At 39.3% G+C, this 142,985-nt stretch overlaps 10 protein-coding genes, 1 long non-coding RNA gene and 2 pseudogenes across 16 annotated transcripts; 9 read left to right on the forward strand and 4 right to left on the reverse strand.

Annotated features, from left to right (window-relative positions):
* Positions 1-5,017: 5,017 nt before the first annotated feature.
* LOC121783082 (nuclear cap-binding protein subunit 2-like) lies at positions 5,018-8,023 on the forward strand. Its single transcript, XM_042181135.1, has 8 exons — positions 5,018-5,145; positions 5,397-5,620; positions 5,928-6,066; positions 6,134-6,167; positions 6,427-6,537; positions 6,968-7,018; positions 7,097-7,203; positions 7,701-8,023. Exons 1-8 carry the CDS (start codon positions 5,128-5,130, stop codon positions 7,773-7,775), a joined length of 759 nt encoding a protein of 252 aa, XP_042037069.1. The 5' UTR covers positions 5,018-5,127; the 3' UTR covers positions 7,776-8,023.
* A 671-nt stretch (positions 8,024-8,694) lies between these two features.
* Positions 8,695-9,368, reverse strand: LOC121781412 (annotated as a pseudogene).
* Positions 9,369-10,746: 1,378 nt separating this feature from the next.
* Positions 10,747-17,275, forward strand: LOC121781978 (DNA mismatch repair protein MLH1-like). The gene is made up of 16 exons (XM_042179675.1): positions 10,747-11,042; positions 11,677-11,849; positions 12,429-12,501; positions 12,781-12,915; positions 12,991-13,198; positions 13,531-13,679; positions 13,780-13,878; positions 14,150-14,216; positions 14,317-14,452; positions 14,807-14,901; positions 14,979-15,087; positions 15,458-15,623; positions 15,897-16,058; positions 16,315-16,483; positions 16,728-16,885; positions 17,011-17,275. The coding sequence occupies exons 1-16, from the start codon at positions 10,776-10,778 to the stop codon at positions 17,053-17,055; spliced, it is 2,211 nt and encodes a 736-aa protein (XP_042035609.1). The 5' UTR covers positions 10,747-10,775; the 3' UTR covers positions 17,056-17,275.
* A 2,414-nt stretch (positions 17,276-19,689) lies between these two features.
* Positions 19,690-24,666, forward strand: LOC121782610 (putative methylesterase 12, chloroplastic). The gene is made up of 5 exons (XM_042180526.1): positions 19,690-20,205; positions 20,989-21,228; positions 21,309-21,452; positions 21,653-21,787; positions 24,265-24,666. The coding sequence occupies exons 1-5, from the start codon at positions 19,939-19,941 to the stop codon at positions 24,535-24,537; spliced, it is 1,059 nt and encodes a 352-aa protein (XP_042036460.1). The 5' UTR covers positions 19,690-19,938; the 3' UTR covers positions 24,538-24,666.
* LOC121782609 (esterase AGAP003155-like) lies at positions 24,545-26,963 on the reverse strand. Its single transcript, XM_042180525.1, has 6 exons — positions 26,559-26,963; positions 25,925-26,023; positions 25,759-25,800; positions 25,552-25,681; positions 24,935-25,036; positions 24,545-24,847 (listed from the first exon to the last, which is right to left on the reverse strand). The coding sequence occupies exons 1-6, from the start codon at positions 26,790-26,792 to the stop codon at positions 24,732-24,734; spliced, it is 723 nt and encodes a 240-aa protein (XP_042036459.1). The 5' UTR covers positions 26,793-26,963; the 3' UTR covers positions 24,545-24,731.
* Positions 26,964-31,763: 4,800 nt separating this feature from the next.
* On the forward strand, positions 31,764-35,701 carry LOC121781413 (annotated as a pseudogene).
* Positions 35,702-37,172: 1,471 nt separating this feature from the next.
* LOC121781414 (immune-associated nucleotide-binding protein 8-like) lies at positions 37,173-43,724 on the forward strand. The gene is made up of 4 exons (XM_042179159.1): positions 37,173-37,373; positions 42,980-43,040; positions 43,124-43,338; positions 43,410-43,724. Exons 1-4 carry the CDS (start codon positions 37,173-37,175, stop codon positions 43,503-43,505), a joined length of 573 nt encoding a protein of 190 aa, XP_042035093.1. The 3' UTR covers positions 43,506-43,724.
* A 2,885-nt stretch (positions 43,725-46,609) lies between these two features.
* On the forward strand, positions 46,610-59,057 carry LOC121781418 (immune-associated nucleotide-binding protein 9-like). Its single transcript, XM_042179160.1, has 5 exons — positions 46,610-46,811; positions 46,893-47,167; positions 47,251-47,367; positions 58,659-58,742; positions 58,842-59,057. Exons 1-5 carry the CDS (start codon positions 46,610-46,612, stop codon positions 59,055-59,057), a joined length of 894 nt encoding a protein of 297 aa, XP_042035094.1.
* A 1,045-nt stretch (positions 59,058-60,102) lies between these two features.
* Positions 60,103-66,541, reverse strand: LOC121782229 (agamous-like MADS-box protein AGL11). 4 transcript variants are annotated; one of them, XM_042179976.1, is made up of 9 exons: positions 66,389-66,541; positions 65,536-65,729; positions 61,840-61,924; positions 61,696-61,757; positions 61,395-61,494; positions 60,861-60,902; positions 60,705-60,746; positions 60,458-60,618; positions 60,103-60,364 (listed from the first exon to the last, which is right to left on the reverse strand). In XM_042179976.1, exons 2-9 carry the CDS (start codon positions 65,715-65,717, stop codon positions 60,358-60,360), a joined length of 681 nt encoding a protein of 226 aa, XP_042035910.1. In that variant the 5' UTR covers positions 65,718-65,729; positions 66,389-66,541; the 3' UTR covers positions 60,103-60,357. The 4 variants fall into 4 exon arrangements, with proteins under 4 accessions (XP_042035910.1, XP_042035908.1, XP_042035907.1 ...); XM_042179974.1 differs by having other exon boundaries at positions 65,536-65,733; positions 66,389-66,540; XM_042179973.1 differs by lacking the exon at positions 66,389-66,541 and having other exon boundaries at positions 65,536-66,373.
* A 2,318-nt stretch (positions 66,542-68,859) lies between these two features.
* LOC121780704 lies at positions 68,860-71,142 on the reverse strand. Its single transcript, XM_042178332.1, has 2 exons — positions 70,748-71,142; positions 68,860-69,299 (listed from the first exon to the last, which is right to left on the reverse strand). Exons 1-2 carry the CDS (start codon positions 70,824-70,826, stop codon positions 69,055-69,057), a joined length of 324 nt encoding a protein of 107 aa, XP_042034266.1. The 5' UTR covers positions 70,827-71,142; the 3' UTR covers positions 68,860-69,054.
* A 3,765-nt stretch (positions 71,143-74,907) lies between these two features.
* LOC121780730 (elongation factor 1-gamma-like) lies at positions 74,908-78,040 on the forward strand. Of its 2 annotated transcripts, none has more exons than XM_042178360.1 (8): positions 74,908-75,004; positions 75,307-75,358; positions 76,051-76,197; positions 76,298-76,358; positions 76,435-76,484; positions 76,599-76,700; positions 76,814-77,309; positions 77,437-78,040. In XM_042178360.1, the coding sequence occupies exons 2-8, from the start codon at positions 75,350-75,352 to the stop codon at positions 77,814-77,816; spliced, it is 1,245 nt and encodes a 414-aa protein (XP_042034294.1). In that variant the 5' UTR covers positions 74,908-75,004; positions 75,307-75,349; the 3' UTR covers positions 77,817-78,040. The 2 variants fall into 2 exon arrangements, with proteins under 2 accessions (XP_042034294.1, XP_042034295.1); XM_042178361.1 differs by lacking the exon at positions 74,908-75,004 and adding an exon at positions 75,133-75,170.
* A 33,911-nt stretch (positions 78,041-111,951) lies between these two features.
* Positions 111,952-114,592, forward strand: LOC121782590 (putative 12-oxophytodienoate reductase 11). The gene is made up of 5 exons (XM_042180492.1): positions 111,952-112,235; positions 112,804-112,944; positions 113,030-113,160; positions 113,554-113,730; positions 113,819-114,592. Exons 1-5 carry the CDS (start codon positions 112,075-112,077, stop codon positions 114,409-114,411), a joined length of 1,203 nt encoding a protein of 400 aa, XP_042036426.1. The 5' UTR covers positions 111,952-112,074; the 3' UTR covers positions 114,412-114,592.
* Positions 114,593-116,698: 2,106 nt separating this feature from the next.
* On the forward strand, positions 116,699-117,647 carry LOC121782137. Of its 2 annotated transcripts, none has more exons than XR_006046255.1 (3): positions 116,699-116,868; positions 117,248-117,407; positions 117,456-117,647. It is a non-coding gene; the product is annotated as an uncharacterized LOC121782137 (long non-coding RNA). The 2 variants fall into 2 exon arrangements; XR_006046254.1 differs by having other exon boundaries at positions 117,472-117,647.
* The last annotated feature ends 25,338 nt before the right edge of the window (positions 117,648-142,985 follow it).

Below are 142,985 nucleotides of genomic sequence, written 5' to 3' on the forward strand. Positions count from 1 at the left end.
GAAGATAGGTTTGTGGTGACTCCTTCATTAAGGAAGTGTCGGTGTAGGAAATGGGATTTGACTGGCATCCCTTGTATCCATGCATGCACTGCTATACACTTCCTCAAGCAGACTGTAGATGATTATGTCCACGAATACTACTCCTTGAGCAAGTACACATCTGCCTATGGATATGGATTGCCAGCATTAAATGGGGAGAAGCTCTGGCCTCAAGCTGAGGGGTACCCGGTTGTACCTCCACCTGTGAAGAAGATGCCGGGTAGGCCCAAGAAGGTGCGAAGGAGGGACCCATTCGAGAAGGATCCTGGCAGACCTAATAGAATGAGGAAAATTTGTGTGATGACATGCCAGAAGTGTTTACAAGAAGGCCACAACTCCAGGACTTGCAAAAACGAGCCAGTTGAGGTTCTGCCAAAGCCAAAGGTAATACACTATAATTGTAATCAATGTATGCTCACAATTTTTATTCTGTTCCAATTTTTACTAACATTGCAAATTACACACCATATAGGCCAAAATGGGAAGGCCTCGGAAGACACCGTCCAATGCAGAAGGTGGTACCATCGCAATAAGAGGGAGGGCTTTAAGCAGGGGAGGTCGCGGAGGCCGTGGAGGACGCCGTGGAGTTGTGGATGGCTCAATCCCCACGCAACAAAGCAACACCAACAATGGTTGACCGATGGTTTTAGTAGTTGAATTTGGAAGAAAGTAATGTATGTCGCCTGAAACAGTAGTTGTATTTGGATGAATACTATGGGCTTTTTGGACACCAAACTATTATGTGTACACCGTGTGTGTTATTTTGAGGCAGGATAATATTATGTTTTTACCATGTGTTCCATCCATTACAAGTTCCTAATGCCTATAGCATCACATTTGTCATTGATTACAGAAAATAACATATTAGTTGTTGTAGTAGTAGTAGTAGTAGAACAGTTTGAGCAACATACTCACTGCGCAAAATAACTCAATGCATTCATAGGGAAAAACCACTACAATATTCCTGGTTCCGTAGTGTATTACACTTGAGTTCAACTTGCATATACTATTACATTGGAGTTCTATTAGTTAAGCTACGACAATAGCCAAATGGCGATACATAAAATGCAAATGACAACCTTTAGGTTCCGGTTTTGACGATGCAAATCTGCGACAACGCCTTGGAGTGCTTCAACTTTAGCGGTTTTGGAACGGAGGCTCTCGTCAAGTGCATCTTGCTTAGCAACTCTATCTCTCAATGCTTTTTGCACATTGTCCCTATCAATCTTCAATTTTTTGAAGAAGTACTCTTGATTCGGTGACAATGATGGATCAATCCAACAAAAGAATTTGCAGTCGTCCTCCTTCCAAACTCGGCAACGATAGAAGCGTCATCCGGGATTGGCATCCGTATTGGATGTCACCACATCAGCTTCAAGGCCGTGATCACAGACCACTGCCTCAAACCTCGGCCACGTTCTGCTCGAGTGCTGGGAAGAAGTAGACATCCTGCATTTGAACATTTGAACAATCAAACCTCATTTGAACATTTGAACAATCAAACCAGTCCAGACTCCCTCAAGCAGAATGTGGATGAAACATCATGCAGAACCCTAAAACCAATACAACTCTAAATTAGACAATCAACATTCGAGAATTCAACAGTCATGAACTCTAAATACCCTTTGCCAATTGCACAATCGAAATCGCTCAAACTGACCACAATTCGGGCACCACAAAATCGCAGACTCAAAATTGAGTCCAAAATAGGTAATACAAGCAAACCCTAAAATTGAAACCTAAATCGACCCCTAAACCCAACGAAATCAATCGCATGTTCAACGAAAAGAACGAACCCTAATATTGCCCCATAAATCGAACCCTAAGATGAAGCTATGGTCTTACCTTGTTACGGGATTTCACGGACAATCGGGATTGCAGCAGTTTCGTAGGATGAATCGCGATTTGATTCTGAGAATCAATAATGGTTGGGAGTGGATGAATCGCGAGAGGAAGGATGAGTGTTGGATTTGGGGGTGAATTATAGTTTCATATGGATAAACGTCGTTTTATCCATAAGAAACGACGTCGTTTTGAGTTTTTCCGATGCCTGACACGTCGGAATTCAGGCATGCCACATAGGATTTTAAATTGCCGAAAAACACAGGGTCGGGTCGGGTTGGGAAATACCAGACAAAATGCAAAGTTCGTGACTTTATACGCCAACTTTAAAGCTCGTAGGAAAAACCGGAATTCGAGCAAAGTTCATGACTTTTAAGGCAGTTATCCCTTAATACTACTACTATCACTTTTTTTAGACTTCAGTTTTGCTTTATTTGCACAAGAAAGACAAAAGATTGAAAACTTTGGTAGCTCATTTTTATCTGAAAAGAAAATTCTATTTTTTTCGATTTCAGTTGGATAATTTTCTAAGCAGGACTTAACGGCTCGACCGGTTTATCATATTGTAAACTAAAAAGAAGATTGAGCATAAAGGAAATGGAGTAGATATTATCATAGCATAAAAAAAGGGTTTTTGGCTTTTAAAACTAAAAAATTTCCCCGAATTCCGGTTTTTCCTATGAACTATGAGATTGATTTTTAAAACCAAAACTTTCAGGTCGTTAGGTTTATCCCCCGGCGGGTCAACGGCCAAACCCGGGTGCCTACGTGTCAATTTTAATCTTATTTGTCATTAAAAGTGATTACTTAGATCTTATTTGGCAGAATACTACATACAATCACAATTGTTATTTTTTGCAAATGACAACTTTTATTTAAACAAAACACAACTTTTATTCACACACCCAACACACAAATTCCTCAAAAACCGACAAACATAAAGTTAGGGATTTTTCTTCTTCTTCACTTTCCTCTCATATATTTGGGGATTTTCGTCCGCTAAAGGTCCGATTATTCGATTCGCGAGGAAGGCGTGTGCGCAGGGAGTGGTGATTTCCTTGTTAATCGTGGATTCTCGAAGTAGGTGGAAGTTGGTCAGGTTTTTTTACTCGTGTGGTCCCAATTGTCGGCATGTCGCACATGTGCGGTCTTTTTCGACACTGTCCCCACTTTCCTTTAAACAATTGAAATTATTCTGTGTTTATCGGATGTCTCAGTCCCCACTTGGTTAGCATGTGACCAGAATTTATTGTGTATGGTTTTATATAGTGTTTCTTTTTAAAACAAGACCAAAAAAATTATTTCTTTAGGGTTTTTTGTCTGGTTTTTGTGCGTTAGGGTTTTATCTAGGGTTTTTTGTGCATTTGGGTTGTCTAGGGTTTTGGGTTGTGCGTTGTGCAAATATTGTTCTGATTTTGTGCAGTTGGAAATGAATATATATTGTTTAGCATTGACTTTGGTGATTTTGCCTCTTTGCAGGGATGATTTTAGTATACAATTCCATCATGGTGGAAATCTGGTGCAAGATGGATCGTTGGAGGTATATATTGGTGGGGTTGAAACACAAAAATCCCACTTTGATTTTTTCGATTTGATTGATGAGATTAAGCAGTTGAGTTATGCTAAGTGGAGTAGGGTTGCATTTAAGGTGCCAAAGGGTATGAAAATGATAGACATAAAGGATGACAAGGATGTCATGGTCATGCTGTCATATCTTCAATTAAGAATATGTGTACTGCATGTGTATGTTGTTGGTGGAGAGCTTGGTGAACCACAAGTTGAAGAAGCTGAGGGCAGTGTTGGAGGAAAAGAAGCTGATGGATTTTTCTCGAAGAAATAGATGAGGCTGATGGAGACTATGATGGAGGTGATGAGGATGATTCAGAGGGACAAGATGAGTCTGAGGGAGAGGATGATGGGCATGACATGGAGAATGGAAAGGAAGGGGGGCCTGGCTTGGGGAAGGGAGAGGAAGAGGAAGAGGAAGAGGGAGAGGGGGATAAAGAGTATGATGAATGGGATGAGTTTGATGATGGGAGCTACATTCCATCTACTGACAGAGAAGAAGACACAGATTACTCCAGCTTGATGGATTTATCTCAGATGATGATGAATATATCCAATCAAGAGACAAATTTAAGAAATCAAATTTGTGGGTCATAACTGATGATCTCTTTAATGGTATTGTTCCAAGTGCTGGAGGCAACAAAACTACATATGGATGTGGTGATTCAGGTTATGTAGATTCTGATGGGGATATTGTCTCTGATTCTACTGATGAGGAGGATGATCATTCAAGGATTAGAGAAAGATATCGGAGGCGTGTGTATGATCCTAGGTGTGACCACAAGACATTGAAAGTTACACCTGGGATGAGATTTCTGGATGAATTCCAAGTTAGGGATGCCTTGACCAATAATGTTGAAAATGGTTGGGAAACACGCTTTAAACGAGCTAGTAAGACCTAAGTGGAAGCTAAATGTAAGAAACCGTGCAAGTGGATGTGCTATGGGAGTTTCAATAGCATTGTTGGTGCATTTCTACTGTCAAGAGTGGAGTATGAACATACTTGCTCTAGGAACATGAGAAATAAGATAGTTTCAGCAAATTGGATTGCAAGGAGGTATTTGAACATGTTTAGGCTTAAGCCTGACACAACTGTGAAGGAGCTCAGGGCAGACTTGGTGTAGAGGTTTGCACATAATGCATCAAAGTGGAAGTTGTACAATGCTAAGAGGAAGATTATTGAGTTGCTGACAGGATCGGTTGAAGAGCATTATGCAAAGCTTATGAGTTATGTTCTTGAGTTGCTGACAAGATCGGTTGAAGAGCATTATGCAAAGCTTATGAGTTATGTTCTTGAGTTGATGAGGATAGACAAAGAAGGAAGATTTGAGATTGATGTTGGCATTCGGTCTGTGTTCAAGGGTATTTACATAGGGTTCAGTGGGATAATATTTGGGGACAGAAGGAGTATTATATTTGACTCGAAAAAGACTAGTCATATTTTTAAATACATTTTTAGAAGTAATTAATGTCCAAATTGCTAAATAAAATAATACAGCAATTATCTTTTTGAAATTTCCCGATAAATTGATGGCCCGATGTAAATAACATATGGCCCGAATACTAAAAGCCCGGCCCATTTATTCTATATCAATTTCAATTTGCATTTTCTTTCATTAGGGCTTCGTCTCCTCCCAATTTTTCTTGTGAAAAATCAAAATTTTCTGGTGGGAGTCTCCGATGGCCTCACTCTTCAAGGTAAATTCTAGTATGAGTTTTCATTCTAATTTGTTTGAATTCGGATTAGAAGTAATCGATTGAAATGCGAATTGTTGACTTCACTTTGGATTCCGCATTCGTATTCTGTTTTCAGCTAACCTAGGTAAATGGGAGAGTAATTTGAGCTGACTGCTATAAGAAAATACTGAATTTATGCATTTGAGCTTGTTGTTTGATGAAATGAGATAGTCGTATTTTGTTTGAAGTGTGGCGAAAATTTTCTTGCTTAGGATCCGACCAAATTGTCGGCGTATAGGGACAGAAGGTTTTCCGGGACGCAGGAAGAGTACGAGGAGGCGCTACTGACCTCGACCACCGTTTACGTGGGAAATATGTCGTTTTACACAACGGAGGAGCAGGTCTACGAGCTGTTCTCTCGGGCGGGGGAGATAAAGAAAATGATCATGGGTTTGGATAAGAACAGCAAGACTCCTTGCGGATTCTGCTTCGTAATGTAAGCTTTGCAGATTGGTTTGAGACGAGCATTGGTTTGTTCACTTGTTGTTAGTTAGAGGCTAACGGATAATAGTGGCTTTCAAGTGATTTATTTAGCTAAAGTTTCTAGCATTGCTTGATTGCTCGACACCATGGGATGAATCTTGTATTGTCCTCGAGCATTTCATGTTATCTGAAATCATGATCTCGTCTTTGTTGGTAGCTGAGTGCTTTATGTTTCTAATGCTCATAATCTTGAAATTAGCAACAAAAATAAAAATATTTCTCTATCACTCATGTACTCAATGGAGTTTAATACATATCAGGTACTACTCCAGAGAAGATGCTGAAGATACTGTGAAATATATCAGCGGGACTATTCTGGATGACCGTCCTATTCGTGTCGACTTTGATTGGGGGTTTCAAGAAGGCAGACAATGGGGACGTGGGCGGAGTGGTGGGCAGGTGAGGCATCTATAGTTCTGTTTCTCCTTGCTAATCTAGTAATGATCAAATTTATGTTCTGTATCAGGTGCGGGATGAATATCGTACAGACTATGACCCAGATATCCTTTTCAGGCCATTTTTTAATTACACAATTGAATTTGTTCAAGTTTACTGTTTTTCTGTTCTTTGCCTGTCCTTGTGATATGGACTTTCGTATATTTGCGTATGTATCTCAAAAATGCACTAAACCTTACTGAATACCATCACTAGAAAACTACAATTGGCCAAATTCTTCTTTGTTCAATAAAGGATGTCCTTATGAAAAGCTATTAGTTTCTAAGTAAGCTACCTGAATATCAAATTCCTTAACTGTCATACGTAGAGGTGGTTATGGAAAAATAGTCCAGAAAGAGTTGGAAGCCCAGAGACAGCTAGTCGATTATGGTGCTGGATCGCTAGATTCATTTGCACCTGTCATGCAACCAAACTGTAAGTCACTAAACACCTTTAGCCTTCCTTGCATTTTGTGAATGTCGCTCTTGAAGACTAGAGCTAGTTACTTGAATTTCTGTTTCTATGAGTGACCTTTGAGCTCTTCTAATATTATTGAGGCCACATGTCTATATGCCAATTGCCAAAGGTTGATAATCTTGCTGAATACATTATAAAACAATCTTACATACTGTTTAGGGATATCTAAATGTGTTTTTTTGTAGTTTTGCTTTTTTCTTTTCTTTGGTTTGTAAGCCTTTTGTTTTTATCACCGATGAGGGGCTATTAATTTGTTGCTGTTAGTTGAATAAATTAATAGATAAATGATCTTTACTTATATAGGTAAGTGGAGTATTAAGTTATTAACACATGTTGGCTGAGGTATTTACACTACTTCATTTTTGTTATTGACTTTCTACTCATGTAGATGGTAGGCAAGGTGGAAACTACGGTCAAGGGGGCTCCTACCGCAGCAGAGGTATAATTCTCATTTAGGTTAGCCTTGTGATTCTTCTCATGGAACTCACTAATCCAATTACTTTCATTGGAAAAACAGATTACCCACGCAAGCGACACAGAGAAGATGACCGCCGTGGGTCAGATTTTCAAAGGAGAAAGTCAGACTTCGTATATCGGAGAAATCCAGATAATGATTCCAGAGCTGTAAGTTACTGATGGTTATACAAGAATCATATGTGAAGCCAATTTTAGTTGTTTACTTGCCTTTCAAATCAACCCTTTCTGAGTTCTGATTTCCTCCGCCCACCCTTTCTGCTCTATACATAAGCATCTGTATGTGAAGCCACTTTTAGTTGTTTGAGGTCCTCGATTTCTGTATGATGTCTTTAGGATCACACCCGTAGAGGACCGACATATATCTAAGTGTAGGCATTGATTTCTTATGTCCTTATTGCCCAAGCCGCAGGGGTAAGGAGAGGTGTTAGCCCTTACTGAACATTTTTTCAAATTACTGGAATTTTGTTCGATGTCCCACCAAACTAAATTGTAGGAATTTGCTTTCTTGAAGTGAAAATTTAGAACTTGCAACGCACCGAGGATTTTGTTTTGCTTCCGCCATTCTGTTGATTGATGACCGGAAGCGACTTGCCCATATTTCTTCATGATTATTCACATTCCACCATTCCTTTTCCCGTTTACAGGAAAAAAATCCGCGATTTCGGGAGAGCGGCGATTCGGACGAGGAGGATGATGATGATCGGAAGCGGTCGTTGTAGGCAACGTCATCAGCCAGTTGGTTACTTTAGATTTAGAAATATATGCTCAACTCTCTATGCATTGCTGCAAAATGTGATTCTCTTACTATTTGTGCGAAGCATTACTGCTTAATTGGTATGTATTTTTCTTGTAAAACTATTATTCAAAGCTAAGCTGCTGTAGATTTTAAGCGGAAACTTTTTGTTTGTGTTGTAGGCTTGTAGTTATGCATAATTATTATTCGTACTAGTATTATTTTTTCTGCACATTCGTTTTTGTGGGATTAATTTGGTAAGGTGAAGTGTCGATTCCATGATTGAAAAATGCATCAAAATTTACCGTCATTTTATTTGTAATATATCTTTTGAATGAAAATGACAAAGTATCAAAATGATCATTTTCTTAACGTACTCTTATTTTCTTTTTCTTTTTCTTTTTCTTTTTCTTTTTTATGAAGTAACAATTATGTTAATCTCATTTGATGGTTTTTATTGTTACGTGACACATATCTCGACTCAAACTTTCTTAAATAATATTTTATTTTCAAAGTCCACAAAAGGTGCAATCTTTCTTTCTATTTGAGATATTTTTTTCACTAATCAAGTAGTAGTACTTTCGATCATTTTATATACAATTCCATAAACTTATTTATTAACCGAGGATTTTATTTTGGTAAAAGCCAAAACTGCTCCTGAACATATAACCATTTTACGATTTTAGTCTTAAACTTTATCTTTTGAATTTTTTGGTCCTGTACATTTCAAATCGGATCACAATTGGTCATGGACTAACTGTTCCGTTAAAAACTAACGGTCAACGAGTTTAATTCTAATTTTGACCAAATAATTTCTGGTTTTTTACTCCCTAATTAATTCCCTAATTATTTTAGTAATTTGTATGTGTATTTAGACAAGCTTATTGTGAAATCCGAATGTGTATTTAGACAAGCTTCTTGTGAAATCCGAATGCCAGAGACGGAATCGCTTCTCTCATCGTCGTCAAAATCTTGGAAGCAGAAGGCCTAATTCCCGGCGTCTCAGAAATGCACTTCGCCGCCAGCGCTGCCATCGTTCCAACTTCTCCCATATCCTCATCCCCTCCTCGCAGCCTCGGATCCACCATCTCCACCGCGTTCCTCGTTGCCTTCACCGCCATCCTCTCTCCGGTGGCGGGGCAGAACGCCTCAATTCCAGTAATCAGCTCCAAAACCACAACTCCGAAGCTGTAAATATCGTTCTTCCGCGGTGGAGAATCCGACACTGGCCGATCCGAAATCACAGAGCTTGCAATTGAGGTCGTCGTCGAGGAGGATGTTGGAGGGCTTGATGTCGGCGAGGACGACGTGAGGGGAGCAGGCGTCGTGGAGGTACGCGATTGCGGAGGCGAGCTGGAAGGCCACGACGGCGCGTTGGGTCCACGTGAGGGGAGTGGTTTGGAATCGTGGAACTTGTGGTGTAAGGTGCCGTGGGTACGAATTCCATGATTAGGGCGGGTTGATGGTCGTCGTCTGCGTAGGCGAGGAGTTTGACGATGTTTGGGTGGCGGAGGTGGAGGAGGATTCAGAGCTCCTGCTTGAAGGCCTCGTGGAGGCGGTGGCTGGAGCAGTTGACTTTTATCAAATTAAATATATAAATGAATATTTACTAAAATATATTTCTAATTTTAAATGAATATTTACTAAAATAATTAGGGAATTAATTAGGGAGTAAAAAATCAGAAATTAATGATCTAATTTGGTCAAAATCAGGATTAAACCCGTTTACAGTTAGTTTTTAACATAACAGTTAGTCCATGACCAATTGTGATCCGATTTGAAATGTACCGGACCAAAAAATCCAAAAAATAAAATTTAGAACCAAAATACCAAACCAGTTTTGGCCTTTATTCTTTTATTTTATTTCAATCATTGATGAAAAAGAGAAATTTCGGAATATGAGTTTAAATTCGCAGACCTTTCGAGATAAGGGATTCAATTCGCTTACCTTTCGAAATATGGGTCCGAGACATGCGAATTTTTCGGAATAAGGGTTTTACACATTTTTATATTTCTTCTCTTCATTTTTCTTATTATTTTCCTTCCAATAATTATAGATTACTAAATTATCCTTTAACACATCCCTCAAAAATTTCATTTTACCCCCTCCAAACGATCCGCCTCCGCCTCCACCCTCCACTTCATAATTCCCAACAGCAGCTTCTGCTCTGCATCTCAAATGCGTCGTCTCTCTCTTCCTCCTTAAATTAAAACCCTAACTCATCTTCTACACTTCAATCCACCAATGGCTAAACCCTATAAACAAGGGCTAGTGTCTCTTCCAAATTCAATTGCTCTGCTCTTTCTCGACAAGTAAAACCGCCTAATCACAAATTTTTATCTCCGCCACTTCCGATGCCTGTGATCACCTGCGGCGGCGCTCCGCTACCACTCTTTACGGTTGTGGAGTATCTCGGCCCTTCCAAGTCGAACGACCTCCTCCGCAAGTTCTCCGACAACTCCGCCTTGGAAATTTTCAACTACGCCCAGAGCTCCATCTGGTCCCCTCTGCTGCCCCCACACTGCGGCGCCGGTGTTTCAAGAAAGCTCACTTTTGAAGAAGAAGAACAAGTGGGCTTGCTTAAAAACACCAAGAAAATTGCTGGAAAAATCAAGAGGAAATTCACCGACTCTGTGCTTCATAAAGTGGAGGGTGGAGGCGGAGGCGGAGGCGGAGGCGGATCGTTTGGAGAGGGTAAAATGAAATTTTTTAGAGATTGGTTAAAGGATAATTTAATAAATCTATAATTATTTTCAGGGAAATAATAAGAAAAATGAAGAGAATAAATATAAAAAGGTGTAAAACCCTTATTCCGAAAAATTCGCATGTCTCGGACCCATATTTCGAAAGGTAAGCGAATTGAATCCCTTATCTCGAAAGGTCAGCGAAGTTGAACCCATATTCTGAAATTTCTCGATGAAAAAAGCACCCAATTTGGCGCCAAATCCCTATTTCATAACCAAAATCTCATCTTCCATTTCAAAAATGGAGTTGGAAGCTCAAGCCTCCGATCGAATGGATATGGAAGAATGCACACCCACTCCACTTCAAAGGGACCCGCCGGTAATCCGACGCTTGGACGAGGAGGTGGTCAACAGAATCGCCGCCGGTGAGGTCATCCAACGGCCGCTCTCCGCCGTTAAGGAGCTCGTCGAGAACAGCATCGACGCCGGCTCAGCTTCCATCACCGTGGTAGTGAAGGATGGTGGCCTCAAACTCGTCCAAGTCTCCGACGACGGTCATGGAATTCGAGTAGATCCTTCCTCACTTATTCCCCCTTTCCTGCGCTGTCTTAATTGTGTGCTCAGTGCGTGTAGTTTGCGTCTCTCTATGTAGTGTGTGCTGTGTTAGTTTACAGTTGTTCTTGTTGTGGATGTTGGAGTTTTAGATGTTGTGATGAAATTGGGGAAATGAGAATTTTTTTTTCTTATGTATATTGCTCTTTTCAAGTTTGATTTTGTACGACTACGTAATTAGGTTAGTACGTTGTGATATGCTAATTAAATAGCATGAATTGGAAAAATAACACCTCGGCTAAAGAATGAAATTCCAAAAAATATGTGGAGCTAGTCCAAGCTTGAAGCAGGCTGAAACCCGATTGTGCTCCCCAAGTTCGATCTGTGCGTAATTGTAGATGAGAGAAGAGACTTGTCTTGTGGTGGTTGAGTATCATGCTGACATGATGTTATGATATATATTATCGATATTTGAATCTTTCTATCAGCAGAAATTTGAACTCATCACTTGCCTGTTCTGTTGATGAAAGGCTTCGTGCATTTTATATGCTGGGACAATGTATATTACTATATGCTGCTACAACTTGTAGTGCTATATTAAGATTTCATTTGTTGTGTTTAATTTTCTGATTGTTTCTATTTGCATGTAGTATGAAGATCTTCCAATTTTATGTGAAAGGCATACAACCTCTAAACTGAGTAAATATGAGGACTTACAATCTATCAAATCCATGGGATTTAGAGGCGAGGCGTTAGCAAGTATGACGTATGTTGGTCATGTGACAGTTACCACCATAACTAAAGATCAATTACATGGATACAGGTATTGATGGCTGACCTTCTTCTACTTCTTTACGCAATTTGGCACTATGTTTAATTTAGGGAAGCCTAAAGTAGTTCGCATGCTTCTTATAAAGTTATAATGTAGTTTTCATTGGAAATGCACTCTTGTATTTAGCACTTAGGTGAGGATTCCTTCATGCAACTTCTTCTATCAAATCTTCAATTTTTTTTAAAGTTATATTACCAACGGGAACTGTAACATTTGCTTTTTATAAAGAAGAACAATGTCTCTTTTTTTATTATCTATACTCATCTAAGCTTTTCTTCGCATCTTACTGATGTCCTAACTTTCATCGTACTCTTATTTCTGTTGTGGCTTTACCTAATATTTTTAGGTTTGGATGTTTATATCAGATCTCAACTCCTGTTATATCCAACGCTCTTTAGGAAGTTTCCCCAAACAAGTGCTCACTTCTTGGTTTCTCTTTTTTCGTAGTAGTTCTTTTAACTTTTGGATGTTTTTCTTTTTTCTTCCGTATACTTTTCAAGATTTATGCTTGCATAGCATAAACTTAATTCTTATTTATTAATTTATTATTTGTGCACCCTCATTTTATAGGGCAACTTATAAAGATGGTGTGATGGGGTGTGAACCAAAAGCATGTGCAGCTGTTAAAGGCACTCAAATTATGGTATGCCTCTTACTTTGATCACATGCTTTTTCCTAACTTGAGTGCTAAAAAAAATTGGATTCCAGGGCTGAAGATATTAAAACAAAAAATAGATAAGTCAAGTCAAGAGAGAAAATAATCCAATCAAAATTGAATGAACATGGTACTTGACTTAACATAGTTTACTTGTATGTATCTGAGTGGCCTCTTACAAAGTGGACATCCTTTTGTATTTGCTAAAATTTAATATTCCTTATGATGACCATGATTGCTTTTTCATGATATGCTTCTCTTTTGCAGATAGAGAATTTGTTTTATAACATGGCTGCAAGGAAGAAAACACTTCAGAATTCCGCTGATGACTACCCAAAGATAGTCGATTTAATTTGCCGGTTTGCCATCCATCACATGAACATAAACTTCTCTTGCAGAAAGGTTTGTCCACTGACTAGATTCACTTCCACTCTATCTGTTTCTGTACAAAACTTCTGAGATGTATGTTTCTCATAGCATGGAGCTGCTAGAGCAGATGTTCAATCAGTTTCTAAATCCTCAAGGCTTGACGCAATCAGATCTGTCTATGGGGTATCAGTTGCACAAAACCTTTTGAAGATAGAAGTCTCTGATGATCCATCGAGTTCAAGTTTCAAGATGGATGGATTTATTTCTAATTCTAACTACATCGCAAAGAAGATAGCTATGGTGCTATTCATCAATGGTTGTTTTTTTTTACTTCCTAATACATAGGGATATAGTTAGTACTGTACTGTTACCCTACATTTTTCCTCATTTTAAAATCAGAGTTGTTGCTTAGTTAATGAATATAACTTGATGTTTGTGTGGTGCGTCTGTATGTAGCAAATGGCTCCTTTGTATGTAGCTTCCTCAATCTCTCATGTCTGCCAGTATTGTTGAAACTTACTTTTGCTCCTTGCTTTCTGGTTTTGAAGCACTTAATTATGTCAGTCGAAAATTCTTACATTGGAGTTCGCAAATTTGAGCAACAGTTTTGGTTTCTCCATCTTCCTCATGCTACATTCCCTATTTCAGATAGACTCGTGGAGTGTGGTGCTCTAAAGAGAGCAATCGAGATTGTTTATGCTGCTACATTGCCAAAGGCATCCAAACCTTTCATCTACATGTCAATCAAGTTGCCACCTGAACACGTTGATGTAAATGTGCACCCAACTAAGAGAGAGGTACACACAACACTTTATTGAATGAGGTCTAGAAGCTAACTAAAACTCCTTGGTGCACCTTATATTATACTGATTTTGTATTCTTCTGTTGTATGCGCAGGTAACCCTCCTGAACCAAGAAATTATAATTGAGAAGATACAATATGCTATTGAGTCAAAATTGAGGAATTCCAATGAGTCGAGGACATTTCGAGAACAGGTACTCTAAACAAATGTTCCACACAAGCTTGATTTCATGTTTCTCCTTGTAGATTTGTCTATACCTTCAGCTTTTGTTCATTGTTATTTTGGCGTAGTAAATTTTCTGAGCATTCTGAAACTTAATTCGCACTCAACTAACTTTCAGGTGAAACTTTTTTGTATGTTCTGTTTCACGTCTTCTAAGTATGAGCATACTGTTTATATTTTGCTGCTTGATGACACAAACCGTTGTCTGGCTTTCCTTTAAAATCCTCCTTTTTCTGAGGCAGAAAGTGGATACCTTAGATAATTCAGTTTCTACGAGCAAGGCTGCCTCAACTCCTCCCTCGTCTTTTGGTAAGCGAAAGCTCTCCTCTCAGCCCTTTTGCAAATCCAGAATATGTTGTTGTCAACCTTTTCCTTTTAAATCTTTAGTCTTCATTTGTAAACTTTCTAGGAACAAAGCCACAAAAAGTTCCCGTGCACAAAATGGTAAGGACAGATTCCCAGGATCCTGCAGGAAGGTTGGATGCATACCTGCAGAGCTCACAGTCTAGTCAAATGCAACGAAATTCTTGCTTGGCCTCCATGAGGTAGAAGACGACTACTCCTGAAGTACATACATCTATAACAGGTTTTCGATCATGAAGAAACAATATCTAATGGTTGTAGGGTAAACAGCAGATGATACGTACAAGTGCTGGACTAATGATTCTTAGAATAGATCATGAAATTATATTGCCTATGACCTATTGGGTTTGTGACAGTTATTTCTCTGCAACGATTGATGTGGGACGAAATTTGTCATGCATCTTCTGCAATTAGCAGTGTGATTATTATAGTCATCACTTTTACATTCTGATTTAAAGGAAATCATCGCATGAAGTTCAAGCCTGTAGCCTTTGGTTTCTCTCAGACTCCCATCCTTACTCATTTCTCAACTGCAGGTCTTCAATCAAAGAAAGGAGGAACTCCAGGGAGACTGCAGACCTTACTAGCATTCAGGAACTTATCAGAGAGATTGACTCTAGCTGCCACACTGGTTAACTCACGCCTTTATTGATTGAGAACCATTTTGATGAATTTGTCAATGATGTGTGCTGACTTGTGATCTTATAGAGTTGCTGGACCTTGTTGGACACTGCACGTACCTTGGGATGGCAGACGATGTTTTTGCTCTGCTGCAGCACAACACTCATCTGTACCTAGCTAATGTGGTCAACTTGAGGTAGAAGTTTTTCTGTTGCAGGCTTGGGAGTGTATGACGAGGGTAGAGAAGTAGTGGATTTTGTATCTTATGAAACATTGCATGTGGCTCAAACTATTATGAGAATATTCTTTATTGGTTTGTGACTTCTACAAGGGATTATGTAGCTATTGAGTGACCTTCAGATATTTTTTGGAATTTTTTTAGTAATCTCTTCTAGCAGATGAGATCTATGTAAACTAGGACTGTCTTCTTCTTTCTGATCCATGAATATGGCTTTACATCATGCAGTTTTTCATTGTCAGTCCTGCTTCATATTACTGTATTTATCAATTTTTCTTGGTCGGCTGAGTTATCTGATAAGTTTTTCTTCTTCTTGATGCTTTGGCAGCAAAGAGCTCATGTACCAGCAAGTTTTACGTCGATTTGCACACTTTAGCGCAATTCAACTGAGTGTTCCCGCTCCTCTGCGGGAATTAGTAATGCTGGCTCTAAAGGAGGACGAGTTGGAACCTGAAGGCATTGAACATGAAAACCTGAAAGAAAAGATAGCAGAAGTAACTTTCTTCATGCTGACGGTCCTTTCTATAATGTATAGGGATTGTTAGCATGACTTTGATTTGTCCTAGGCTTAAATACACTCATTCTGTTGTTAATCTTGGGGAAGCTTCCGGGGATTCGTATTGTGATTAACTGGTGCAATGGCTATGCATGAAATGACAGCTTTTAGCAATTCATGCAACATGCTTAAGATATGTCTGTGGATTCATTGCATATATGTTCCACTTGTCATTCTTCTCCTTCTAACTCCTATTGTATTTTATTGCTAGATGAATACAAAGGTGATCAAGCAGAAATCTGAGATGTTGGAGGAATACTTTGGCATTCATATTGACCCGGATGGTAATTTGTCCCGGCTGCCCATTGTACTTGACCAATACACACCTGACATGGATTGTGTTCCAGAGCTTATTCTTTGTTTGGGCAATGATGTAAGCTCCACATTTTTAGAAAAATATCTTCTCCTGATATAGTTGATTTTTTATTGCCGTCAAGACAAACTATTGCTGGTTTAGGTTTTCCATTATGCTGTCCCTTTGAGAACACTTATCTACTTGAGGCGCTTTAATGCTATTCTCGCCTCATTTTGACAATTTTAGTCTATGGTGTTACATAGAGGCCTAGTTTTCAGGAACTCCATAGTATTATCGTACAATACACCATTTATTAGTATTTCTTGTTTAACAGGTTAATTGGGATGATGAAAAGGACTGTTTTCAAACAATCGCTGCAGCTATTGCGAACTTCTATGCCTTCCATCCCCCTTTGTTGCCAAATCCATCAGGTGAGAGCTTACAATTTTATAAAAGATCTCCTCCCGGAGATCCTGAAGAAGGAAGTACGTCACACAGTCCTGGTAAGTCTGTAGAGCCATGAACTCCATGCAACAATATTTTGGTTATTGCATATTGAATTTCAAATCATATGACTTTAGTCTGCTGGGCTTTGTATTCTAAAAGGAGAAGGCTAATTACAGATCTATATTATGATCTCTAGTTGAGCACATTACGTAGTTTATTCGTGAATATGCTACATATTTTCCTCTTTCAGTTGCATGTTTCTGATTTTCGAAGTATAAAACATGTGCCTTTGGTAACCAGATGACATACCGGAAGAACAAATTGAGCAAGATCTATTTTTGGAGGCTGAAAGAGCATGGTCACAGCGTGAATGGTCGATTCAGCATGTTTTGTTCCCCTCCATGAGGCTTTTCCTCAAGCCTCCTACATCAATGGCTACAGATGGAACTTTTGTCAAGGTACTCAACCTTGTGAATCCGTTTCCGCCTTGAACTTTCTGTGCAATCTTGTTTTTCCCATATTGTACTTTCAATCACTATATCCCAAGTTCCAGTTTTTAAAGAAAAATTTGTTGATGTTCCAGGTGGCTTCATTGGAGAAACTTTACAAAATTTTTGAAAGATGCTAACCAGAGCAGTAGTCCTTGTAAATATATCGTAAGGTTGCAAGTTTCACCATCTTTTTCTGTTTTCGGATTCTGCATCTTTAGCCTGCCGTCTCTTCAGATTTAGGTGCAATGCATATTTCAATACTTGCTACTCTTTTGTGTAAATATATGTACTTGGGAGATAAATTGTTTTGTAGAATTTTTTATGAAAAAGATATTTTTTTATTTCATTTCTCATGAATCTGTATTTTCAGCTTCATGTTTCGGTTTCGTATTTTATTTTATGATAATTTTTTCATCGAGTTGCAAAACTGACATGGATCTAAAACTATGCAAGATTTTCGCCTCTCGGAAAGATGAGCTAGACTGGTGGAAGTTTGTCCTGGCCATATAGACAATGGTCCAACTCATCTTTCCGAGATTGGAAATTTTATTTCGTGCTATATTTGCGACTTTTTCGGATGTATGATTTTTTTTTCATATTCAAGCCATTTTGTAATCCGTTGCTAAAGTAGGGACATAAAATTCCATGGCATATAAGTAAACACGATCAATACAGAATCTGTAGTGGTTATGAAACAGTACTAATTGTTGCTGAATAATATGTAACAGAGAATATGGACTTCATTATGATTATGAATCCATCTAACATGCAGCTGTCATCTTGAGTTCTAAATAATTTTGGAATAATCCAGTTCACTTTCACTTATTAAATATACTAAGTAGTAGTATATGCTTACTACAATTTTTGTGCAATTAAAAAATGATATCTTAAGCTTGTATCCAAAGATTTTTGTTGGCCTAAATAAAACTTTAGATGTATTGTTTGTTTACAAATAGACTGCACTAAAATATTCAAAGTATAATTTGGCATGGATAAAAGTATTTTATTATTAGTGTTATTTTCTAAAAAAGTTTGTGTTTTATCCATTTCTAAGTAAAAAGCCTGTACTATCTAGACTTAAGTAATTTAAGGGTTGTTTTCTTATAAATAATCTTTCAACATTTCTTATTTTACTTCCGAACTTTAAATTTTGAATTTAAATACAAATTAATAGTCATGCCTAAATTTAAAATAAAGGGTAGGGCATTAAATGGTTTTTACAAAATCTATCATTGGAAGAAAAATTAGTAAATCTCAAAATTTGGAAAAAATTCTAGAATATCTCAAAGGTCGTGTATCGACAGATAAATTACCTTCTTCCATTCAAACAGTATCACTATAATATATGTTGCTTTTGCGTTTTTCCATGGCGGCACTTCTAACAATTACCTCAACTTTAATTTAAAGAAAATTTATTTTTTGGGAGATAAATTAGAAAATGTTTGAAAGTTCGTTTTAAGCAAATAACCATTGATTTAAACATGTACACGAAACATTATGAGGACAAATGAGGTATATATGAAGTAAAATAAATACACCCTCCAATCATGAAAAATAATCTCATATTTGGATGACGCGAGTTTTAATGTACAATTATTAAATAAAGTATGAGAGATGAAATAAGAATAAATGAAAGGGAAAAAAATTAATGTAAAAGTTTATACAAATATAAACGAGACTCATTTTGATAGATTGATAAAATTAGAAAAATGACACAATTTTTCAGCGTGTATAAACAATAAATGGGATCATTTTCATTTCATTCTCTCTAAGCACAAATTGATAGTGATCTATATTATGCTCTATTAATTATTTTTCTTACCAATTAATCAAACACAAATTTTGTTAGGATCAAATTGATAGTGATCTATATTATGCTCTATTAATTATTTTTCTTACCAATTAATCAAACACAAATTTTGATAATCCTAACAAAAGTACACCTGTATAACGAGATTAATTATTGGGCCACGAAATAATAACTCTTGTTTGACTAAGTTGGCAATCATTATTTTCACCTGTTATACAATCATACAAGTGTACTATTTCGGTATCATAGTAGATTTGAAGATTTTTGTTACCTAAATGTTTCGAGTATGTTCAAATCTACGATGATAAAATCGCGATTGGTGTCATGAATATGTCATTCATAACTAACACAACACGTTCAGTGCGTGAAATGCATTTTTATTAAATAAAACTATTGTTGTTATCACGAGTTGGATTTTTTTAAATTTTACTATCTCTCGAATGTTGATTTGTAGATTTTATTAAAGTAATCAATTAGAGGGACCAAGCTGTCCTCTTCCGAAATTAATTTTGATAGCTTTGGATATGAATGTGGCTAAAATATTGAATTATGTTCTTATCACTTTGTTACTATAATTTAAACACATGGAGTATTTCTTTGACATGAAACAGACAAATCAAATATAGGAGGAGTGCCTTTCATTTGTAATATGTTACTCCCTTAATCTATTTTCTAAATTTCATTTATGATACTATTACTCACTTAATCTATTAATAGTACTCTCTATCCCATTAAAGTTAAGTAGTACAGTAGTCATTTTTTTGAATATGGAGATTGAAAAATGAAATATTTAATGAGTTGAGTGAATAATAAATAATAAAACAGAAGAGAATAACTTGTTTATAGTAGTAGTATAAGCTAAAATAAAGTATGAGAAAGTATGAATTTAAAGAAAAATTATGTATTTTGGAGTTCGCCAATGAAAAAATTAATCCAAAAATACCCAGAGAAGACAATAGATGAGTTGAGACAAAATACAAAAAATTGAGAAAAATATTTGTAGTAAATTGTTATTTTGGTTGCTTACATTTTCAGTTGAGTTGGTTTTGTTTTGTCCTTGTCTCTCTTCCCTACACAATTTCATCCTTTCTCTCGCCGCAATAAATTAATCCCAACCCACCACCACCGGCGCCGCCACCTAATGCAATCCTCCCCCAACAGTTCTTGTTAAATAAAAATTCAATCTTTTTTCTATTTTTGCAGCTGAGAAATGGGGAATAAATTCATCTGCATGAGCAAGAAAGACACCAAGAACGGTGGGATTGGATCAAGAAGCAAAAGGGGCAATCTTTCAAAGAGGAGGAGTTCCATCGATGAAGAATTGCTCCACAAGCAAGCTCTAGCTTTGGCGATTCACCAGCATCAGCTCTCTCAAAGATTTGACAATGGCTCCATGTCCCGCCGCCTCGGATCCACCTCCTCCCGCCGCCGCGCCACCACTTTGTCCGACCCTTTTGCTACCACTGATGCTAAGCCGGTAAATTTTGCTTATTTAAAAAAATATACTATAAAAATACCAAATTCTGCACTTTTGCTTGATTTTGTTGATCTGAATTGGGGAAAAAGGTTTGATTTTGTGCTTGTGTGTGTGTGTGTGTTGAGTAGTTTAATTGTTGATTTGAGTGGTATGAAATGCTTTTTTTGTGGATTACTTTTTGATGGAAAAGTGTGATGATTTTCTTGAAAAGTGTTGTTGGACTTTTTTGTTTAGGAAAGTAAATCTTCTTTTTTCTTCTAATTTAGCTAGTATTTTTAATTGATTCTTGATGCAGATAATAAATTGTGTTAGGAAATTGGGTGTTTCACTGTCTATGAGCAATTGCAATAATCTGAGTGTCAAAACTAAAAACACTGAATCGAAATTTGGGGAAAACATTGACTCAAAGATTAGAATGTTGATGGAACTTCTTTTAAGAAAGTTAGTAGTAAATCTTTTCTTTAGATGATGATGCAAATGATAGTTGGTTTTATGAACAATTGCTATATTTGAGTTAATTGATGTTTCTTGATATAGTAGATGCTATAACGCCCAGCGAACTAAGCCCCGTTTCCACGGATTAGGTTGCTAGCTTTACGCTCACTCTTGTGTGTGTGCGCGCGCGTGGATGCGTATAATTGATAGTTTCTCTTTCCAAGAAAGGAGGGTTTAAATTATCGTACGAAAACAAAGCCTCAATCACTTCATTTCTTTAACAAATTACGTGATTGTCATGTGGAGTAGTAGTTTTGTTCGTTTTATAAACTTATGTTGTTTTAATAGTTGCCGGAATGTTTGGAGAATATCAAGACGAAGAAGTTTGTTTTGGTGCACGGTGAAGGATTCGGAGCTTGGTGTTGGTATAAAAGCATTGCTCTGCTTGAGGAATCTGGACTGCTTCCAGTCGCCTTGGATCTAGCTGGATGTGGAATCGACACAACGGATGCCAAGAATGTTACGACACTAGCAGAGTACTCCAAGCCTTTGATCGATTTTTTGCAGAATTTGCCCGAGGACGAAAAGGTATAAACAGCTTCAGAATGCAGTCTCTCTAGGCAATGTTTCTCGAGCCAGATATTTTCTGACACGACGCATCTTTGTAGGTGATATTAGTTGGCCACAGTAGCGGAGGTGCTTGCATCTCCTACGCGTTAGAGCACCTTCCCGACAAAATCTCAAAAGCCATTTACCTCTGTGGCACAATGATAGCGGACGGGCATAGACCTTTCGATGTGTTTGCTGAAGAGGTACTTTTTGAGTAGTAAAATATCACGTCCTATCCCAAAGTATGCGCGTTTTTTCAGAAATGTCTCGCACTTTCGAAAGTGTTAGACGTTTATGAACAAACGCGCATATTTTTAGTAGAAAATGATACTACTATTTACTTTTTTACAAAGTGATTATTATGTGAAGCTTTGTGCCTTAACCATGTTTTGTTCTCGCGAAGCTCGGTTCCGAGGAACTCTTTTCACCGGATTCAAAATTTGTTATATACGGAAATGGTAAAGACAACCCCCCGACCGGATTCATGTTCGAGAAGCAGCATCTACAAGGGCTGTATTTCAACCATTCTCCTACAAAGGTAACCTAAACATACTTTTCGTTATGTATTCATGACCTTCTTTCTCGTGCCTTTTATAAGCTAGCATTTCGTTTTGCAAAACAAGTGCTCTTGTTTAGATGCACGCTGCGCCGTGTTAACAAGTCAGGCTTTCAATAATGTCTCAGTGTTTAATAAACCACAAATCGATGCTCAACCTTTCAACATTTTCACAATAACGTCCCTAGGCGATGATGTTCCCGGCACTTCATTTCTCACATCGTGCTATGTGAGATCTCTAGTGCCGGAGATAGCACCTTCAAGATATTTATCATGGAAATATCAAAAGGTTGGGCTACAACTACTCCGACATCACGTGGTCCCCCTACGGCCCGTACTGGCGCCAGGCCCGAAAAATGTGCCTCATGGAGCTCTTCTCCGCGCGAAGGCTCGAGTCGTACGAGTACATTCGGGCCGAGGAGATGAGCTCGCTTCTTAAGGAAATTTTCGGGCTTTCGGGGCGGGCTTTTTTGCTCAAGGATTGCCTTTCGACGGTGAGCTTGAACGTGATAAGCAGGATGGTTTTGGGGCGGCGGTACTTGGACGGCAGCGAGAACGCCGTGGTTTCGCCGGAGGAGTTTAAGAAGATGTTGGATGAGTTGTTCTTGTTGAATGGGGTGTTGAATATTGGGGATTTGATTCCGTATATCAATTTCTTGGATTTGCAAGGGTATGTGAAGAGGATGAAGGTCGTGAGTAAGAAGTTTGATCGGTTCTTGGAGCACGTGCTCGACGAGCACGAGGCGAGGAGGCGGGAGACGGCGGGGTACACGAGCCGTGACATGGTGGACGTGCTCCTCGAGCTCGCGGAGGATCCGACTTTGGAGGTGAAGCTCGAGAGGCACGGGGTGAAAGCGTTTACTCAGGTACGTGCTGTCGTTTGTGTATTCATGGATTTTGAGTTTGCATATCGTTAATGAAGAACGAGTCACATTAGAACCAGTGGCGGACACGGTAGGGAGCAGTTTATTTTTTAATGTTTTCTTCTTCTAAATTTCTTAAAATTTTCAAAATTTATCTATAGCCCTTCCTAAAATTTTGCCGTAGGAGAGTATATTGTCCAGTGTTGATGAGTGGAAGGGGCTGAAAAATCTAAAAATTGGAGAGTTGTATAAAAAAATGGTTGCAACTTCAAGACAACTAGTTGTAATGTAAATTATTATTATAATAAAATATCGCACCCTCTCCAAAATGGGGATGATCTCTGAATATAATAATACTATAAAATGTGACTTGTCTGGACTGTAAACTTGTAGAAGATTAATTATACTCCTAGTACTTCTTAGTTTGTGGTATAAATAAATGCTTAAAAATCCATCCCTTCTTCAATAAGCCTAGATTAAAACAATCCAGATTCATTATTTTTTATCACAACAATTTTTGGCGGTTGGCTTTAGTAATTTTAAAATTTCTCTTATATTTTTCTTGTGAATTCTATTATACAAAAAAATGATTTTTAATAATTCTTTATAGTTATTTAATTATAAAAACTTGACAATAAAAAGTAGAGTTTGTAGTTTGGTCCGGTAGGTTCAAAACAACTACTCCCTCCGTCCCCTAATAGGAGTCGCTCTTTGACCGGGCACGAGTTTTAAGAAATGTAGAGAAAAGTTGGTTTAAAAAGTTAGTGGAATGTGGAACCCACATTTTTATATTGGTTTTATAATAAAATGTGAGTGGAGTGAGTTAGTGGAATGTGAGACCTACTACCATTTATGGTAAAAATGAAGAGTGACTCTTAATGGGGGACGGCCCAAAATGGAAATTAGCGACTCTTATTCGGGGACGGAGGGAGTATTATTTATCCTATTTTAATTTTTATTATACAAAATACTTTTTTCATTCATGAAATAATATCAGATTTTATCATTTTGATACGTCTGCAATTTAAAATCGGATTCATTTTTTTGGATAAGTGAACCTGACACTCTACTAAATCATTATATTTATATTTCATTATATAAAACCAATATGTAAAAGTGAGACATTTATTCCGTTGACTTTTTCCCCTCACAGCGGGTTTTTAAATTTGGACGGATAAAGTAACAATAGAGCCCCTGCCAAAATAAATTTCTGCGTCCGCCACTGATAGAACTATAATGTTGATAGTACTTAGTAATGATTAAAGAAATACTCCCACCGTCCCCAATTAGGAGTCACTCTTTGACCGGGCACGGGTTTTAAGGAAGTATTTGAATGTGTGGTGTAATAAATGGAGTTAGGTAGTGGAATGTGAGACCTCTTTGACTTTTAGGCCATGTTTGGTTGTCAGGATTCTGTCTGGGAAAGTAATCTGATTCCTTAAATTTTAAATTCCTGTGTTTGTTTCCGAAAAATAATGTTTCGCTTTGAACGGGACGGAGGGAATAAATTATTAAACATTGAGTCATTATTTAATAAGGTCGGGACATAAACTGAAAATTTCGTGTTTTAATTGACATTTCGTCTTCTTGCTTTAGGATGTTGCTTTGGCAATGGTTTCCATCAGGCCTATCCCTCTTGGTCCAATGATGGAGAAGCTGTCTCTATCAGCCGAGAAATACGGGACAGGCAGGCGATTCTACATTCAAACGTTGGACGATAATGCCCTTTCGCCCGACGTCCAAGAAAAGCTGGTAAGAGAAAACCCTCCAGAAGGAGTTTTCAAGATCAAAGGCAGTGATCACTGCCCTTTCTTCTCAAAGCCTCAAGCTTTACATAAGATCTTGCTTGAAATAGCTCAAATTGCTTAGAAATATATTTTCTAAAAATGATTTGATGTATAGTTATAGTGTAATATACAAGAAAATGTTTAAATACATATAGAAATTGAATTCAGCTTTAGTGATTTCTGCTTAGAATTGTTTATTTTAAATTTGAAATTTGTGTGTTATTGCCTTAAAAGGGATAGTAATTGTACATAACTAGTTTAAATAGGCTATGGTTCTCATATCAAACACTCTTCAACATCATCATTTTGTAAACTAATTTCTTGTTTTTGTTCAATAACTTCCTTCTGCATCCTCTCAAGAAAAGTTAGCATGCTCTTCAAACCTTCCTCATCTGGATAACAAACAAACGTCAGTTTGTCCCGCAATTCAATTGGTAAGACGATTCTTCAAGTAAATATATTGTGGTTTAGGTTGTTACCGAATCTCGGTATGGTATGGCCATTGGGATGACGGATCACCACAGGATCAACGAACGAGTCGAGTAGCTCGGTCCCATACTCCTTCAAGAAGTCTTGGTCCCCTGTTTCATGGCACCAAATAATTATATCTCCATCACAAACGAACCAAGCTTTTTCAACGCATTAAAGTCATATTTCCGGTCTACAAGTATGAAACTGGCACTAATGCATACGATGATACGAAGATATAGGGTTTAGGGTATAGCGGCTGCTGGTCAACATGACGAATTTTCCATAGTCAATGAGCTCAAACAACTTTTGAGATATGACAATGAAGCACATCTTAGTTCATAAAACATTTCCCCCTAACAAAAAATAGAAGACCTTTATTAATTTTTTTTGTTTGGAAAAGTTTTGAGATACTGATGTAAATAGCTTTAATAATAGTTTGACTAATTTACTCCTATAGAGAGATGCAAACTGACCAATACTATATAGAATCTGTATTGGCAGGTGTAGAAAAATATGGCTTCTAATTAAAAGCTAGTTCATCAATGATCTGGTGACTAACATAAACTTATGATATAATAAAACAAAGAAGTGTATAGTGTGCACGGACAATATCAAAATTTATTACCTATGAAGTGAACAGACCGACATTGAATTGGTGCAGAATAAGTTTTTTCTATTATAGATGGATTTCTAAACTTCGCGCCTGATATTATTACCACGAGTTTAATCTTAGGCACCCTCGTGAGAGCCACGCCCTGCAACCACAAAAAATTGTTTAGAATGTTTCTACTAACAAACCTCATTAAGCAACTAGATGGGACAGAAATCTTACGTTCGCTTGCATTCCGGCCAATGCAACCGATAGAATCGCACCCTGATTTGTATAAGTGTGGAAAAAGTTATTATAATTATAAAAACAAATTCTTATTCAAAACTTCAAAATCACAAAAAAATAAATAGTAGGAGTAGAGAACACACACGTACGTACATATACATACCTGTGAAAAACCAAGAAGTCCATCAAATGGGCCATGCTTGATCATGTAATCTTCTATGTAGGCAAGGCACTCATCAAAGTTCACATATTCCGTAAATTCCTATAAATTTAACCAATCAAAAGGTAAAAATATTTAATATGTAAGGATAAATAGATAATTGACACTAAAATCATAAATATTTTGGCAGATTTATCCCATAACTTTCAAATTTTGAATGATAATCAACGAGTGTGCATGGACGAAATTGCTTTGAACACAATATAGCCGCAAAATACTTTGTCTCGTGTTAAAATTTTTAATATCTTGTCCAACATCGGTTTGGTGATGATCCTAGCTCATCTATAAAAGTATGGATAACCCTACCTCTTATAAGGTCTTTTAAGGGGTGAGTGACTCATTTCTAATATGGTATCAGAGTCGAGGATGGATTTTATCTCATTACCTCTTCTCTTGCCTATCAATAAAAGTATGGACAACCTCGGAAAATCAAATACAGTAAATTAAAAGTTGTTGAATTTTCATTGAAATTTAAGAAAATACTTGGATATAGCTGAAAATATATAGGAGTACTAGTAATAATAACAATTGTATTTTTTTTATAAAAAATGAAGAAGAAATAGTAAGTGAGAAGGACCTTATTGAATTGGAACCACTCATAATAAGGAGGATAAAAAATTCCTTCAACTTGGGATTTTCCTTGGCAAGGAAAAGGGGCGTCGGCGAATACAAGTTCCAATTTATCGAGCACAGATTCCGGCCATTTTGCGGTGAGTTGTTTCCTGATGATTTCGCCGCTGGTGCGGAATCCATGGAGGCACATCAATCTCAATTTCCTCGCACTTTTTATCTCTGCACCTCCTCCTCCCATCTCTCAATCAAATTTCTACTTTCTCTCTCTCTCTCAAATTGTTGCGAGTATCGAAGAGTGATTCATCGTGCTCAAAAACATGAGATTGCCGTCATATATATATATATATATATATAGGATTGTGATCAATACCGAACCACTCTTAAACCTTAAACGCCGAACAACATCATTATATGATAATATGGAGTTCATTATGAACTAATAACAAATATATAATGAACTTCAGATTTTTAAATTATGCATGATGATGTCATTGTTTTTAAATCTCAGAATTTCCTATAATATATCGTGTTGAATGATTGAATGTGAAAGGAATTGAATTCGAATAGGGGAATAAATGGAGGCTGCAGACGCCATGGATGGCGTTGGCGTGGACGCCGAAGCTTCTATGAGGGTCTATTGTCCACACTTGAAAAACACACACGCACAACTATTGTTATAGAATCGTTGATTTTATATTCATTAGGAAACCATTAAGAAAAAGTAAATAATTATCCACTTTCTATTTTTTTCTATTAAAAATATAATGTTTTTGTTTAAGCATTTCTTAAAATGAAAATAATATTATTTCTTGTCTCAACTTATCTTATAAAATAATATTTACTAGTATGGATGTGATTAATTGCTAACCATTAAATTAGGAGATCCGTTGGTAGATATAATGCAAGTGAATTATATTTTAAATTTAAATAATTATTAAATAAAATTAAAAGGTATTAATGTCGATTCTCTTTTATAAAAATTATCTTAAAACTTTAAATTTACATAACTCTCTCGATTTAAATTATTTTTTCGCAAAAAATATATCAAATTAAAAGTAATTTTATAAGGATTCTAACGAGATTTCAATTGTATATGTTCCGACGACGTTCAGATGATAAAATTTGATTATTTTTATTTCAGTTTTCGTATATGTTGATAAGCATATTTTTTATCAACAAGTATATCAAAAAATTTCAATATGATACAGGTAAAATCTCAATATAATTTATGTAAAATCTCAATAAAACTGTGTTGATATTTCCGTGTACTTTTGTTGAAGTATTCATGTCATTGTGTTAATATTTGCAATACACTATGTTGATATAAAAAAACATAAAAATTATGATATGATAACAGAATGACGATCTTACCCTTTTCTTGCTATTTTGTCTACTCTTTATTGAAATTCGTAAGATTTAATCTTATTCATTCATTTTAAAATCTAAAGATGGAGATTTGGTCTTGATTTTGAATTATGATGCTATAAGAGGACCCTTTACTATCATATGTAAAAATTTTGCTGCAAAAAACACATTTCATATTTAGTGAAAGACTACAATTTAGATTTCATGATTTCAAATTTTGTAAAACTATTTATAACCTATGCATCTATAATATATTTAATAATAATATCTCACCTATAATATTGCATACTATCGCTCCATCGACCATCAGTGTAAATTCACTATAAAAACAAGCGGGTCATTAATTCGTGAAGTCCAACCAGTTTGCACTCATACGCCTAACTAAAGTTGGGCTCAATATAGCCTATTACACTTTCTTTTGGGCTACACGATATAATTGACTTCATAAATTTAAATTTGATATTTTAAAATTTATTTGCGGCAGTTAATAAAATTAGTAGATATTTTTGATCAAATTTACACGGCCTCAACACTCTTTTGCCGTTTCTAGAATTAACACTACTATTAATCTTTACCCTTATGCCATCCACAATGGGGCAGATGATAGCGCACCCAATGCATATGCATCGAGCGCGCTATCATCCGCCACTGTAGCACCGCCGTCCGCCGGACGAAGCGTCGTCCGCGGACGAAGCGCGGACGATAGGGCATCGTCCGTGTCATCGTCCGCCCACTGTGGGCGACACGGACGATGGCGCGGACGATGCAACACGTTTTAGTTTTTTTTTTTAAATTCGAAAATTTTGTTATATATATACCCCAGCTTCACTTTTCATTTGTAACTTTTCGATTAACTTTTAAACTCTCAAATTACACTATAAAATGGATTCTGGTGGATACTCAAGTCCTAGTAGCCCGATGTTTGGAGATGGCGCACGGTGGCCGGGTACACAACCTGGCGAATATCGGTCTTTCGACGCCAACACGCACAACGCCCTTATGACGTGTACGGATCCGGCCCAAGCCGAGCGCCTCCAGAGGTTGAGCGATGAGTTGAGCCGGAAGTTGGGGCTTTTGTAGGATAGTCATTTTTTTTTATTTCTAACTCGTGTAACTTTTTTTTAATCAATGATTTTTTTGCTGTTCTTTTAGTTAATCGTTGTGTTTTAAATAAGTTTGCATTTATATATTTGAAAACATTTAAATTAAATAACAAAACAATATTAAAATGCTTAGGGCGCGCCAATGCAGATGGAAGGGCATGAGGATAAAATGCTGATGTGACGGTGCAAAGGGCGGATTTTAGGGCGCGCCTTAGGGCGACACATTGTGGATGATCTTATGGCTCCTCTCATCTCAAGTTATATGATTGTTTTCTTTTGAACATGAAAATAAAGTAAAATAGTCTTTAATTATTGAATAAATAAAAGAGAAATAGAATATGTATATGTTACAATAATTAATTTTTTATCAAACAAAAATGTATTAGTAGTACTTATCATTTAACTTTAAATTTCCTAAGAATATAAACACTTATTTTAGATACAATAGTATTTTCTTTATTTTAGCTATCTAGTCAAATTACTCTTTCTCTGGGCAAATGAGGCATGCATGCTCAAAACACTGTGAATCAATCTCATTTTCTACCACATACATATATTTTCTTAATATTATAAATCTCGTGCATGCATACTATACACTATAGAATAAAGCTATGGAGTCATAGTGTATTGATCATTGTAAACTTTAACAAAATGAGTAACAATAAACTAATAATCGTATTTATTACTCAAATATGAAAATTAATTTTTTTTGAATTAAATGCTAGTAAGTATTAAATAAACTACTACTCCATATTAAATAAATCAAATTTCATTTAAAATGAAGTTAGAGCATCCACAATGGCGGCGAGCGGACCGGCTAGCCGATTCCCGGCGCTGGCCGGTTCGCTCGCTGAACCATTGTAGGCGGTGAGCGGCAATTCGGCGAGAAAATCGGCGAGCGCACGCCGATTTTCGGGCGCTACCCGCCATTGCAGGCTCCCGATCGGCGAGCGATCGGCCAGCCTATTTTTTTTAATTTAATTTTTTGAAATAATATATATACGCGATTTGCACGTCATTTTCATTCGCACCACTCGTTTTAACGAGTTTTCTCTCTATCTTAATTTCTGTACAAGATCAACAACGCGAAATGAGTAACGCGGGTGGTAGTAGTGGTGGTAGTGGTGAGGATGCTGAGGAGTGCGAACGGCAAATGAACGAAGAGTTGGAGGCCTATACGTCCAGTGAGATAAACCGGCTGATACAAAGGGCCTTGCAGCCGGCGGTACCTCGACCCGTTGCCCACCGCCGAGCAGTGATTGAACGGGATCACGTAGCTGCACATCAGCGGCTATATGAAGACTACTTCGCACAAGAGCCGCGGTTTAACGCCAACCTTTTCAGGCGGCGTTTTAGGATGATCAGGACCCTGTTTATGCGTATTGTTGACGCTTTGGAGCATCGATATCTGTGTTTCCGCTTTAGGCACGATGCGGCTGACAGACCCGGCCACACACTATTCAAAAGTGCACTGCAACAATCAGGCAGTTGGCCTACGGAGACACGACAGACATGTGGGACGAGTACCTCCACATCGGTGAGACCACTGCCCTTGAATGTATGAAGTATTTCTGTCAGGGTGTGGTTGAAATATTCCATGATCATTACCTTCGAAGCCCTACCCCCGAAGACTGCCAGGAGCTGATGCAGATGCACGTGGAGAAGCATGGGTTCTCGGGTATGTTAGGCAGCATAGATTGTATGCATTGGGAGTGAAAATTGTCCCGCTGTCTGGAAGGGGTTCTACACGACCGGCTACAAGGGAAAGAATCCCACGATTATCCTCGAAGCCGTAGCTAATTACCGGCTGTGGATTTGGCATGCGTATTTTGGGGTAGCCGGGTCGAACAACGGCCTCAACGTCCTCAACTCGTCGCCCCTTTTCAACGAGGTGTGCCAGGGCATCGGTCCGGCCATCTGTTTTGTCGCCAACGGCAACCGACATGATATGGGCTACTACTTGGCAGATGGGATATACCCTAGGTGGCCCGTCTTTGTGAAGGCGATCAGATGCGCATCAGATGTGAGGAAGGCCTATTTTGCGGAACGGTAGGAGTCGGCGCGCAAGGACGTGGAACGCGCATTTGGTGTGCTATAGTCTCGATGGGCAGCAATTAGGGGTCCAACGCGTTTGTGGCATGTCGACTGCATTTCTGATATAATGTACGCCTGTATTATCATGTACAACATGATTGTCGAAGATGAAGGTGTACAACTGACTAGTTGGACCAACGACGATAATGAAGTTTGTCCAAGCCACGGCGTGGCCGCCTCCAACGTACAAAGCGGGTACCTCACGATGAAGCCGACCGCCTCCAAGCACATGCCGACATGCGCCAAGTGGATGCTCATATTCGACTCCAAAAGGTTTTAATTTAAGAGTTGTAGGCGCGGATGACTGCACGACATTAGTTTTTTTTAATTATGTAATTTTTTTTAATCTACATTTTTTAATTATGTATTTTTTTTTAATTAATGTACTTTTTTTAAAATTAAATATTATTATTGAATTTTTCCGTATTTGTGTTGTAAATTTAATTCCGTATTTTGTGTGAGTGTTAATTATTTGTTTTTTATAATTTTGTTTATTGTGGCTAGCCTATGGCTAGCCTATTGCTTATCCTGATGATGTGGCAGGTGGAATTTGTGGCTAGGCTATGGCTGACCTATTGCTATTGGAGATGCTCTTAAGAATTAATAGGAATACCGACTATGTCTCTTCATATCTTCACCATCTCAAATCGAAGAAACAGATAGAGACAAATCCACTCATTTCAAATGTTTGAAACTGTTCAATTAGCCTCGGAATGTGTGATTCGTGTATATCATCCGCAAAAATACAATCAATAGAAGCTCAAATTATTCAAACCAAACCGTCTCTACACTTTTGAGCTCACAGAAAAGCTCAAATTTCATCTGCTTCCGAATTTCTTCACCCTTATTTTCTCAATGGGTGGTTATCGTCCTCCCTTCGGTGACTACGTCGAAGTCCCTTCTCTTTCTAGAACCGTCGTTTTAGTCGGGAAAATGGGAAATGGCAAAAGCGCCACGGCCAACCGTCTCATTGGCCGCCAGGTGTTCGACTCAATGCCTAGCTCAGGCGCAGTCACTTCCAGCTGTAAGCTGGAGACCACCGACTTAGGCGACAGTCGAATTCTCAACGTTGTCGATACCTCAGGTTTGGGCATCCATTAATTTCATTTTTCACCTCAAAGATCAAATTTTTACTGCTCGAATTCGTCAGGCTTGTTCGATTCTTCTGTTGAACCTAAAGTCATGGCAAATGAGATTGCTCAGTGCATCAAATTAGCCAAGGACGGAATCCACGCTGTTCCTATTGTTGAGAAACCGTTTTTCTGAAGAAGAGGCGTTGGCATTTGAGACCCTATGCAAAATCTTTGGTGGAAAGATTTCTGATACATGATTATTGTATTCACAAATGGTGATATCCTGCGAAGCACAAATCTCACTCTTGATGCTTTCTTGGCTCGTAATTGCCCTAAGCAGTTAATGGTGATTATTAATGATTTCGGCTGTTTTGTGTTCTTTTTTTTGTGATGTACTATGTTTGTTGATGCTAAATTTTGTTGTTTCTTGATGCAGAAAACTATAGCAATGTGTGGGAATAGGGTTGCTTTATTTGATAATGTGAGTGGAGATGAAGATAAGATTTTTGCCCACAGGGAGGAGCTTCTCTCACTTGTGGAGGATGTAGTTGAAGAGAACGGTGGGAAGCCGTATTCGAATGAACTATTCGATGAATTGACTGTGAGTTAATTTGCTAATCCTTATACTTCTGATTTCCATATCAAACCATATTCATACATTTATGAAAATTGTGAGAACTTTGCCCTAAACTTAGTATCCAACTACGGTACGGTATACCGCACCGAGAATGTCATAACGCATACCGTACCGCAAATTGCGGTAATTTCCGATACCATTACCATACCGTCTATGCGGTATACCATACCGTATTGCGGTATACCGTGCTTTTACGTTATACCAAAATAAGGTATGGTGTACCGAGTACGGTATACCAAAATAAGGTACGGCATACCGTTATACTTGTGTTTCATACAAAAAAGATTCTATTATAGACAAATATTTAAAATAAAATTTCACCTATTTAAATAATGTCCAAAAGATCAAATCTATACAATGGACTTGATTTGCATCTCTACGTGAGTGTGTTTAGGGTTGGGGGCGGCTGAACTAAAATATGAAAGTAGGGTTAGTGATTTTAACATATTAACTATTTTTTATATAAATTTTAAATACAACATATATATTGAATTTTTGGCAAACATCGTAAATGCGGTATACTGCGGTATAGGAAAATCTATACCTTTACCGTACCGAAATCTATCGCTAATGTATCGTACCGTACCGCAACTTGCGGTATGCCGCAAATTCGGTATTTCCGGTATTTTTTCGGTACGATAAGTGCTGTATTTCGCTATATTTAGCTAGCCCTATATCCAACAGCATTATATATTGATCTCTTTGATTAACTGGATCTTAGTTTTTGTGCTTAGTTATGTTGTTATTCAAACAGAAACCTTATGATTGCGAGATTACTGTATAAAACCTTTGATGCTACTGCACTGAATACACGATCTTTGCTGAACCATGCTCTATGTAAACATCAATTGTTGCACGCACCACGAAACTATGCTAAATCTCGAATAAATATTGTGATTCTATAAATGCAATTGATGTTATTGGTTGTATGTGGTGTCGGTTTTTATGTTTGTAGAAGGGAGGAATTGACACAATTGAACAAGCTACAGAATTCGGATTTGCAATTAAATCTCTTTCTGTGTATGAAGAGAAGTTTGAGCGGCTCATCCAGATGGTAATATTGGATTTCATTGAATGAAGTTAATTTTTGTTGAATACAAAGGAATAAGTACTCTAGGTAAAGCTGTTTTTTTTGTGTTTGTGAATATCTATGATTGTTGTTTTGTTATAAGGTTGAGACGCGTCTAAGAGAGTGCATTTTGAGGCTTGAGAAGCAGCTGGCTGAGGAGAGAGCTCTTCGGGCAGAGAAGAAGGGGCTCGCAGCACAAACTAGAGCACGTGATGAGATGTTCGATCTGAGAGAGCGCCTTGGCAGAGCTGAGGCATTCAGCAGTGAGCTCCAAAACAAGATCAATGGGAAGCAGGGAGGGTTTTGTGTTGTCATGTGATGAAGAAAGCTTTTACTAGTGAAACTGCTGGGAATGATTAGAGTGTGCTTTTGTGTTAGGTCAAGCTTCGCAAACCTAGAGAATCCGCTAGATCACAAGGTCTAGGAACTCAGAGGATCTTCGAAGTCTCGGTCGTCGGACACACTAACTCCGCGTTCAAAACCCTCAACCCGCTATATTATGAATTAGTACAGGGAAGCAGAGATCGATCCCACGAAGATGGATGCGTAAGAAGGCCTTTAAGAGACTCTGGAAGAGAGATTGGCTGCTGCCACGCAATTTTGGGTTGAGAAATTATAACTAGGCTGGGGAATGAAAACTGACATTAGACCTAGGAAATTGAAAACATCATATAAACATGGAACATCATCTTAACTTTAATACCTCAAACAAACTTCCTCGACCTAGTAAACGATTTCCTAATCTAACGAAACAAAGAACAAACATGCAGTGGGGACCATTTCCAGAAACGGTAAAGTACGAACGAAAAGCTCCAACTAACTAACTCTGCATTTAACAAACCACAATCTGTATTTCGTTATCTGATTCAAACACGAACATGGAGAAAACAGAGTAATAATCCAGATTCAAACAGAATATACAAATTCGGACGTCGAAAACTGACGATTAATCGGAAACCAACAGATCTACTTCTACTAGACGAAGTAAACATAACACCGAAATGAAACATCAAATTCATGCACAATCAACCAACTCAGCTTCAGCTCCACACATCGAACAATTAATCCACTCCGGATCTAAGCAATCCGAACCAAACTGCAACCAAAAACAACTCCATTAACTCCGCTACAACAGATCCACTCCGATCAACGACAATCTAACCATGATTCAACTTCGATTCAACAGATCAAGTGCGAAAAGCATCCATTCAAGTAAATAACCACAAACTCAGAATCAAACATAATCAAAACTTGAAATCAACATCAGCATGACAGAAAATAGAACTTGCATAGATAGCTAAACGAGTTTCGACGGTTAACAAAAGCCGAGCTTCAATTCGCGAAGACTCGGTGGAATTTCCAGTAGAAAACTTAAAATGAAAGCAGTAAATAGTTTCTTCGCCCTTCGTAAGGACGGTGGTACACAACAGCTAACCGAAAATGAAACCCGAACCCCTCTTCAATTCCGAAAACCCCAAGTGTGTAAAAGTGTGTGTGAGTGAGCCTAGAGCCGAAAAAGAAAAAAAGTAAAGTCTTCTGTAAAAATCCCCTCCTCTTCTAATTGCATGCTCTCTCTTATATAGATACGGAGGTGATCTTCTAGAAGCCATCGCATGAAATCTCTGTTCTGCCCTTCAGCATAGCGATCTCCTCCGCCTGGCTATTTTTACTTCATAATGCTCACTTTAGAGCATCCACAACGGTGGCGTTCGTCGCCACGGCGGTCCGCGCCGCTGGCACGGACGCCACTCGCCGCCGCTGCTCGATGCATCGAGCAGCGCCGTGCCAGCGAGCAGCTGACGTGGCGCGCCCTCATTCGTCAACGGCATAGCCGTTGTGTTTAAATTTTTTTTTAAAAAATCGGTTTTTAATTAAAAAAACCGATAAAAAATAAAATAAAATTTCACTTCCCAAAAAAATTATATCCGTTTATAACCGTTTTTTCCTACATTTTAATTTTTTTTTTTAATTTTTTTACCCAAAAAATACACACTTTCATCTATAAATACCCCCAATTTCAAACGCACGAGACCATGATATTGGGTCTCCAAAAACAATTGGGGTTGGTGCCGCCGGATGCGTAGTCTTCCTCGGGTAATATTAGCCAATAATTGTGTAATTTTTAATTTTTAGGATTTTAATTATGTAATTTTTAATTTTTAAGATTTTAATTATGTCTTTTTTATTTTATTTGTAATTTGTAATATTTATTGTGGTTTTTTAATGAATTTTAGTATTATGGAAATATTTTTGTGTAATTGAATTTTAAATTAATTGTGCTCGTCCTTGCGGAAGAGCACAGCTGTGGGTGTTGTGCTCTTGCCAGAGAGCAGGCAGAAAAAGTGGGGTCGGGCCCACAATCGTGCCGCTGGCAAGAGCACAGTTGTGGATGCTCTTATTGCCAAATTTCCTTCACCAGGCAATTGTCTTCCTTTCTTCCTTGGCCTGGCGATATCTTCCACACACCTGGCTTAAAAAATGTGTTAGACCCCGTAAATTGTTGAATTTAATCTCTTAACCGATGCATGAAATTAGCCTTATCAACTAGTCATCATTTTTAGCAGAAATACACCACTAATCATTTTATGTATGGTTTTTTTTATGAATGTTATTGTTGCAACTCCTTGTTCTTTTGGATGTGTTTTGTTGAGAACTGAAACTGGTGGTTTTTTTTATTAATTATGATTATTGTTACATTAGTGTTATTGATGATATTGATTTTATAATACCACATTTTTTCATAATTATATACTTATAAGACTGGACGGATTTTGAAGGAAAGTAAACATGCAGTAGTACTAAGGAATAATTTATTTACGTTAGATTAGACTTTAATGATGATCAAACTTTTAGATGAAAAATTGTTTATTGCATATGCATTCACCATTTTGAATCAAAGGAGACGACGGAAAGGTTATACCAGAAAAGTAGATCGCCTCGGAAAGGCCACTCTTATTAGAGCATCAGCAGTGGCGGACATCAACGCGGAATTCCCACCGGCGTGCGGGAATTCCGTGGCGGACGTCCGCCAATGTGCGTGGCATACATGGATACGGAATTCCGTCGAGGAATTCGCAGTTCCGCGGCGTTCTGCGGAATTCCGTGCGGACGTCCGCCATTGCGTTGACTCGGACGGACGTCCGCGCGGAATTCCCGTATATTGCATTAAATGGTTTTTTTTCGGTTCCTATATATACATCCCGTTGAACTTCATTTCATTCGCACCACTTGTATTAACGAGTATCTCTCTCTAAAACTACCTTTCTTTCGAAGAACAATGGAGCACCACGATAGCGATTCCCCTGCCTCGAGCGAGTCACCGGCGCCGCATTTTCCCATCGGCGGGAGTACGCCGATGTCCACTGCGATGTCTCAAATGCCGGGGATGATGCCCCAATCTCAAATGCCACCTGGTATGATGCCCCAGTACTCCAACATGTACCCGCAGTGGTATGGGATGATGCCTCAGATGCCCGAGGCGAGTACCGGAATGATGCCCCAGATGCAGGAGATGATGCCCCAGATGCTGGGAATGATGCCCCAGATGTCAGGGATGATGATGCCCTGGATGATGCAGGGATCGTCTGTCGCTGCGCGGGGAGGGGGGGAGTAGGGAGGGGGTCGCCCAATCGCCGGTGGACGACGTCTATCGGCCCTATATGGACCTACTGTCGACGGACAACCCGACGAGTTCTCCTCTCGAGACTCAATTCACTGGCAATGACACGTTCTCGCTCGAGGAGTTAGGGCTTTCTCCGATCCGGGTTTCTCCCACCGTCGCATCACCGACGACAGTGAGGAGGGGGAGGACCAGGCGAGGGAGGGGCAGGGGACGGGGCGTTCCGGTGTACGGTGGTGAGGTGGGGGCCGCTGAGGTGGGGGAGGGATCCAGCGAGAACTGGAAGACCGTCTGGATCATGGACGAGTGCGTCGCGCTGGCGAAGGCGTGGATCAGTGTAGTGGAGGATCCATATGTCAGGGCGAACCAGCACATCGACCGGATGTCGTGGCGCATTAGCCAAAGCTACCTCCAGTTCAAAACGCCAGGGGGAAGCCTCACAACGCAGAGCAATGCCGGAAACAGTGGGATCGGTTGAAGAGGCAGCTCAGTCGATTTGCCGCCATTTACACAAACAACCTCCGCTCGGCAACCAGCGGCATGTCTGCCGAGGAAGTGAAGCAGCTAGCTCATCAGCAGTTCCCTGACGCTGACAATGGCTTCGGGGAATTCAAGTATTGGCCGGTGTATCTTGTGGTGCAGTCTTCGCCCAAGTTCACTGCGGGTGTTGAATCTGGCTGGCCGAAGCGGACAAAGATCAGCGCCACCGGAGAGTACAGTAGTAGTGTTGGTTCCGTGGAACTCCCCCCTCCCGAGTCAGAGTTCCCCACACCCATATCGTCGTCCAGCCGCCGTCTCCCGGTTGGGCAAAAGTCCGCGGCGCGGATGGGGAGGGGAAGCACCAGCGGATCCGCCGATGCCCAATCGGCAACACCCGCCCAAAATGATCCTTAGAACCCCAAGAACCCTTCAATCGCCCGCATCGAGGCACATGAAACCATGTTATGTGCAATGGTTGAATGGCGCCAATCGACCGGCCCCCATTACAAGCGGTCGCTTAAACCCATCATCAACAGTATGCGGCGCGATTTGGGGTTCGGAGACATGTCGGACGGTGACGGCAAGGGGGTGGCGGCGGCGGGGAATTCGATGAGTGAGAAGCCGGTTTTTATTTTAATAATGTAATTTTTTTAGTAATTATGTATTTTGATTATAATGAAGTATGTTTTTTTAAAATAAAGTGGTTGCATTTTCTCCGTATTCTTGTCGACTATTTAATTCTGTAAATTTCTTACTTCCGTAAATTATTTAATTCCGGAAATTTTTTAATATGTGAATTTGTGATTTTTTTTAATGTGGGAATTCCGTCACAGTGCAGTGGGAAGTCCGTATGACGTGGCAGCGCAGTGGGAAGTCCGTATGACGTGGCAGGAGGTGTTTTTGGGAATTCCGCGGGAAATTTCGCCCCACTGCTGATGCTCTTAGAGCACCTACAATGGGACGCCCGATGGCACGCCCGATGCGTGCCATCGTCCTCGGGCGCGCCCGATGTCTCCATTGTGGGTGGCCGGACGATGGTACGCCCTACGCCCACGCCCTAAGTTTCGGGCGCGGAAGAAGCGCGATTTATAGGCCATCGTCCGCGCCATCGGGCACCATTGTGGGCTTCGCGGACGATAGGCACGGACGATGACATGCGTTTTTTATTTTTTTCCCGAATCTTGTCTATTTAAACCTCGTTTCTCATTCACTTGTTCATACGAACATCTCACCTCTCTAAGTTCTCTCATCTCTCACATTTCTAGCTCTGTTACATACCAAAATAAACCATGACGACGACACCACTAGTTCCTCGGAGGAAGGTAGTCCGACCGGGGATGCCTTAGATGCAGCCGTTGAAGAGGCCATGGCGGAATGCTTAGCCGAACTGCAGCGCGAGGATGCGGCGGAGCGGATCCACAGGCCTATTCGACGTCGGACGGTTGTCCGATGCGACCCCGCCGCAGCTCACCAACGTCTGGTTGCAGACTATTTTGCCGAGCAACCGCGGTGGGGCCCGACTGTTTTCCGCCGCCGGTTTAGAATTCCGCATTACCTTTTTCTCGGCATTGTCCGGACTTTGGAGTCACGTGATGAATACATGGCGTATCGGGGAGGATGGCGTCAGCAGACCCGGCCTTACACCGTTGCAAAAGTGCACGGCTGCACTTCGTCAGTTGGCCTATGGAACCACGGCGGACATTTTCGACGAGTACCTCCACGTCGGGGAGACAACAGGCCGGGAGTGCCTGAAGAGATTTTGTAGGGGAATTGTGGAGGCCTACGGGAACACATATTTGCGCAGGTCGACTGCTGTTGATTGCCAGGGCCTGATGAAGATGCACGAGACGATGCACGGCTTTCCTAGGATGCTATGGAGCATCGACTGTACGCACTAGGAGTGGAAGAATTGTCCGAAGGCATGGAGAGGCCAATTCACTAGTGGATACAAGGGCAGCCACCCGACGATGATCCTCGAAACCGTCGCTGACTATCGGCTCTGGATCTGGCATGCTTACTTCAGTGCTGCCGGGTCGAATAACGACATCAATGTTCTCAACTCATCCACCCTCTTCACCGAGCAATGCAATGGCAACGGCCCGGCCATCGAGTTCACTGCCAATAGGCGCCAATACCACATGGGGTACTACTTGACCGATGGCATATACCCACGGTGGCCTGTTTTTGTGAAAACGATCAGCTGCCCAATTGGTGAGAAGATGGTTTTATTTGTGCACAAGCAGGAGGCGTCGCGGAAGAATATCGAGCGGACATTTGGTGTGCTCCAAGCACAGTGGGCAATAGTGAAAGGATCGGCTCGTGTCTGGTTCAAGGAAGTCATCGCCGATGTTATGTATGCGTGCATAATCATGCACAACATGATAGTCGAGCATGAAGGTGGGAGCATCACCGACTGGAACGATGATGAAGGTGCATCTAGCTCGTCCGGCACGGCGACCGCGCCCACCGCTAGAGGAATACCGACGGGTTCTATCTACACAGACCTCAATGCGCAACCAACTAGACTATGCTCATCTCATGAATGACATGATTGAAGAAGTGTGGGCCCGTAACCATCGTCGCTGAGTTTGTGTTTTTTTTTAATTCGTATTGTAATGTATTAATTTTTATAAATGAAATTAAGTTTTTTCCCAATTTTTGTAGTTATTTAAATATTTAAATAAAAGAAAATGCATAGGGCGCCCCATTGCAGGTGGGAGGGTAGGAGGATAAAAATGATGACGTGACAGTGCATAGGGCGCGCCTAAGGGCGCCCCATTGCTAATGCTCTTAGAGCATCCACTATAGGCAAAAGGGGGCGGACGCCCCGGAGGGGGCGGTCTATAGTGGCCGGGACGTCCGCCCAGGGGCGGACGAATCAGAGTGGGGCGGACGAGGTAGCGGCATTTAGGGGGCGAGGATGGGGCGGTGGGGGATAGGCGCGCCGGTCTATAGTGGGGCGGCGGTCGGCGCGCCTTAGCCCCCTCGAATTTTTTTTTTTCGAAAATTTCTCCTATAAATACCACTCCTCCACCATCCATTTTTACCATTTTCACACACTCTCCCTCCATTCACTATCTACACTTTCACTCTCTAAAAATGCACGGTGGAGACGATGAATTACCCGGTTTACACGAATCGGGATATGGCGGCAATCCATTCCAGCCATCGGTATATGGCGGCTCTCCGTCCCAGTCATGGAGTTGGAATCAATCTCCCCCACCGTGGGCATCGAGTCCAACTCCTCCACCATCTCAGCCGTGGAGGTCTTCGAGTCCAACGCCCCAACCTTTGCCGAGGAATCTGAGCCGCTCGGCATTTGGAGATTACAGACCCAACCTCGACGCCCTTCACCATCCGCGTCCGAAGACCCCTTTCCAATCCAGCAGCTCTCTTTTCACGCAGGCAGATCAAGACGCACTGGATACGATGTTCAATCTACTTATTTCCGGCGTACCGGATACGCCCGTTGCGACAAGAGGCGGGGGGTCCGGTGGCGGTGGCCGATCGGGCAGCGGCGTCGGGTCCGCGACTGGCGGAGCTTCAGCGGCTCACTTCCAGCCGGACGGCAAAAGGCCACGCACTACACCAAGGAGGAGTCTGTTGCTGTGGCGAGGGCGTGGGATGCCGCCACATCCGACCCCGCAGTGGGCACCGATCAGAACGAGTTGAGCTTTTGGAAGCGCGTCGTTGCGGCGTACAACGAGTTCAAACCGCGCGGTGCCAGATCATGTGACGCGGAACAGCTCCGCAAGAAGTAGTCTAGGATTCTGCCGCCCACCCGGCGGTTTGCGGGCATATACCAGAACAACCTACTCCATGCGGAGAGTGGCCGAAGCGAGGCTGACTTGAAAACACTTTCGATGAGCTAATACAACGCGCTGGGCTATCCCAAGTTCACAATGTGGGAGGAGTATCTAGTTCTCAAGGACTGCCCGAAATTCAAGGCCATCTGTGCGCAAGAGCAGGCTCCGGCGCCGAAGCGGACAAGACACAACATTGCCGGGGACTACAGCAGCGGCAGCGGCTCGCAATCGTTCGACCTGAACGAAGAGCAAGCCGAAGAGCCTTCCGCTACACACTCTAGGCGCGCCCGCCCTCCGGGACAACGTGCCTCTATCCGACTCGCTAGAGAAGCTGGAGGTTCCTCCCGCCGATCGTCGGCAGCGTCTGGATCGTGCGCCCCGCAGTCTGGCCTATGCCGCCGTCAAGAGCAACCGAGGTCTTGAGGGATAACGTATATGTGCAGTTGACACACGAATTGCATGAAGTCTGCAGTAAATACGAGGCCGCAACCGACCCGTACATCAAGAATATATACTCCGACCTCATACGTCGGCTGCAGCGCCGTCTGCACGTGGCTGATGAAGGTCCTGGGGCAGCGGCGTCAGCGAGGGAGACGGAGAAGAGGAGGAGGAATCGGACTCTGCCACCGATTAGACGGTGACAGCGTTTTTATTTGTATTTTTTTTGGATGTTCGTTGTATAATTTGACGATTGTCAATACAACGAATATTTGGTTTCAATTATCTTGTTTTATAATTATTTCAATTCCACTAATTTAAAAACGAAATGAAAAAATTAAAATGAAAATTGGTTATAAAATTTGAGGGTTATTGGAAGTGTCCCCCTATAGTGACGGAAACAAAAAATTGGGACTGTAGATAAAAAATTGGGACTATGGAAAAAAAGGGTGGGGCTATTGGAGAAGGCCGCTTACAGCTGATGCTATTATTAATGTAATTTTATCATATGAAGGAAATCAAACACGAATATCAAACCGACGCTTCATCTGATACAGTGGAGAGAGAGATAGAGAGAGGCAGAATGTGACTCAATATCGATGTTGAAAATTGTTCCAAATCATCTCCGAATATGGAAGATCACTCGGATAACAAAATCAATATCTCCACTCCACAATATATCCACAGCACCTCTGCATCTCATCCAGAAATCTTACTCGGAAAAATGGGCAACGGTAAAAGCGCCACCTCCACTCCACCGTCTTACCCGATGAACGCATTCTCAACGTTATCGTTACCCCCGGTGAGCTCCCCCAATCATACTACTTCACACTCGTATCTGTATTTTCAAGATTTTTTTTTTTTTTTTTGCTCCAATTGGGACAGGGTTGTTCGATTCCACCGTCGAATCAAATACCATGGCCAAGGAGATTGCACACTGTATCACTCTGGCCAAAGATGGAATCCACGCCGTTCTGCTCATTCTCTCACTGAGAAGCCTCTTTTCTCAAGAGGAGGCCTCTGCTTTTGAGTGCCTCTGCCAAATATTTGGCCCGAAGAAATTGACATTGGATGATTTCTTGGCAAATAATCAATTGAAGGTACTTAACTCCTTTTCATTGTATATATGTTTGTTCAGATAAGTATCTATATTGATGTATGCTTGTTTCAGAATACTCGTGTGGGAATCGAACTATTGTGTTTGATAATTGGACAGAAGATGAAGACAAGATCAGTAGGCAGAGGGAGGAGCTTCTCTCTCTTGTAGAGACTGTTTTAGAGGAAAATGGAGGCATTCCATACACTGATGAACTCTTTCAGCAAATCTAGGTTGAGTGAAGTGATTTAGAATGGTATTTTTCAGGCATTCCGTCGCTGGACATTTTGTTTTGAAGCCTTGTTGGTCAATAACTGTACATAAGAATACTAAACTGTATATTTATTGCAAAGTGTTAATAAATGATATTAGAAACTGTAAATTTATAAATACGTAGTATTAATTAAGATATTTTCTATGGTTCGATAATTTTAGAGTAATCCTTTCTTTTAAAATATGTTTGCCTTGCAATTAACAATTACTGTTCCTTTTATTTATGGGTTTTCTATACTTGTAGAGAGTGAAAATCGCTATGAGTCTTCTTAAATGTCTTGATCAAATAGATTGTTTTTGTTCTTACAGGTTGAGAGCACCCGCAACGCGTCGCGCGGGTGTCTTGTATCTCGTCCCTCCGAGACGAGATGGCAGCGAGACGCGTTGCAACGTCCCATTTCGTCCCGGTCTCGCCGAGACGCACGTCCCACCGAGATGGCTGGCGCGCCAGCTTGCCACGTGTCCGCGCGACGTGGCACGCCCTGGCGCTAGGCGTGACGCCCACTCGCCGGCCCGCGAGTGGGCGTCACGCCTACGCAATAAATATTTTTTAAAAATTCGAATTTAATTAAAAAAATTAAAAATTCAAACAAACATCTATTCTTCCCAAATCATCTCCATTTTCTCTCTAATTTTCATCACAAAATGTACAGCGACGGAAACTCTGGCGGCACCGGCGGATTTGACATCAACGCGTTTGGCGACTTGGGGGCATGTACAATGTCTTGGATGGTTCCGGTTCGTCGACGCCGTGCACCCAAGGCTCGTCAACGCCGGCGGGGTACCAACCACCCCATTTTGATGTGGATGCATACGCTCGTCCCTCCGCCCCGAGGTATTCGCAGGGATTATCCCAAATTATGGAGGATTATCCGGATGAACCCAATCCGGAAGGAGGACGAGGCGACGGAAGCTCCAGGGCATTCGACGTCATGGAGGAAGAAGAGGAGGTGGCTGAGGAGGAGGATGTAGGCCGTCATCCGTACAGCCGCAAGGACATGCTGGCTCTGTACAGCGCCTGGATCAGCGTCTCGTACGATCCCATCGTCGGGAATCAACAATCCCGAAAGTGCTTTTGGGAAAAGGTCACTGAGGCCTACAACGAGATTAAGCCGACCCTACAACGATATTAAGCCGAAAGGGTCCCGCCGCCACACATTGAAGATGCTCTGAAGTCATTTTGACCAAGTTAACAGAGAGGTCAAAATATTCTGCGGCATCTACAAGAATGAAGCGGCTCATTACCAAAGCGGAGCCACTGGAGCCGACATTCTGAGATCGGCTTTGCGAGTCTATTTCGACGACAGCGGCAAAGAATTCGAACATGTCGATGCTTGGAAGACCGTCAAAGACGTCGAAAGGTGGGCCGGCGGTGTCCAGTCCAGCATGGACTCGACCTCAAAACGCATGAAGCACAAGGTGGGTGACCAATACTCGTCTAGTGGGGACGGTTCAGGCAGCGCCGCACAAGAGGTTGCCTCGCAGGAAGTTGAGGGCACGGTAGACGATGCATAGGGGTCCTCCTGTGGGCGCCGTCGGCCTCAAGGGACCAATGCGGCGAAGGCGGCTAGAGGGAGGAGGGGCCGAGGTGAATCAAGCCCGGCGGGTTCCCAAGGGCCGCCCTCCTCCCTAAAGTCCATGTACTTCACCGCTACGATGGCCGACACTTCTCAGATGACGCCGCCCAATATCAAGCCTATCATGCCGGCATTGTGTATCTGGCGGGACAACTTGGTATTCCGCCTCCATTCGGTGCACCGCCACCGCCTTCGGGGGATGATTCGCCGGCGGAGTAGTTTTTATAATTTCTATAAATTTTTATTTTAAATTATGTATTTTTTATTTATTTTGTCACGAATTTAATTATGTATTTTTTTAGGATTTTAGTTGTAATTTTATTTTATTTAATGAAGTGTGTTTTTATTAATTGAATTTGTTAGAAATAAAAATAAAAAAATGAAATTGAATGAATAGTTAAGAGATGAGATGGTTAAGAGACGGATAAGAGAAGGACGGTTGCAGGTGCTATCTCTTAGTTAATAGATGAAGTGAAAAGTACAGTGAGACCCATGAATAATTAAGAGATGAGACGGTTAAAAAGACGGATAAGAGAAAGCGTTGCGGATGACCTGATGAAGCTGCCCTAAGGGAAATCTACTGAGAGTGAGAACAATTTTGATGGTTTGGTTGAGATGGTAATGTTGAATACTTTTACCTTAAAAATATTCAAAAAATTAATATCTACTTCTGTTTTGTGACATGCATGTTATATCTGTATATTATATTGATGTGTCATTGAAGATTGAGGTGCGGTTGAAGGAGAGTATTTCGAATCGGGAGAAGGCGTTGGCTGAGGAGAGGGCTGCTCGCATGGAGGCGCACCTGAAGTCGCTGGCAGATATGGCAAAGGCAGAGCATGAGTTGAACGAATTGAGGGAGCGACTGAGCCAAGCTTCTCATCGCAGCTGAGAGCTTCAAGAACAGATCAATCGCAAGCCAAATTGTGTTATATTGCAAAGTTTGGATTTCGTGTTTCTAATTATATTGAACACAAGCTCAATTGGATATGTATTGGATTGTTATGTGATGAAAATTACTATTGAAGTTAATGATGCATGGATTATTATTGAACTCTATCAAACCATATTCAAACATTTAGTATTAGAATTGTGAGAACTTTGCACTTTACATAAATCTCTGCTCCATGACACTATATGCCAAATCGTGCATAAATCCTAGCAGTAGTATCAATGCAATCGAGAGGGAGAAAGAAGTTGTCAATTGATGCAAATTGAAAAGCAAAATTGAAATAAAAAATTTGAAGCGACTCTCAGAATTCAAGGTGAAAGAGAGAGAGAGGAATATGTCAGATTTGGAAAGTATTCCAAATCGTCTCGGAATATGGAACGCCACTGGCATAACAACAGCAGCAGTGATACCATCAATAAAAGCATATCTCCACTCCACCAATTAACCAAACCAAAGCGCCTCGAATATCTGCAATGGCTGAATCATCCAATTCCAGAAGCAGAACCGTTGTTTTGCTCGGAAAAATGGGTAACGGAAAAAGCGCCACTGCCAACACCCTCCTTGGCCGAGAGGCCTTCGAATCCTTGCACAGCTTAGGCAGCGTCACCGCCGCCTGCAAGCTCGACACATCCGTCTTCGACGACGGAAGGATTCTCAACGTCATCGACACTCCTGGTTCGCTGCCATATCTTTCTTTTTTTTGGCTCTTCAAATTCAAATTCAAATTGTTGACAGTAACTCTCTAATTTGGGGCAGGGTTGTTCGATTCATACGTCGAATCGAATGCTATGGCGAAGGAGATCGCGCAGTGGATTAATCTGGCCAAGGATGGAATCCACGCCGTTCTCTTCGTCCTGTCGCTGAGAAACCGCTTCTCTGAAGAGGAGGCTTCGGCTTTCGAGGTCCTCTGCCATATATTTGGCGCGAAAATCGCTGATTACATGATTGTGGTCTTCTCCCACGGCGATGCTCTCGGGAAGAATGCTACTCTTGATGACTATTTGGCCAAAAATTGCCCTCACCAATTGACGGTATTGAATTCTTCTTCTTCTTCTTCGATTAGTACTACTATTATTTAGAATTTATATGTGTATTTATGTTCTCATTGATTCAGGATACTCTGAAAAAGTGTGGGAATAGAACTGTTGTGGTTAATAATTGGGTAGAAGATGAAGAAAGGCTTAGTAAACAGAGGGAGGAGCTTCTCTCTCTTGTTGAGACTGTGGTGGAGGTGAATGGAGGCAATCCATACACCAATGATCTCTTCTAACAAATCAAGGTCAGTCAAGTAGTATTTCTTATTTTTCAAATTTTAATATCTCAACTAACTGAACTCTTTGTGAAAATGTATGAGAATAGAAGATGATTACTGATGGGGTACGTACTAAACAAGCCCAATAGCAAGCCCAATAGCAGTGACGGCCCATCAGCCCAAAGCCCAAGGAAGAGTATCAGTTCGGCATTACCAAAGAGTTCGGCCCCAGCCTACAGCTCGGTAAAAGCCGACCAATCAAGCTCTACTCTCAGATGGGCAAAAAGCTGCTCGGCAATAGTTCAGCAGTTCGGTCTCATTATTCGACCGAACTGGGAGATATTGGTGTCAACTCATACAGGATCTCATGCAGGATAGCGGACCAAACAAAGAGATAGTGGACCCATGCAGGATCTCATGACCTCCACGACATCCACGACCTAATTACTGATGATGTAAGCCACGACCTACTTAGTGGTGATGTAAGCCACGACCTAGTTAGTGGTGATGTGAGCCACGACCTAGTTAGTGGTGATGCAAGCCACGATCTTAGTTCAATGTATAAATAGAACTTAGATCAGATAGACTAGGGAGAGCTCGAGACATCAAATATCATATTGCAAGTCTGTATTTGTAAGCTGGAAAATCAGATCAAGCAATACAATCTTGCCCTCCTTTCTTCCCGTGGACGTAGATTTACCTCAGTAAATCGAACCACGTAATTCCTTGTGTCGTGATCTATATTCATTACCTGTATTTACTACCATCAAAAATTCGCCCAGCCATCACTGGCGCCGTCTGTGGGAAACAGAGAACCAAATTTGTGATAAAGCGAATTTTTGACACTTTTTCCACCCAAAAAAAAAAAAAAAATGCATACCAGATCACATAATACCCATAATACCGTTCGTGATAACCCTGAGGAAGCTAGTCCAGCCCGCAGGTCTGGAAAACAGCCTCGGGAGAAATCTACTTCCAGTTCTCACGGAGAAGGAACAAGCCGCTCAAAGACTCATCGCCCCGAGTCTTCCCAGCAGCCCGATTTGAACGAGGCTGTCAAGTTGTTTTTGGCCGAGAAGCAGGAAGAGTTTTTAATTTTCCTGCAAAAGGGCCAAAAGCCGGAGACGAAAACGGTGGATTCTCCCTCCTCATCCAGACATGAAAGTCACTACCGCAGTAGTGCCGTGTCTTCCAGGAAGAAGAATCCTCAACCCCGACATGTTCCTGTTCCTCCTCGGTACCGGAATCACAGGAGAACTCCATCTCCTCCATACCGAAGAGATGTCGGGTTCGCCATGTACGGAGCATTGAAGACTCCGTTCTCGGACGATATCACCCGAACTCCCTTGCCACAGAACTACCGAACTCCGTCGATGACTTATGACGGGTTAGTGAATCCTCATGACTTCCTGGGACGCTATCAGTATAACATGGCGAACCAAGGTCTCAATGAGGTCCATATGTGCAAGCTGTTTCCCGAGCTTCTTATCGGGAACGCAAGAAGGTGGTTCGATAGCCTCCCCCAAGGCAGCATTAGATCTTACCGAGATCTAATGGATGCTTTCCACAGGAGGTTCTTTCAGAAAGCGGAAGCCCGAATCACTTCGGCTCAGCTGCTTTCTATACGTCAAAGTCGCGACGAAAAGATCAGCGACTTTATGACGAGATTCCACAAGGAATGCCTACAAGTAGATGATCTCAATGATCTACTTGTCATTTCGGCATTCCAAAATGGAATCCTGCCCGGAGCTCTCTACGGAAAGCTCGTGGAATGCAGTCCGCAAACAGCTCAAGAGATGTGGGACATTGCGGACCAGTTCTCCCGTGCCGATGAGGCAGACCGTCGCAAACGGTCTTTAGACAGCTCATCCCGAGGAGACAGGAGGAAGCCTGATCATAGCGATCAGGGACATCCTCGCCGAACTCCTTTTGGCGATCAGGGACATCCTCGCCGAACTCCTTTTGAAAGGATTCAAAGGACTCCGGTGCAAGACCGATTGGGGCCACGTCTCAATCCCGAGAAGCCGCCCGCCCAGTTCGTACCATTGAACAAGTCGAGAGCGGAAATTTTCGAACTGCATTCCGATATGTTCGAAAAACCAAAGCGGATGACGAAATCGGCCGCGCGTCGACCACAGGATCAATATTGCTCCTTCCATCAAGACCACGGTCACGATACCGAGGAGTGCCGACATTTGGCTGCAGGTATTGATGCTCTTGTGAAAGCAGGAACGTTAAAAAAATACCAAAGCAAGCAGCCGAAAAAGAACAAAAAGCAGAGAGGTGCAAACTGCGCTCCTCAGGATCTGAAAAAGCAACAGGACCCCGAAGACGATGACGAGCTGCAATATGATGGAGTAATCCTGACTATTGATGCTCTCCCTGCCGGGAAGACTAAATCGTCCCTGAAGTCAGAGCGCAGAGGCTTCAATCGAGAGGAGCCAACGCATAAAAGGCTGAAGCAGGACGAAGTGATTACATTTTCAGATGCAGATCCCGTCCCGGCCATCTCTCCTCATCAAGACGCTATTGTCATCCAAGCCGGAGTGGCAAACAAACTGATCCACAGAGTGTTTGTGGATACCGGAGCGTCAGTCAGCATTCTTTTTAAAGAATGTTTCGATAAACTAGAAGTGGATCCAGCTCGGCTCAGTCCGGCTCCACTTCCTCTGAAAAGTTTCGCCCAGGAGGACACCCGCCCTGAAGGTATTATCAGCCTTCCGATCACGGTGGGAAAAGCGCCTACAAGCTCCAGTACGATGATCGAGTTCTTTGTGGTAAAAGCTCGGTCCCCGTACAACATCATCTTGGGAAGAGACTGGCTCAACGCAGTTCGGGCCGTTTGCTCTACTTATCACCTCACCATCAAGATTCCCACTAAAGGTGGGATAGCGGTCATCCGAGGTGATCAAAAGAGAGCAAAAGAGTGTCTGCAGATTGCGCTTAAAAGTGCCGAGCAATCAGATCGGCATCATCAAGCATAGCAATCACAGCAGCCGGAGTCAGAGGCAAGCGAAATGACCGAAGTCACACCAGAGTCGAACTCAATGACCGTTCAGTTATACGAAGATGATCCATCCAGAACGGTCAAGATCGGTTTCGCGGGAACGCCTCTACTCCGGGAAAAGACCATCCAGCTCCTCAAGGAGTACAAAGATGTCTTTGCATGGTCTCCGTTGGACATGACCGGAGTGCCCCCTGAGGTAATCACTCATCGGTTAAATATTGATCCTTCAGTCCGGCCTATAAAACAGAAGCAAAGACTCTTTGCGGCAGAAAGAAATCAAGTCATCCATGACGAAGTCCGCCAATTATTGAAAGCGGATGTATTATTCGAGGTGAAATATCCTTCTTTGGTGGCCAATCCTGTGATGATCAAGAAAAAAGAAGGAGGATGGCGGATGTGCATAGATTTTACCGATCTAAACAAGCACTGTCCTAAAGATTGCTATCCCCTTCCGAACATAGATAAAAAAGTAGAAGCTTTGATCGGCTTCGAAATTTTCTGTTTTCTTGATTTATACAAAGGCTACCACCAAGTTTTAATGGATGAGAATGATGCTTCAAAAACGGCTTTCATTACTGACTTCGGCATCTTTGCTTATAAAAAGATGTCATTCGGTTTAAAGAATGCCGGAGCCACATATCAAAGGATGGTAGATAAGCTTTTTCGGCATTTGATAGGAAAAGAGGTTGAAGTGTATGTTGACGACATAGTCGTCAAAAGCAGAAGCACTTCGGAGTACGAAGACAACCTCAAATCCACCCTCGACGTGCTCAAAAAAGCCAACCTCAAACTCAATCCCCAAAAATGTACCTTTTTGGTAGATTCGGGAAAGTTTCTGGGTTGTTGGGTTTCAAAGGACGGACTCAAGGCAAATCCCTCAAAAGTTCAAGTTGTTCAGAACATGGCGATGCCGAAGTCCATACATGATGTGCAAAGGATAACTGGATGTCTAGCCGCACTGAATAGATTCCTTTCCCAAGCAGCCGAAAAGCAACTGCCGTTCTTCAAAGTGTTGAAAAAGGCACCAAAGTTTGAGTGGGGAGCCGAGCAGAAAAAGGCTTTTGACGAGCTCAAAAGTTATTTAGCCAAGCTTCCAATTCTCTCTGCTCCAACCGATGCCGAAGTGATATTCTTATACTTAGCGGCATCAGATCAAACCATTAGCGCGGTGCTTGTACGAGAAGAAGGCCTAAAGCAGCTTCCCATCTACTTTACAAGCCGAGCATTAAGAGGTCCAGAAACAAGGTATCAACCTCTGGAAAAAATTGCTCTGGCGTTAGTAAATGCAGCAAGGAGACTGCGGCCATACTTCTATGCTCACAAGGTATGCGTCTTAACCTATCTGCCACTTCGGCAAGTTTTGACCAAGCCAGAAGCATCAGGCAGAATCGCCAAATGGGCCATAGAGTTGGGAGAACACTCAATCGAATACCTACCTCGGAAAGCCATCAAGGGACAAGCCTTGGCAGATTTTCTTACAGAGGCAAAGTTCGATCAAGTAATCCCTGTCATGGCCGAACAGAAAAATTCTGCCAATACCGAACTAGCACAGCCCCTGGAATCCGAAGTAGAGCCGCCGGATTGCTGGAGCGGATTCGTAGATGGAGCTTCGAATAAAACGGGAAGTGGAGCTGGCATTCTACTTATCGCTCCCGACGGACACGAGTCATAGTGAATCACATGCTGGGTACAAGTGAAGCCCGAGATGAGAGGATGAAAAAATACTTGGACAAAGCGCAAAGCATTAGCCGAAGTTTCTCTTATTTTCGGATAATCCGCATTCCCAGAGCGGAAAACAGCCGAGCAGATGCTTTAAGTAAGTTGGCCTCATATCCGAGCTCAAAGGTGGAGGAATTACTACACCGAAGCATTGATGAAGCTGAGGTACATTCAGTAACCAGCTCGCCGAACTGGATGACGCCGATCTTACAGTATCTAGATCAAGGACAACTGCCCGAGGATAAGAGAGAAGCTCGGAAAATCACATGCCGAGCACTTCGGTATGAACTTCATGAAGGAGTCCTATACAGAAAGTCCTACCTTCAACCGTTATTGCGATGTGTAGGACCAGAAGAGACGGACTACATCTTTAGAGAAGTTCATGAAGGATCTTGCGGTAGCCACATCGGAGCTAGAGCTTTAGCTAAAAAAGTTCTGAGGTGGGGATATTATTGGCCAACTTTGGTACAAGAAGCAGTGCAGCTCGTCAAGACATGTACGAAGTGCCAAATCCATGCAAATATCCCAAGGATGCCGCAGACCGATCTATGTGCTATGCAAAGCCCTTGGCCTTTTATGCAATGGGGCATAGACATAGTAGGACCACTACCACAAGCTCCTCGGCAAATGAAATTCCTTATCGTTGCCGTGGATTACTTCACGAAGTGGGTGGAGGCTGAACCATTAGCTACGATAACGAGCTCGAAGGCATTGGATTTCGTCTGGAAAAACATAGTGTGCCGATTTGGCATACCCCACATCCTCATTTCGGATAATGGGACTCAGTTCACCGACAAGACATTCAAGAATTGGTGCCAAGAGCTGAATATTCAACAGCGGTTCACTTCGGTCTCCCACCCACAAGCAAACGGACAAACGGAGGTAACAAACCGTATCTTGGTGAAAGGGTTAAAAGCTCGGTTAGAACAAGCCAAAGGACAATGGGTAGAAAATCTCCCTCAAGTCCTATGGTCCTACCGAACTACACCCAAAAAATCCAACGGTGAAACTCCGTACAGTCTGGTGTACGGCACTGAAGCCGTGATTCCGGTTGAGATCGGCGTACCCAGTCCCCGAACTCTAAATTTCTCCTCAGAAATGAATGATGACGGACTGAGAGCCGAACTAGATCTGGCCGAAGAAAGAAGAGAATTGGCCTGCATAAAAGCAGCCAAGTACAAGGAGCAAGTAGCCCGGTATTATAACCAAAGGGTGAAAAAGCTGCAATTTCAAGTGGGAGATCTTGTCTTGAGAAACAACGAAGTAAGCCGAGCAGAAAAGCTGGGCAAACTCGAACCCACATGGGAAGGTCCATATCGGGTGTCAGAAGTCCTCGGCAAAGGGTCTTACAAATTGACTCACGTGTCAGGAGAACAAGTACCCCGAACATGGCACATTTCCAACCTTAAGAAGTTCCATTTGTAAGAGACAGTCCGGTCAGTCAGTCTTGTGTCTAGTTCGGTCCTAGAGGTATGTGCTTTCTTTGTTTTTTACTTGTTCTTTGTGCTGTTTTATAAAAGTTTAAAATCTTTTTCGTCCTTTTTATTTGTCTATGTGCGTTTTGTCTGTCTATGTGCGCGTCGTCTCTTACAAATGTTACTGAGGTATCTTGTTCTTCGAAGGCTGATCCCCTTTTTAGAACATATATAAGCCAACGATTGTGAGTCCAAGCTTCTAAGGAGGATACAAGACCACAATTCAGCTTAAGAAACAAGCAGTCCGTCTGAAACGAACTGCAACAAAGGGAAAGTCCGATCCACGCGATAAAACTCGCCGAATTAGGACAAGGGAAAGTCCGATCCACGCGATAAAACTCGCCGAATTAGGACAAGGGAAAGTCCGATCCACGCGATAAAACTCGCCGAATTAGGACAAGGGAAAGTCCGATCCCCAAATTAGGACAAGGGAAAGTCCGATCCGAGCGATAAAACTCGCCAAATTAGGACACAAGCTTAGTCCGGTCAAAGAAATTTACTTCATAAGACCAAAGACGAGTCCGGTCAAAGAAGTTTACTTCATAAGACCAAAGACGAGTCCGGTCAAAGAAGTTTATTTCATAAGACCGAGGACCAAGTCCGGTCAAAGAAGTTTACTTCATAAGACCAAAGACGAGTCCGGTCAAAGAAGCTCACTCAATAAGACCGAGGACGAGTCCGGTCAAAGATGTTTACTTCATAAGACCGAGAACGAGCACGATGAAATTTTTTCGCTGAGCTGTAAATACGCAGTGATAGAAGCGAAATAAAAATTTCATTTATTAAATCTTGTTCGGCATATAATTCTGCTGCCCTACAAGAAGGCGTTACGCCATTACAAAGGACTATTCTACTGTCCCTGGTTGCTAAAGTTGAGCCATCTATTCACAAAATCCTCGTGAAGCCGAGTTCGGTCATTCCGGGCAGCTGAAGAATAAGCAGGTCGACGAGATGCTCTAATCGACCTACCGCCTCTTCCCTGAGCCCGGGAAGCTCTAGCACCTCGGCGGCGAAGAGTCTCTTCACGAATCATTTGTTGATCTTGCTCACTCATAATCACAGCTCCTCTACGAACTTCAGTCCGTCCTCGTCTTGACGTTTCCGGTTGCTCCTGAGTCCGTTCTCGTCTTGACGTTTCCGGTTGCTCCTGAGTTCGTTGCTGACTTGGAGTAGGGTTTTGAGCAAGTGAATCAGAGGTTTGAGCTGGAGTGCGAGCATCTGTTGGCGGGAAATGCCTAAGGAATCTCTCGATTGAGGGACGCCGGGAAAGAATGATGTCGTACCGAGAAGCCCAGCGCCGCAATGATTTCACGACTTGTTGGCAAGCCGAGCTCTCCAGCGCATTGTTCCTCCGGAGTACATGATATTCCTCCCACAGTTCGTCAACTCGTTCCTGAACTTCAGAGATGGTCATTCCCCCGCGCCTGCAGATGAAATCCTCATACGCAGTCCTCTCAGCGACGGCAGTATTCAGTTCGGCCTCCAGATCTTTCTTTTCGGACTCTAAGTCCTTATTGTCAGCCTCCAGCTTCACTAAACAAGCCAAGAGTTCGTCATTCTTCATCTGGTCAGCTATGGCTTTTTTCTCAGCTTCGTCTAAAGCAGAAGAGTACAGCCGCTTCCAGTGAAGTACCTCCAGCTCCTTAAGAGTTAAGAATACAAAGCAGCCTATGTCAGTTCGGCGTTTCAGTTTACTGAGCAGGTAGTAAACCACAACAGGAGTAAAAGAGAGTACGAAAAGCTATACGAAGACACAAGTGCAGAAAGAAGAATTTTTTCATTCATAAGAAAAAATTTTTTTTACACAAGGAGGGCTTCAAGGCCATTTTACAAGAAGGAAGAAACTAAACTAAGAGAAGGGAGACGAAATCATACTCCGCCAGCTTCGTCTCCGGCTCCTCGGTGAGGTTCAGCTTCCTTCTCCTTGTCTGCCTCAGCTTCAGCCTCGGCCTCCCTGCTCCCCCTAGCCTGCCCGGTGCCCCCATCACCGATCAGCAGCACCTCTTGCTCGGCCTGCCTGTCTCCGGTCTGCTGATCAAGCTGCTCGGTCTCACCCTCTCCGTGGAAAATTGGAGCGGGTGAAACTGGCCCTAAGGAGGCAAAGATAGCCTCCATATTCTCGTCCCGGTCAGCTCGGCAACTACGAACTCGGTCAGCAGAAAGCAGGACCGAGGACGAAGCAAGCTCCTCAAGGAGCGGCAGACTCTGGAGACGAGCTGCTATCTCTCGGCCGTACAGCGGCAGGACGACTTCGGGCCCCTGCTCGGCATTATCGGTCATCAGTTTCAGCAGATCACCGACAAAGGCCGAAAATTGATTGCTCAGAAAGAGTTTCTCCGCGAAAGCACGGAGAACCTCCCCTTGGGCAACCACGGCGGCAGCATCCCTCCGTTTCGTCTGCTCTCGCTGGATGACGAGCTGGTTTTTGGCAAATTGGGCTTCATCCTGGGCCGAGATCCTAGCAGCTCTGGCCTTCTCAAAGTCTGCCTTAGCCTGTTCGGCCTGGTGACGAGCAGCCGCCAACTTCCTCTGCATCTCAGCATAATCGTTGGACGCTTTGGAGAGTTCAACGGCGACGAGCTTGGAGAGCATATCGTTCCTCTGAAAATGGAAAAAGGAAAAAGTCAACCGAGGGGCCACAAAAAATACAGGAAAAAAGCAAGGCCAGAAAATCAAGAAGAGAATTCACCTCGGCAAAGTCCGTTGGCCATGCAAAAGGCTCACAGACATGCTCCGAAGGGGGCGCCAAGACGATGTCTCTCTCCGGCGCTCTTGGGGGCTTCTGGGTCTTCCCCTTCCTCTTTGCCGAAGTGGACTCCGGCTCTTTTGGATCCGAAGAAGAGGTCTTCTGCCTCTTCGGATTCTTCTCGGCATCAGGCGCCGAGCTGGTAGCCTTCTGTTTCTCCGGCTCCTTAAGCTCGGAGGATTTGCGGCTAATCTTATTTAGCATGTTCACTGCCAAAAAGCAAGAAAGCAAGGTTAGTTTTCGCCACAAAAGCAGTAAGGCACAAAAAAGAATTCCTCACCCTCGGTCTCTTCGTCCGAAGACGAGGAGTCGAACACGAAGTCGCCCTTGACGAGCTCATACTCCAGGTACTGCTTCCTAATCATAGGAATCTTATTGAGCTCGCCCTCGAGCTCGTCCAACGGTTCTAACCGAGGATGAGGAATCACGGACTTCGGCCCTCTCCAGGGAAAGCCCGGAGCCGCTGTCCTATTATAAAAAAAGAAGCGATGTTGCCACTTTGGCCACTTGGTTTTGCAGAAGGCCCTAAAAGGCTGTAAAGGGATCAAGTAAAACCAAGATCCTTTTCTCTTAAACTGGAAGAAATTAAGGATTGCCCTCAGAGACAGATCCTTATCTAACCTACGCAGTTCGGCAGCAAAGGCCGATAAGTGCCTCCAAGAGTTCGGAGTCACCTGACCTAAAGGGAGTTGAAAAAAATCAAGCAGCTCTACAAAGGCAGGGGGAAGAGGGAAACGAAGCCCGCATTCCAAGCCGGCTTCATAAACGGTGGCGTAACCCTCCGGCGGCGAATCAGCCCTATGAAGGTCGTCGGGAATCGCAACCTTCCCCCCAGGAAAAAAATATTTTTCGTGTAGGGATATCACAGTATCCTTACTCAAGATGCTGTGAAAATACTCTACGGTCTTCTCCCCGGATTCTTTCCGGCTAGAAGACCCCTTATCCCCTTTCCTACCGCTACCTGACTCAGAAGAAGAAGAAGACATAGTTCTTACTCTTTGAAAGTCTGAAGAAATTCTGAAGAAATTCTTGAAAGCGGAAGGAAATTTTTACGCGGAAGAGAGAGAATGCAGAAGAAGCAATAGCAAAAGTGTTCAAATGATGAAGAAAGGACGTATTTATCAGATTCGGAGAAGATTTCAAAATCATCGCACCGTTTCGAATCCCACCTTTTCAGGATTCAACGGCCGGATTTTACTGTCGCATTTAATGCAGTCACGCGCAAGGCACGTCCCCTGACGTCAGCCTTCCCCGTACCTTTATCCAGAATGCCGAAGTGACTCGCTTCGCCGAAGTGATTCACTTCGCTTTTCGGGGGGGGTAGTGATGGGGTACGTACTAAACAAGCCCAATAGCAAGCCCAATAGCAGTGACGGCCCATCAGCCCAAAGCCCAAGGAAGAGTATCAGTTCGGCATTACCAAAGAGTTCGGCCCCAGCCTACAGCTCGGTAAAAGCCGACCAATCAAGCTCTACTCTCAGATTGGCAAAAGCTGCTCGGCAATAGCTCAACAGTTCGGTCCCCAAGGAAGAGTATCAGTTCGGCATTACCAAAGAGTTCGGCCCCAGCCTACAGCTCGGTAAAAGCCGACCAATCAAGCTCTACTCTCAGATGAGCAAAAAGCTGCTCGGCAATAGTTCAGCAGTTTGGTCTCATTATTCGACCGAACTGGGAGATATTGGTGTCAACTCATACAGGATCTCATGCAGGATAGCGGACCAAACAAAGAGATAGTGGACCCATGCAGGATCTCATGACCTCCACGACATCCACGACCTAATTACTGATGATGTAAGCCACGACCTACTTAGTGGTGATGTAAGCCACGACCTAGTTAGTGGTGATGTGAGCCACGACCTAGTTAGTGGTGATGTAAGCCACGACCTAGTTAGTGGTGATGCAAGCCACGATCTTAGTTCAATGTATAAATAGAACTTAGATCAGATAGACTAGGGAGAGCTCGAGACATCAAATATCATATTGCAAGTCTGTATTTGTAAGCTGGAAAATCAGATCAAGCAATACAATCTTGCCCTCCTTTCTTCCCGTGGACGTAGATTTACCTCAGTAAATCGAACCACGTAATTCCTTGTGTCGTGATCTATATTCATTACCTGTATTTACTACCATCAAAAATTCGCCCAGCCATCAATTACAAGATTTCGTGAAAATCTTTTTTTTTTGGTATCATTATAGTCCTACTTTGCATTTATAATTTCACAATCATTTATAGGTATTCTTAATCTGTATGATCGATATAGTATATTTCATAATCTGTCATAATTCCAAGAGTCTGAATCAACTAGACTTTTTTTGCTTGTAGAAGGATGAGATTGATGAAGGTGCCGAAGGGAAATCAACTCAAGTGTCTCCTGGTGGAGAGCAGTATGACCGTTCGGTGGAAATGGTATTGTTTGAATATGAATAAATTACTACCTCAAGACATATAGTATGTTAAAAATTTGTGACATCCGTATCTCTATATTGTATTGTTGGATCATTGAAGATTGAGACCCGACTGAAGGTGAGTGTCTCGAACTTGGAAAAGATGTTGGCCAAGGAAAGAGCTGCTCGGGCGAAGGCGGAACAGAAGGCACGGAAAGAACAGGCAAAGTCAGAGCATGAAATGCACATGATGCGAGAGCGTTTGAGCCGGGCTGATCATCGGAGCTGGGAGCTTCAAGAGGAGCTTCATCGTAAGCCTAATTGTATCGTCATGTGATCTGATTATGTGATTGAAAGAGGAACAATGTTTTGATTTTTGCTATTTTGTGTAGTGTTTTGTTTTTCAGTTGGCGATGCACTCTCCATGTGTGTATTTTCATTCGAGGAAGTTTAATTAATATGTCGTCGTGTTTATGTTTGTTTCAAGTTTTGGTTGTGTGCAAGTGTTTTTATTTCCCTTTCGGATTTTGGATATATTATGATAAAGCAACAAAGTCACAGTGTTTTTACCATTAAAGAATCATTTTGGTAATCTGTATAAAATTGTTAATAACATTTTAATTATCCTATTTAATAGAAGGTCTTAACAGTGATTATAAAAATATTGGTTTTTGATCAAACCTTTCATGTGATATACTTATTTATTTCATCTTTTAAAGAATTAATCTCTCGTTTTGTTGTCTTTGATATGCTTGTGATTTGAATGTTTTTCATTTTTGCTATATGCACTTTATTAAAAAAAATAAAATGGCTAGATTATCGTGGAGCTATTAAAAAATTGATTACTAGCCATACTTTTCTATCATTTCTTTTCACATCTTCTAAACCCGTATATATCAAAAAATACTTTAAATACTCGACAAATAGTTTACATTTTTTAATCATGGATTCTAGTTTTGTTATTATTAATACCTAGTACTCCCTCCGTCTCATGTTACTTGCACTGTTGCTTTTCGGCTCGTCACAAACTCCTTACACTATTTATAGTTTAAGTTAGAATTAATGCATTTAATTAATATGTTAGCTTAAGTTAAGAGCTCATTTATTAAGTGATGTCTCATTACACTTAAAATTCTAATTTAATTACTCTAAAAAATTAATCCTAAATTTACGGCCTAAAATGAAAAGTGCAAGTAACATGTGACAGGGGAGTAGTATATATGTTGGGCAGTGGCGAATACAAAACATAATTTTCGAGTTGATATTTTGAAGTGAATAAACGTTGAGAAGATTAACTTTATTATTTTTTTAAATCTCAAAATGATTTTCTTTGATGTATTTTTGTTTAAAATTTTGAGGGCTTCTTCCATTGCATTTCCAGCTGACATAAGAGAAGAAATGTGTGCACTGATCAAGAAATTATCCGACCACAAATTAACACAACAAATCAGCAAATTCAAGTCTTGATGAGATCAAGATCATCATCCATAGCCACAAACGGCAGGCACTACTACTTATACTAGATCCAATTGAACACTAGAAATACTAAGATTTTTACTACTTCCTTAAGCATGTTACCTCCCATACTTGCAGTCAGCCTCATAGTTGCATGACCAATCTTTCACAAATTCACTTAACTAATACCTGCATCAAATATCCCAAGAAAAAGGATGTCTAAATAAAAACCCCTAAACTTCTTTTTTTTTAAAAAGTAGAGAATATGTAATAAGTGTGTACCCAAGATGAACGGTTTTCCTGTCTGAAGAAGCTGCATCATAGCCAGATCCACACTCCATCATGTTGAGTTGCAGCATATTTCTTGCATAGTATGCCTGTAAGGCAAAGTCTTGCCCACCTGGCATCATGCTCAGTTGCTGAAGCTTCTCATTTTCTAGAATCTGTAAATCATCAAATGACATGTGTCATATCACATTACCTCCATCTCCTATTAGATGTCTTATTTTGTGACGTTCAAGTCTCTTACCTTGGCTCTGAGCGATGCATTTTCCTGCTCCAGCTGAGCTTCCTGCAGGGAGATGAAGTGAAGTAAAAATAAGGATCATGATAAAATCTATGAGAGTCAAGGAAAAGCAGTGATTTTTGTGTTATAATTTGGCTGGTTGTAGGGTAAGAACTTTACCCTTTTCTGCAGACACTCAGTTTCTTCAAGGATAAGTTCATGCTGTCCTCAACATTGTAAAAACTCAGTACAATTATCAAATGCTATATGTATAATTATTAATTACAGCAACAAAAGAAATACAGTAGTACAATTTTTTTTTGTTTCACAAACAAAGAAATGCTAACAAACTGGATCACATGTACACCTTAATGAAGGAAATGGAAACATAAGTTATTATACATAACAATTAAAGATATAGCCTACCTTGTGCATACAAATGAATTAAATTTATTTTTGCCAAAAGTTACTCCTCATAAAATAGTATGAATTTGTAATTAATGAAGATTGAGAAATGTGGAGGTTGTGGTGACCTAATGAAATTAAGAGAGGAAAAAGTCCAATACCATACTATATAAATTTTCAACAAATTGAAAAATTCCAAAATGATATTTATTTTCAATAGTAGGGAGTATGACATAAGAAGGTTTATATGTTACTATGAGATTAACTGCTACTAGCAGTCTTTATTTATTTATATAATGGTGAATTTACCTTCTTGCCCCTGATTCTTGAGATGCCTCTCTCAAGCCTACTCTCCAGCTGCTTCAACTCCTTCACATTTAGAGAGCTCAAACCTTCACCCCTTAGATGCCTGCAGAAATTAAACAATATTTAATCAAGTATTCATACATTCATATTTATTCAATTATTAGTTCTACAAAAGCTATGCTCCACAAATTGGAGAACTTATAAGGTTTCACAAAGGTGGTTCCTCAATATTCGGACATCAGTTCCTGGTGTTGCACCATTTGCATGCAAATTGCTGTCTTTTCAAGTAAATATTTATTGCTACCTGTTTGTGTCCTGGAGCATCTGTATTTGCTGGCTCAACTTCCTGGACTCTTGTTGGTAAAACTGCAGCAACGCAGGAAAAGTTAAATGTATTTATTTCTGTTGTATTTTGTTTAGTTTAATAGTATTAGTAAAAAAATCTTACTTGAGTATTGCTTTCTTGAGTAGTGCAACCATTTGAACCATCTAGAGTTGCTTTCTTGTATCTCTCAATGATTGATGTAATGCAGCTACAATTATATTTAAGCACTAAATCAATTAATTTTCAAATGCAGTCAGTCTCTATTTTAAAATGGTGTTGCAAAAAATATCACAAAAAACTAGTAATAAATAAAACAAGAGACATAATTTATAAAAACTAATTAATGTAACAAATAAACTAATGAATAAAACACTCCTACACCATTCTTCAACACATGGTATATCAAGATATTCCAAAAGCAGTGTCTTTGTAATTAATTCACCTGCACCTTCATGCATGTAAAAAGTGTAACACAAGTTCATGTAAATTTTCTAACACTTCATCTATAAAGGCAAGAGAGAGAAAAGATAAAATCTTGAAAACTAGAAGTGGAAGTGGATAATGAGAAGTGAACAGTTAGAATTTATATGTGGATTGCTGGAAAAGATCCACAAATCAGAAGGTGAAATCATGTAAGCTGAAAATGGAAAAGATAAATATGTGAAAAGGAATAAATTGCTATGGATTCTAGGAATGTTGAAGCAACAAGACATGACTACACATACTACGTCTGACAGCAAATTCATTTCAAGAATATATACAATTTCATTCTCAACATATTCATGTCTCCACATACAAAGATTAATTTACATTTATATTAACAATGTGATATGAATAGGAAATTAATTACTACTCCGTATAATTATATTTCATACTAATACAAGAAATTATATGCAGAAATACACTACTCTTATGATTCACTTTCTCCATATTTATTTTCTACTAGTTATTTAAATAGTAAAACCAAAATGTTCAAGACATACAATTAATCCGCAACTACATAACTAAATTATCCAATAAGAGTACTAATTATTAAAAGCTACTCCTATATTTATATGCTCTAACAAGACCAGGAGATATCTACACAAGCCCTATCCAAATTTCCCTTTTTCTTATGATACTTTATTTTCTATCTCTGTGTGTCCCAGAATTGGAGAGACAAACAACCTAAGACAATAGAGATGTTCATGTATTAATCTTGAAACACTGAAGCAGTACTACTGGACAAAATTTTCAGTTAATTTGATACAAGAATCACCAAAATATTGTGGAGATTTATGTAATGATAGAATGGGAAAACCTTGGAAACCAAAACCCTGCAGAAAGCAAAACTGCAAGTCTTGAACAACAAATTTGTGAAAGAATCATAAACTACTTGTTTGTCTGCTGTGATGGTGTCAGATTCTTTTCTTATGATTACTTTTATTTTCTTCTTATATTGATCATTATTGGGTTTACTTTTTTCTTAACCTTTATAAATATTTTAAATTGATCATTATTGGGTTTACTTTTTCTTAATCTTTATAAATATTTTAAAATATATATGCTACTACTTCTTGAATTTAAGTTCCCTCTACTATCAATTGGTTGCATACTTACAAATCTCTTTGAGGATTTCTACTTCTAAGGGCACTTGAAAACGCATTAGAGTATATCCGCTGGACACTTCTAATAGTCCCGCCACTTTTTTTGTCCACAGCCTCAGTTTATTTGTCCGCGCCTACAAAAAAAAAGTGTCTGCATCTATAGTGGACACTTTTTTTAGCCACTTTTCACTTTAATATTTTTTTTATATTTTAATTCAATTATAATAAAAATTATCGGACTACACATAATTAGGAAAAACGGTTATAATTCAATAAATTAAAATTGATTACTAAATTTTCGTCGTATTAAAGTAATGGAAAAATTATACAACGAAAATTTAATCGACAGAAAATCACACCACTTCTTCACGCTGCGCCCCCTCCCCTACGTGCCCATACCTCTTCAATCAAATCGGCCTGGAGTGTGGTATGTGATGTACTCCTGCGCATATCAGTGAATCGTTGGAGCAAATATTCATTGCTACGTGGTACACCCATCTGTATCGGCCGGAGGCAACACCGTGACTTGAACTTGCACCATCTTCCGGTGCCCAGCGCTCCGCAACAAAGCCTTCATCTTCTATTATCATATTGTGCAATATAATACATGTTAACATAATATTCGCGACATCATCTTCATGCCAAACTCGTGACGGGCACCATATAATGGCCCATCGCGCTTGAAGCGCACCAAAAGCTCGCTCAACATCTTTCAGAGCAGCCTCTTGTTTTCGCGCAAAATATTGTTTCTTCGGTCCAACCGGTTGGCGAACTGTCTTGACGAATACGGGCCATCGAGGGTATATCCTATCTGCCAAATAGTATCCCCTGCGGTACTGCGTTCCGTTGGCTACGAAGCTGACTTCTGGACCCTCCCCCTGGCACTCATCATTGAAGAGAGGCGATAATTGCAGAACGTTGACATCGTTGTTCGAACCAGCAACACCGAAATACGCATGCCAGATTCGCAAGCGGTAGTCAGCAACGGCTTCCAGAATCATCGATGGACCTTTGCTTTTGAAACCAGTAGTGAACTGGCCTTTCCACGCCGCGGGCAGTTTCTCCACTCCCAATGCATGTAATCGATGCTCCCTAACACCCCTGGGAAATCGTGCACCAAACCGTGCATATCTAGCAGTCTCTGGCACTCATAAGAGGTTGGCTTTCGTAGGAACTCCGGACCAAAGATTTCTCGGATCCCCTTACAAAACTGTCTGAGCACCGTTAGGCTAGTCGTCTCACCCATCTGTAGATACTCGTCGAACATATCATCCGGTCCGGCATAGGCAAGCTGCCTAATTGCAGCGGTGCATTTCTGAAAAGTAGATAGCCCGATCCGGCCAATGCAATCACTCCGGAGGGTGAAGCACCGGTACCGCTTCGCCAAATTCATCGCTATATGGGTGAAGAGCCGTTGCGACATTCTGAAACGCCGACGGAAAATCTTGGGTGGATATCTCCGCCATTAGCCGCTGATGCGCTCCGCTATGGTCTCGTTGGATGGTTCGACGATGAGTAATCTCACGAGGGATCGCGGCCTCCGCCAATTCCGCCGCGCGCGCCACATCCTCCTCGTCGGCTTGGTTCTCCACCTCTTGAATCAGAGAATTCCACGCGTCATTCCACAAATCATCCATTTTTAATACCAATGGAATCCACAAATTTTAGTGAGAGAAAGTATGAGTGAAGAGTTGGAATGGTGTGAAAATAATGAGGGGAATGAGGTGTATTTATAGGTAAGTTAAATTGAATTTTTTAAAAAATGAAAAAAAATACAATTTGTCCACCACTGCCCGCCGCACTATAGGCCAGCGCGTCCTCGGCGACTAGGCGTCGATCGCCCATCCGCCCCAAAATATCTATCCGCTACGGGGCGGATGCCCCGCCCACTATAGCCCGCCGCGGCTTAGCCGCCTCCGGGGCGGCCGGCCCCTATAGTGGACACCCTTATAAACACTAATTATAATTAAGAGTAACTCACGACATTCTATTTTTAAAATAAATAAAAATAGAGAAAAATTAAAAAAAAACACACACACACACGCATTTTCAGTTTTCCAGCTATCTCGATGAACATCATAATCTAATCGACAGCCAATTTAGCTAAATCATACAGTAACAAAAAAAAGAGATGAATTAAGCTAGGCCAAAAGAAAATAAAATTCAAATATATGTATAACATCAAACAAAAGCGCAAATCTGTTGAAGAAGGTTGCAAGAGGTCAGAATTTACTTGTTGTGAGCGTATTCGTAGAGGCGGCCGCGGCTGGAGAAGACGATGAGAGCAACTTGTGCATCGCAGAGAACGGAGAGCTCATAAGCTTTCTTCAAAAGGCCATTCCTGCGCTTGCAGAAGGTCACCTGTCGGCTGGTGTTGTTCTCGATCCTCTTTATCTCGATCTTGCCCCTCCCCATCTCTCAACAACCCTAGCTACCTCCCAATAATTGGGAGAGAAAGAGAGAAAGCAAAATAAAATTGTAAATAATTGCTCAAAATTCAGAAATGCTCTTTGTTCAGTTGAATTTAAGAAGATTGGAACATGAACATAAACTCATCATCAGATCTTGTCCTAAAATCACAACATTTTTTAGAAATCTAGGTATGTATGTGTGTGTGTTTATACATTTTTTAGGAAAATACACACACACACACATAATTATTTGATCACGTAAAAAAAATTAAAAGAAGAGAGACTGATTTCAGATCTTCATTCACAATTTAACAAAAACATGTACTGTTTTTCTAATAAAACAGTAAATCTAGCTCTTCTTATCTGAAAATGAGCTGTTATTCGAAAAAAAGAAGAAGCAAAAAACACACAAATTGAAGTAAACAAATCCAAACACTTCCAACAACATCACAGATTTTCACAAATTCATTCAAACCAGTTTTGTAGAGAGAGATTCTTCTAGTCACGGAAAAAAAGGATGAAAATTTAAGTAATGCAAAAATAAGACCATTTATTTAGTTTGAGCTGCAGATCTATCTCAGGAAATGCTAATTTAGCTAAGAAAAAAAAATTAAAAAAACATTTGGAAACTGTGTGAAATGCATGGAGAGAAAATATAAGCAAAATTCTACAAACCTGGAAAACAATTGCTATTTTCCGGCGAAAAGTTGGGTTTGGCTAAAGCTTACACGATTTCCAACAATCCCTTGAAAAAAACCTCTTTAACTAAGGCTATGGAATGAAATCATCATACATATATAACTCTTTCTTTGTTTGTACATGAGAGAGAGAGAGAGAGAGGTGAGCTAGAAAATGACATGCTTACTATATACACATCAAGCGTGAAATTGTGGCTTGGTGATGAATATCAGCTCTGCAGCAACAAATTCACCAAAAACGGCAATGTGCGACACTTTTTTGTTTATACTATTTTTTTAATGAAATAAAGTATAACTTTTGTGTGTGTGTGTAGGATTTTGAAAATCATTATTGCATGCTAATGATCAATACTTATAATTAATGATGGTTTGTTCATAGTAAAAGAAGTGAAATGGGAGTATTAAATCAATCATATTAGGGTTTGGTGCACTCCACGTGACGACACAATATCTGATTATAATTATTTAGTTGGAAATTGGGATGCACGAGTCCAAATTACTTCTTCAGCTAATTGCATTATTAAGTGGATTTCTTATATCACAAATCCCTTGGATTACTAATACGAAATTAATCTCAAATCTTCATGTTATGATTACCAACTTTATTTGGTTTGATTTATTGGATTAAATTGAAATTTTAAAATTATTTTGAAATAAAAATATAAATTAAAATCTCATCAGTATAAAGTGTGTGCCACCTAGACATTAAGTTGGTGTTATCATAAAGTTTACACTTAAAATACTAGTTTCTAAAATTATTACTGTCAAAAAAAAGTAGTGAAGTAGTTTGACTGGACTATGTCACTATGACAAAATCTCAAAGTATGAGGATTCAGAAATGAAGTTTGAAGAAAAAGTGACAAAATCAGAGTATTCATTATACTAGTTACTAGTAGGAGATATTGCCGATTGAGTTTTTCCAATTTAGTTATTTATTTATCTTTTGTAGGGTACCAATTTTTTCCTATAAAGTTGGGAAATAGTGATTGAATTAATGGCCTGCTTTTAGATTATTGGAAGTATTTGATAAGGAAAAAGAAAAAAAGAATATATGTCTGACCATGGTGCTGGGAAATAATTGTAAAAGCATTACTTTGCACTATAAATATTTCAAAAAATATATCCACAAAATAAAGAGTCATATTTTTTAGGCTGTGTCATGAGTAGATACTAAAACCCTTGATCTTATTTTCAACTTTATTCAGAATAAATATAACTTTAAACGCAAAATTATATCCACCTTATTTAAAATGTGCTGAACAACAACAATTTGAAACTAAATAATAACTAAACAAATTGAAAGTGAAACACAAACGAGAGACCAATAATTGAGTACGTAAGTTCGATTTCAAAATTATTTGGTTAAAATAATGCAACATGGGACCTTTCCGTGGCTATCGAAATATTTACTCCATAAAGCTCAACAAATTTAAATTAAAATTAAAATTAAAATTAAAATTAAAAATGATTTAATACAAAGATAAAATGGAGAAAACCAAACTCAGAATCAAAACTCCAAATTGATACATTATTCACTAATGCAAGTTTGATTCTATTAATAGAATAGTGACTTTGTGGTCCTAATGTGGACTGAAGTTATATGTAATTTTCATTGTCATTTTCAAATATCACTTTCGAATTAATTTCTATCATATGAATATGATATCTGAAACGAATAATTTCAGAACCACTTTTTATTACTTTCCTATTATTTTTTATTTTATTTACTATTTCTATTAACTTGGGAGTATATATTAAAAAGGTTTTCGACCCGCTCACTCAGTTATTTATATAAGTTCAATAACATTAATTATTGCTCATCTAACTAAGACAACTATGCTAACTATGAAATCAAGAAATACTATGCAATCAGAACCTTAATTATAAAAATTAAACTAAATACTAAATTCCACGAGGTAAAGAGAATTAGTATATAATCTCAGAAATCATTAGAATTACAGAAATATATGAATGTGAAATTGGAATTCAATAAGATTTTTAATTAAGGTCGAAGCTTGAATCACTAACTGAGTAATTGTACTAAAGATTTTTCCAAAAAATGTTTTTAAGAAATTCTATCTAGATTGGGCTTGGCATCGTTACGTGCAATTTTTGGGCCGGTTTCATATTAACCCAAGAAATCTATCGTTTTAACAGTTAGTATTTCATATTATTAACAATTTTTGGGCTTTCATGTTTGAGCATTAAATTCAACAGAAAAAATTAACTTTGTACCATAATATATATTATTTGTGACTAAAAGATAATAAATTCAAAGGACCAAAAATCTTTTTTAGAGCAATTGTAAAAGACCAAATTTGAACTTTAATCTTTTTTATTTCATCAATCAACACATTCTATAATCTTGTATTTCATTTCACCAACCAAACTGATTCTATAATTTCGTATTCCATTCATCAACTATCACCATAATGAAATTCCAGCAGCTTTGAAAATCATAACAAATCACTGCATAAATATCAAAATCAAGATGAAAATGCTACAAATGTTATTATTTGACAATCACACCTCAAGAATCAAGACAAAGATAATGATCACTATGTTCAACTGTGAAAAGAGAGGTCGAGCGACAGCTGTTATCGTTCTCGGATCTTTCAGACACCCAGGAGGAAAGATCGAAGCTCAATCCCGGATGCCAAGTTCGACTTCAAGCTCGTCATCCTGCTCAAAGAGCCTCAGGAGGCGAGCGTGTTGCTCCTCCCGCTTCTTTCTTTGCCACAGCTTGAATAAGAAGACAGAAAACGCCCCTACGGCTACAAGACCGAGGCATATGAGGAGGACTTCCAGCCACGTGGAACCTCCAGACGACTTCTTGCTTGAATCCTTCTGGTCGGAAGAATTGGATGTGGCCAAGGTGTCCGCCAATCCTACACAGACGACAGTAACATTCAAGAAAAGAAACAACCGATCCCAACTAAGGACGATTAATGCACAGAAAAGCATATTGACGAAGAAACGAATAGGAAGTATGAATGGAACACAAAACGAAAGATATTGCCTAGGCTCAACTCTTGTGAAACCAGCGTTGAGCTTAGCATCGTACATACTGGCGAACACACATTGGAGTTAACCAAACCTACTTTTTAATTCTTTTTTTCTTAAATTTATCTCAATTTTATGTAAATTGCTATGCAAAACCCCCCCATCTATTATGGGGATCGGCATAAAATTTAGAAAACATAGCCCACACCACTTTCATGTTCAAGCATGACATAGTAAGAGAACTAAGATCTTTACCAAACTTTTATGAAGCAAACGCTGGGCTCAACTACAACTTAAAAAAATACGGATTGATTCTATACATTGTTTACTAAATCTGAGCTAGCCTAACAAACACATGTAAGGCAAAAGAACTAACGATCTTTACCAAGCTGTTCTGAAGCAAACATCAAACTCAGCTCCAAGTAAAACCAACACACAATCATATCTAGGTTATACTATGACTGAGATAACCTCATTGATGTTAGCAATCTCTACCAAACTCTTACGAAGCCAATGTCGAGGTCGACTCCAACTAAAAGCAACGCATGATCTAGTTCAACTTTTACCATGTCTGAGCTAGCCATACTGACATTCAAGAACTAAATCGCCTTATACAACAACTATTGGTATCCAAGCTCGTAGAAAGCCGACTTTGAGCTCATGCCAAGTGCCAATTAAAAGAAACTATGATTAGATCGAGCCTTTTACTCGTTCTGAGCTAGCCTACGAAGCCAATGTTGGGCTCATGCCAACTAGGATCAACGCATGATTAGATCGGGTTTTCACTCATTCTCAGATAAATCTAACAAGCATTCAAGAAACAAATCACCATCTTAACCAAAAATCCAGCTGATTGAGCAACAATACTTGACCAACAGATACACTTCCTCGATATACATGAAAACGAGCTTGCTTAGATTAGCATTGCAGCACCATTCTTGAACTAAATGATCAACAATCCACACCATAAAGCACAAGATTTTGATATTTTGTTCAACCTCTCCAACTATTTAGATCAGCTCAACAAAAATATTTACAATCAAACATGGAACAGAGACACAACAAAATGAACAGCAATCTCAAGAGAATCTGAGCTATTGACTTCAAAATTCCAATTTACCCCTTTCCAATTACACATGTTCTTCCCAAACAATCAACTCAATCCCTAAGTTCTCTCAATCCCACGAAACTCACAAATTAAACCTAAAAAACACCTTCCCAAAGAACAAGAGATAATGAAATCCTGAAAATTTCTTGAACTGTCTAAATCAGCTACACCAAACTGCAAAACTCAATTGAATCTCAAAACAAAAAAGTAGAAAGAAGGGCATACCTGGAATAAGCAAAAGTGAGAAGGAGGAGAATAAACATGAGAGAAACAGCATATAGCTCCGATCTATGATCTTCATCATCTCAATTAGCTTATCAAAATCTTCCTTTTTTCGTCTTCTTCTACGTTTCCTTGTTTACGCGATTCCTACCACCGAATTAATTTGCTGGGGCTAATTGGGATTGTCGGGCTGCAATTGGGAGGAGTTGAATGCAACCATTCAACAACTTGTAGTTTCAGCTCTCTGCCCACTTATGTACCGAAAATAATTCTGCTTTTTTATTTATTGGTGTTTCATTCCGTTCGATGCTGCGATTATGTTGAAACAGTCCGGCGATGGGAATTAGATCTTTCGTCGTTATTGCCTCCTCGATTTCTTTTGTTCTTGGTTCCTTCTAACCAGATTTGTTTTAGGAGTTATTTTTATTGATTAGACTTTACAAATATAATACTATTTTCATGCAATATTATTAATTATAAATTGCCCAATGAGACAATACTTGTGTTATAGATTTATACATACCGACACAAATACATGAATTTTAAATATTAATTTGTGTGTTTAGAGTATCGTATTATATTATGTACCTATCATCATTAATACTAGTATTACTTATCTATTTTGAGACAATATATATTGATGTTATTTGCACCTTATTTTTTATAAAAGAATCTCACTTAGTAATATCTTATATATTTTATAATATAGTATAAAATATAAAAATATAGTAACACTTTCTATCCATTTTTATTTATATTTTTTTATAATATATGCATATTAAAACTGGAATAATAAAGAACTAAGAGTATTATTTTTATTAAATTAAATACTCCATTAGTCTGGAATATGAGTCTCATTTCTAATAGGCACTGGTTTTAACAAATTGTTTGAGCGTGTAATATTTCATCCGTTCCTGAAGAGTATGCATTATTTTCTTTTTCGTCCGTCCCCAAATAGTATGAACATTTCAATTCTCTTATCTCTAATGAGGTGTGATCCATTCTCCATTAATAATATTTAAAAAAAACTTTCTCTATCTATCTCTCTCTTACTTTACTAAATACATATCTCTCTCTTACTTTACTAAATATGTATTAAAATCTGTGCCGAACCCAAAGTTTATATTCTTTAGGAACGGAGGGAGTATTGGAAGTGTGATAGTAAATTTTGGGCCTACTTGGAGTGTTTGATTTATAAATTCAACTTTTATACCATAATTTTCTGACTATTTTCTTATTTTTTTCTATTACTTCTTTTAATTCCAAATTATATTACACAATCAACGAAAATAATTAAGGTTTTAGAATGGGAGAGTGAGAGATTGAATCGGCGCAAATAGACGTCACCACGGTTCGTGAACCGCTGGTTCACGGTTCGGAACCGGCGGTTCCGGTTCAAGAATTGGTGGAACCTGAACCGGCCAGGCCAAGACCTCACGGTTCCGGTTCATGAACCGTGAACCGGCGGTTCACTTGAACCGGCTGAAGCGTCGGTAGTTATCCGGTTCCGGGCCGGTTCGGGCGGTTCGGCGGTTCATCCGATTTTTTTTTTACATTGTAAATTATAATTCAAGTTAAAAATGTAAAAAAACTTGCGTAAATAAAATTAGAATGAAGCGATGTACAAATGTAATTTTATTGATACAAATTACAACTTCAAAATTACAAATTACAACTTTAAAATTACAAATTACAAGTTAAAATTTACAAATTACAACATAAAAATTAGAAATTACAACTTCAAAATTATAAATTACAAAAGACTTAAAGTCTTCATTACAATTTACAAAATTACATATTCGAAATAAATGGGAGAAAAAAGAAATAAAGGAAAGGGACTTGAGCTCAACTTAAATTTAAACTTAAATATAAAATTTAAGTTGAAATATAGGTTGAGATGGCTACGTATCCTCAATGCTCAATTGCATTTTGGAATCAAAGTCCACGTAGTTCTCTTACCTTGCTTACCTATTTGGCTTGATCGGGGGAATTGATGCGATCCATCATCGCCTTCGTCCGACGATAGATTCACATCGTACTCGAACCGCGAAGCCGAATGTGAATGCCCCCCTTTTTGGTCGTCGTCGCCGAGGGCAAGTAACAAGGCCGCATTTCGATCTTCTTCCTCCTACGAGAATTATACGACTAAGTAAAAATACTAACATAAAAGTAAAACACATAGTCCATAGACACATATTTAATATAAATGAAATTAATACTAACATATAGAGAAATTTAATATAAATGAAATTAATACTAACATAATTGTAAACTTATAACATATAACATATTAAAACTTATAACATATTAAAACTTACTAACATGTAACATATAACATAAAACATATAAAACATATTTAATACAAACGAATTTATTACTAACATATAAATAAAACACATTAAAACATATAATACTAACATAATTGTAAAACATATTAAAACTTATAACATATAACATATTAAAACTTACTAACATATAACATATTAAAACTTATAACATATTAGAACATATAACATATTAAAACTTACTAACATAAAACTTACTAACATATAACATATTAAAACTTAAAACATATTAAAACTTACTAACATATTAAAACTTAAAACATATTAAAACTTACTAACATCTTAAAACTTACTAACATATTAAAATTTATAACATATAACATAAAACATATTAAAACTTAGAAGTTTAGAACTTACTTGTACTCGAATAGCGGCTCGCCTTCCCACCTCCTCCGCAACTTGTGCTCTAGTAGGGGCACGACGACGACGAGAGTCACTTTGATCTTTGGCAATTCCCTTGCCCCGATCACCACCACGACGAGATGAAGACATGATATTATGGAAATTGGAAGTAGAGAATAGAGAGTAGTGTTTATGTGAATATGATAACATGAACAAGAACAACGTGAGTAAATTATGAGCGCAAATAACGTAAACAACTTGAGAGAATGAGGATGGAGAATAGAGAAATTGAGATTGAGAGAGAAATTCTTATTAACACAAGAATGGGGTAAGTAGAAATGAAGAGGAGGGGGTATTTATAGGGGAAAATTGTGATTAAAAAAAATAAAAAAAAATTAAATTTTAAAAAATCACGGCGAAACCGCCGGTTTACCGCCGGAACCGCCGGTTTTCGGTGGAACCGGCGGTTTTGAGGACCGTTTGAAATTTCAAAATTTGAAAAATCCGGCGGGAAACCGGCGGTTTTGTCTCCGGAACGCCGGTTTTCGGTGGAACCGGCGGTTTCCGTCCACGGTTTTAGTCAAAACCGGCGGCCGCGGGAGTGGTTTCTGAAAAGGCTAGGGAGTAGGCCTGAAATTGTGTCGGAAACCGCCGAACCGGCGGTTCCGGCGAAACCGGCGGTTCCGAACCGCCGGTTACGGTTTGCCAAAAATTGGAACCTGAATCGGCCCGTCGGAACCGGCGGTTCCGGTGCCGGTTCGAACCGCCAACGACGGTTCCGGTTCCGGTTCGGGTTCGGAACCGCCGGTGACGGTTCCGGGCCGGTTCAGCCGGGCCGGTTCGGTTTGGTGATGTCTAGGCGCAAATGAGTGGACAAAAAGTAGAAAATCAAGAAATTATTTTGGGATGTTTCTTAATGGCATTTTTGAAAGTGGTGTGAATAGGGAGGGGTGGTTATTGTTTGTAAATATGGCAAAGATAACCGGGTCTCCTATTCGGACGTAGGAAATATTTTAATTCTTTGTTTACTTGTTATAATTATTTGAACGTTTATCTTAAATTTGGAGAATTTTAATTCTTTGTTTAATAGTAATAATTTATTTGAACGTTTATATAAAAATTTGGAGAATTTATACCTCGTAGGAGTATCGCGATTCGTGTTGCGTAAAATTAGATTTTTATTTGTGTTATATCATCATCGTGTCATATACAAGTTATGATCATATGAAGCGGCTCGTGTTCATGTAAATGGTAATTTTAAGAAATTGTATTTCAAGTTTGAGTTTATCGAATCGTGTCTTTGTCATGTCAATGCGATAATAATCATGCCAAATCCATAAATTATTAAATTTTGAAAAGAAACAAAAAAAATAAAATAAAAAAGAAACCATCTTAACTAAAATTCCTAAAATACCCATGAAATCGTTAATTTATACGGCATATTCTCTAACAAAATGGGTACCCCTGGAGCACCATAAGAAAATCAAACTATATATAGCAAAAGAAACCCTAAACCTCCCCTCTCTCGCTAAATCCTTTGCTGCGCTGTGATTCATTTCGTCTCACTCTGTTGGTAAACCCTTCATTCTCTTTATCTCTCTAAATCATTTTTGATCTACTGTATTCATCACCTGAATTCACGATTCTAGCGCTCCTTGATTTTGTTATTTTTTAAAAAATGATTTGTAGTGATTTAGTTTCTGTTATTGTTTTTTTTTCAGATTGTTTGAATTGAGAGAGTGAGTAATTGGATCCTGCTTTTTTTGATCTACTGTATTCATCACCTGAATTCACGATTCTAGCGCTCCTTGATTTTGTTATTTTTTAAAAAATGATTTGTAGTGATTTAGTTTCTGTTATTGTTTTTTTTTTCAGATTGTTTGAATTGAGAGAGTGAGTAATTGGATCCTGTGAAGCCATGTCTCTGGTGAGTGAACTGCTTCTTTCGTTGATTTTTTTACTTTGACTTTTGTGATGAATGCTATAGATCTGTAATTGGTCTTTGAGTGATGTGTTGAGCTGGTTAACTGCTTAAATTTGGATTTCGTGATCAGAAATGATAATTTTGATGTTCATTTGCTGTTGTTTACTCTTTACATTGTAAACTGGAAATAAAGTCATTATTAGGTAATTGAGCTAACCATATAATGTTAAAACTATATTGAGAAATAAGGAGGTGATGTTTAGCTACATGTTAGCTATAGATTGCTCACTGCTTACTCGCAATTATTCTTTTTTATATTCATCTCACATCTGTTCACTGTTAAACCCCTCTCTAGTCAAAATTTTGCCTGGAATAGATGATTAAATTTTATAAGAAAAATTAGATTATACATATAATAAAAATATAGCCATATGTTGATACTATGACGTTTACTTGAATTTATGGTATTGTATCATTCTATTTCATGGTTATAATACTGAACATCACTGCTAAATTGTCTTTATTTCATAAGTGAACATTTGGGTGTCAAGTATATTCACTTTGGGATGATGTACCTAATTTGAAGAAGGCTATTCAATCTAAATGGCAAAGTTTTTGAACCAAATTGGATAAGTGTTTCTTGCTTTCTTTATGGTTTTAGGTTGATTGTTAACATTATTTGACGTGTTATTCAGGTTTTGCATTCAGTAGCAAACAAAAATGCAAACAAGACACTTATTGTGTCTGAGTTCAATGGTGTAAAGGTTGAATTAGCTAAAGATTTTCAGATGGGTGTCACAAATAAGACACCAGAATTCATCAAGATGAATCCCATTGGAAAGGTATGTTTGGATATGATTCAGAATATTTAGTTGCTGAATGATCAAAATCTTTGCCTTTTCTTTTTAGTTTTGTCTTTATTTCAACATTTGTCTTGTGTAGATTCCTGTTCTTGAAACACCTGATGGCCCGATATTTGAGAGCAATGCTATTGCACGCTATGGTAAGTAACTTCTTGGTAAACGTGGAGACTGTGCAAGCTTATTTGCCCTGTCCTGATTCTTGCTTCTGTTGCGCAGTGGCTCGGTTAAACCCCGACAACCTGTTTGGCTCTTCATCTATTGAATACGTAAGGGACTGTTGTTTGGCTTCTGGACATGGAGTAGTCTTGCTTTTATTTATTTTCATATGTTTAATAATTTCTCCCATTATGTTTTTTTGTTTAATTTATTGGATTCCACAGGGTCAAATTGAGCAATGGATTGATTTTTCTACTAATGAGATTGATGCTCATATAGCAGCCTGGCACTACCCCAGACTTGGTATCCGTACACATCTTCCTCCGGTATTACTCCTTACGCTCATTTTTAATAATCATAAATACCGCAGCTCAGTAGCTCCTTGATATTCTGGTTACCGTTTGACTGAAGTTGTATATATATTTTTATTTATGTACAGGCCGAGGAGGCTGCCATTGCTTCTCTGAAGAGAGGCTTGACAGCTTTGAACACCCATCTTGCATCTAACACCTACTTGGTTGGACATGGTGTCACTCTTGCTGATATCATCACAGTGTGTATTCTGGCTAATGGAATCAAGGCAATCTTGATAAAGAGCTTCACCTCAGAGTTCCCACATGTTGAGAGGTACTTTTGGACCTTGGTTAACCAGCCAAAGTTCAAGAAAGTGTTGGGTGACATCGAACAAGCCAAATCTGTTCCACCTGTTTCAACCAAGAAACATGGACAGCCCAAAGAAGCTGCGAAACCTAAGCCAGAACCAAAGAAGGAGGCCAAGAAAGAAGAACCCAAGGCTGTAGTGGAGGAAGAAGAAGCACCTAAGCCAAAGGCGAAAAATCCTTTGGATCTCTTACCTCCTAGTAAGATGGTTCTTGATGACTGGAAGAGACTCTACTCTAATACGAAAACCAACTTCCGTGAGGTTGCCATCAAAGGTATGGACTGGTCTGAGGCATTTCCTTTTTTCAATATTACATTGGAAAATGTGCATGACTTTATTGTATGCATGATTTTTTTGTAGTGTTTGGCTCGTGTCTAAACTACATTTGCTCCATTTTGTAGGTTTCTGGGACATGTACGACCCAGAAGGATACTCCCTTTGGTTCTGTGACTACAAATACAATGATGAAAACATGGTATCTTTCGTCACCATGAACAAAGTGGGAGGTTTTCTGCAGCGTATGGACTTGGCCAGGAAGTATGCTTTTGGAAAGATGTTGATCATTGGTGCAGAGCCTCCGTTTAAGGTGAAGGGTTTGTGGCTGTTCCGGGGGCCTGAGATTCCTCAGTTTGTTATGGATGAGTGCTACGACATGGAGCTTTTCGAGTGGAGGAAGGTTGACATCAGCGACGAGGCACAGAAGGAGCGCGTGAGCCAGATGATTGAAGATGCTGAGCCATTCGAGGGGGAGCCTTTGTTGGATGCCAAGTGCTTCAAGTGAGGGAGAGATACATGGCATTGCAAACAACTCACTTTACATCTCAGTACTTTTGTCTTTCCGAGCTCTGAATTTTCTATCCTTGATACAGGAATGTTTTACTACTATATTTAGCAACTGCTTTCCAGTTTTGTAGCTTGTCTTTTTGAAACTTTGAGTTTGCTATGACTTATTTTCAATCATTGTTGAATTTATTGATGATTTGGAAATATACTACGTTTCATGCATATTGCTTTTAGTTATGCTGCATGTTTGGCATTTTATACGTATCTTGTTTTCTATTTATGAGTTCTCATATTATTTAAATTATTTTTGATAAAAAGTAAAATATCTAATGTTGTACTAGTAGTATCTTTTACTTTATCTTGTGTTCTATTTTTTCGTATTTTATTTTTTTACTGATCTAGCAGTACTAAATATAATTTTCTTAAATATGATTCTCGCCAAGATGGGAAAAATATATGAGGATGTTTCGAAGAATTGAGGGGATTATTTATGAAGAAATTTGAATATTGCAACTTTATAAAATAAAATATACTCCTATATGTAAAAGTTTGAAAAGGGGTATTTGCCCACCTAAAGACCATGTAGATCATCTATGACTCTCGTCATATAAAAGAAATGATACATATTACGTGATACAATGAGGAGGGGGATTGAGTTAGCGCCTAGGTGTCAGTGTTGTCGGTCTCCTTCTGTTGAGTCCTTCAGTCATGCCTTTCTTTCGAGTCAGTCGGCGATTTCTGTATGGGAGTATTTCGATTCCTGGTTTCCTTCCTCACACACACCGATTCACACAAGCACTGATATTGCACTTAGACTAGGTAGGTCACTGGCGGAGGTCCTCTTTCCAGAGGGCTCCCGCTATGCATATTAGTTTTGTTGTTCCCTGTTTGATTGTTTGGTTTCTTTGGACGGAGAGGAACGACTGCAAGCATGGCTATTGAGGTGCTTCTTCGAGCTTTGAGGTGGAGCTTTTGGCTCTGATTCAGGGTTTGGAGATGGCTATTGAGCTTTCTACACACATTTAGGATGGACCAACTGAGATATCCTAACTTCTGTTTCCGATGCAAAGATGTGGATTGATCTTGTTCACATGGTAGTTTACAATACTTTATATTTGTTTTTTCCTTTTATTTATTTATTTATTTAGTTCATAGTTTACCTTTGATAGCATGGATGAACCCGGCTTGTGGGACATCTGGTTTAACTTTTCATATTCTTGTTTTGGATCCAAGTCACTTTTTGGCTAGGATCCTGTTTTGGAACGTTATATTTTGATCTTATTCATGGGTTGAGGGTCTGCCTAAACCCCCGCCCACAATGGGTATTTTTGATGGAAAAAAATAAAAATAAAATCTAATTTATAAAAAAAAAGGGGTATTTTACTATTTTTCCGTTAATTAACCTTCACTAGTATTTTGGCAGAAATTGTCATGTGTTAAGTAATAAAAGATGAAACATATGATTAAATGGTATGCAAAATAAGATGTCCAGATTCGATGTCTCATTTCCTTTGTATCAAAATATCCAATCAGCGGACGTCATTGCTGACTGTCATGAGTATCAATAGTAATCGTACATCAGTCAACTCGTCTTAAATCTCTAATTTATTATGAATGGAAAACGTTTATACAGTCGACTATGGATAGTACTGACTACTGCGGTATCCACTAGGCATGCACAAACCGACCCGGCTCGACGGTTAATCGGCGGTTCCAAGGCATGCACAAACCGACCCGGCTCGACGGTTAACCGGCGGTTTGGAACCGCCGGTTCATGAACCGGAACCGGGCCCGGAACCGGCGGGTTGAACCGGCAGAAGGGTCGCAGGGTCGGAAGGGCTGGTTCAGGTTCGGCAATATATTGAACCTGAACCGGCGGTTCAAAACCGGCGGTTCGGCGGTTCAAACCGCCGGTTCAAAGGGTCGAACGGCATAGGGTTCGTAGGGGTTCGTAGGGGTTCAAAGTAGGGATTGGTATGAACCGGCGGTTCGCCGGTTTTGGACGAAAACCGCCGGTTTGAACCGGCGGTTCCGACCGGTTTCCGCCGGTTCCGGAAGCTTTTCAGGCGTAGGGGCTAGGTGAGGTCAGAAATCGGCGGTTTGTGTCGGAAAACCGTGGACCAACCCGCCGGTTTTGTGGAAAAACCGCCGGTTTTGTGGTTGAACCGCCGGTTCAGGCGGTAAACCGGCGGTTCGGCCGAAAATTTGAAAATTTGAAATTTGAATTTTTTTTATTTCTTCCAATTTTACTCCTATAAATACCCCACTTCTCCTTCATATTTCCTTACCCCATTCTTGTGTTAACAAGGATTTCATTCTCAATCTCCATTTCTCTATTCTCTCCTCATTCTCTCTAATTGCGCAAGTTTAATTCTACACTTTCTGCTCACTACTATATTTGTTGTGCTCATAATTTACCACTTCTTTTATACTTTATACATATTTCATTCCAAGTCAATATTACTTTTCATTTATCAATATATTCAATATGTCTTCTTCTCGTGGTGGATCGAGACGTGGTGATCGGGGCAAGGGAATAGCCCAAGATCAAAGCACTACGCGTCCCTCAAAATCTCGACGACCTAGTCGTCGAGATGTTATGGAAGAGGTTTCCCGATTGGCAGCCGAACGCATGCAAGTAAGTAATGAAAAATTTGTTTTCCAATTCACATGCACAAAATTTCATTAAATTTTTTTTTGCGTTCATACTTTTAACTTCTACTTACATAATATTTGTAGATGGAAGAAGATCATAGGACCGCCATGCTACTTGCTGAAATGCAACAAGGTGGGGGTAGGGGAGGTCGTTCCCAACAAGATGAGGAGTTCGACGTTACTATATCGTCGGACTCGGACAACAAAGAGGATAGATCGCATTCTCGTATTCCTTCTAGCACCGGCGGAAATGAGGAGATGCCTCCCCCTGCACCCACTAACACGGCAAAAGCTTTGAAATCGGACATTTTTATCAAACACTACAAGAAGGTGGCGGTGGTGATTCCAAGTTCTCACGATCCGAACTCTCAAGAAGAGACTTCGGACTTTCATGTTTACTGCAACTATTGCGATAAAGTGTACAAATGGTCCGCCGGTGGTGGATATGGCACCCTCCGTCGCCATTTAGTGGCAAAGCATCCGGTAGAATGCGGCACTGCCTCTACCCAAAGCCAACTAAACTTCCAACCCGCCGGCTCGGGTTCGTCAGGTGCGCCTCTATTTAAATATGATAAAAAGAATTTTGATGATACAATGACTAGATGGGCGGCTATGAAGCATATGCCCTTTAATGTTTTTGATGACAAAAGTTTTGAGGTTACTATGCAAAGTGGGTTGAATGTAGCAATCAAAAGAATAGGTCGAATGACCGTGCAACGATCTACCGTTCGGCAGTGCTTGGAGAAAAAGGTAGAATTATCACGTTATTTAGTTAACATGGGCCACAGGGTGAACATTTGCTCAGATGTTTGGACGGATTGTTTTAACCGTCATATATACATGGGTATTACGGTTCACTTTGTGGACAACAGTTGGACTTTGAACAAGCGTTTAATTGGTTTTAGAGAATTTGAAAGTCCACACACTGCACCCGAAATTGCTTCTTTGATTATACAAGTGTTGAATGAGTTTCAGTTATGCAACAAGATATTTTCTATTGGTTTTGATAATGCAACTGCCAACACCGCAAGTATTGCCGATTTGATTGCGGCTTGTACACCGGTAATTGGAGGTAAGTATTTTCATCAAAGATGCATTTGCCATATTTTAAATTTATGTGTACAGGATGCGCTTGAATTATGGCAAAAGCATGTCTCTCCTATTAGAAATGCAGTTAGATTAATCCATCAAAAGCCAGCTATTGGCAAAGCATGGAAGAAATATTGCCATCAAAAGAATGTCAGGTACACGAATTTTACTATGGATGTGTCTCATAGATGGAATTCGACATATGATTATCTGAATTCTACCTTGACACATAAAGATGCTTTATGTGATTTTTATAGAACTAACCACTACCGTGATTTATATCTTTCGCATAGTTGTTGGGATAACAGTTTGGCTTTATTTAAATTGTTCAAATATTTCAAAAATGCTACTGTTGAATTGTCGGGTGTTTATTATTGCACTGCTGTTCGTGTTTTGGAGCATTGCATGTACATATCCCTTGGTTTTAAAACTGCAATGAAAAATGCTTCCTCTTCTCCCGAGTTAATGTGCGTTTTGTATTATATGATTGAAAAATGGCTCAAGTATTTCAGTGAGATTCCTAACGTGTTTTTGATTGCAAAGGTATTGGATCCAAAATGGAAATTAGCAGGTACCTCTAGAATTTTAGATTTTTATTATAACAATTTGAGTTCAATTGATCTTGGTCCCCTTCAAGCAATCCAATCGGATACCAGTGACGAATTTGGAGTCGACCTCTCAGAAACCTTTCAAATAAACCTCCCGGACCGGTCAGTTGTGCAACAAAACCTCGAGTATAACTTGCGCTCTCTCTACACCGAGTATGAAACCAAGTATAACACCACTCACCAAGTCAGAAGACCACCTCCTCCACAACATAACTATGGCTTTGCATTTCAAGCCGATTATGATGACCCCGACGCGCAATCCCAACTAGCTGACCTATACAACTACAGCACCGGCGGAAGGTCCTCAGGTATGGTCAGTGAATTAGATTTATATTTTGAATCACTCTTTTCCTTTGGTGATGAAGGTCCTACTCCTCCCGCCCAAATCGACGTCCTCGATTGGTGGGGAACCCACGACAAAGATTTTCCCATCCTTGCTTCAATGGCCAAGGAGATTTTTTCTGTTCCGGCTTCCACCGTCGCCGTCGAGTCCGCTTTTAGTGTTGGCTCGCGCGTTTTGGATGAATCACGAAGTAAGCTCTCGGCGAAAAATATAGAAGCCGTGATGTTACTTGATGATTGGGCCAAAGCTGACGTCCGAGAACAAGAAAATGATTGGAATGATCGTCAAGAGGGATCACAAGATTAATTCACCGGGGATGAAGATTAGGCCAACCGTCAACCGCCGCCGGCCAAGCCAAATAGGTAAGTAAGGTAAGAGAACTACGTGGACTTTGATTCCCTAATGCAAATGAGCAATTGGGATACGTAGGCACCTCAACTTAAATTTTTTAATTTAAGTTGAGCTCAAGTCCTTTTTCTTTTATTTCTTTTTTTTCCCATTAATTCCTACATTAAAAATATGCAAATACAATTACATAATTGTATTTGTATATACTCTAGTCGATGAAGTATATTTCTCTATACGGCTAAATGAGGGAAACTTTTGACAATTCTACTATAATTGTTGATTGTTAGACGAAACTCAACATTTAAAGTTGAATTGCTAAAGGTGTCCTTAATTTAGTTATGTAGAAAGATCTTCTTCGCCGGTTAAGAGTATATATATAATACACTTATACGTTTAAGAACTTCAACGTCATTTCTTGTCATTTGTAATTAGTTCTTCACTAGTAGTCTCATTTGTATTTAAATTTTGTTTAAGACTTCAAGACCGCCATATGTTTTCAATTTGTAATTGTTGTAACTTGTCACGTGTAATTTGTAAACATGCAATTTCAATAAAATTGCAACTTTAGCCGTATTTTTTTCAATTTTATTTACTCACATTGCATACAAAAACAAACTTGAAAAGTGTAAATTAATTTGATTAAAATTGAAAAGTTGAAAAATGCAAAAAAAAAAAAAAAAAATTCGTCGAACCGCCGAACCGGCCCGGAACCTGCGGTTCAAGCCGAAAACCGGCGGTTTTGAACCGCCGCGTAACCCGCCGGTTTTTTGAACCTGAACCGGAACCGCCGGGAGCTAGGCGGGCCGGTTCAGGTTTGGCATTTTCTCGACCCTTGAACCGCCGGTTCGGGCCCGGAACCGGCGGTTTACGACCCTTGTGCATGCCTAGGTATCCACTATAGGGGCGGCGCGCCGGCCGCTCCCTTCCCGCCGCTGCCCCGCCGAGCAATAGTGGAGTGAGAGGCCGCCCCTAGCCGGACGCCATTTCGGGGGCGGAACGCCCATCGGCGAGTTTAGTGCGAGGATGCGCCGGTCCCAAACCTCCGGGGTGATAGGCGCGCCGGCCGCACGCTTGATTTTTTTTTAATTTTTGACATTTTTTGTGAGAGGAGGGGAGAAGGAAGAAGGAGGATTTTTTTTAAATACAAGTTTTTTGTTATTATTGATTTAATTGGTTATAAAATTTCGGGGCTATTGGAAGTGTCCGCTTATAGTGGCGGAAATTTTTTTTTTGGGCGCGGACAAAAAAACTGTGACTGTGGACAAATAAGGGGGCGAGGTTATTGGGGACGTCCGCCTTATAGTGGATACTCTTATCTCCTCTTTTCTTTTGTCCATTTGACATAAATATGCACTACACCCTCCGTCCCCAAATAATATGCACTTTGGGTTCGGCACGAGTTTTAATGTAAAATTGAGAAAGTAAGAGAAATGTAGAGAGAAAAAGTAATTAAAGTATTATTAGTGGAGAATGTGTCTCACCTCATTAGAGTGAAATGCGTTTCTAAAATTGGAAAGTGCATATTCTTATGGGACGAGCTAAAAAGGAAAGAGTGCATATTCTTGTGGAAGGGAGAGAGTATTTTTTAATTTAAGAAATTCTTTTCTTTTTTAATAAAATGTAATCTATTCTTTATTAATAATACTTTAATTATCCATTCTTTATAACCTTTTTATATTTTAACAATCGTGCATTAAAACTCGTGTTTAACCAACATGATATATACTCTTTTGGGAAATCATGATTTGCTTTTGGATAACGGAAAATATCACGTGACCAAAATATTTAGCTATTTAAACGAATCATTTAATATATTTAGTCAATAATATAATTGGCCATTTTTTTTATAATTGTGATATAATACAAAATTTGACCGAACTTCGGTGTTTTTTTTTCATTTTCCCTATTAATCAAAATGTTTATAAAAGAGTAAGAATACAAATTGTTTTGAAAATACTAGCACACTAAGGGCGTGTTTGATAGGCGTGAATACCAGGATAACTGACTATTTTCTGGTCTACACCCACGTTTGATAGCATTGTTATTTGTACTTTGTGGCCATTGAAAATATGCCTGGCCCGACCAGGCCCAAGAAACTATACGCGAAGAATACAGAAACCTTTTCCGCTTTTTCTTCAGCGTTTATTTTCTGCATTGGAGTATGTGTCAGGAAATTGATCGTCATAGTCTAAATTAACCTTCCTAAAATTCAAAATTTTAGGGCATCCTCCAAAATTTGAGAGGAGAGCAGCGATTTTTTTCACATTTGAATATCACCCCCTCCCGTCAACGAAACTCGGTGTGCCCAATCTTTGAATCAACAGACTCCTCTTCATCTGCCCTTCCATAATCATCATTTGGTGAGTGTCATCTTCAAAGATTAGGTCGTGAAGTTTGGGCTTAGTTTTTTTTGTGTAATTTCTGAGTAATTTCTGTGTAATTGTCAGTTTTCTTCAACCTTCTTGGTCCGGGTGGACTTGTATTTTTGTTGTTGTCGAAAATCTGCCAATCTCACAGAAATTGCGATTTCATAATTTGCTCTGTAACATAATACCCACTCCTGTGTTCGCAGAAATTGCGATTTCATAATTTGCTGTGCAACGATTACACACAGACATGGCAGAAATTGCGATTTCATGATTTGGTTGGTGTTGTGTGTTGGTGTGAATTTCTGTCTAATTTCTGAGGTAAAATTTCAACAGGAGATTACAATAGGTTCTGGAACAATGACCAATGGGGGTTTGTCCAATGAAGCTCTCGTTTTGTTGATTTTAGACATTATTCGATTACATCGATTAAGGATTACTTGCTGCCTTCTAGCATATGGGCTACTAGGAGATGGAGACGAAGATTTGGCTGGTCGAAGGGTTAAGCGTAGGTTTTCTCATACAGAACGCATTCCCAAACAGGTGGATCGCCTCACGCGACTTTTGGGGCTAAATGACCAGAATGTATTGATAGTCTTCGAATGGATAGGAATTGCTTTGGCCGACTATGTATACTGCTACGTGAACGGGGTGGCTTAGTAGATGGAAAATATATTATGGTCGAAGAACAAGTTGCGATGTTTTTGTCAGTACTTGCCCATCACAAGAAAAATCGCGTGGTTCGATTTGAATTTTGGCGTTCCGCGCAAACTGTATCATATTATGTTCATGCTGTGCTCAAAGCTGTGATTATGTTGCATGAAATATTTTTGGCGAAGCCGATACCAGTCGATGAGCATTGCCAGGACGCGAGGTGGAAGTGGTTTCCGGTGAGATATTCATTCAGACATTGTTATCTATATATTTTACTGTACAATTTGATTTTGTGCGCCCTATAAGAATTGCATATCTTATTTGATCTTGTGTATGTGGTTGCTGAGATGTTTTAGGGTTGCTTAGGAGCATTGGACGGGACATATATCAACGTATTAGTTGATAGCAAAGATAAACCACGCTTCCGGAGTAGGAAAGGCCAGATTGCAACAAATACAATGGCTGTTTGTACTCGGGACATGCGTTTTGTTTACGTTCTAGCCGGTTGGGAGGGATTTGCCGGAGACGCTAGGGTGTTACGTGACGCAATGACACGTGAACATGGTTTAAAAGTACCTAGAGGTGAGTCAATTGTTTAGGGCATCTTCATGGTTTATCATTACTGAATTCGTTTTTATGTAATCAAATTGTTTGCTTTAGGCCAATATTATTTATGCGACAACGGCTATGCAAATAGTGAAGGATTCCTTACCCCGTTCAAGGGCGTCCGCTACCATCTCAAAGAATGGGGCCCTCATGCGATGATGCCTCAGAATCCACGAGAAATGTACAACATGCGTCATACTAAAGCGAGAAATGTGACAGAGCGTGCATTTGCCGTTGTGAAGATGAGATGGGGTATATGGCGAAAAGCGCGTCGTACTACCCAATCAACACACAAGTGGAACTGATCCTATCTTGGTTTCTCCTTCACAACTTTATACGAGGCCAGATGACAGTGGATCCAATAGAGCTAGAGTTAGATGGTCATCACATCGGCATGGGTTTACAAGAGGAGGTGCCAGAGAAAAATGTTTACGTCGACACGGTAGAGGCAACGCCGGCGTGGAATAATAAACGCGATCAACTAGCCGAAGCTATGTGGCTTCACGAAGGTACTAAAGTGCAATGTTTCATCTATGCATGCTTACTTGTCTTAAGTCATCGTTGGTTTTCAACATGAACATTTTGCTTCATTTCAGGTTGAAGCCAAGCTCCTTGTGATAAAACAGCTACTACAAATGGATTTCAATGTCGAAGCTAATAAAGACAATGTATTTGAATTTATGTTCGTGTTGTAATTGAATTCAGATTATGCAATTGTTGTGGTTTGGTGTTTGTTTATCGAATTATCTGATATTGCAGCGTATCGTAAGTATAACAATGTGTTGTGACAATTTAGATTTTTGTTCAGTGAACATTAAATTTTTAGATTGATTACTTATTTTTAACTAAACTATTACTTTGATTAGTTGTCATAATTTTGCCAATGACATGAACTAAATTATCGCATTGGTGTTATGTAGAGAGTGGTATAAATTTTATAATAATAGATCATCAAAATCTCCATAAACATACATGCCATAAACCACAGAATTAGTTTGTTGGGCTTATGCAGATGGAGATAGCCTAGGCCAAGGCGTCGCTTCAGCGGTGGCTTGGCCGGTGCCGCCTTCTTAATTTGGTTATAGTGTTCTTTTTTTTACAAAGAAGGAAGGAATTGAAGAAATAAGATGATGGAAAAAGATGCGGAAGAGGGGAGAGGGGAGAGGACTGAGGGGAGAGAAATTATAGCCTTGGGAATAAAGTTCACATTTTTTCGTTTTATGGGATTAGGAAAATAGGAAAATTTAAATTTTGACATTGTTTATCACTATCTTTTAGGCAGCAATAAATTTTTGTTTTATTTAAGCATCAAATTTTCAATTGCTCTACTTTTTGTGGACGGAGGGAGTATTAATCAACTTATTTATTAATTTTTTGTGTATAAGTATTACTACTAATCTTAAAATATACCTCACATTCAACTCTTATTTTATTGTAAACTAGTTTTAACACACGTACGATGCACGACGAAATATTTTTTTATCATACGATTTTAAATTGTTAATTGATTAACACAAGATCAAGTTTTGATTCCGAAAACAAATTGGTAGTATTGCAAGTTTTAAAATTAGATGATAGCTTTTCAAACCTCAAAACAGTTTTAAAATTATATTTTGAAGTATAAAAGCGCCGACGCAGAATAATATTGTCACAAAATTGTATGTAATTTTTTTTGTATTCTGTATCCATTTAAATTAGTACTATACTTTATCATAGTCGAGCTTCATTACATTGCAATATAGTGACCCTAATACGCTTAAAACCTAAACATTGAAACCTAAATCCTAAACCCTTAACGTTAAAATAAAATCATCATGACCAACAAAAGAGCCAAATATAAATAAAATCCTCCCTCAGTCCCAGTTCAATTCTACTTTGTTAATCACTTTAAAACATACTTTAATAATAGAAAAAAATAAAAAGAATATCATAACTTCATGTTAAACAATATGAAGAGTATTGAAAAATATGGAGGGAGTGAAAAACGTGATGAAAAAAAATATGTGAGTGGATAAATTACCAAATGTCATATATTTATAGTCCAAAAAATAGAAGATAACTCCTCAAAACTTTTTCACTTTCTTCACCTATTATTAAAAATTTTAAAACCTTTTAATTTCCCAAAAATTAAAAACTAAGGGTTACGTAAATGTTATCAAATTTTGGAAAATGAATGACAATAATTTCCGCCATTGTATTTGTATGAAATGAGTAACGAATGAATGTATAATAACTTTTGGAAAATGAAATGGAAAGCCATTGAAGCAATAATCTCAGAATTTACTTTACAACCTTTCGGTTAATCCGCATACTCATACAACAAAAGGTCGTTATTCCTCATACTTATAAATACCAATCAATGGCAATATTAAATGTCCGTAATTAGCATTATGGATTTTATATAATTGTATAAAATACTTCAACCCCAATGTAGAGACTATAATATCATGGGGATATTGAAACCTCTATCAAAATTCAGTAAAAACCAAAACTTTTTATTTTGTCCACTAATGATTAGAATTAAATAAAACCTTTTAATTTCCTCAATATTGAAACCCTACAAATTGGCAATTTTAAATTTTATATCAATACGTTATTAACTACGGTTAAATTTTATTGGATTGTATTTTATATTTTATTATTAATCAAAGTAATGAAATATGAAAAGACGCTAAAAATGAGAAAGAAAATTAAATGATTGAATTAAATAAATTTTTATTATATTATTAATTTTCTCACAAACTCCATGTTTCATGTTGCGCAAGCAATAGACGTGGAAAGTAATGCATCATTATTAGTAGGTTTTCAAATTACATGCTTCAATTTAATTGTTTTATGAAATTCAAGTTTTTTTCAATAGCCAATGAAATTCTAATATGCCTAAGAAAAATTGCATATAAAAAAATTGTAACTTCATAATGTTGCTCTTGAAAGCAAGTATGAAAGCAGTAATGTAGTTATAGCCGGGTGATCTATAAGTGGCGAAACACCAGGCCGAGTCTTCTCTCTGGAACCCGATTTCTGATACAAAACACCTGACCGAATTTTCCGTGAAATGGAAAACACCCGGCCGGGTCTTCTCTTTGGAGTCAGCCTCGTTCGCTCCGTTTTGCCTGTTTTCACTTCGACCTGTTTTCACTTTGAAACTCCAACAAACTCATTATTTCATCTAATTAATGACTAAATGGGTGAAAACCTATAATAAACACCTTAATTCACAAAAAATATGGGTTAATCACCTCTAAAACCATGAGGTTGTGAGTTGTGAAACTGAACACCGTACATAAAACACACATAATTTAGAATACCTTCGATCTCTACCAAAACTTTTTAATAAAAGGTAAACATACGTATTTGTTTACTTTAATATTTACATGCGTGAAATCATAGCAATTTACAAATACAAATAAATGAACAATTAAGAAACCACCTATATCCTGTCGTTATTAATATAGCTGATAAATAATAACTTACATTACATAATGATTTCAGAATAATATATTATCCCACCCTAATTTTTTTTAAACGACTAAATAAATAAATTCAAAATACGCTAAAAATAATTTAATAAATTTTTTATAGTTTTGAAAACAAATTTTTCCGAAAATAAAATATAACTTCCTTTATAAAAAATGTAAACAAAGAGAAATTACAAATGGAGAAATAATTAATTCATAAAATCAATTGTTGCTAAATATAAGTAGCCTCAGTATATAGAACATAACATGTGGCCAAGCGATTATTCTGGAAAATCAAATCAAATAAGAATGGATTTCAGAAGAATGTCATTAGCATGACAATTAATCAAATCACTAATGTGTTACTAATCAATTACAAATATTTAATAAAGTACCTTAAATTGTAAATTAAATCTTCGCCAAAAACTTTCATCGCCACTTTGATACACGCTGCCAGGCTCGAGTTCGATGGAAACTGTCACTTAGTGGAGAAAGTCGTAGTGTTTTTCTATCGATATTTTATTTATAAGAGCTGAATGGTTTGATGATGTATGATGATTGAACGATATTTATAGAGGAGAAAAAGTTGCAAGCAGTATAAAAAATTATTGAGATTAATGTGTGGGAAGAAGAAAGGCCTAGAAATTCATTGAGTTTTTATAACTGCTAAGTTTAATGCGCAAAGTTTGATTGTCCCTTATTATTAGTGATTGCAATTGCATTAAAAATATTATATCAATTATCTAATTGCTATGGTGGAATTCTTAGTTGTAAAAAACTCCCGCAATCAAACGTAACTGCTATATTAAAATCATTTAATATTTTGAAATTTTCCATAGTTCCATATGATCATCCATATATCATATTGGTGTAGTGCTCAATTCATTAGATAACTGCCATAGTTCCATATTAAGTATGTGTTTAGTTTATTGCTTAATAATAAGGTAACCGTCGTACTAAGAAAACACTTCAATTAGTCCAAAACTTATCAACATTTCAAATTCATACCCAAAAATTGATAAATATTCTAAATTATGGCCAAAACTCAACTTTTATATCAACTTTAAAACATACTTTAATAATAGAAAAAAATAAAAAGAATATCATAACTTCATGTTAGACAATATGAAGAGTATTGAAAAATATGGAGGGAGTGAAAAACGTGATGAAAAAAAATATGTGAGTGGATAAATTACCAAATGTCATATATTTATAGTCCAAAAAATAGAAGATAACTCCTCAAAACTTTTTCACTTTCTTCACCTATTATTAAAAATTTTAAAACCTTTTAATTTCCTAAAAATTAAAAACTAAGGGTTACGTAAATGTTATCAAATTTTGGAAAATGAATGACAATAATTTCCGCCATTGTATTTGTATGAAATGAGTAACGAATAAATGTATAATAACTTTTGGAAAATGAAATGGAAGGCCATTGAAGCAATAATCTCAGAATTTACTTTACAACCTTTCGGTTAATCCGCATACTCATACAACAAAAGGTCGTTATTCCTCATACTTATAAATACCAATCAATGGCAATATTAAATGTCCGTAATTAGCATTATGGATTTTATATAATTGTATAAAATACTTCAACCCCAATGTAGAGACTATAATATCATGGGGATATTGAAACCTCTATCAAAATTCAGTAAAAACCAAAACTTTTTATTTTGTCCACTAATGATTAGAATTAAATAAAACCTTTTAATTTCCTCAATATTGAAACCCTACAAATTGGCAATTTTAAATTTTATATCAATACGTTATTAACTACGGTTAAATTTTATTGGATTGTATTTTATATTTTATTATTAATCAAAGTAATGAAATATGAAAAGACGCTAAAAATGAGAAAGAAAATTAAATGATTGAATTAAATAAATTTGTATTATATTATTAATTTTCTCACAAACTCCATGTTTCATGTTACGCAAGCAATAGACGTGGAAAGCAATGCATCATTATTAGCAGGTTTTCAAATTACATGCTTCAATTTAATTGTTTTATGAAATTCAAGTTTTTTTCAATAGCCAATGAAATTCTAATATGCCTAAGAAAAATTGCATATAAAAAAATTGTAACTTCATAATGTTGCTCTTGAAAGCAAGTATGAAAGCAGTAATGTAGTTATAGCCGGGTGATCTATAAGTGGCGAAACACCCGGCCGAGTCTTCTCTCTGGAACCCGATTTCTGATACAAAACACCTGACCGAATTTTCCGTGAAATGGAAAACACCCGGCCGGGTCTTCTCTTTGGAGTCAGCCTCGTTCGCTCCGTTTTGCCTGTTTTCACTTCAACCTGTTTTCACTTTGAAACTCCAACAAACTCATTATTTCATCTAATTAATGACTAAATGGGTGAAAACCTATAATAAACACCTTAATTCACAAAAAATATGGGTTAATCACCTCTAAAACCATGAGGTTGTGAGTTGTGAAACTGAACACCGTACATAAAACACACATAATTTAGAATACCTTCGATCTCTACCAAAACTTTTTAATAAAAAGGTAAACATACGTATTTGTTTACTTTAATATTTACATGCGTGAAATCATAGCAATTTACAAATACAAATAAATGAACAATTAAGAAACCACCTATATCCTGTCGTTATTAATATAGCTGATAAATAATAACTTACATTACATAATGATTTCAGAATAATATATTATCCCACCCTAATTTTTTTTAAACGACTAAATAAATAAATTCAAAATACGCTAAAAATAATTTAATAAATTTTTTATAGTTTTGAAAACAAATTTTTCCGAAAATAAAATATAACTTCCTTTATAAAAAATGTAAACAAAGAGAAATTACAAATGGAGAAATAATTAATTCATAAAATCAATTGTTGCTAAATATAAGTAGCCTCAGTATATAGAACATAACATGTGGCCAAGCGATTATTCTGGAAAATCAAATCAAATAAGAATGGATTTCAGAAGAATGTCATTAGCATGACAATTAATCAAATCACTAATGTGTTACTAATCAATTACAAATATTTAAAAAAGTACCTTAAATTGTAAATTAAATCTTCGCCAAAAACTTTCATCGCCACTTTGATACACGCTGCCAGGCTCGAGTTCGACGGAAACTGTCACTTAGTGGAGAAAGTCGTAGTGTTTTTCTATCGATATTTTATTTATAAGAGCTGAATGGTTTGATGATGTATGATGATTGAACGATATTTATAGAGGAGAAAAAGTTGCAAGCAGTATAAAAAATTATTGAGATTAATGTGTGGGAAGAAGAAAGGCCTAGAAATTCATTGAGTTTTTATAACTGCTAAGTTTAATGAGCAAAGTTTGATTGTCCCTTATTATTAGTGATTGCAATTGCATTAAAAATATTATATCAATTATCTAATTGCAATGGTGGAATTCTTAGTTGTAAAAAACTCCCGCAATCAAACGTAACTGCTATATTAAAATCATTTAATATTTTGAAATTTTCCATAGTTCCATATGATCATCCATATATCATATTGGTGTAGTGCTCAATTCATTAGATAACTGCCATAGTTCCATATTAAGTATGTGTTTAGTTTATTGCTTAATAATAAGGTAACCGTCGTACTAAGAAAACACTTCAATTAGTCCAAAACTTATCAACATTTCAAATTCATACCCAAAAATTGATAAATATTCTAAATTATGGCCAAAACTCAACTTTTATATCAACTTTAAAACATACTTTAATAATAGAAAAAAATAAAAAGAATATCATAACTTCATGTTAAACAATATGAAGAGTATTGAAAAATATGGAGGGAGTGAAAAACGTGATGAAAAAAAATATGTGAGTGGATAAATTACCAAATGTCATATATTTATAGTCTAAAAAATAGAAGATAACTCCTCAAAACTTTTTCACTTTCTTCACCTATTATTAAAAATTTTAAAACCTTTTAATTTCCCAAAAATTAAAAACTAAGGGTTACGTAAATGTTATCAAATTTTGGAAAATGAATGACAATAATTTCCGCCATTGTATTTGTATGAAATGAGTAACGAATAAATGTATAATAACTTTTGGAAAATGAAATGGAAGGCCATTGAAGCAATAATCTCAGAATTTACTTTACAACCTTTCGGTTAATCCGCATACTCATACAACAAAAGGTCGTTATTCCTCATACTTATAAATACCAATCAATGGCAATATTAAATGTCCGTAATTAGCATTATGGATTTTATATAATTGTATAAAATACTTCAACCCCAATGTAGAGACTATAATATCATGGGGATATTGAAACCTCTATCAAAATTCAGTAAAAACCAAAACTTTTTATTTTGTCCACTAATGATTAGAATTAAATAAAACCTTTTAATTTCCTCAATATTGAAACCCTACAAATTGGCAATTTTAAATTTTATATCAATACGTTATTAACTACGGTTAAATTTTATTGGATTGTATTTTATATTTTATTATTAATCAAAGTAATGAAATATGAAAAGACGCTAAAAATGAGAAAGAAAATTAAATGATTGAATTAAATAAATTTGTATTATATTATTAATTTTCTCACAAACTCCATGTTTCATGTTGCGCAAGCAATAGACGTGGAAAGCAATGCATCATTATTAGCAGGTTTTCAAATTACATGCTTCAATTTAATTGTTTTATGAAATTCAAGTTTTTTTCAATAGCCAATGAAATTCTAATATGCCTAAGAAAAATTGCATATAAAAAAATTGTAACTTCATAATGTTGCTCTTGAAAGCAAGTATGAAAACAGTAATGTAGTTATAGCCGGGTGATCTATAAGTGGCGAAACACCCGGCCGAGTCTTCTCTCTGGAACCCGATTTCTGATACAAAACACCTGACCGAATTTTCCGTGAAATGGAAAATACCCGGCCGGGTCTTCTCTTTGGAGTCAGCCTCGTTCGCTCCGTTTTGCCTGTTTTCACTTCAACCTGTTTTCACTTTGAAACTTCAACAAACTCATTATTTCATCTAATTAATGACTAAATGGGTGAAAACCTATAATAAACACCTTAATTCACAAAAAATATGGGTTAATCACCTCTAAAACCATGAGGTTGTGAGTTGTGAAACTGAACACCGTACATAAAACACACATAATTTAGAATACCTTCGATCTCTACCAAAACTTTTTAATAAAAAGGTAAACATACGTATTTGTTTACTTTAATATTTACATGCGTGAAATCATAGCAATTTACAAATACAAATAAATGAACAATTAAGAAACCACCTATATCCTGTCGTTATTAAAATAGCTGATAAATAATAACTTACATTACATAATGATTTCAGAATAATATATTATCCCACCCTAATTTTTTTTAAACGACTAAATAAATAAATTCAAAATACGCTAAAAATAATTTAATAAATTTTTTATAGTTTTGAAAACAAATTTTTCCGAAAATAAAATATAACTTCCTTTATAAAAAATGTAAACAAAGAGAAATTACAAATGGAGAAATAATTAATTCATAAAATCAATTGTTGCTAAATATAAGTAGCCTCAGTATATAGAACATAACATGTGGCCAAGCGATTATTCTGGAAAATCAAATCAAATAAGAATGGATTTCAGAAGAATGTCATTAGCATGACAATTAATCAAATCACTAATGTGTTACTAATCAATTACAAATATTTAAAAAAGTACCTTAAATTGTAAATTAAATCTTCGCCAAAAACTTTCATCGCCACTTTGATACACGCTGCCAGGCTCGAGTTCGATGGAAACTGTCACTTAGTGGAGAAAGTCGTAGTGTTTTTCTATCGATATTTTATTTATAAGAGCTGAATGGTTTGATGATGTATGATGATTGAACGATATTTATAGAGGAGAAAAAGTTGCAAGCAGTATAAAAAATTATTGAGATTAATGTGTGGGAAGAAGAAAGGCCTAGAAATTCATTGAGTTTTTATAACTGCTAAGTTTAATGCGCAAAGTTTGATTGTCCCTTATTATTAGTGATTGCAATTGCATTAAAAATATTATATCAATTATCTAATTGCTATGGTGGAATTCTTAGTTGTAAAAAACTCCCGCAATCAAACGTAACTGCTATATTAAAATCATTTAATATTTTGAAATTTTCCATAGTTCCATATGATCATCCATATATCATATTGGTGTAGTGCTCAATTCATTAGATAACTGCCATAGTTCCATATTAAGTATGTGTTTAGTTTATTGCTTAATAATAAGGTAACCGTCGTACTAAGAAAACACTTCAATTAGTCCAAAACTTATCAACATTTCAAATTCATACCCAAAAATTGATAAATATTCTAAATTATGGCCAAAACTCAACTTTTATATATGCAATTGCATTAAAGTTATTATATCAATTATCTAATTGCTATGATGGAATTCTTAGTTGTAAAAAACTCCCGCAATCAAACGTAACTGCTGTATTAAAATCATTTAATATTTTGAAAATTTCCATAGTTCCATATGATCATCTATATATCATATTGGTGTAGTGCTCAATTCATTAGGTAACTGCCATAGTTCCATATTAAGTATTTGTTTAGTTTATTGCTTAATAATAAGGTAACCGTCGTACTAAGAAAACACTTCAATTAGTCCAAAACTTATCAACATTTCAAATTCATACCCAAAAATTGATGAATATTCTAAATTATGGCCAAAACTCAACTTTTATATATGCAATTGCATTAAAGTTATTATATCAATTATCTAATTGCTATGATGGAATTCTTAGTTGTAAAAAACTCCCGCAATCAAACGTAACTGCCGTATTAAAATCATTTAATATTTTGAAATTTTCCATAGTTCCATATGATCATCTATATATCATATTGGTGTAGTGCTCAATTCATTAGGTAACTGCCATAGTTCCATATTAAGTATTTGTTTAGTTTATTGCTTAATAATAAGGTAACCGTCGTACTAAGAAAACACTTCAATTAGTCCAAAACTTATCAACATTTCAAATTCATACCCAAAAATTAATGAATATTCTAAATTATGGCCAAAACTCAACTTTTATATATATATAGATTAAAACTTCAATAAAATGAAGAAAATTCCATCTAACTTTTTTCCTTTACAATTTTAATATTCGAAATGAGCCAAGGTGAGATAAGTGATACCAAATTTAGTTTAGGGGATTTTAAATTAATACTTCGATAAAGATCAAACTTCATTAGAGTTTACAGTTTCATTTATTGCATGTAGTTAAGGGGATTGTCACTTACAGTTGGCATGATACACACACCATTGAAATATCAGACTGTGGAATGTACCATACACGTAAATATTTATGGAGAAAAGCCACACGAAGATACAATTCGAGCATGGGTGAATCCTACGGTAGCTGTGGATGAAGTGATTTATCAGCCAAGATGTAACACCATATCCACATCGTTTCAATCGCACAAGATCTCCTTTGTAATTAGTCAATTTCACATTAATGACTTATTTAATATCTATTTCATGTGTTGAAATATAGTAGGTGTCAATGCATTTGTCTATATAATGAATGCATCCAAGTAATAACGTCCAACAAGTGATAACCCATTTCAAAAGCAAGAGGCAATGGCTCTAAATATTCCACCACAAAACACCTTTCTCTACAAATCAATTGGACTCATGCACTCGATGAAAGCTTACGATCTCGGGGTGACCATGCCGTGGGAAGCTCTATACGACCGACTGCAGTTCCTAGAGAGTCGATATTTGTCGTTCAAGACTTTGGTGAAGGAGGATGGTGTAAGATGGGATAGCCAAACTGAAGGGGTTGGCAGCGGAAGCATGCATAACAATCGATCACATGAATTTGATCTATTTAGCAGATTATTTAGATAAATTCTATTCGCGTAATTATCATACGTATCATGCTCACAACTTGAATCATAATCATGCTTTAGAACAAACAATCCCTAAAACATGCATACCACGGAGTTAGCCAACTTACCTCGTTGATTCACTAAAGAATCGAAGATGGCTTGCGTCTTCTCCACGTGAAGATCTTCAGAACTCGACCTCGGATCTTCTGACTGGTGTCCCGGACTGTAGACTGATATTTGTGTGGGCAAATCTCACCAGAGTACTAGGACTTAAATAACGAAGACAAAAACCTACTCACGGAATGAGAGAATTTCGATCCTCTCTCAATAGTGAGGTGGACGAAAATTGTGCTATTGAAAGTGTATTTTCTATCTCCTTTATTCTCCTATTTATATTAAGTCACATATTGGGCCTAGTCAGGGATCTAAGGAAGAATTTGGACATGGCCTCACCCAATTAGCTTTATACTAATTAAATTGAACCCACAATTTAATACAAGCTTATATTGGAATATTACAAGCAGCCACTACATAATTAATATTGCACTGCCTTTCCAAATCCGAAATTACAAGTTTTTCGGGTTTCCTTTTATTTGTTCAATTCATTTCCCGCGCTTAAGATAGCAACATCCATTAATTAATCAATGTCTGCTATGGACTTAATTAATTAACATATTTTAATTTCCAAGAGTGGACCTAGCAAGAAACTCTTATTTATTATTCATAGAGTAATCAAACTCCAACTAGCTAGGTTCCGAATAATAAAACCTTGTTTCGAGCTCCTCTTGTGGACGTTATCAAACGAGACTCTCATCGCGCACGATTCAATATAATAGCAATCCTAGCACCGCCAGATAATGATCACCACTACCCAATATACCTGGATCGTTGGGTGACGAAAAACCCGCACCTTTGGTAAGTCAAAGTAGTAGATACTCAATATCGTATGCTCAATGCTAACGTACATTGATTAAGAAATTAATTATCAAGACCTCATCTTTCAGTAGATAGTATAAAGACTTGTGTTGCTGTTAGATCCATTCAGTGCTATACCACACCAACATCATCATATTTCAATAAGGCTTAGAAATAATCGGACTGACATTGCAACCTTTCACGATAGGTAGTCTAGGCCTATCTAGGTTGTGAAATTCTTATTTTTCTTTGTTCAGGACTGACCGCGTACCTTAAATTGAGCGCAGCCCACAACCGGTCTACTAAAACAAAGACTTAGACTTTGTTATGTTCACTTATACATTTAAATATGCAATAAACACCCATTAAATGTAAAACATAACAACATTACGACAAAAATAATCTGTTGCATTTATTGGAAAATATTAATTAGAGTTTTACAGTATTCAATCATTCGAAAGGTGATTTTTAGTATACAAACCCTAACAATCTCCCACTTATACTCAAAACAGCTTTTGAGTATACAAAATAGTAGTGCACACCTCTAAATTTCTCCCACTTATACTGAAAGCGAGTTGAGGTCTTGAATGAGTCGAAATCCCATCCCTTCAACGTGGCTCTCGAACGGTTTCACCGCCAATGCCTTTGTAAAAGGATCTGCCAGGTTGTTCTCTGACGCAATCTTGACCACTTGTATGTCTCCTCTCTGCACTATATCCCTGATGATATGATACTTCCGCTCTATGTGTTTGCTCGCTTTGTGAGCTCTTGGTTCCTTCGAATTCACCACAGCACCAGAATTGTCACAATAAACGGTGATGCTCTTGGGCAGATTCGTAACCACACCTAAATCTATAAGGAAGTTCTTGAACCATACTGCCTCTTTTGCAGCCTCCGAAGCGGCTACATACTCGGCTTCCATGGTCTAGTCCGCGATGCATTTCTGCTTCACACTCTTCCAAATTACGGCTCCACCTCCTAAGGTGAACACATATCCTGAAGTAGATTTTCTCGAGTCCTGATCAGCTTGAAAGTCTGAGTCAGTATATCCCAAATGACAGAGCTCGACTGCATTGTAAACTAGAGCATAGTCCTTAGTCCGTTTAAGGTACTTGAGTATGTTCTTTACGACAGTCCAATGTCCTTGGCCCGGATTCGACTGATAACTTGCCACCATGCCAACAACAAAGCAAATATCAGGCCTCGTACAAAGCATAGCATACATGAGACTTCCAACTGCCGAAGCATATGGAATCCTTCTCATTACTTGTATCTCAGACGGCGTTTTCGGGCACATCTCTTGAGATAGATGGATGCCATGTCTAAAAGGTAAGAAACCTTTATTGGCGTCCTGCATGCTAAAACGACTAAGTATTGTGTTGATGTAAGGTTCTTGAGATAAGCACAACATCTTCTTTTCTCGATTCCGAAGAACCTTGATCCTGAGGATGTGTCCAGCGTCTCCCATATCCTTCATCTCGAACTGGTTTGACAACCAAGTTCGCACTGATGACAACATCTTTTTATTGTTTCCAATTAGAAGAATGTCATCTACATACAAAACTAAGAACACTACATTCCCCTTCTCAACTTTCTTATATACGCAACTTTCATTTGGGCACTTTTCGAATCCAAACTTGCGAATAGTTTGATCGAAACACTGGTTTCACGATCTAGATGCTTGCTGAAGGCCACAAATGGCCTTCTTAAGCTTCCAAACCATGTGTTCTTTGCCCTTTATGGCATATCCTTCGGGTTGTTCCATGTAGATGGTCTCCTCAAGACCGCCGTTTAGAAACACAGTCTTAACGTCCATCTGCCATACATCTCAATCCATATAAGCTGCTATAGACAACAGTATCCGGATCGATTTGAGCATGGCCACTGGGGAGAAAGTCTCGTCGTAATCGACTCCTTCCTTTTGGGTATACCCCTTAGCCACTAGTCTTGACTTGAAGACTTTAACTCGTCCATCGGGTCCACGTTTACGTTTATATATCCACTTGCTCCCAATGGCAGTACAACCTTCGGGTAGGACGGGAAAATCGTAGATGTCATTGTCTATCATAGATTGTAGTTCCGAATACATTGCTTTCAGCCATTCGCAATGATCGACATCTGCCAGCACCTCCGCAAAGTTCCAGGGATCTAACACATTGCTGTCCGAGGAGTGATCCATGGATTCCCCCAAACCAATATATCTGTCGGGCTCATGCGAGACCCTCTTACTGCGGCGCGGCTCTACAATGCTTGGTGTAGAAGTTGAAGTTTCGGGTTTGAGCATGGCCACTGGGGAGAAAGTCTCGTCGTAATCGACTCCTTCCTTTTGGGTATACCCCTTAGCCACTAGTCTTGCCTTGAAGACTTTAACTCGTCCATCGGGTCCACGTTTACGTTTATATATCCACTTGCTCCCAATGGCAGTACAGCCTTCGGGTAGGACGGGAAAATCGTAGATGTCATTGTCTATCATAGATTGTAGTTCCGAATACATTGCTTTCAGCCATTCGCAATGATCGACATCTGCCAGCACCTCCGCAAAGTTCCAGGGATCTAACACATTGCTGTCCGAGGAGTGATCCATGGATTCCCCCAAAACAATATATCTGTCGGGCTCATGCGAGACCCTCCTACTGCGGCGCGGCTCTACAATGCTTGGTGTAGAAGTTGAAGTTTCGGGAATTGTTTGTACACTTGGTACTTGTTCTTGGTTAATGGAACTTGTGACAGAAGTTAGCTCTTCAAGAGCCACTTCACAGCTGGGTTTATGATTCATTACATAGTCTTCCTCTAAGAATGTGGCGTGAGTGCTCACAGTAACTTTCTTATCTCGGAGACTAAAGAATTCATAACCTTTGGTCCCTTTGGGGTACCCTATAAACATACATACCTCCGTCCTAGATCCTAGCTTAGTTGGATCCTGTTCCAATACATGAGCCGGGCAACCCCAAATCTTCAGATGTGCTAGATTGGGCTTGCGCCCCGTCCACAACTCATAAGGAGTAGTAGGTACGGATTTTGATGGTAAATTGTCTAATATATAGCTTGCCGATAGCAAGGCATATCCCCAAAATGAAGTAGGTAGCCATGCATAACTCATCATCGATCGGACCATGTTTAATAAGGTCCTGTTCCTTCTTTCAGCCACGCCGTTCTGCTGGGGCGTGCCCGACGCAGTCAGTTGGGATTGAATTCCCGATTCCGATAAGTAGACCAAAACCTCAGCACTGAGGTATTCGCCTCCACGATCAGATCGCAGGCATTTGGATACTCTTACCATGATACTTCTCCACTTGAGCCTTAAAGTCCTTGAACTTGTTAAAAGACCCTGACTTGTGGGTCATCAAATAGACGTATCCAATTTTCGAGAAGTCATCAATGAAAGTGATAAAGTATCGAAAACCATCTCTTGCTACAGTAGACATTGGTCGACATACATCGGAATGAACAAGCTCAAGTACTTCCTTGGCCCTATTGCCCTTAGCCTGAAAATGCCTCTTAGTCATCTTGCCTTCTAAGCATGACTCACACTTATGAAAAGGTTCCTCCTCTAGACCTTTAATAAGATCTTGTTGAATAAGAGAATGGATCCTCCTTTCATTGGCATGACCAAGTCTAATGTGCCATAAGTATGTTTTGTTCATTGAACTTGAAGGTTCTTTTCATTTCTTTGAAATTTTCGATGTTGTATTGAGTTCTGATTTGCGATTATTAAACTGTGTAGATGTGATTGTGTACTGATCGTTTTCCATGATACCACGACAGATATAAGAGCCATCTTTCTTAATAACGCAGTTGTCATTAAAAGAAATCGAATATCAATCAAAAACTAATTTAGAAACTGAAATTAAATTTCTTCTAAAAGAAGGTATCAACAAAACATTCTTCAAAATAAAAAACCTATCACTACTAAAACGCAAATAAACGTCTCCCACTGCAACGGCCGCCACTTTTATAGCGTCGCCCAGCTGGACTTCGATCTCATGGTCACACAACCATCTTGTCACATGCATTAAGTTAGGATCAAAACAAATATAATCAGTAGCTCCTGTGTCAATAACCCAAGTGCAAGTAGACTTCGAAGCCAAACATGACTCGACTACTAAAGCTTGGTGCATACCTGTAGCCTTGCCCTTTTTAGGGCAGTATGACTTCCAATGCCCCTTTTCACCACACCCGAAACACTTCCTCGTGGGCTTCTTGTTTGCCCTCTTCTTCTTCTTCTTCTTCTTCTTCTTCTTCTTTCCCTTAGCCACTTTGCCCGATTCTGAGTTCGGTGCCTACCTTTTTCCTTTGCTAGGCTTGAAGCCAGAGGAACGAGGCGCCGAAGTCATCATGGCCGCCTTAGCCTGGACCATAAGGTCCTCTGCCGACTGAAGTTCAGTCAACAGCTCTGCCAAGGTGTAGTTCTTTTTGTTCATCTCGAAGTTGAGCTTGAACTGTTGGAAGCTAGGGGGAAGACTCTGAAGGATGATTGTCACCTGGGACTAGAGATCAATCGTCCCTCCCAAGACCTCAATCTGGTTGATGTGGCCCATCATCTCGAGGACATGGTCCCTCACAGACGAGCCTTCCTTCATAGTCTTCGACATGATACTCCGAAAGGCTTGAGACTTAGCCGTTCGATTCATCTCTGACTCCTGCCGCTGCGTTGGCCGGCAGCACTAGAGGTCGCGGGGTTGTGAGTACGAAGTTGTACTCTTCTGCTGTAAGAACGATGTCCAAGTTTTGCTTCCATTCTATGTAATTTTGGCCCTCGAGTTTGTTTTCTTTAAGAATTGCAGAAAGAGGATTGAACGACATATTTACGATTTGATTTGCACTGAAAAACTGAGTATTTACCATTTGTCATAAACTTATGTAAGAAGTTTGATTAGATTAACCATAAAACTTTTCAAAATCTTACAACTGTAAAATTAAAATTTTGTATTCTCCAAAGGAGGTCAATACGCATTAAAATCTTACAATTTTACTGGTTACAATCATCGACGAATAGTCCAGAGACCACATAGTGGCATGACCGCCTAATGTTGCCTAAGCAAGACCACCGAATTTAGCATTACAGAGTCTCATTCCTACAACACACTCCCATAACAATGCTCATGTGCTGCTAACAAGATCAAGCTATCTCATAAATCCTGTGTGAACTTCAGAATCTCGTAGTTTCTTAGGATTATTTTCCCCACAGAGCAGGTGGCGATAACATTGGAAACCACATTCTAGTTCATACTATTTATATTTGAGAAGTCCGCCCTTACAAACTCGCTATTTCTTAGGATTATTGTCCCCATAGAGTAGGTGGCGATAATATTAGAAAAAAGCTTCATAAATTGCAGACCAATCGATGGAGACCATATACAAACGTTGAGTTCGTAATTACAGCTTAGATGTTTTGTGATATGGTTTTTATTTAATTATCCTTAGCCTTGAGGTAGATTAAGGCTTGACTAAATTCTGTTGGTATTTAATATGCTGGATAATTAAATCTTTTGTTCATAATTGGGGTCTTCCTCTAGGAAAATAATGTTCTAGTATTTAATTCTTATTCATGTCTACTATAAGATATATCTAAAATAATTAAGTTATTTAATTCTTAATAAGACATGAAAAATTAAATTTAAATTATTTGCATGTTCAAGATTAGGAATATTAGATTTATTATTTAATGTATTCTTACATGTCTATCCTAATTAGGATTCTAGATATATAAATATTAGGAAACTATTAAATTATTCTCATCTATATCATCTAGGAATAATATTATTTATTTCCATAGATATAGATAATAATAAAAATATTCCTAAAATCTAGGTAAATCTTCTAAAAAGATTTTATTTCCATTAAATAATAATATTTCAATGATATCTTTTAATTAAAAAATTAAATAATCATTAAAATAATATTTCATCGTTATCTCATCGCACGAGGTTCGCACGAACGATGAACGACGAAAATTCGACGAGTTCGTCATCGGATCACGACGCATACAGCGTCTCGGCCAGCAGCGCACAAGTGCGCGCATACTCTCGGCCTCCTGGCTTGACCACCACCTCGTCGGTGTCTCGGCAGCTCTCGGCCAGCCCAATCCGTCTCGGTGTCCTGGCTCATTGGGTGCCGCGTCTCTCGGCCAGCAGCGTGCACGATGGTGGCGCTGCTCTCGGCTAGGTGCGAAGACTCGTCTTGGCCAGGCTCGATCCTCCGCTCCCTCTGACTCAGCCAGCGTCGCGCCCGGGGTGCGTCGCTCTCGGCTTTGTCTGGAGCTGATGATCGGATCCTTCCGCCTAGGGTTGGGGTTCGGCATCTCGGTGTCCTGGTGCGTTCTCGGTCGAACCACCACACCGCGCTATCCTCCATGCGTCGATCTTGGTGTGCGAGCCGCCTAGGGTTAGGTCTCGGTCAGCGGCGCCACGAGCCCACGCTCGTCTGCGCGTCGCCCTGTGACCCTCGATCCCTTCGGCTCCCACTGATTCGACCACTCTACCTCGATCGCGCGTGGTGCGATCCGTCTCTGCGCGAGCGCCGACGGATCGCACGTCTTGTACAATCGAAAAATTTAAGTTGTTTGATTCCATTGTTCTTGAGTTCAACATGCATAATAATAAACAAAAACTAACAAAAACATGCTTCGTAATCAAATAACACATGCATACATGAATTTTGCGAAATTTAAATCCAAATAATCAGAGCCAAAGATTGGCTCTGATACCAATTGAAGGGGTTGGCAGCGGAAGCGTGCATAACAATCGATCACATGAATTTGATCTATTTAGCAAATTATTTAGATAAATTATATTCGCGTAATTATCACATATATCATGCTCACAACTTGAATCATAATCATGCTTTAGAACAAACAATCCCTAAAACATGCATACCACGGAGTTAGCCAATTTACCTCGTTGATTCACTAAAGAATCGAAGATGGCTTGCGTCTTCTCCACGTGAAGATCTTCAGAACTCGACCTCGGATCTTCTGACTGGTGTCCCGGACTGTAGACTGATATTTGTGTGGGCAAATCTCACTAGAATACTAGGACTTAAATAACGAAGACAGAAACCTACTCACGGAAGGAGAGAATTTTGATCCTCTCTCAATAATGAGGAGGACGAAAATTATGCTATTGAAAGTGTATTTTCTGTCTCCTTTATTTTCCTATTTATATTAAGTCACAATTGGGCCCATTCAGGGATCTAAGGAAGAATTTGGACATGGCCTCACCCAATTAGCTTTATACTAATTAAATTGAACCCACAATTTAATACAAGCTTATATTGGAATATTACAAGCAGCCACTATAGAAGTAATATTGCATTGCCTTTCCAAATCCGAAATTACAAGTATTCCGGGTTTCCTTTTATTTGTTCAATTCATTTCTCGCGCTCAAGATAGAAACATCAATTAATTAATCAATGTTTGCTATGGACTTAATTAATTAACATTTTTAATTTCCAAGAGTGGACTTAGCAAGAAACTCTTATTTATTATTCATAGAGTAATCAAACTCCAACTAGCTAGGTTCCGAATAATAAAACCTTGTTTCGAGCTCCTCTTGTGGACGTTATCAAACGAGACTCTCCTCGCGCACGATTCAATATAATAGCAATCCTAGCACCGCCAGATAATGATCACCACTACCCAATATACCTGGATCGTTGGGTGACGCCGCACCTTTGGTAAGTCAAAGTAGTAGATACTCAATATCGTATGCTCAATGCTAACGTACATTGATTAAGAAATTAATTATCAAGACCTCGTCTTTCAGTAAATAGCATAAAGACTTGTCTTGCTGTTAGATCCATTCAGTGCTATACCACACCAACGTCATCATATTTCAGTAAGGCTTAGAAATAATCGGACTGACATTGCAACCTTTCACGATAGGTAGTCTAGGCCTATCTAGGTTGTGAAATTCTTATTTTTCTTTGTTCAGGACTGACCGCGTACCTTAAATTGAGCGCAACCCACAATCGGTCTACTAAAATAAAGACTTAGACTTTGTTATGTTCACTTATACATTTAAATATGCAATAAACATCCATTAAATGTAAAACATAACAACATTACGACAAAAATAATCTATTGCATTTATTGGAAAATAATAATTAGTGTTTTACAGTATTCAATCACTCGAAATGTGATTTCTAGTATACAAACCCTAACACAAACAACATCGTTGTGGCCACAGATGACACGTGGACGACTATTCTGAAGGTAACGTTAACAATCAATTCCCCTCGATCCATTTCTTGTGTTCATATGGAAGTTCTAATATTTATCTTTTGTATGTAGAAAAACCAACTAGATGGAGCCTACTATCGCCAAGCCGAGCCAGCCTACTACCAATTATACAACATGTTTGGGCCGAAGGAGGAGATGCAAGTACAGGAGAACGAGGTCATAGTCATCTCAGACACCATTGTCCCATTGGTTGCAACCAATCCCGATAGTCCAAAGTTCGTGGCCGAGACCTCGGATAGAGTCCTTTCACCTGTTTGGCCCAATGAGCTGAAATCACGTCGTAAACTTTTCGATGATGATCAAAGCAATGGAACTCGCGAGTCATCCATGGAAGGCAGACTATGCCGCCACCGCCGCGCCCACTGAAAATTCAACGCCGCCCTCCGATGCCAAATGCATCCCCTTGTGGCAGTTCTTGTGCCTCCTCAAGCCCAGGTGGTTGGTGGAAGAACATGAATAATTGACGTCTATCTGGAGTACCCTTGTCGTCACATGAATTAGTAGTATCCCTAGTAGCGCTTCATCGTTACCAAAGATGAAGATAATTTCCTTTTGTATCGTATCAGCTTGATTGTATTAAGAACATGATGAGTGGGATGTAGATGCACTTGGCATGCAATCTCATGTTATAATATTAAAAATTATGTTGGTTTAATATATTGTCACCCACTACCTCTTCCATTTTATATTCCTTTTGTACTACAAACAAATATCTTACAATATGCAATTGGTGAGTTTTTAATGAATTTGGTTGAGCAAACCAACCCCAATTCAACGAATGACAACACTGGGAAGCCTAATAAATATACATACCTACCTAATCCGACTGAGGCTATAAATTGAAGCGAATAGAATGAGTTGTGCTCTTAGCTACCATTTTTCGAAGATTTTAGCCAAACCTCTATACTTTTCCTCCATTTCCATCGCAATCCTTTTACATGGCGTCATATTTCTGCAGACTTTATTTCCTTGTCGATAGCATAAATTGTTTGGTATTTGATCATAGTCACATGTGAAATGTGATTATCACTCTAATATTTGTTTAATTTCTTAGCTTATTCATATGTTTTGCAGAAACTCCCCAACCAATTTGTTGCCGAACTGGAACAGCCTCTTCCTGCGAGTTGTAGAATCGAAAATGAATTTGGTTGTGTAGCATCGGTAGTGTCTGAAATGCGTGGGGATGTCCATCAATTAGCACGTGGCTGGTTCCAATGTGCAAGAAACAATGTCTACGGCATGGGGACTTGCTAATATTCAAGTATGAGGGGAATGGATTGTTTACAATGCGACGATATTGGGCTGGAACTCGGTTTCCTCCGTTACTCCACGCAGGTGAGTAATTTTCTACAAATTATTAGTTGTGTTATATGACTCAACATAGAGAATGTTGATGTCGTTCATCCTAACCGTGCAGAGGCAATGGAGTTTGAACCATCCGATGAAGAGAATGATGGAAATTCTGCTAGAGCGCGTGCGTCGGCAGCATTAACGACAGGGGTCTTACAATTACCTTTATTAGCCATCTATAACTCATCGTTTGTTGTTAATGTAGCGAGTCTATGTTATGTAATGTTATGAGATTGAGTAGTATGTGATCAGTGGCGGACACACGTTGAAGTGATGAGGGGCTTAAATAAATTTCTATTGCTAAAATTTGCAAAGGAAAAAAAGAATGTTATCTTCAGCCCTTCTCGAGGTAATATCTTTGGTGTCTAAATTATTATAGGTTTAATGGATGGAGGGGCTTGAAAATAAAATTACAGTTAAAAACTACCTACAACAATGGCTGTGACTAGAGTTGGAAAAAAGGAAGAAGATGAATTAATTAACCGCCGTCAAACCCGTTAACTTAAATACTGTTATTAAAAAAGTCAATATCTAATTCCTGACTAAGTGGAACGTTTAAGGCTTTGCAAATATCATAAAAAATGTCATTACACTTTTTAAAATGCTTTGTTATTGACACACGTTTTTGTAAAATATTGACATAGAAAATGATTTTGTCTAATGCAAAAGTAGATAGTGAAAACATAATACAGAAGCGTCGGATTGAAAAAAATTCGAACCCTTCTCCGGTTCTCCCCCAAATTTTAGACGACAATATATATACTCTCTTCGTTCATACCCTAAACCCTAAGTATGTCTCATATTTGATTGATACAGATTTTAAGAAATGGTTTGACTTTAAGTTATAAAGTGGGTTGAACAATTAATGGAATGAGTGTCTACTTTTATGTATTGGTTTTATAATAAAATGTGAGTGGAATAAGTTAGTGTAATGTAGGGTCCACTTACAAATATAGTTAAAGTAAAATAGGACATTCATTGGCGGTGATGAAAATCAAATAATGTTAATTTTTCTCCAAGGTTTCTCCTATGTTGTATCCAAAGCGATGGAGTCTGATTCAAACTATTCATTGTCAATCAAGACAATGTCCAAATTATTTTATCTTACCACCGTTATCTTCGTCTTTGAAATAGCTTCGCGTGGGTACCTTGTACACCTCAATCGGATCTCGGATGAAGAAGTTATGGCCATTTGATGACGGCCGCGCGGAGCAGTCCAAGCCCGGCGAAAACTGCCGAATTTTTGTTATGGTTTTCATTGAGGCATTGAGGCAGATTCCAGACGAAAGAAGAGAGAGGAATAGAGAGGAAGAGAGGAGGAAGAAGAGAAAGAAGAAATTTCGGCCAACATTCCGACGAACCATCTCCAAATCTCAATTCCACTCAACGAGAGCATGCTTCCTATGGTTTTCATTGTGATTTTTACCATGTTTTAGATTCTATCACTTCGTTAATTTTAACAACTTGTGTGTTATTAAGTACAACTTGTGAATTGAATTTAAGACCCGAGAATTATACATCAATATGCATTTCCATAACACAGGCCCCAAATATCATGCACATTACCAAAAAACAAATAAGGGGTCTTTACCTACTAAGACCGAGAGTTTGCCCCAAAATATACAACCACAATAGTGCATCAAAACTAATTGTCTGCATAATAGAGTTTGGAGACATTAATATATAAAAGCACCAAAGAAAGATGTAGAGCACGTCTATACAGTGCGCAAAACACAAATGTGTTGCATTCAATAGAGGCCGTGCTTCTCCAGCACACGCATCACGTATGTAAGACGCGATGTCTCCGGAAGAAGCATGAACAACTCAACACGCTCCACCTTATCGATAATGATCTCGGAGGCATCAATTTGCTGCACAAGCGCCAGATCCGGTATACCACTCAGTATGTCTATAACTTTCTTACGTGCTTCGCTAAGATCGAACTCAAACCCAATCCGATTGGTCAGTTTGTCAAGCCGGTCATTGGTATCATCTTGCATCCGTCCAAGCATCTCAATCAAACCCACATGAGGGCTAGAGGCCTTCCTTTTTGATCCAGAATTTTTGGTTTGTAGTGAATCACCTATGCTCTGGCCGGTGCTTTCATCCGGGTTGGCCACAGGGCTCTGCTGAGGGCTCGGGTTGGCTGCTGAATATTCACCAGCTTCAACAGGGGATCCCAGCCGGAAATCTTGTTGAGAGGATTGTGTTCGCTCTGCATAATTGGCATGTGCATTGAATGTGTCTTTTGCAACGGTCCCAACAACACGATCTTTTCCAAATAGCACCTTCCAATCATCCCATAGAGGCCATGACCTGTGTCGCATACCGGCTGCGTTGGCATCACGCTGTACAGAAAAAGCATAAAATAACCAGTCATGTAGTTATATTCTCATGTAAAAAAGCAATTACCAACAATACAAAACACAGAGTCAATAGCAATTCATGAACTATACAGAGTTTGACATGTCCAACCTTAACAATCTGCTCCCATTGGTCATCATCACAATCAATTTTGAAATCTCCATTCATGTTGAAACCCACACCACTTCGTCCAAGTATCGCACTCAGAGACGAGTAGCTCTTCTTCCACTGGCTAATCTTCGAATTGATATGAGGAGCAACCCTCAAGCCGCATCTTGGGAACTCCCGATTCAGAGCCTCTTCAATCCGCTGCAGATATCCCCCGCGAAACCCATTGTCACTTTTCCAGCCATGTGTGACAAGATCCTTCAGAATAGACATAAGTATTTCCTCTTCAGGGGTTGTCCAACTTCTTCTTGTGCGATCAACCCGGAGCCTTGGACCACGCCCTAGGCCACTGCTGCCTGAGTATGAGAATGTGTATTAATTACTACAAATCCGTTGAACACATAAAATGAATGTATTTACCATAAAATACTTCCAACGATGTTAAGTTTACTGACCTTGCGAACCTATGTTCGTCTCGACGGAGTTCATTGGGTGGTAGTTGTCGGTCATGGTTCAAGCTACTGAAAAGAATAACACACATACAAACGTTTTTTGAAGCCTATATGTAAAATCACAATGAGGTTAAAAAGCAACAAACTAATTGCACATCGAAGCTGATAATCCCAGAAAACAACAATATTGGCCCCAATATGAATTTAAATATGGAAACACAGGCAAAAAGTTAATTTCGAAAACTTTTTGTTGCCGATGCTGCTTACAGCAGATTCGTATAAATGTGGACCAACACATAACTTTAACATCATAACCAAACGATTAAACTATTGAGTAATCATGGTAGACCATAAGGCTGGAAATGCGCTTCGATCTATGTCAAAAACAGATACTAATTGAAAACATAATCAAACCCACTACAAATAAAAAACAGTCAATTACTAAATAATGGTTTACTTGGAGATCTTCTTCTTCAACTATGAGCAGGGGGGCTCATAGATAATAGTTACTGCTAGGGCGGGAAAAGGTGGGCGGGAGAGCAAATGTTTTTATGAGCTGATAAATATATCTTCTAATTTAGGGTTTCAGCAGGGACAAGGGTTGTAAATAAAATTCAAATTGAGGGCAAAAATGTCTTAACTTGAATGAATCTGTAGAAGTATGGTATGCGTATCAAATGGCTGAAAAAATGGGCTATAACACCGCCTATCAAACGTAAGACATTGGGAATATTATTTGCATTTTCTTGGTCAAAGTCTGCATCTTTTGTATGCTGGCCACAAAGACTGTCAGCCTATCAAACACTATCAAACACGCCATCTATAGCATCCGGTCTCTTCCATTTTCAACCTCTATAAATAGAGGAGCCGATTCGAGTAAATGGGCACTTCATCATTTTCCTACACCACTGCATTTTCACTTCTTCCCAAATTTCAGCAAAAAATCTTGATCTGCAAAAACATGGGAAACACAGCTGAAGAGAAGCCGCAAATCCCACTTCTCACACCTTACAAAATGGGGAATTTTCAGCTCTCAAATAGGTAATTTCACTACTCACCTGTTTTTATTGTAAATTAAAAATATAGTAAGATTTTTTACTAAGCTACTGTAAATTTTGTTTGGCATGAGGGTTTAGGATTTTATTTAATTGAAAAGATTATCTTTTATTTTGTGAAATTTAGTTGTTTTTTCCCCTTAATGTTGTGGGTAATGTTGAGTATAAAGGCTTTGCAGTTGGGAATGGATCTTGGAAAAAATGTCCAAGAAATTTATGTATTGTGGGAAATTTTAGTTAAAATTGGCCCTTGAGCTAATTTTATGTGTTGAAATAAAAATGAGAAATTAGTGTGGTAAAAATTGTTTGGGGCTGCTGGTGCTGTTGGACTCGAGCCAAATTTACTCAGAAAATTGGTATTGAATTACTGATTTGCCACTTTGTCATTTTTGTGTGTGGATAGTATCTTAACAAAATGTGTATAAATTGAGTTTTCAATCGTCAGAAACATTGATGAAGATGAGAAGTTGGGGGCTCTCTTGAGTTATAGTCGTCATCTCTCTTGCAGAATGTGTTTTCTTGAAAAGTGTATTAATTCATTCTGTTTTGGACAGAGTTGTTCTGGCGCCACTGACAAGGCAGCGGTCTTTTAACAACGTGCCTCAGCCGCATGCCGTGTTGTATTACTCTCAGAGAGCAACCAAAGGCGGTTTTATGCTGAGTGAAGCAACCGGAGTTTCTGATACTGCACAAGGGTAAGTTGATGATACTGTTGTTTCAAGCATTCTGCATCTTCTCTCGTTGTAGTTCTTTGTTGACACGAACATTTTGCTCTTGTAGATACCCTGAGACTCCGGGGATCTGGACAAAGGAGCAAGTGGAGGCGTGGAAGCCGATTGTAGACGCTGTTCATGCTAAAGGTGCTGTCTTCTTTTGCCAGATTTGGCATGTTGGCAGGGTTTCAAACACAGGTATTCCCTTTATTTTATTAGGATCCTCAGCTGTTATTATGGTTGCTTGCCGGAAATGACACAATGTTTACCTGGATTTGCAACCTTCGTACTACTTTTAAGACGTTGCAATTACAACTTTCCCTGTTTTAACATTGAGTTGTTGTAGGTCGAGTGGTCGAGAAAGAAAACCGTAGATGTTCTCTAAAACTCTTGCTAAAATTGGAATTCGTGTAAATGCTGTGTTACATCCGACCATTAACCTCAGTTCATTTCCATCATATGTTATTTTTTGTAATTGCAACTTCAAATTTAAAAACTATGTTACGGTGGACTCGAATGTGAGATATTTGGCCTCACATTAACCACTCTGCCGTTTCCATCCTTTGTTACTGACTGATTTGCATCATTCAGGGTTTCAGCCAAACGGGCAAGCTCCGATATCATCCACGGACAAAGAACTAACCCCACAAATCCGGTCTAATGGCATTGATATTGCTCGATTCTCGCCTCCACGTCGCCTCACAACCGATGAAATCCCACAAATTGTCAATGACTTCAGAATTGCTGCAAGGAATGCTATAGAAGCCGGTAAGCCACTCGTGATTGTGCACACAAACCTACACTTGTTTTACGCCAATATCCTTGCCAACTCTCTCTCTCTCTCTCTCGTCATCAGGTTTTGATGGAATCGAGGTGCACGGTGCTCACGGCTATCTCATAGACCAGTTCTTGAAAGACGGGGTGAACAACCGGACCGATCAATACGGAGGGTCTCTCGAGAACCGGTGTCGTTTCGCTCGTGAGATCATCGAGGCTGTGACAGCCGAGGTAGGGGCAGACAGGGTCGGCATCCGCCTCTCACCCTTTGCAAACTATATGGAGTCCGGGGACTCGGATCCTACCACTCTCGGCCTTCACCTGGCCGAGACGTTGAGCAGATACGGGATTCTCTTCTGCCACATGGTCGAGCCGAGGATGAAAACCGTGGGCGAGAAATCCGAATGCCCGCACAGCCTTGTCCCGATGAGACGGGTGTTTAAAGGCACCTTCATTGTCGCGGGTGGCTACGACAGGGAAGACGGGAACAAGGCCGTGGAGGAGGATCGCGCTGATCTCGTTGCGTTCGGACGCCATTTCTTGGCTAACCCTGATCTGCCTAAGAGGTTTGAGGTGAATGCTCCTTTGAATAAGTATGATAGGAACACTTTCTATATACCTGATCCTGTTGTAGGCTATACTGATTATCCATTTCTTGATGAAACTGCTTGATTTGGAAGTTAGATCAATAGCCAAATTTGGAATTACATGTCTCCATTTGATGATTTAGTAAATTACTATCAATTAAGGGGTTTTATTTATGTTGAGATTTGTTGTAGCTTGAATTAACGCCTATCTTGTTTACTTTATAAAGAAGTTTGTAATAATGAGTATTTGTGTGCTTTTACTTTTATCCTTGTGCATTTTCTTTTGAATCATAAATGAACTTGTTTAGCTTTTTTGGGCGTAATGTTGTTTGCGATATTTTGGTATAAAAAAAGTTGTTTCTGTTTCCCATGAGATATGAAATGCAAAGTGTTAAAGTTTGTGGTTAAGTGAATCTAATACTGAATCACTCATATCTCTTACCTACTTGCTTATATTGCTATAGTAGTGTGGGAATATGAGAATATCTTTCATTGTAACAATTTTTACATCAACAGGTAGATGAGAAGATTTATATACAAGCATTAATTGGTTGTGTATTAGTTGATGAGATAAAACTTTACTATATACCGAGTTGAATGGTTTCAATAAGTTCACTAATTCAGAACTTCTGAAAAAGCCATATTTCACCCAAACGTTTTTAGGTGCTTTTCATTTGATCATGGGAACAGGGATACATTCATATCAAATCTTTTCTGAAAACATCAAACCATATACTCCCTCCGTCCCGCTTTAGCAGTCCCGGTTGATCAATTTCGGGTGTCCCACTTTAGGAGTCCCGGTTGAACTCGGTGCATAAAAATTGATGTCCACTACATCAATTTATTTATTACATCATTTAAAAGTGGGACTCAACCTCCACTACATCATTTATTTATTACACACTTAAAAGCAAAAAAGTAAAAAAATTGTTTAAAAGTGGAACCCAACCTCCACTACATCATTTATTTATTGCACACTTAAATACCCCTTAAAACATGTGCCCGACTCAACCGGGACTGCTAAAGCGGGACGGAGGGAGTACATTTTAAGCCGTTTAATATATATTCTATGTACTATAATGTACTATCCAATATAATATAAAGTATGTGAATTATGTACATTATATATACATAAAATGTACATTACTGGTGTGTATAATGTACATTATTGACGTTTTACATATAAGATTGGTTTTGACATTAACACACCCCGGAATATATATGTGTTGCTTACAAACTAAAACGTCCAAGTAACCCTAGTTGGCTAAGAAATCATGGGAACTTGTTTTGCTGGTTTGGTTCCTGGTCCTACATAAGATGATAATGGATATACTGTATACGTAGTACTGTATGCACTTTTTATAGTTCGTTTTACAAGAGTATGCTTTTTTAAATGTTGAAAAGTCTTTTCTTTTTAACAAGGTGAGACTTATTCTCCATTTATAATATTTTAATTATTTTTTTTTTCTATTTCTTTGTTACTCTACTAATTGTGTAATTAAACGCGTGTCCAACCAAAAGTGTATACTCTTGTGGGATAGAGGGAATAAGTAACTATTTATTCCGTCTAGTTTACGATGCCTGTTTTTCAATTTATTCTTAATATATAATAATACATTTTTTTTCTCTGACTTTTTATAATACTCCTATTCAATGACATTTTTCCCCTCAATTTTATTATTCTCAATAATTGTGGTCGTTGTTGGTTCGGTATATTATGCAGATAAAAGGAAATAAATTGAATGTGAATAATACTCTCATTATTGAATGTGAATACTACTCTCATTGTCCCATAAAAATAACACCCTTTTTATTTGATCTGTTCCCAAAAAATAGTGTATTTCAATTTATTTAATAACTTTTCTAATGTCATTTATTAATTTGAATCAACAATACTCCACTAACTTTTCTTCTATCACTTTATTACTTTAACAATTATTAATTAGGATTTATGGCAAAAAAAAGTTATAAAAATCAAATTCCGGTTTATCCTGCAATTTAAAAAAAATGACAAATTATATCGTAATTTTGACATTTTTTCAATTGCCCTATATTCTATGATTTGGGGAAATTTATGCATGCTTTTGGAAAAAGAAAAATATCATGCATGCAACCAAAATATTTGGCTATTTAAACGAAATTATTTAATACATTAAGATCAATGATAAAATTAAATATATTTTAAATTTGTGAGATAGACTAAAATTTGGGCAAAGGTGATTTTTTCCCTCCATTTGCCCTATTAATTTAAAATGTTTACAATGGAGTACGTAGTATATGTATTTATAGCAGCCGTTGGATTTACTCCGCATCGAATGAGAAGGCACCAATAATCTCTTCCATTTTCAACCTCTATAAATAGAGGAATCCACTTGAGCAAATGATCACTTCATCATCTTCCTATATCACTGCATTTTCACTTGTTCCCAAATTTCAGCAAATAAGTCTTTATCTGCAAAAACATGGGAAACACAGCTGAAGAGAAGTCGCAAATCACACTTCTCACACCTTACAAAATGGGAAATTTTCAGCTCTCTCATAGGTAATTTCAGTCATCATCTGTTTTTATTGTAATAAAAATATAGTAGTAAGATTTATTGGATTTTTTATTAAGCTACTGTAATTTAGTTTGGAATGAGGATTTTATTTAATTGAAAAGGTTATCTTTTATTTTGTGAAATTAGTTGTCATTTTCCTTAATATTGTGGATAATGTTTTGTGTTTTCCTGCATTTTTAGCCTTTCATGTTGAGTTTAAAGGCTTTGCAGTTGGGAATGGAAGTCTATGTATGGTGGAAAATTTTAGTTAATGTGTTGAAATTAAAATGATTAAAAGAAAATTGAAATTAGTGTGGCATAATATTTGTCATAGTATTGTTGTTGACATAGATGAGAAAATGATCACCGTGTTTGGTGTTGCAGAATTTGTTTTCATGAAGTGTGTATTCATTCTGTTTTGGACAGAATAGTTTTGGCGCCACTGACTGTCTTTCAAGAACGTGGCTCAGCCTCAGCCTCAGAGAGCAAGCAAAGGGGGTTTTATGTTGAGTGAAGCAACCGGAATTTCTGATACTGCACAAGGGTAAGTTGATGATGCTAAGCACTCTGCATTTTATATCTTTGACAAAAGCATTTTGCTCTTGTAGATACTCCGGGGATCTGGACAAAGGAGCAAGTGGAGGCTGAAAACATGTAGCTAAAAGCATGATGAAGAAGAACGAACTTAAAATATTGCAGAGAGCCATGATCAAGAACTCAGAATGTATTTTCATTTTAATGATTGAGAACGCAAGATCCTTTAACATATACTTCATATTCGAAAGATCTAGAATCTTGCTCTAATCTACATAGTACAATACTAAACATGCTTTACATTCTTAATCAAACTAACTCTGCAAATCATCCTTCTTCTTTAATCCATTGATCACCACGTCTCTCCAAGTACAAGAGTGGTCCTGCACCTTAGCTGTCTTGTTTGGCTCATTCCCAGTTCCAACTCGTGTGAGCTTGATGATTGGTTTCTCTCGTGCATTGCATGCTGCATTCCCTTTTGTCTCATCCATGATTCCAACTTGTGTGGAGTTGGCAGCCGCTTTCTCTCGTGCAGTAGACTCTGCATTCATGCACTGATCATCAAACTTCAACATCCTCACATTGTACACTGAAGCTGAATCACATTTGCCATTACTTCTAACACACCCCCTCAACCCGAGCGAGGCTAAAGATATCACACCTAATCTTTCTCTTAGCTTCACGAAGGGTTGATGACTCAATGGTTTGGTGAAAATGTCTGCTATCTGATCAGCAGTAGGCACATGCCTCAAATCAAGTTCCTTTCCCAGAACTTTGTCACGAACAAAGTGTATGTCCAGCTCAATGTGTTTAGTCCTTGCATGAAGCACTGGGTTTGATGCCAAAGCAATGACACTCATGTCATCTACCCAAATCACTGGACTACTTTTCTTCTTAATTCTCAACTCACCAAGCATCGAAGACAACCATGTCACCTCTGCAGCCGCCTGAGCTAGACTTCTGTATTATGCCTCTGTGCTGGATCTAGCAACTACAGTTTGCTTCTTTACACACCATGACACAAGATTTCTTCCATGATAAGCACAAACACCTGTAGTAGACCTTCTATCATCCAAGTCTGCTGCCCAGTCTGAGTCTGAAAAGGCTGAGATTTCACCAGTTGACTTCCTAATTTGAATACCATGATCCAATGTTCCTGAAAGATATCTCAATATTCTCTTAACAGCCCTCCAATGTGTGTCCAATGGTTCTGCCTTATATTGGCTCACCTTGTTCACAGCAAAATTGATGTCTGGCCTAGTAATGGCTGCATATTGCAAGGCTCCAACAATGCTTCTGTAAGACCTTGAATCAGACACTGGTTCTCTAGAATGTTTCCTCAGCTCAGAACTTGAAATCATGGGAGTTGGACATCCTTTAGCACCTGTCATGTTAGTTTTTTTTTAAAAGATCTTTGATGTAGTTGGATTGGCAGAGATGAAGACCTCCATCAGTAGTCTTCACCACTTCAACTCCTAGAAACAAACTCACCTCCCCAAGATCTTTTAAAGAAAAAGAAGAATTTAGTTGAGAAATAACCTTGTGTATAGAAGCTTGAAGTTCATTGTAACAAGCATGTCATCAACATAGATGAGAAGATAGATAATCTCCTCACCCCCCTGTCTAATAAACATGGAAGCATTAGCTTTTGATTGAGAGAATCCCAGACTGAGTAGAACAGAATTCACAGTGAAGAACCAAGCTCTAGAAGCTTGCTTTAGGCCATAAATAACTTTGTTGAGTTTACACACCAAATGAGATCCACCTTCTTCAAAACTAAGAGGCTGCTTCATATAAATATCTTCTTTAAGTTCACCATTCAAGAAGGCATTGTTCACGTCAAGATGAGTTACTGACCAACCAAGAGAGACTGCTAGGCTGAGAATTATCCTGATAGTAGTAGGCTTCACAACAGGACTGAAAGTTTCATTAAAATCAAAGCCAGGTTGTTGAGAGAAACCCTGAGCAACCAATCTGGCTTTATATCTAGCAATAGCACCAGATAAATGCAGTTTAAGCTTGAAAATCCAAGTGTAACCTATAAGATTCTTGTCTGGAGGGAGTGTTGTCAATATCCAAGTTTTATTGTTAAGATGTGCATTAAATTCACTCAGCATAGCAGTTTTCTAGTTAGGAATGAGGAGAGCTTCTAGAGCTGTTTTAGGTAAAGAAGGGGTTGACACTGAAATGGTGAAGATTTTTGGTTTAAAAATCCCAGATTTTGATCTGGTTGTCATTGAATGGGTGGCTTGAGTGGTAGATGGAATTGAATCAGAAGCTGAATTAGATTGAGATGATGTAGGAGAATCATGGGATTGGATATTTGGATGAGGTTGATCTGGAGATGGAGCATTATTAACAGAATCTGTGACATGCAGTGAGTGAGGTGATGGAAGAGATGCAAGTAATGGTGTAGTTTCTGGAACAAGAGGTGTAAGAATGGGAAATGAAGGAGAATGATGGCATGGAGTGGCTGATGCAATAATTGAAGCAGAAGATGAAACTTGAAAAGAGAAGGTAGACTCATAAAAAATGACATCTCTAGTGACAATTACTTTGCCATCAGGCAGAAGCACTTTATACCCTTTGTGAGAGGGACTATATCCCCGAAAAGTTCCTTTAACAGACCTAAACTAAAGTTTATGCTTGTTATAGGGTCTAGTGTAAGGAAAACACAGACAACCAAAGACTCTTAAGGCTGAATAGTTAGGCTTTTAAAGAAATAGTGTTTCATGTGGAGAAATGTTATTGATGACCTTAGATGGCATGAGATTAATTAAGTACACAGCTGTAACAAAAGCATCATCCCAAAATCTTTGAGGAAGAAAGGACTGGGCTAATAAGGCTAAACCAGTTTCAACTATGTGTCTATACTTTCTTTCTGCTAATCCATTTTGCTGTGGGATGTATGGACATGAGACACGATGAATGATCCCACACTCTTTAGAAAAGGAACTAGACGTTGAAATTCACCTCCCCAGTCAGATTGGAGAATTTTAATCTTTGATCCCAACAGGTTCTCACTCATGGCTTTGAAGTGTTTAAAGACAGTGATTACATCATTTATGTTTTTGAGAAGAAAAAACCAAGTGAATCTAGAAAAATGATCCATGAATGATACATAATATGAATAACCATTTCTAGATTTCAGTAGAGATGGCCCCCAAAGGTCACTATGAACAAGCTCAAGAGGATAATTGTGTTGAGAAACAGATTGAGGATAAGGCAGTTTATGAGCTTTAGACACATGAAAGAGTAGGCTTGTGCAGGTGTCGTGTTAAGCAAGGATGTATCCTACTGATCAGGATATAACTCCCGGCTATGCCTGAACCTAGTATCAATAAATTCCTCAACCCACTTCTGCTGGCTAGTATAGTGGAGGTAAGGGTCGAATCCCACAGAGATGATGCGTTTGGTAACTGTGGTGATATTCTGGAAGGGTTTGGTTAGCTACCACGCTTGGGTTGAGATTCGAGATTCTACCTAGACAGGAATTAAAGGGTGTACTCTACTGACTACTGGTTGGAGTGAAAGTGAACGACATGTGGCTGTGTACGTGAGAGTGGGGGACAAGGTGTTTCTGGGACATGTGGAAGGTAGATGGTTACTATAAAAGGCTAAATGGTATATCAGAGAATAAAAGGCAGTTAGGTGGCTATTCTGTCAGATCTGTAGGGTACCAACATAAAAAGCAAAGGACAAAAGCAAAAAGTAACTAAAAAGCAAAAGTGGTCCCAAACTTGGATGTTGATGTCATCTTCTTCAGCAAGAATGCAGAAATCAAACAAACTCAGATTCCATGAATAAAAACTTCACAATTCAGATCCACAAATTAGCGCTCTAAAACTTGAAGATTAAACAAACGAAATCAATAACTACACATACTGGACGTCATGCAAGGTGGCAGAATAACGTAACTCAGATCTCGTACTTAAATACTTCGGGATTTAAATCTAAACAACAAACTTAACTAACAAACTCAGATCGGACAACTCCAAATGAAATCATGCTTCCAATACTTAGAAATTACCGCAACAACTAGATCTAAGCTACCTAGGTAGAATAAAACAGATTGCAACCGAAAGAGATGCATAAAAACAACTTCATTGCATTAAAACGTTGGATCTAAATGAAATACTTCAAAAGCGAACAAGTATTGTAAATGTAACAGATCCAACGCAAAGGAACAAGTAAAGATTAACTAGAAAGCGAGTAGAAATTGTTTTGCCACTCCGGGCGATGGGACTGTTATCACTACGCAAACAACTAGCTGGAACGAAGGAAGGTGGATCTCCGGCAGACTGATGGAACTCAGGTGACCATGGCTGTGGCGAGGAATGAGAAGATGTAGGACAATGCTGTAGGAACTGATCTGCCGAGAGAATATTCTAACTAAGTGTGGAAGTTCCTTCTCTCCATTCTCTCCAAGTGGCTTCCTTTTATAGGGAGGCCTGCCCTTGATTTTTAGGGTAGACTCCTCTCGTGAAATGACTCTTTTGCCCTTATTTGTGGTTGATCTTTCCCAGCAATCCTTCTTCTCCATCTCGAGGCTTTTTGCCATGCATCCTGGTCAGTATTGCACCCTTCTGACGCTCTTTTCACCTAAGTTATCCGAACCTTTTCATACTGACTGGAACCCTTTTCCTGCACACTTAGCAACTGTTTTTCAGATATAATCCAATTAAGCATGTTATACTGACCAGTAACGAAGGCCTAGAATGCGACTTATCAACACACAACAAGGATAATAAAGTGAAGGAGTTTTCATTGCATGAAAAGAGATATTACAGCTGTTGAGAGCAAGTTTCACTACATCTAAGTAGGGGTGGCACAGTACGGTATACCGCACCGAAAATGTCATATGGCATACCGTACCGCAAATTGCGGTATGAAAAAATGTCATACGGTATACCGAAAAATTCGGTATGTCAATATTTGAAAACCTTTACCTTACCGACATTGCGGTATACCGTACCGTGTTGCGGTATACCGCGGTATACCGCAAATGATACCTGTTTGATTTATAAAATATTGAAAATAACATTTTATCTATCTAGAAAATGTCCAAAATATAAAATTCCCTCACAATCAAACATAATTCATGTCATTCAAAAATCAAAACATAGTTCATACATTCAAAACATAGTTCATCAATATTCATACAACTTCCAAAAGGTTAAATAACATGGTTTGGGTAGAGAAAGTGATGCTTGAGCTTCAAAGAAGATGCCATTCCATTATGCATCAATGATCAATTCATCATCAACACCTGTTCGAGATTAAACAACAAACATGGAAAGCTCATATCAGAAAGATTAATACCAAAGCATTGATAGAAAACATGAAGCATAACATACTACTCTTCTCAAGCTCATATCAGAAAGATAAATTGGTGCGGTGGAGTGGTGCGGCGGTGTGGTGGTGGAATGGTGCGGCGGAGTGGTGGTGGTGGAGTGCTGCTGCGGCGTGAATGGAGAATCTGAGATTAAGAATTAGGGTTAGGTGCTTTACGCCTCTAATGAGTAATCACTAATCTTTCTTTAATTTTGAAAATATAAATATTATAATTTTATAAATAATAAATATATTAAATATATATAATTATTAACGGTATATACCGCAAAAATACGGTATGATGCGGTATACCGCGGTATATGCAAAATTCATACCTTTGTCGTACCTTAATCTAACGGTAAGGTATCATACTGTACCGAAAAATGCGGTATACCGAAAATGCGGTATTTTCAGTATTTTTCGGTACGATAAGTGCGGTATTTCGGTATATTTTGCCAGCCCTACATCTAAGGTGGGATGCCCTAGTCTACTATGCCACAAAGACAAATCTGGGCTGAAAGATGGACTAGAACTACTGCTGAACTGTGAGTTGCCCAAGCTCATGGAATGGACAGCTGGGTTCTCTGGACTGCAGGAAGAAATGGGGACAATGCCACGCTTGATTGGGGTATGATCTACTAGCAAGTTGTATAAGCCTCTCTCAAGAGTTCCTTTGAGCACAATTTCCTTGGTGCTCAGGTCCTTAACCAAATAGAAACTCGGGTTAAATTAAAAAAAGACAGAATTATCTTGAGCAAATTTGGAGACACTCAGTAGATTTTTAGTTATGTTCGGAACATGCAAGAGATTTTTGAGGTGAAGTTGTCTGGAAAAATTAGCTGAGTGAGATTTAAATACACTTTCTCCAATATTATGAATATTAACTGCAACACCGTTTCCAAGCAATAGATTCTTACCTCCAGTGTATTCAGTGCTTATGTTGAGGTTGCTCAGGTCATTAGATACATGATGTGCTGCTCCCTAGTCTGGGTACCAGCTTAAAGAAGCATTGGAAGCATAGCTGGCCTCTGATGGAGTTCCAACATAGAAGGAGGCTGATGGAGACCTCGGCACTGATTGAACCAGATGAGCTGAAGGATTGAAGAATCCTTGATTCTGCTGTTGAGGAGCAATCCTTGTAAGCTGAACTTGAGGTGATGTGTAGTTCTGCTCAAACTTGTGCCAGCATTTTGCAGCAAAATGACCTGGTTTTTCACACAGCTGACAGATAATCTTATTGCTCCCTCTGCCATAGCTTCTTCCACGTCTGCCTCCTCTATTGTATCTTCCTCCAAATTCTCTTCCATTTCCTGATTCAAATCTGTTGTTACTGAAGCTTTGTTGCTCTCTTTTCTGCCTAGACTGTTGCTGGACCAAGTTGAGTGAAGACTGAGATCCATCTGAGCTGATGGAGTGAGTTCTGGTGCATTCCATTCTTGACTCAAAGCTGAGTAGAAAGGCACTGACATCTCCAATACTCCATGGATCTGATCTGGAAGTGACTGCACACACTGCAACATCATAGTCTTAGCCAAGTCCTCCCAATATGTGAAGGACTTGCTCTGCTTCTGAAATTCTACAGCCAACAGATCCAATCAAGTCAAAGTAGGTTCTCATCTTACCTAAATAATCAGTCATAGACATTGCTTCTTTCTTCAAATTTTGCATCTGCTGGCGATATTGCATGACCTTGGCTGTGGAGCGGCTTGCAAAATTAGTTTCCAAAGCACTCCATATTTCTCTGGCAGACCTGAGCCCTACCACCAAGGTTAGAGCACTTTCTGATAGTGGGGGCAGGAGCCATCCAGCCACTCTCCTATCTTGCCTTTGCCAAGTTATGAAGGCTGGATTTGAAACCATTGACTCTTCATCTTGATCAAGAATCAGCTGCGGAGGAGGATCAGTTTCTCCTGTAACAAATCCCTCAAAGCCATAGCCATACGCAACAACATCCACTTGTTGCTGCCACATGAGGAAATTCCATCAGTCCGCTTGACTGAGATTGGAGGCAATTGAGAGAAAATAGGTGGCAGAGTTACCACAGGTATTGCTTCATTGGCTTCTGCCATTTCTTTGGAAGGGCAAACAAGAAACTAGGCTACAGTAGTAGGAGAGATAGGATCAAAAGGATCCCGCTCTAATACCATGAAAACATGTAGCTAAAAGCATGATGAAGAAGAACGAACTTAAAATATTGCAGAGAGCCATGATCAAGAACTCAGAACGTATTTCATTTTAATGATTGAGAACGCAAGATCCTTTAACATAAACTTCATATTCGAAAGATCTAGAATTTAGCTCTAATCTACATAGTACAATACTAAACATGCTTTATATTCTTAATCAAACTAACTCTGCAAATCATCCTTCTTCTTTAATCCATTGATCACCATGTCTCTCTGGTGAGACCGAGAATGACGGATTAGTATTGGATCAAGTTATATGGAAGATAACTGAAACGGTTGGACCAGTTAACAAATTGTCGTTGCCACTTAATCAATCAATCCTCGAACCGACTCACGCAAGAAAATATTTATAACTCTCGATTTCGCACTACTTTAACAGTAAAACGGCAAGTTCGGGGTCGATCCCACAGAGAAGTTGGTGTGTCGAGTGTGTGAGTAGTGAACAGGGGGGTTGGCTGCTGCCACGCTTTAACTTGGGAGTTTTCTTAACTACTGTTTTTAATCTAGACGGAAATAAACTAGCTAGCTTGATCAACGAAATTTAACTACTGGTTCAAGTGAATTGCAGGTGACAGGAGAAAAGTAAATGCGCAGATTTAAAAGCGAAAATAACTTCGATTAAACTGAAAACGATTACATCGTGAAATTTAACTAAGCTAACACTTCAGAATTAAAGAAAGCGGTAAAACTGAGAAGAATCTCAGTGGGAAACTTAAGTTACGCTAACAGAAATGGGTATTCTGCAGCGCTCCCTTCGATCGCCCTTTTAACTAAGCTATCTAAACTAAACTTAGAGAACTGAATTAAACTAAGCTAGAAGGCTGATTAAACTAAGCTAGAAAGCTGGACTAAACTAAACTAAGCTAAACTAGACGGAAAGTAAAGTCTCGGATCCTTTTCTTGTGGTGGCGCAACCTCTATTTATAAGCTCGATTTGGCCTCTAGTTGGATAACGATCTTGACAGGGAATATTTACTCATGCAGAGGATGAACGACTCATTGATTGCTACGTGCTATTTCTTCTAGAATGACGACCCTTTTGGGTAACAAATTTCTGACCGGCTCGTCCTGGCGTCTTCATAAGCTAGCACGTGTCCCCTTCTAGAACGTCGTCCTGGATAACAGAATGGTGCGCCACATCCAACTCATTTCCTCACGCGTTCTTATTTTAGAAGCCAGCGGTCCCCATTTAAACTGCTTGGCCACTCCCCCTTGATCAACTCCCCAGTTTTTGGCCTTTTTCGCCTTTTGTACTTGCTTGATCAGTTCGGTCTTGCTGCCTTGGTCAAGTAGCATTTCTGCACATTTTAACACTTGTTTGCGTGATAAACCGATCAAGTAGTAAGATAATGCAAATTTCAGGCATGGCTTACTTATTTCACAAGTAAAAGAAAAAACGAAAAGAGGAACAAGACCTTAAGATAAAAACACGTATTCACATGTATGCATTGGACCGAATAATTTTCCAACAATCATACCCGAGGTCAAGGTCGATCCATTAGCCAGTAGCTTATGTTTCTGCTTTTTCGCTTCTGCTTGATCAAGGTGTCAGCTCGTCAAGATTGCTCAATTTAAAAAAACAATATTGGATTCACTCAGTCACTCATTTCTCACCAGAGATATTAGGACTGTTCACTCGGTGTTGCCACAAATTTAATACTTTGAATCGGACTGCACAAGATAGTTCCTTAAGGTCTTTGTTTGGGGTTGTAACGAGGCTCAAGGGTAGTAACGTGTTAGGGTAGGGTCCTAGGGGTTCTAAGTTTAAAATAAAAGAGAAAATCACATGAGTCAAGAAGCCAAAGATTTGACTAAACTTGCTGGATCAAATTTGGGGTATTTATTCCTTCTTCTGCTTGACGCTCCTTCTTGGTTGAATGTCGACCTTTAGCCATATAAATTTCGGCTTATTTTTTTTTCTGGGTCAAGTTGCATCTATTTCCTGCCCCCCCTTTTTTTTCTTAAACCTTTTCTTCATTTTTTTGTATGATCAACCCGATTGTCTAGCTTGATCAACCCGGCTACCTTTTAATTTGTTTATTCTATTGCTATCCTCTTTTGTTTCCCTTGATGAACTTCATTTCCTTGACCCTCTTCCCTCATGTGATATGAAAATTTTGGTTTTAAGGCTTCAAAGAATGGGTAAGAGTGTATGGGCTCAAAGTGGCTAACTAAAGGGTGTCTTAAGTAATGAGGTGGGTTCGTGGAACGAAGGAAGAAAACGGCTCAAAGGGCTAAGTCCTAGTGCCTTTAGTCCTCACTACTTGTGCAATTTTCATCTCAATATTAAAAGTTAGCCTCTCGTAATTTTTTTTCTTTTGTAAAGATTAGTAGAAAGTGTTCTACTTTTGGCTTATAACTCACATATAGAGAGGCTTCATAGTTGGTTTAGAAATTGAGCGTTTCCATCATACTTGCGTCGTTCAAATTGATCAAGTTTTTGCAATCAAGTTTTACATGTGAGCGTATTGAATCCTTTTTCTAACTCTCCCAAAAAGTAATCAAGTCTTCCATTTATCCAATTTTATGCATCTTACCTATCTTATTGCTATCTAAAATTTGTTATTTTTGAAAAAATTTTGCATGTATGATTTTTCTGTAACTAACCCGTCCCCCCTCCCCACTGCATATGAACTCGTCCTCGAGGGACTGGATGCAGTGGAAAGAAGGGTTAGGCACAGGCAACGACATAGTAACAAACAATGGAAACTTCTCACACTTAGACCAAGCACTGTGCTTAGTATGAGGCAGTGCCAGCAATCAATACATGCTAATATAGAAAACATAACACATAAGCAAAACAAACAACAATCTTCCATAAACTTCTCACACTTAGTCCCGACTCAGGACTAAGTGTGAGAACGGAGTTAAAAAACACAATTTGCACAGAGAAACATAGTCGAGGGTGATACTATTGCCTTCTAGATGGTTGGATCAGGGGATGTTGCATGCCTTCCTTATAGCCTCCATTTCACAGGAAGCCTTCTTTATTGCCTCCATGGTTCTCAAGTTTATCGGAGCTCCTCCTCTTTGGTATTTTTATTCTTTTTTCTCCTTGGGAGGGGAAGGCTCATGCTGGCAGCGTTAGTGAGCCTCCATACCTTGATTGGTATGGTGGTCCTTCTTGGGAGAAGGAAGAACACTTCCTACCTCATTCCCCTTGCTCCATTCCTTCGCTCTCACTCGGCTGCCTTCCACAGTCTTGCTTGCTTCTGCGGCTGGCATGGCCACGTGGTTCACTTGTCTCTTCTCATCTACTTGCTGCCTTGAACCCTCAGCTTCAAGAAGCAGTTGGTTCGTGGTCCGACGACGCGTCCTTTTCGAGATGGAGTAATTCTCTATAGTCGAAGAAAGGTTACATTCTGTCTCCTTTCGTCGCAATAGGAGATCACTGGGAAGAGGCGCCCCTTTGCGAAGGTGCGTAAGGTCCCTGCTACTAGGTAGTGACTAGGTGTTTTGAGTAAGCATACCTGAAAGATGCAAGTTCGTGTAGGATGTCGTTCAAGCAAGGATATATCCTACTGATCAGGATAAGAACCCCAGCTAACCTAGAACCTGGTTTCAAAGAATCCTCAACCCACTTCTACTGATTAGTATAGTGGTGGCAAGGGTCGAATCCCACAGAGATGGTGCGTTAAGATTATTGCAGTGATATTTTGGATGGTTTGGTTAGCTACCATTCTTGGGTTGAGTTTCTACCTAGACAGAAAATTAGGATGATGTCCTACTGACTAGGAAGGGTAAAGGGTGATCGATGTGTGGCTGTGTACGTGGGAAAATGGTAAACGAGGGTATAACAAAAAAATATTCGAAAAGTACTAAGTTTCTATTTTGGGCCAGACGGAATATCAGAAGGTACTAGTGGTTGTGGTGACTAGGCTGACAAATTTGCAGGGTACAAACTAAAGGTAAAAGACAAAGAGCAAAAAACATCTAAAAAGCAAAGGTGGTCCCCAACTATTGACATGGACATCATCTTCTTCAACACAACATGATCAAAATCAAATGACAACGTAAAACACAGAATCATGACTCACGAACACAGATCCACAAATAAGAACACTAAATCTAAAATCAAAAACCAACACTGTAACTCCGCATACTGATCAGCATGAAAACGAATCGAAACTCAAAATTAGACTTTGCATGCAACGATTCACTTCGCAATCTGACAGTTCCAGATTTGTCACGACCGCACTTCCTAAGGATAGAAAGCACGGTGGATCGCGACTAGTGGGGGAATTAAGAAGCGGGGAAGAAGGGGGGAAACAATCAAGGGGTACAACATGTAGATCAAAAGGCGAAATTCCATTATCAATTCAAAGTTTCAAATCTCGAAAGTACATAACATGAATGACATAGTTTGACAATCCAATGGAAATAAAAGAAATTCTTAAAACGTAGAGTAGCGGAAGCAATTGAGAGTTTAACTACTACTATGTATGAAGACATAATAGTAACCGGACCAGTTCTTGAATCATCACTCAACATCCTCCGCCTCCCGACCTCGCTCAACCTGCACATAGAGAAAACATATGCAGGGGCTGAGTACTTGATGCACCCAGTGAACTCATGCCCGAAAACATTCATCGTTAAGATATGTCAAGCCATCATCGAGTGAATCCCGGGTTTTACTTTAAAGGCCGAGAAACACTAAAGTTCATTTCTTTAAAAAGTGTCCGCGCGGACTAACATCATCCTCCAACATATACCATATCTGAACCATCATGTAAACGAGACTGTGGCCACAATCTCGATCACTGGACCAGCCGACCTAGGGGACGACTCACGATCCCTATCAGTGCACTAGTCCGAGTAGGGACTCACTCCCTAGTCAGACCCGAATTCGTTAACTATCAAAGTCTAGTAGGATATTATCCCAGTAGACAATCAGATGGGCAATTCAAAACATAAAAACGGCATGACATACTATTTTAAACCACCCTTATTTCACCATAAACATATCATTTCAAAATAAAAGAATTTAAGTAGTAAAGCCCACCTCAAAAGCTTAGGATTTCCGTAAAATTCCTCGTTACGACTTTTAGCGTGCGTGCGAACCACCTTTTCGGAAACCACATAACATTCATATCAAAACGCGAAAATGACGAAAATTAGAATGCATGTACTCTAATTAAATTCCTTAAATCTTCTTTCTCGGTTTCCATGCATTTTTGGTTATTCGGCGGTCGCCCAAGGTGTCGCGGGCAACGCCGGTCGGCCGCTTACACCAATACTTCCCTCCGTTGGCTCCTCGTATTTTTCTCCACGATGTAGGAATAAATTCCCAAAAAATATTTAAGCGCATAATTAAATTATCGCAACTATTTCTCTTTGAAAACATATTATTTCGGACTTGGGATTATTCCGAGAAATAAATAATTCCCCACGATTAACTTATCGGCCCAAGGATTTAATTAGAAGGCCCAAGCCTTAATTATTTCCCCACCTTATATCTCCCATTTAAATTATTAGTGGGCCCAAAAGAAATAGCCCACATTAAAATAAATCCCAAACCTTATTTCTTCTTAATCAATCAACAAGGCCCAATTTAAAGAAAAAGAAAAAAAACCCAAAACATCTCCTCCACTTCCATCGGTCAATTCCTTTCCCCCAATTCATTTCTTCTTCTCAAAACACAACCCAATCCCATTTCAAATCCCTAATTCATAATGGATCCCCAAATTAGAAAACTGTACAGCAGCTTCTTCTCCCTCCCTTCCTCGGCGAAAATTGACGATTCCTCTGCGTCGCCGGCTGCCCCGTCGTCGTTCCACCGTCGACGTCACGATGCCGCTGCTGTCTCGCCAAGAAGACGCGATGCCGCTGCTGTCTCCCAGCCATCACCGGGTCAGTCTTCTGCAGCGATTCGCCGCCACTGTGGAGCCAGGCTGCTGCCATCGTCGCCGGAAGAGCTGCTGCTGTACCTATCAGCCGAACAGCAACGCCGGGCAGGCGCCTCACCGTTGTTGCTCCTCCACTCACTGCTCGGCAGCCTCCGAAACGACACGCGCCGCCCCGAGCAACTCCGAACAGCCACTGCGCAGTCCCAAGACGTCCCGAACCCAACCCGAACAGCCCCGCACACCCCGAAAGATAAGTTCTCATTCAATTATGTTTCTTTTCGTTTTTAGCTTCGATTGCACAGTGATGGGCATTCGCTTGTTGGAGTTTGATTGTTGAAGGAAATTATGAGTGAGAGTGATGTATGATGAACATGATATGAATAACATCGATAAAAGGAAATGGATTTATACCTTCGTTGCTATGAATTTGACTGTGAAACGTATGGGAAAACAAAATGGCAGCAGTTCCTCCCACTGTATCTCTCTCGGCTCTCTCTGTATTTGTTGAACAAAAGAATGTTGAAGTGAAAGGGTAGGAGAGGAGATAAATGAATCCTAGAATTAAATTTGTGTGACCTTTGATTTTGCAGAATTGAATTGTGGAAGGTGGAGGGTGGAAGGTTACTTGCAGCTGGAGAGTCCCCATGGATGGAGAAGTTGGCGAGGAGAAAGAGAGAGGAAAAATTTGGGCTTGCAAAATAAATGAATTGGCTCAACAATTATTTGTGGAGTTGGGCTAAAAAATATATATATATAAGGGAATTTGATGGCCCAACACTCTTTTAAAATTGTTAAGGACATTTGGACTTGATTTGAATTTATTTGGGTCGGCCCAAGCCACTTTTTATATACTCATTGGGCTCTAATTTAATTTGAGAGACCCAACTATACACATACTTTATTTTCTCGCATTTCTTTCGATAATTAAAATTCACGGAGCTTTAATTAATTTCGTTATCTTGTCTCCAACAAAGATTAAAATCGCCAAACGCAACAATTTATATTTGGTGTTGTTCCAAATATAAATTCCTCAACCGTTCCTCGATTTATGTGCGCCAAGCACTAAAACCCATCTCAACATCTCATTCATTAATTGCCTCGTAGTAGCTTGGTGTTGTTCCACGTACTATAAAAAGTCCGGGTGTTACATTCTGTCCACCTTAACAGAAATTTCGTCCCGAAATTTGCTCATCTCATAACATTATCAATCATACTCCATTCATTATCACGTCCAACATCAATTGCATAAACATTTCTCATTTCAAAACATTTTACCTTCTCTTTCGTTGAGCGCAGCGAGACGGAATGTTGAGCCTTTAATGAATACTCTCTTAGTCTAGCGAAACGAGTCTAGACTAGATTGAATAAAAGACTCTCGGTCCAGAGCGGAAGGAAAAATTGCTCTGATACCATTCTGTCACGACCGCACTTCCTAAGGATAGAAAGCACGGTGGATCGCGACTAGTGGGGGAATTAAGAAGCGGGGAAGAAGGGGGGAAACAATCAAGGGGTACAACATGTAGATCAAAAGGCGAAATTCCATTATCAATTCAAATTTTCAAATCTCGAAAGTACATAACATGAATGACATAGTTTGACAATCCAATGGAAATAAAAGAAATTCTTAAAACGTAGAGTAGCGGAAGCAATTGAGAGTTTAGCTACTACTATGTATGAAGACATAATAGTAACCGGACCAGTTCTTGAATCATCACTCAACATCCTCCGCCTCCCGACCTCGCTCAACCTGCACATAGAGAAAACATATGCAGGGGCTGAGTACTTGATGCACCCAGTGAACTCATGCCCGAAAACATTCATCGTTAAGATATGTCAAGCCATCATCGAGTGAATCCCGGGTTTTACTTTAAAGGCCGAGAAACACTAAAGTTCATTTCTTTAAAAAGTGTCCGCGCGGACTAACATCATCCTCCAACATATACCATATCTGAACCATCATGTAAACGAGACTATGGCCACAATCTCGATCACTGGACCGGCCGACCTAGGGGACGACTCACGATCCCTATCAGTGCACTAGTCCGAGTAGGGACTCACTCCCTAGTCAGACCCGAATTCGTTAACTATCAAAGTCTAGTAGGATATTATCCCAGTAGACAATCAGATGGGCAATTCAAAACATAAAAACGGCATGACATACTATTTTAAACCACCCTTATTTCACCATAAACATATCATTTCAAAATAAAAGAATTTAAGTAGTAAAGCCCACCTTAAAAGCTTAGGATTTCCGTAAAATTCCTCGTTCCGACTTTTAGCGTGCGTGCGAACCACCTTTTCGGAAAACACATAACATTCATATCAAAACGCGGAAACGACGAAAATTAGAATGCATGTACTCTAATTAAATTCCTTAAATCTTCTTTCTCGGTTTCCGTGCATTTTTGGTTATTCGGCGGTCGCCCAAGGTGTCGCGGGCAACGCCGGTCGGCCGCTTACACCAATACTTCCCTCCGTTGGCTCCTCGTATTTTTCTCCACGATGTAGGAATAAATTCCCAAAAAATATTTAAGCGCATAATTAAATTATCGCAACTATTTCTCTTCGAAAACATATTATTTCGGACTTGGGATTATTCCGAGAAATAAATAATTCCCCACGATTAACTTATCGGCCCAAGGATTTAATTAGAAGGCCCAAGCCTTAATTATTTCCCCACCTTATATCTCCCATTTAAATTATTAGTGGGCCCAAAAGAAATAGCCCACATTAAAATAAATCCCAAACCTTATTTCTCCTTAATCAATCAACAAGGCCCAATTTAAAGAAAAAGAAAAAAAACCCAAAACATCTCCTCCACTTCCATCGGTCAATTCCTTTCCCCCAATTCATTTCTTCTTCTCAAAACACAACCCAATCCCATTTCAAATCCCTAATTCATAATGGATCCCCAAATTAGAAAACTGTACAGCAGCTTCTTCTCCCTCCCTTCCTCGGCGAAAATTGACGATTCCTCTGCGTCGCCGGCTGCCCCGTCGTCGTTCCACCGTCGACGTCACGATGCCGCTGCTGTCTCGCCAAGAAGACGCGATGCCGCTGCTGTCTCCCAGCCGTCACCGGGTCAGTCTTCTGCAGCGATTCGCCGCCACTGTGGAGCCAGGCTGCTGCCATCGTCGCCGGAAGAGCTGCTGCTGTACCTATCAGCCGAACAGCAACGCCGGGCAGGCGCCTCACCGTTGTTGCTCCTCCACTCACTGCTCGGCAGCCTCCGAAACGACACCGCGCCGCCCCGAGCAACTCCGAACAGCCACTGCGCAGTCCCAAGACGTCCCGAACCCAACCCGAACAGCCCCGCACAACCCCGAAAGATAAGTTCTCATTCAATTATGTTTCTTTTCGTTTTTAGCTTCGATTGCACAGTGATGGGCATTCGCTTGTTGGAGTTTGATTGTTGAAGGAAATTATGAGTGAGAGTGATGTATGATGAACATGATATGAATAACATCGATAAAAGGAAATGGATTTATACCTTCGTTGCTATGAATTTGACTGTGAAACGTATGGGAAAACAAAATGGCAGCAGTTCCTCCCACTGTATCTCTCTCGGCTCTCTCTGTATTTGTTGAACAAAAGAATGTTGAAGTGAAAGGGTAGGAGAGGAGATAAATGAATCCTAGAATTAAATTTGTGTGACCTTTGATTTTGCAGAATTGAATTGTGGAAGATGGAGGGTGGAAGGTTACTTGCAGCTGGAGAGTCCCCATGGATGGAGAAGTTGGCGAGGAGAAAGAGAGAGGAAAAATTTGGGCTTGCAAAATAAATGAATTGGCTCAACAATTATTTGTGGAGTTGGGCTAAAAAATATATATATATATAAGGGAATTTGATGGCCCAACACTCTTTTAAAATTGTTAAGGACATTTGGACTTGATTTGAATTTATTTGGGTCGGCCCAAGCCACTTTTTATATACTCATTGGGCTCTAATTTAATTTGAGAGACCCAACTATACACATACTTTATTTTCTCGCATTTCTTTCGATAATTAAAATTCACGGAGCTTTAATTAATTTCGTTATCTTGTCTCCAACAAAGATTAAAATCGCCAAACGCAACAATTTATATTTGGTGTTGTTCCAAATATAAATTCCTCAACCGTTCCTCGATTTATGTGCGCCAAGCACTAAAACCCATCTCAACATCTCATTCATTAATTGCCTCGTAGTAGCTTGGTGTTGTTCCACGTACTATAAAAAGTTCGGGTGTTACATTCTATCCACCTTAACAGAAATTTCGTCCCGAAATTTGCTCATCTCATAACATTATCAATCATACTCCATTCATTATCACGTCCAACATCAATTGCATAAACATTTCTCATTTCAAAACATTTTACCTTCTCTTTCGTTGAGCGCAGCGAGACGGAATGTTGAGCCTTTAATGAATACTCTCTTAGTCTAGCGAAACGAGTCTAGACTAGATTGAATAAAAGACTCTCGGTCCAGAGCGGAAGGAAAAATTGCTCAGATACCATTCTGTCACGACCGCACTTCCTAAGGATAGAAAGCACAGTGGATCGCGACTAGTGGGGGAATTAAGAAGCGGGGAAGAAGGGGGAAAACAATCAAGGGGTACAACATGTAGATCAAAAGGCGAAATTCCATTATCAATTCAAAGTTTCAAATCTCGAAAGTACATAACATGAATGACATAGTTTGACAATCCAATGGAAATAAAAGAAATTCTTAAAACGTAGAGTAGCGGAAGCAATTGAGAGTTTAGCTACTACTATGTATGAAGACATAATAGTAACCGGACCAGTTCTTGAATCATCACTCAACATCCTCCGCCTCCCGACCTCGCTCAACCTGCACATAGAGAAAACATATGCAGGGGCTGAGTACTTGATGCACCCAGTGAACTCATGCCCGAAAACATTCATCGTTAAGATATGTCAAGCCATCATCGAGTGAATCCCGGGTTTTACTTTAAAGGCCGAGAAACACTAAAGTTCATTTCTTTAAAAAGTGTCCGCGCGGACTAACATCATCCTCCAACATATACCATATCTGAACCATCATGTAAACGAGACTGTGGCCACAATCTCGATCACTGGACCGGCCGACCTAGGGGACGACTCACGATCCCTATCAGTGCACTAGTCCGAGTAGGGACTCACTCCCTAGTCAGACCCGAATTCGTTAACTATCAAAGTCTAGTAGGATATTATCCCAGTAGAAAATCAGATGGGCAATTCAAAACATAAAAACAGCATGACATACTATTTTAAACCACCCTTATTTCACCATAAACATATCATTTCAAAATAAAAGAATTTAAGTAGTAAAGCCCACCTCAAAAGCTTAGGATTTCCGTAAAATTCCTCGTTCCGACTTTTAGCGTGCGTGCGAACCACCTTTTCGGAAAACACATAACATTCATATCAAAACGCGGAAACGACGAAAATTAGAATGCATGTACTCTAATTAAATTCCTTAAATCTTCTTTCTCGGTTTCCATGTATTTTTGGTAATTCGGCGGTCGCCCAAGGTGTCGCGGGCAACGCCGGTCGGCCGCTTACACCAATACTTCCCTCCGTTGGCTCCTCGTATTTTTCTCCACGATGTAGGAATAAATTCCCAAAAAATATTTAAGCGCATAATTAAATTATCGCAACTATTTCTCTTCGAAAACATATTATTTCGGACTTGGGATTATTCCGAGAAATAAATAATTCCCCACGATTAACTTATTGGCCCAAGGATTTAATTAGAAGGCCCAAGCCTTAATTATTTCCCCACCTTATATCTCCCATTTAAATTATTAGTGGGCCCAAAAGAAATAGCCCACATTAAAATAAATCCCAAACCTTATTTCTCCTTAATCAATCAACAAGGCCCAATTTAAAGAAAAAGAAAAAAAAACCCAAAACATCTCCTCCACTTCCATCGGTCAATTCCTTTCCCCTAATTCATTTCTTCTTCTCAAAACACAACCCAATCCCATTTCAAATCCCTAATTCATAATGGATCCCCAAATTAGAAAACTGTACAGCAGCTTCTTCTCCCTCCCTTCCTCGGCGAAAATTGACGATTCCTCTGCGTCGCCGGCTGCCCCGTCGTCGTTCCACCGTCGACGTCACGATGCCGCTGCTGTCTCGCTAAGAAGACGCGATGCCGCTGCTGTCTCCGAGCCGTCACCGGGTCAGTCTTCTGCAGCGATTCGCCGCCACTGTGGAGCCAGGCTGCTGCCATCGTCGCCGGAAGAGCTGCTGCTGTACCGATCAGCCGAACAGCAACGCCGGGCAGGCGCCTCACCGTTGTTGCTCCTCCACTCACTGCTCGGCAGCCTCCGAAACGACACCGCGCCGCCCCGAGCAACTCCGAACAGCCACTGCGCAGTCCCGAAACGTCCCGAACCCAACCCGAACAGCCCCGCACAACCCCGAAAGATAAGTTCTCATTCAATTATGTTTCTTTTCGTTTTTAGCTTCGATTACACAGTGATGGGCATTCGCTTGTTGGAGTTTGATTGTTGAAGGAAATTATGAGTGAGAGTGATGTATGATGAACATGATATGAATAACATCGATAAAAGGAAATGGATTTATACCTTCGTTGCTATGAATTTGACTGTGAAACGTATGGGAAAACAAAATGGCAGCAGTTCCTCCCACTGTATCTCTCTCGGCTCTCTCTGTATTTGTTGAACAAAAGAATGTTGAAGTGAAAGGGTAGGAGAGGAGATAAATGAATCCTAGAATTAAATTTGTGTGACCTTTGATTTTGCAGAATTGAATTGTGGAAGATGGAGGGTGGAAGGTTATTTGCAGCTGGAGAGTCCCCATGGATGGAGAAGTTGGCGCAGGAGAAAGAGAGAGGAAAAATTTGGGCTTGCAAAATAAATGAATTGGCTCAACAATTATTTGTGGAGTTGGGCTAAAATATATATATATATATATATATATATATATATATATATATATATATATATAAGGGAATTTGATGGCCCAACACTCTTTTGAAATTGTTAAGGACATTTGGACTTGATTTGAATTTATTTGGGTCTGCCCAAGCCACTTTTTATATACTCATTGGGCTCTAATTTAATTTGAGAGACCCAACTATACACATACTTTATTTTCTCGCATTTCTTTCGATAATTAAAATTCACGGAGCTTTAACTAATTTCGTTATCTTGTCTCCAACAAAGATTAAAATCGCCAAACGCAACAATTTATATTTGGTGTTGTTCCAAATATAAATTCCTCAACCGTTCCTCGATTTATGTGCGCCAAGCACTAAAACCCATCTCAACATCTCATTCATTAATTGCCTCGTAGTAGCTTGGTGTTGTTCCACGTACTATAAAAATTCCGGGTGTTACATTCTGTCCACCTTAACAGAAATTTCGTCCCGAAATTTGCTCATCTCATAACATTATCAATCATACTCCATTCATTATCACGTCCAACATCAATTGCATAAACATTTCTCATTTCAAAACATTTTACCTTCTCTTTCGTTGAGCGCAGCGAGACGGAATGTTGAGCCTTTAATGAATACTCTCTTAGTCTAGCGAAACGAGTCTAGACTAGATTGAATAAAAGACTCTCGGTCCAGAGCGGAAGGAAAAATTGCTCTGATACCATTCTGTCACGACCGCACTTCCTAAGGATAGAAAGCACGGTGGATCGCGACTAGTGGGGGAATTAAGAAGCGGGGAAGAAGGGGGGAAACAATCAAGGGGTACAACATGTAGATCAAAAGGCGAAATTCCATTATCAATTCAAATTTTCAAATCTCGAAAGTACATAACATGAATGACATAGTTTGACAATCCAATGGAAATAAAAGAAATTCTTAAAACGTAGAGTAGCGGAAGCAATTGAGAGTTTAGCTACTACTATGTATGAAGACATAATAGTAACCGGACCAGTTCTTGAATCATCACTCAACATCCTCCGCCTCCCGACCTCGCTCAACCTGCACATAGAGAAAACATATGCAGGGGCTGAGTACTTGATGCACCCAGTGAACTCATGCCCGAAAACATTCATCGTTAAGATATGTCAAGCCATCATCGAGTGAATCCCGGGTTTTACTTTAAAGGCCGAGAAACACTAAAGTTCATTTCTTTAAAAAGTGTCCGCGCGGACTAACATCATCCTCCAACATATACCATATCTGAACCATCATGTAAACGAGACTGTGGCCACAATCTCGATCACTGGACCGGCCGACCTAGGTGACGACTCACGATCCCTATCAGTGCACTAGTCCGAGTAGGGACTCACTCCCTAGTCAGACCCGAATTCGTTAACTATCAAAGTCTAGTAGGATATTATCCCAGTAGACAATCAGATGGACAATTCAAAACATAAAAACGGCATGACATACTATTTTAAACCACCCTTATTTCACCATAAACATATCATTTCAAAATAAAAGAATTTAAGTAGTAAAGCCCACCTTAAAAGCTTAGGATTTCCGTAAAATTCCTCGTTCCGACTTTTAGCGTGCGTGCGAACCACCTTTTCGGAAAACACATAACATTCATATCAAAACGCGGAAACGACGAAAATTAGAATGCATGTACTCTAATTAAATTCCTTAAATCTTCTTTCTCGGTTTCCGTGCATTTTTGGTTATTCGGCGGTCGCCCAAGGTGTCGCGGGCAACGCCGGTCGGCCGCTTACACCAATACTTCCCTCCGTTGGCTCCTCGTATTTTTCTCCACGATGTAGGAATAAATTCCCAAAAAATATTTAAGCGCATAATTAAATTATCGCAACTATTTCTCTTCGAAAACATATTATTTCGGACTTGGGATTATTCCGAGAAATAAATAATTCCCCACGATTAACTTATCGGCCCAAGGATTTAATTAGAAGGCCCAAGCCTTAATTATTTCCCCACCTTATATCTCCCATTTAAATTATTAGTGGGCCCAAAAGAAATAGCCCACATTAAAATAAATCCCAAACCTTATTTCTCCTTAATCAATCAACAAAGCCCAATTTAAAGAAAAAGAAAAAAAAAACCCAAAACATCTCCTCCACTTCCATCGGTCAATTCCTTTCCCCTAATTCATTTCTTCTTCTCAAAACACAACCCAATCCCATTTCAAATCCCTAATTCATAATGGATCCCCAATTTAGAAAACTGTACAGCAGCTTCTTCTCCCTCCCTTCCTCGGCGAAAATTGACGATTCCTCTGCGTCGCCGGCTGCCCCATCGTCGTTCCACCGTCGACGTCACGATGCCGCTGCTGTCTCGCCAAGAAGACGCGATGCCGCTGCTGTCTCCCAGCCGTCACCGGGTCAGTCTTCTGCAGCGATTCGCCGCCACTGTGGAGCCAGGCTGCTGCCATCGTCGCCAGAAGAGCTGCTGCTGTACCGATCAGCCGAACAGCAACGCCGGGCAGGCGCCTCACCGTTGTTGCTCCTCCACTCACTGCTCGGCAACCTCCGAAACGACACCGCGCCGCCCCGAGCAACTCCGAACAGCCACTGCGCAGTCCCGAAACGTCCCGAACCCAACCCGAACAGCCCCGCACAACCCCGAAAGATAAGTTCTCATTCAATTATGTTTCTTTTCGTTTTTAGCTTCGATTACACAGTGATGGGCATTCGCTTGTTGGAGTTTGATTGTTGAAGGAAATTATGAGTGAGAGTGATGTATGATGAACATGATATGAATAACATCGATAAAAGGAAATGGATTTATACCTTCGTTGCTATAAATTTGACTGTGAAACGTATGGGAAAACAAAATGGCAGCAGTTCCTTCCATTGTATCTCTCTCGGCTCTCTCTGTATTTGTTGAACAAAAGAATGTTGAAGTGAAATGGTAGGAGAGGAGATAAATGAATCCTAGAATTAAATTTGTGTGACCTTTGATTTGCAGAATTGAATTGTGGAAGATGGAGGGTGGAAGGTTACTTGGATGGAGAAGTTGGCGCAGGAGAAAGAGAGAGGAAAAATTTGGGCTTGCAAAATGAATGAATTGGCTCAACAATTATTTGTGGAGTTGGGCTAAAAAAAAAAATATATAAGGGAATTTGATGGCCCAACACTCTTTTAAAATTGTTAAGGACATTTGGACTTGATTTGAATTTATTTGGGTCGGCCCAAGCCACTTTTTATATACTCATTGGGCTCTAATTTAATTTGAGAGACCCAACTATACACATACTTTATTTTCTCGCATTTCTTTCGATAATTAAAATTCACGGAGCTTTAACTAATTTCGTTATCTTGTCTCCAACAAAGATTAAAATCGCCAAACGCAACAATTTATATTTGGTGTTGTTCCAAATATAAATTCCTCAACCGTTCCTCGATTTATGTGCGCCAAGCACTAAAACCCATCTCAACATCTCATTCATTAATTGCCTCGTAGTAGCTTGGTGTTGTTCCACGTACTATAAAAAGTCCGGGTGTTACATTCTGTCCACCTTAACAGAAATTTCGTCCCGAAATTTGCTCATCTCATAACATTATCAATCATACTCCATTCATTATCACGTCCAACATCAATTGCATAAACATTTCTCATTTCAAAACATTTTACCTTCTCTTTCGTTGAGCGCAGCGAGACGGAATGTTGAGCCTTTAATGAATACTCTCTTAGTCTAGCGAAACGAGTCTAGACTAGATTGAATAAAAGACTCTCGGTCCAGAGCGGAAGGAAAATTTGCTCTGATACCATTCTGTCACGACCGCACTTCCTAAGGATAGAAAGCACGGTGGATCGCGACTAGTGGGGGAATTAAGAAGCGGGGAAGAAGGGGGGAAACAATCAAGGGGTACAACATGTAGATCAAAAGGCGAAATTCCATTATCAATTCAAATTTTCAAATCTCGAAAGTACATAACATGAATGACATAGTTTGACAATCCAATGGAAATAAAAGAAATTCTTAAAACGTAGAGTAGCGGAAGCAATTGAGAGTTTAGCTACTACTATGTATGAAGACATAATAGTAACCGGACCAGTTCTTGAATCATCACTCAACATCCTCCGCCTCCCGACCTCGCTCAACCTGCACATAGAGAAAACATATGCAGGGGCTGAGTACTTGATGCACCCAGTGAACTCATGCCCGAAAACATTCATCGTTAAGATATGTCAAGCCATCATCGAGTGAATCCCGGGTTTTACTTTAAAGGCCGAGAAACACTAAAGTTCATTTCTTTAAAAAGTGTCCGCGCGGACTAACATCATCCTCCAACATATACCATATCTGAACCATCATGTAAACGAGACTGTGGCCACAATCTCGATCACTGGACCGGCCGACCTAGGGGACGACTCACGATCCCTATCAGTGCACTAGTCCGAGTAGGGACTCACTCCCTAGTCAGACCCGAATTCGTTAACTATCAAAGTCTAGTAGGATATTATCCCAGTAGACAATCAGATGGGCAATTCAAAACATAAAAATGGCATGACATACTATTTTAAACCACCCTTATTTCACCATAAACATATCATTTCAAAATAAAAGAATTTAAGTAGTAAAGCCCACCTTAAAAGCTTAGGATTTCCGTAAAATTCCTCGTTCCGACTTTTAGCGTGCGTGCGAACCACCTTTTCGGAAAACACATAACATTCATATCAAAACGCGGAAACGACGAAAATTAGAATGCATGTACTCTAATTAAATTCCTTAAATCTTCTTTCTCGGTTTCCGTGCATTTTTGGTTATTCGGCGGTCGCCCAAGGTGTTGCGGGCAACGCCGGTCGGCCGCTTACACCAATACTTCCCTCCGTTGGCTCCTCGTATTTTTCTCCACGATGTAGGAATAAATTCCCAAAAAATATTTAAGCGCATAATTAAATTATCGCAACTATTTCTCTTCGAAAACATATTATTTCGGACTTGGGATTATTCCGAGAAATAAATAATTCCCCACGATTAACTTATCGGCCCAAGGATTTAATTAGAAGGCCCAAGCCTTAATTATTTCCCCACCTTATATCTCCCATTTAAATTATTAGTGGGCCCAAAAGAAATAGCCCACATTAAAATAAATCCCAAACCTTATTTCTCCTTAATCAATCAACAAGGCCCAATTTAAAGAAAAAGAAAAAAAACCCAAAACATCTCCTCCACTTCCATCGGTCAATTCCTTTCCCCCAATTCATTTCTTCTTCTCAAAACACAACCCAATCCCATTTCAAATCCCTAATTCATAATGGATCCCCAAATTAGAAAACTGTACAGCAGCTTCTTCTCCCTCCCTTCCTCGGCGAAA

The sequence above is a fragment of the Salvia splendens genome, chromosome 20 (genome assembly GCF_004379255.2).
Source record: "Salvia splendens isolate huo1 chromosome 20, SspV2, whole genome shotgun sequence".
Taxonomy (NCBI): Eukaryota; Viridiplantae; Streptophyta; class Magnoliopsida; order Lamiales; family Lamiaceae; genus Salvia; species Salvia splendens.

What these genes read in the sequence shown, in the direction of transcription:
- LOC121782610 (XM_042180526.1), top strand. Translation starts at nt 19,939, where the DNA reads ATGGGGAATAAATTCATCTGCATGAGCAAGAAAGACACCAAGAACGGT. An exon ending in CTACCACTGATGCTAAGCCG is followed by an intron (nt 20,206 to 20,988) that starts GTAAATTTTGCT and finishes TTGTTTTAATAG; the next exon opens with TTGCCGGAATGTTTGGAGAA. An exon ending in TCGATGTGTTTGCTGAAGAG is followed by an intron (nt 21,453 to 21,652) that starts GTACTTTTTGAG and finishes GTTCTCGCGAAG; the next exon opens with CTCGGTTCCGAGGAACTCTT.
- LOC121783082 (XM_042181135.1), top strand. An exon ending in GTGGGCGGAGTGGTGGGCAG is followed by an intron (nt 6,067 to 6,133) that starts GTGAGGCATCTA and finishes GTTCTGTATCAG; the next exon opens with GTGCGGGATGAATATCGTAC. An exon ending in TCGTACAGACTATGACCCAG is followed by an intron (nt 6,168 to 6,426) that starts ATATCCTTTTCA and finishes TAACTGTCATAC; the next exon opens with GTAGAGGTGGTTATGGAAAA.
- LOC121781978 (XM_042179675.1), top strand. Translation starts at nt 10,776, where the DNA reads ATGGAGTTGGAAGCTCAAGCCTCCGATCGAATGGATATGGAAGAATGC. An exon ending in CGAGGACATTTCGAGAACAG is followed by an intron (nt 13,879 to 14,149) that starts GTACTCTAAACA and finishes TTTCTGAGGCAG; the next exon opens with AAAGTGGATACCTTAGATAA. An exon ending in TCTTGCTTGGCCTCCATGAG is followed by an intron (nt 14,453 to 14,806) that starts GTAGAAGACGAC and finishes TCTCAACTGCAG; the next exon opens with GTCTTCAATCAAAGAAAGGA.
- LOC121781414 (XM_042179159.1), top strand. Translation starts at nt 37,173, where the DNA reads ATGGAGCACCACGATAGCGATTCCCCTGCCTCGAGCGAGTCACCGGCG. An exon ending in TGATGCCTCAGATGCCCGAG is followed by an intron (nt 37,374 to 42,979) that starts GCGAGTACCGGA and finishes CAACGGTAAAAG; the next exon opens with CGCCACCTCCACTCCACCGT. An exon ending in CAACGTTATCGTTACCCCCG is followed by an intron (nt 43,041 to 43,123) that starts GTGAGCTCCCCC and finishes CAATTGGGACAG; the next exon opens with GGTTGTTCGATTCCACCGTC.
- LOC121781418 (XM_042179160.1), top strand. Translation starts at nt 46,610, where the DNA reads ATGGCTGAATCATCCAATTCCAGAAGCAGAACCGTTGTTTTGCTCGGA. An exon ending in CAACGTCATCGACACTCCTG is followed by an intron (nt 46,812 to 46,892) that starts GTTCGCTGCCAT and finishes AATTTGGGGCAG; the next exon opens with GGTTGTTCGATTCATACGTC. An exon ending in ATGACCGTTCGGTGGAAATG is followed by an intron (nt 58,743 to 58,841) that starts GTATTGTTTGAA and finishes GGATCATTGAAG; the next exon opens with ATTGAGACCCGACTGAAGGT.
- LOC121780730 (XM_042178360.1), top strand. An exon ending in AGATGAATCCCATTGGAAAG is followed by an intron (nt 76,198 to 76,297) that starts GTATGTTTGGAT and finishes TGTCTTGTGTAG; the next exon opens with ATTCCTGTTCTTGAAACACC. An exon ending in TCCGTACACATCTTCCTCCG is followed by an intron (nt 76,701 to 76,813) that starts GTATTACTCCTT and finishes ATTTATGTACAG; the next exon opens with GCCGAGGAGGCTGCCATTGC.
- LOC121782229 (XM_042179976.1), bottom strand. Translation starts at nt 65,717, where the DNA reads ATGGGGAGGGGCAAGATCGAGATAAAGAGGATCGAGAACAACACCAGC. An exon ending in CTCAAGAAAGCAATACTCAA is followed by an intron (nt 61,758 to 61,839) that starts GTAAGATTTTTT and finishes GCGTTGCTGCAG; the next exon opens with TTTTACCAACAAGAGTCCAG. An exon ending in ATGCATCGCTCAGAGCCAAG is followed by an intron (nt 60,619 to 60,704) that starts GTAAGAGACTTG and finishes GATGATTTACAG; the next exon opens with ATTCTAGAAAATGAGAAGCT.
- LOC121782590 (XM_042180492.1), top strand. Translation starts at nt 112,075, where the DNA reads ATGGGCACTTCATCATTTTCCTACACCACTGCATTTTCACTTCTTCCC. An exon ending in AATTTTCAGCTCTCAAATAG is followed by an intron (nt 112,236 to 112,803) that starts GTAATTTCACTA and finishes TGTTTTGGACAG; the next exon opens with AGTTGTTCTGGCGCCACTGA. An exon ending in AAGGAATGCTATAGAAGCCG is followed by an intron (nt 113,731 to 113,818) that starts GTAAGCCACTCG and finishes TCTCGTCATCAG; the next exon opens with GTTTTGATGGAATCGAGGTG.
- LOC121780704 (XM_042178332.1), bottom strand. Translation starts at nt 70,826, where the DNA reads ATGATGAAGATCATAGATCGGAGCTATATGCTGTTTCTCTCATGTTTA. An exon ending in CTCACTTTTGCTTATTCCAG is followed by an intron (nt 69,300 to 70,747) that starts GTATGCCCTTCT and finishes TCGTCTGTGTAG; the next exon opens with GATTGGCGGACACCTTGGCC.
- LOC121782609 (XM_042180525.1), bottom strand. Translation starts at nt 26,792, where the DNA reads ATGGGAGGAGGAGGTGCAGAGATAAAAAGTGCGAGGAAATTGAGATTG. An exon ending in TGGCCGGAATGCAAGCGAAC is followed by an intron (nt 25,682 to 25,758) that starts GTAAGATTTCTG and finishes TTGTGGTTGCAG; the next exon opens with GGCGTGGCTCTCACGAGGGT. An exon ending in CCATACCATACCGAGATTCG is followed by an intron (nt 24,848 to 24,934) that starts GTAACAACCTAA and finishes TTTGTTATCCAG; the next exon opens with ATGAGGAAGGTTTGAAGAGC.